This window comes from Pseudorca crassidens, chromosome 2 (assembly GCF_039906515.1).
Source record: "Pseudorca crassidens isolate mPseCra1 chromosome 2, mPseCra1.hap1, whole genome shotgun sequence".
NCBI classification, from domain to species: Eukaryota; Metazoa; Chordata; class Mammalia; order Artiodactyla; family Delphinidae; genus Pseudorca; species Pseudorca crassidens.
In genome coordinates, this window is record NC_090297.1 from 167,009,564 (window position 1) to 167,131,459 (window position 121,896).

Genomic DNA, 121,896 nt, shown 5'->3' on the forward strand with positions numbered 1-121,896 from the left:
TACTACATGACAAATTCCCACCAATTTATTGTTTTAAAACAAAACATCTCTTATTAGGCTAACCTGGTTCTCAAAACCACTACTTTAATTCTGTATTTGATCTTTCATGGAATTGACATTTTCACATGATTTTCAGTTTTCTTTATCTAAACTGTCTTTTCTTAATCTTTATTCATTTCTTTCTGATGAAACTTTCATGTTTTTCTTATTGGTAGTTGTGAACTTTTATATATTGAAGATGCGTTATAACTTTTTGTCATAGTTCCTTTATCCCAGTTTTGTGGCTTGCCTTGATTTGCTTTATCCCTGTGCCTTAACCTCCATGAGAACTTGGGGCCTTGCTGTACAGGCCGAGATGTCAAAGTGTGCGTGTCCTCCTTATAGCCATTGCTATGCTCCCTACACTTAGGGGACAACCCCCTCACTCCTTGTCAGACTTGTCCAGTGACGCCAGATTTCTTGTGCTGCCACCTATAATCTGAGGTTATGGCTTCTGCATATAGCAATAGCCTGTTGTGTCTACTTGCAGACCTAGCTTCCCTGGCAGCTGAGACTTGACTCTGCTTAGTTTTAGTTTCAGCTATTCTCAGTTAACCCCCTCAAGGCTGAGCTGAACATGTCAAAAATGTTAAAAGAGGGGAGCGGATAGTGACCCTTAATCTATCCCCAGCCAAAAATCTATGGCCAATCCTTTGATGAGCAGGGTTTGGTGGTCACAACTCATTACAGGTTGCTTTGAAATATATGTTTAGTTCAATTGTTTAGCAAATTTGATTGTAATGTTATTCTTGTGTTTATTGAATTATTTTAAGTAATTCTTTTTAATGCTCTCAATATGTGCTTCACTATGAGGGCTGTTTGCTTCTTTGAAGCAGGAATGTCTCAACACTTTGTTAATGTAGACATTGTCTAATAACCACAGAAAAATGTAGGTGTCTATAGAACTATCATAGGAAACAATGTAACTTCACTTCTATGAACAGATACTATAAAAGGGGAAATATGTCTCAGACATATTGACATATGGAGTTTGACATAGCAAACTCTACACTTAACAGTTGTACATAACCCCAATGGAAGATGCGAAGAAACCAACATGGGTATATGGGGAGGAGGGATGCTCTTCAATAGGCTTCAGTTTTGAAGCCTACCAACATCAAGCTTGAAGTTACCAACACCAAGACCAAAAGAGTGGTAGGAACCTCTACGTGTATTTGCCAAATGGCTAGAGCCGGTGGTGAAGTTAGACGTCTAACTTACATGATTGTTTAAAAAAAAAAAAAAGACTTCTAAATCTATGTCTGAAAAGGATGAGAAAGCACCCGGTTTCAGTGAAAATCATGTGATATCAGCTGATAACAAAGAGAAATCAGAATTATTCAACTCATTTTATTTGTCTTCTACAGGGAGAATGGCTTTCAAATTGCAAGTAATTTTTAATAGTCAATGTAAAGTTGGTGTTCTAATATAGTATACAGTATACTCTTCTATTATCTCTTCTTCCTTGGAGGGACTGAAAAAGAGCAGTTACCTTATATTAGTTCAGTTCTTGAGCTCAGAGTCACAATATCCCAAAGTGCTAAAAAGCATTCAAATATGATATTAGATTAATTGTTAACTATATCTTTGGGAATTTGTGAGGAGTGGGAGAGGTACCAAAACCGAGAGGCAAAAACTAGGCCAAATTTTAAAGGATTTTTAAACTTTAAACTGTTAAAGATGATGATGTTCTCTAGTTCTGGGTTGGAATATCCAGTTGATAATTTGTCTGATTTTAAAAAACGTATAGGATTCCACTGAAGCAATATGGATTTTTTAAGAGAACAAATCATGTCAAACTAATAACTTTTTTTCCTTAAAAGTTACTAAGTTGATAGAATAATTCATTCATTTCATTCACAAATATTTATTAAGCCAGGTTTTACATACCAGGAACTCTTCTATGCAACCTAGCAGAAGAAAACGGATGAGTCCTTGCTTTAAAGAAGTTTGCATTTTAGTGGTGAGGCAGGCAAAAAGTGAATAGATATGTCATATGTTAATGGTGATAAATGCTGTGGAGAAAAATAAAGCTGGATAAGGCGTTAAACGTAAGAGGAATAATACTGGAAAACTGCATTTTGATATAAGCAAAACATTCAACAGTGGCTGCATAATATATTTTAGGACAAGAAGGTGAAATGTGGACTAATGATGTGATGCTAGCCAATTGAATTTTTCGACCAAGCCTGACACACAGTTGTTGACAGAAAGACAGGGTGATTGAAGAATATGCCTCAGACTGTTTCTGGTCCAGTCCTGATCAACGCTGGCATCTATAATTTGGATGGAGATGTAGAAAGCACCTTAGGATGCAGTGCAGCAAAGCTAGGAAGAACAATTGGACAAAGCCAATAGAAAACCAAAAAAGGGCAAAATAATCGTAAAAGACCTCTGAAAATTCACTCCTTTATAAAAACAGTAAGAATACTGGCAAAAGTGGTCAAAATAAAAATTTTCAGAACTCTAGAAATTAACCAAAACCTTGCCACACTTTGAGAAATATTTACAGTATTTGAGAAAAATGGCTGAATCGTTTTAATAACAGTGTGCTTTGTGGCACTTTAGCTTGCCCCATTTTGACCCCTCTCTCCCCAGTTATGCAGTAGCCGTGAAAACCAATAATTTCACAATCATAGTACAATGAAAGCCAGCAGCCTAGCAGCCATTAGACTAAGTTGAATAATTTTGGATTTCCCCCAAAATCCCATCCCCAGAGAAATGTCACTATTTGACCTCTCTGGCAGTTCACTGGAAACTTCCACTCACAGGGCTGACCTTTTTTTCTAATATTTGCTTTTTTTAAAAAAATTATTTAAGCTTTAGGTATAAAGCATCATAGATCTTCATCTGTGTATACTACAGAGTGATCACCACTCAAAGTCTAGTTAACATCTATCACCATACGGTTGACCCCTTTCACCCATTTTGCCCACCCCGCCAACCCCCTTCCCCTCTGGTAACCACTAATCTGTTCTCTGTATCTATGAGTTTGTTTTTGTTTTATTTCATTTGTTCATTGGTTTTGTGGGGTTTATTTTTAGATTCCACATATAAGTGAAATCATATGGCATTCGTCTTTCTCCATCTGACTTACTTCACATAACATAATAACCTCAAGGTCTATCTATGTAGTCATAAATGGCAGGATTTCATTCTTTTTTATGGCTGAATAGAATTCTATTGTGTATATATATAATATGTATATATTTTGTATAGATAGATAGATCATATCTTCTTTATCGATTCATCTGTTGATGGATATTTAGGTTGTTTCCATATCTTGGTTATTGTAAATAATGTTGCAATGAACATAGGGGGTGCAGATATCTTTTTGAATTAGTGTTTTTGTATTCTTCAGATAAATACCCAAAAGTGGAATACCTGGGTCATATGGTAATACAATTCTTAATTTTTTGAGGAATCTTCATACTGTTTTTCAATGTGGTTGCACTAATTTACAGTCCCATCAATAGTGTACAAGTGTTCCCTTTTCTCCACCTCCTTGCCAACATTTGTTATTTGTGGACTTTTTGATGATAGCCATTCTGACAGGTGTGAAGTAATACCTCACTGGGTTTTTATTTGCATTTCTCTAATAATAAGTGATGTTGAAAATATTTTCATGAGCCTGTTGGCCATTTGTATGGGGTTTTTTTGAAAAATGTCTACTGAGATCCTCTGCCCATTTTTTTTAATTAGGTTGTTTGTTTTGTTCCTGAGTTGTATGAGATCTTTAGATATTTTAGACATTAATGCCTTACCAGATATATGATTTGAAAATATCTTCTCACATTCAAACCTTTTCAATTTGAAGATGATTTCCTTTGCTGTGCAGAAACATTTTAGTTTGATGTAGCCCCATTTGTTTATTTTTGGTTTGGTTTTCCTTGTCTTTGGAGTCAGATCCACAAAAAACATCACTAAGACTAATGTCAATGAGGTTACCACCTATGTTTTCTTCTAGGAATTTTATAGTTTCAGGTATTACATTCAAGTCTTTAATTCAATTGGAGTTAACCTTTTATGTATGTGTAAGATAGTTGTCTAGTGTCATTCTTTTGCATGTGGTAATCCAGTTTTCCCAACACCATTTATCAAAGAGACTGTCCTTTCTCCATTGTGTGTTCTTTGCTCTTTTGCCATAGATTAATTGTCCTATGAGTCAACTACCATAGAGTCTTGATACTATAGCTTATAATTTGAAGTTTGGTAGTGTGATACCTCCAGCTTTGTTCTTCTTTCTCAAGATTGTTGTGGCTATTTGGGGCTTTCTTTTGTTCCATACAAATTTTAGAATTATTTGTTTAAGTAGTGTGAAATATGCCATTGGCATTTTGATAGGGATTTCATTAAGTCTGTAGATTGCTTTGGAAAGTATGAAATTTTGACAATGTTAAATCTTCCAATCCATGAGCATTGTATATCTTTCCATTTGTTTATATCTTCCTCAATTTCTTTTATCAGTATCTTACAGTTTTCAGTATACACGTCTTTCACCTCCTTAGTTAAGTTTATTCCTAGGTATTTTTTTTATCCAATAGTAAATGGTATTTTTACTTTCTCTTTCTGATAGTTCTTTATTAGTGTAAGAAATGCCACTGATTTCTGTATATTAATTTTGTATCCTGCAACTTAACTGAATTCATTTATTAGTTCTAAAAGTTTTTGGTAGAGAGACCTTCTACATGAAATATCATGTTATCTGCAAATAGTGACAGCTTTACTTTTTCCTTTCCTATTTGGATGACTTTATTTTTCTTGCATAATTGCTGTGGCTTGGACTTCTAATAGTACGTGTTGAATTAAAATGGTGAGAGTGGGCATCCTTGTCTTGTTCCTGAAAATCTTTAAGCTTTTGCCACTGAATATGATGTTAGCTGTGGGGTCGTCATATGTGGCTTTTATTATGTTGAGGTATAATCCCTATATACCCACTTCATTGAGAGTTTTTATAATAAATAGGTATTGGATTTTGTCAATTTTTTCTATATCTATTGAAATGATATACAACTTTTATCCATCATTTTGTTAATGTGGTGTATCATGTTTGTAGAGTTGTGGATGTTGAACCATTCTGGCATCCCTGGAATAAGTCCCACTTGAGTGTGGTGTATGACCCTTTTAATGGATTGTTGGATTCAGTTTGCTAATTTTTTTTGAGGATTTTTACATGTTCATCAAGGATATTGGCCTGTAGTTTTTTTTTGTCATGTCCTTGTCTGTTTTTTATCAAAGTAATGCTGACTTAAAACAAGTTTGGAAGGTTTCCATCCTCTTCAGTTTTTTGGAAGAGTTTGATAAGATAGATATTAAATCTTTTTTGAATGCCTTGTAGAATTTGCCACTGAAGCTATCTAGGCCTGGGCTTTTGTTTGTTAGCAGCTTTTTGATATATTCCAATCTCATTATTAGTAATTAGTCTATCCAGATTTTCTATTTCTTAATGATTCAGTCTTTGAAGATTATATGTTTCCAGAAATTTATCCATTTCTTCTAGGTCATCCAATTTGTTGGCATACAATTGTTTGTACTAGTCTCTTATGATCCTTTGTATTTCTGTGGATTCAGTTGTAATTTCCCCTCTTTCATTTCTGATGTTATTTATTTGAGCCCTCTCTGTTTTTTCTTGTTAGTCTAGCTAATGGCTTGTCAATTTTGTTTATTTCTTCAAAGAACCAACTCTTAGTTTCATTGATCTTTTCTATTTTTTAACCTCTTTGTCACTGATTTTTTACTCTGATCTTTATTATTTCCTTCCTTCTAGTAATTTTGGGCTTTGAGTGTTTTTTTTCTAGTTCCTCTAGGTGTAAAGTTACATTGTTTATTGGGGAGTTTTCTTCTTTCTTGAGGTATGCCTGTTTGCTATGAACTTTCCTCTCAGAACAACTTTTGTTTCATTCCATACATTTTGGTATATCATAATTCTGTTTTCATTTGCCTCTGATTTCTCCTTTGGTTTCTTTGATGATCCATTGCTTATTCAGTAGCATGTTGTTTAATCTCCATGGTTTTGTGAGCTTTCCTGGTTTTTCCTTGTGATTGATTTCTAGTCATACACTCGTGGTTGGAGAAGATGTTTGATGTGATTTCAATATTGAATTTATTGAGACTTGTTTTGTGACCTAACATGTGATCTATCCTGGAGAATGTTCCATATGCACTTCAAAAGAATGTGTATTCTGCCATTTTTTTGGATGGAATATTCTACATATATCTGTTAAGTCCATTTGGTTAATGTGACTGATACACCATCTTTATTATACATTTACCTTATCAAATGAAATGTTAATTTTTTATGTTTTCCTATTATTAATTAGTGCTATTCTTTTCAGCTTAAGGAAGTCCCTTTAATATTTCTTGTAGGGTCAATTTGGTGTTGGTAAACTCCTTTAGCTTTTGCTTATCTGGGAAACTCTCAGTTTCTCCTTGAATTCTGAATAATAATCTTGCTGGGTAGATAACTATTGGTGAGAAGTTTTTTTCCTTCCAGCACTTTGAATATGTCATGCCTCTCCCTTCTGGCCTGTAAGTTTTCTGCTGAAAAATCTGCTGTCACTGTATGGGGTCTTCCTTGTATTAATCGTTTGTTTTTCTCTTACTGCTTTTAGGTTTCTCTCTTCATCCTAAACTTTTACCATTCCAATTATAATGTGTCTTGGTGTGTGTCTCTTTGGGTTCATCTTATTCAGAAGGCCAGAAGCCAGTAGGATGGCATATTTATCATGTAGAAAGAAAAAGATTACCAACTAACAACTCTATGTCAAGCAAACATATCCTTTAAAATTAAGTAGAAATTAAGATATTTCTATATAAATAAAATGTGAGAGAATAATTGCTAGCAGCCATGCCCTACAAAAAGTACTAATGGAGGTCCTTCAGACTAAAATAAAAGACTTTTTTTTCATGTATATTGAAAATATACATCAAAAAAATAAAGAGCACTGGTAAAGGCAACTACATAAATAAATATAAAATAGAGTATAGGTGTAATTTTGGTTTGTAACTTTTTACTCCTATCTTATTTAAAAGATAACTGCATAAAGCAATAATTAGAAAGCTATGTTGCAGGGCTTACAATGTCTAAGATGTAATTTATATGACAATGATTCCACCAAGGGGAGCTATTTAAGATCAAAGTTTTGGTATACCATTGAAAATTAAGTTGGTATTAATCCAAACTAGGTTGCTAGGTTGTTATAAATTAAGATGCTAATTGTAATCCCCAAGGCAACCACTAAGAAAATAGCACCTATAAATATATGAAAATAACATATATATGGACAAGAGAACTAAAATGGTGTACTAGAAAATGTCTAACAAAAAATAAGGCAGTAATGGAGGAATAGATGAAGAGAAACAACTCGACTCATGTATAAAACAAAAAAATGGGAGATGTAAATCTTGTCATTAATTATATTAAATGGAAATAGATTGAACTCTCCAATAAAGAGGCAGAAATTGGAATAATAGATTTTTAAAAACATGATTTAACTATGCTGTCTACAGAAGACACACTTGAGATCCAAAGACACAAACATATTGAAAGTTAAAAATTTGAAAAAGATATATATCATGTGAACAGCACCAAAAAAGATAGGGAATGCCTATACTAATATCAGACAAAACAGGTGTTCAGGCAAAAATTATTACTAGAGCTAAAGAAAGACATATTGTAATGATAAGGTGTCAATCTATCAAGAAGATATAATTATAATCACATATGCACTTAACAATAGAGCCCTAAAATACATGTAGCAAAAACTGGCAGAATTGAAGGAAGAAATAAATAATTCAACAATAATAGATGGAGGCTTCAATATCCCACTTTCAGCAATGGATAAAACAAGACAGAAGATCATTGAGAAAATTGAAGACTTGAATAACACTATAAATCAACCAGACCTAACAGACATCTATAAAACACTCAAGCCAACAACAGAAGAATATACGTTCTTCTTAAGTATACATGGAACATTCTCCAGGATAGACATGTTAGGCCATAAAACAAGTCTTAATATATTTAAAAGTGCATAGGTCATAAAAAGTATGTTCTCTAACCACATGAAACTAGAAATCAATAACAGAAAGAAATTTGGGAAATTCACTAACATGTGATAATTAAACAACACACTCCTAAATAACCAATGGATTAAAAAAAAGAAATCACAAGGGAAAATAGAGCATATTTTGAGATGAATGAAAATGAAAACCCAACATACCAAAATTTATGAGATATAGCAAAAGTGGTGCTTAGAGGGAAGTGTATAGTTATAAATACCTATTTTTTTTTAAAAGAAAGATGTCAAATCAATAAACTTTCATCATAAGGAAAAAGAAGAGCAACTAAATCCAAAGCTAGCAGAAGGAAGGAAATAATAAAGATGAGAGCTGAAATAAAGACTAGGAAAATAATAAAGAAAATCAACGAACCAAAAGCTGGCTCCTTGAAAAGATCAATAAAAATTACCAAACCTTTAGCTAGACTGACCAAGAAAAAAAGAGAAGAGTCTCAAATTTCTAAAATCAGGAATAAAAGAGGTGACATTATTACTTACATTATAGAATTAAAAATTACAAGGGGATATTATGAACAATTATATGCCAACAAATTAGGTACAATAGATGAAATGGCTAGAGTCCTAGAAAGACACAACTACCAAAACTGATTCAAGAAAAAATAGAAATTTGAATAGATGTATAGTGAGTCAAGAGATTGAATTGGTAATAAGAAAACTTCCCACAAAAGAAAGAAAACTTGTCACCAAAAAAGCTTGTCACAAAGGCTCAAATGGGTTAATTTATTAATTCTATCAAACCTTTAAAGAAGAATGAATACCAGCCCTTCACAAACTCTTCCAAAAAATAAACAAGGAGGTAACACTTCTCAATTTGTTCTGAGGTCAATATTACCTTGATATCAAAATTAGACAAAGAAATCACAAGAAAAGTACATAACAATATCCCTCATGAATATAGATGCAAAAATTCTCAACATGATACTAGAAGACATAATCCAGCAACATACAAATAGAATCATACACTATGGCCAAGTGGAATCCAGGAATGCAAAGTTGGTACAACATATGAAAATCAAACAACATTATATACTCTATTAGTAGAACAAAAGGGAAAAAGCATATGGTCATCTCAATAGACAAAACAGCCTTGAAAAAGAAAGATAAAGTTGGAGGGCTCACACATCAAGATTGACTTTAAATCTTACTATTCATACAAAGCTACAGTAATCAAGACATTGTGGTACTGGCACAAAGGCAGATATGTAGACCAATGGAATAGAAATGAGAGTACAGAAATAAACCCTTACACTGGTCAAAAGATTTTGACAACAGTACTAAACCAACTCAATAGAGAAAGAATAGTCTTCAACAAAGGGTGTGGAACAACTGGATATTTATTTGGAGAGAATGAAGCTGTTGCCCTACATCACACTATATATAAAAATTAACTCAAAATAGATCATTGATCTGAATGTAAGAGATAAAACTATAAAATTCTTAGAAGAAAACATAGGACTAAATCTTGGTGATCTTGTATTAGGCAATGGTTTCTTATATGACACGAAAACACATTCAACAAAAGAAAAAATAGACAAAGTGGACTTCATCAAAATTAAAAATTTTGTGCTTCAAAGGACACCATCAATAAAGTAAAAACAACCCATGTAACAGGAGAAAATATTTGCAAATCCTGTGTCAGATGAGGGACTTTTATAAAGAATATATAAAGAACTCTTACAATCAACAATAAAAAGACAAACCAATTAAAAATGGACAAAGGATTTGAAGAGATGCTTCTCCTAAGAAGATAAGCATATAGCCAATTAGCAGATGAAAAGACGTTTAACATCATTAGTCATTACAGAAATGCAAGTCACAACCACAGATGTCACTTCACATCTACTAGAATGGCTAAAATTTTTTAAAAGACAGAAAATGACAAGGGTTGTTGATGTGGAGAAATTGCAACCCTCACACACTGCTGACAGGTTATAAAATGGGGAGGCCACTTTGAAAAACAATTTGGCAGACATCAAAATGTTAAACAGTTATCATATGACCTAGCAATTCCACTCCTTAGGTATTTATTCAAGAAAACTGAAAACATATGTCCACGCAAAAAAGTTTACATAAGTGTTCATAGCAGCATTATTCATAACCAGAAGCAGCCCAAATGTTCTTCAGTTGATGAATGGATAAACAAAATGTGATATATCCATACAATGGAGTATTATTCAGCCATAAAAAAGAAGTAAATTACTGATACATGCTACACCATGGATGAACCTTTAAAATATTGTGTTAAGTGAAAGAAACCTGATGAAAAGGCCACATGTTATGACTCAGTACATATGAAAGGTCTAGAATAAGCATATCTGTAGAGACAGAATGTAAATGAGTGGCTTTCCAGGGGCTGAGGGAAGAAACCTGATTGTGGTAATGACTGCACCATTTTGTGAATATACTAAAAACCACTGAATTGTACACTTTAAAGAACTGAATTTTACAGTATGTAAATTAAATACCAATAAAAATATTATTTGAAATAAAATGCCAAGGCTTACCTTTCAGTTTAAAAACCACCTTCACAAGTACAGATTAGGGCAATTTGCTTTAGCAGGAGCTTATATGAGGAAATTCTGTGAACCAACTGCTTGACACCCTGAAAGCAAGCTGTTTCCCCTCATTTTGTTGCATTTTCACATACTGTATTTTCTCTCTGGAGCATTCTTCAGCCTCACCCTGCACTCCATGTTCTTGGCTAGCTCCTGCTTATCCTCCAGAGCTCACTCCACACCACAGGTCTTCCCAAAAGCCTTCCCTGACCTCATTTCCATTCATTATTTGATCCATGCTGGGAACTTTCCTCCGGAGTCCCAAAGCCATTTGTGTTTACCTTGGTCACAGCCCGTCACCCCATGTTACAATTGCCCCTGTACACACACACCTAGCTCAGAGTCCCTTCCAGGCAGCGATTGTGTTATTCATTCTGTATCCTCCATTCCTAGCACATGGACTGGCAGCAGATGCTCAGTAAATGGTTTTCAATGACTTATTGAGCCAACAGTGCTACTGAAATGATAAATAAAGGAGTTAACAACACAAAGAAAACTGATTGTATTTAACACATTAAGATAAGAAATAATTCTCTGAACTGTACGTTGACCAATAGATTCCTACAAAAAGAGAAAGGCAATGGCAAGTAACAGAGGGCTCAGGGAATAACACAGATGATAAAGCACTGGGATTCCATTTCACATAAGGAAAAGATAAATAATTGGGCATGTTGAGCCCAAAAAGAGAAGCAAAAACCATGCACAGGCATGATGGCCACCTTATTTGGCCATATATTTGAAAGAGCATATGTATAAAAGAGAGTAGATTGATTCTAGGTTTTGAGACTGGGGAAGTTCGGACAGGAAGTGGAGGCAATCATTAACAGTGCAATGAAAGAAGTGTAATCTCAAAGCAAATTTCAGTCCAGTAAATCACAAACTTTTTTTAAAAAATCAAACTGATCTTCTTTGTGACTTCCCTGTCACACACACATAAAATTAATGATAATAACAATAGCTAAATCATACTTATTCAGTGCCAGGCACTGTATCAAATCCTTTACATGTGTTATATCATTTAATTCTAGCAATGTTTTATGCAAAACACACCAGAAATTGTTCTTACTGCTTCTTTCTTTAAACAGATATTCAACAAGGTCCATTTTAATGTATTCTGTAGAAGAAATCCCCCCAAAAGACAATAGTTTCTTTTTAAAGTGGTTGAATATGTATGCACATTAATATTTTTCTATTTTATTATTTTTTCTTCTTTTATATTTATTAGCTTTGTTTGTTATTGCTATTATTCCTGAGTTGAATGGTTTGGGGTTTTTTTTTGGCCTCACCACCAACTTGCAGGACCTCAGTCCCCCAACCAGGAATTGAACCCAGGCCCTTGGCAGTGAAAGTGCAGAGTCCTAAAATGCTTAGGTTATTTTTTAATCTTTCATTTTCTAAAAAATAAATGCATTTTAAACTACAAAATTTCCTCTGAGTATTGGCCATATATCATTTGTTTTAATAACTGACTTTCTTATAATTTATTTATAAATAATTTCGATTTACTTTCAAACCCAAGGACTCAGAAAGACATGTAAGACACTTTTCAAATGGGGAGATTTATATGTGTGTATGTGACAATCATTTCTGATAATAGTTATTTTTATTGCATTGCACACAGAGAATGCAACCTGTATGATTTCATTCATTTTGGAATGTGTTGATATTCTCTCTGTGGCTCAACATATGTTCTAATTGTTTTGAATATTTTATGTGTTTTATATTTTTAATCTTATTTTTTGGTATATCTTTATCAGTTTCTTCTTCACCAATTTTTATTGGTTTTATTATGTATATTTTGATGTTGTTAGATGTTGAGGTTAGCAAATTCTTAGTGGAATGTACTTTTAATCATTATGAATCTCTTTTTCTTTTCAATACTTTCGGCCCTAAATTACATTTTGTCTCATATTAAGACTCTAATACTAGCTTATTTAATTTAAAAATTTTGAATAGTGTTCTATTTACATATTCCAACCTCGAAAAGACACAAAAGCATATTCAGAGAAGTTGCCTTTTCACTCTGGTTTTCCCAAGCCACAGAATTTTCCTCCCCAGACACAAGTGTTATCAGTATATTAAATATATATCTGGATTGGGGAGGGGCTGGAGAGACAGACTCACATGCATAAGCTGCCATCTTGATTCAGTCTCTGAATATTATTCCAGTGCGGGGAATGCAGCTAGCATATGTTCTCTTGCATCAGTCTAGAGTTGCAAATTCTCACGTTAGACCCAAAGAGAATTTCTTGTGATCTATCCACTTTGGGCTTTGTGGTCTAGGGAAGTCCTTCCATATTCCTGACCCTAGAGTGTTTTCTTCCTTGTGGGGAGGGAAGAAGAGGGTAGTAGGCATGTAAGTGTGACATAGGTTTGAGCCTTGAATTTACTCATCTTGAAGAAGTTTTCCAGTTTTTATTTCTTGAAATGCCTGTACATGACAGACCTTCTGACATTTCAAGACAATATGATTCAATCAATTAATTGATCAATCAACCACCAGTTTTGACTGATGCCTATTTGTCTTAATGTGGATAACCATTTGAGACATAGCCAGTTCTTACCACTGGGGAGCTTAAAATTTAGATGCGGCTAAAAATATTTATGAAACAAGTAACAACATGAAAAACATAAAACCAAGTGTATGCCTCAGGAGATCCTGTTGGTCTTAGTGCTATTGGGATAGTTTATAGAATAGCTAGCTAGCTAGCTAACTAGACAGACATATATATAATTATATAGTTATATATAGTTATAGATATATTCCATATATAACATATAATATATAGTGTTATATAACCTATATATATATGTGTGTCTGTGTGTGTGGTGTGTGTGTGTATTTCACAGAACTCCAATATATCTCTTTTTTCCTTATATGAAACTCAAATTTTCTTTTCCCTGTATATAGTTCAATATTTATTAATACCTGGGAAGCATAAAAATATTTTAATGAAGAACATTTAAATACTAGGATTAGCACTTTATATTTTATGTAGAACTACTATTTTTAAATGGAGCATTTATATCTTTAAAGGGAGCATTGTTTCCTGCTGGCTGTTCCTTACACGTAGCATTTGAAAAACAGCCCCCTGATATTAATGGGAATCGTACCCAAAGCATGATTTATGCTAACCGACCATTTACAGTTGCTTAATACTTTGTACCACAGATGGAGAATTAACTCTTCTCTCTTTCATTTATCACTTTCTTAATCTCCCCCCTTCTTAATCTTTTCTGTCTTTTCTTTCTCCCATGCCCTTTCCTTTCTTTCCCCACTATGCTTCTCCCGCCAGGTCTGATGAAGTCTTCCTAACAAGCGCTCTGAAGAGACCCTCCTCTGTGGGCCTCCCTCCTGAGAAGTTAGGTGGCTGTGTCAGTGCCTCTGATGCCTATTTTTACACTCGTGTTTGTCCGGAGTCTGACGTGGTTTATCACAGTCTCTCCAAAGACCCATTGTTCAGCACTTCAAGAAGAATGTTGTTATATTGACTGCTAGTGCGTCAGCCCGGCTCTCTCTGGAGGAGCTCTTGGATGAAATTAGATAATTTCCATTAGAAGACCGTGCATTATTAGTCCCTGGTGCCAAACTGGAGAATGAGCCAAGATGACTATTTCTGGCCAGGCTCACCTCAGGAAGGAACCTTCTCAGCTTTAATGGGATTTTGCTATTGTTGGTTGCCTTCTGTTTGACACCAGGCCAGCCCAGGGTTGGAAATTGTTTAGAAAGCTGCATGAAATATAATAGAACCCCAGCCATTTGTTGAGGCACATTCCTGCACAATGTTTATTTTGAAGAAGGGAAAAAAATATATTGTCCTTGGCAGACAACAATAAAAAAAAAAAGCAGTAACTTGAATCTCTGACCATATGCCTCTTGTTGACAGTTATGTTTAAAAACTCCCTGCTGGTATCAGAGATTTTCACACCGAAGTGATAAATCTCTTGTAATATTTATAAGCATCTTCACTACAGACCCAGGAAGATATTTCAAGTCATCAAGGCCTTCAAGGCTGAGGCTATATGAAATGGGTGGGTGCCGAGGAGGGGATGGGGACTGAAAGAATATTCCAGACTCACACTGGTCCCAGTCTGGGCCCAGATGTGGGCCCACAAAAATCCCTCTGCCCTGCTGTCTCGTCAAAACCTTTCGCATCCAAGAACTGTGGGAGCTGAGCCTTTGTAAGCTGATTGTGTTCTGAGCAGGCAATCATTGAAGCAGTGGAGGATGGTAGGAATAGTCTCTTCATTCTTGAGGACATTGTAAAGATCAACCTTTGATCACAATGGTGTGGGGGGGGTTGCTTGGTTTTATTTTTGTTTCTGTTCCATAAAAGCTGGCTCACCATCAGAGTTGACTTTGGAGAAAAAGTTGTCCCTATTTTGATAGAACTATGGCATGAACTAAGGACATTAAAACATTGGACATTTTTAAATGAAATTGAAATCCCTAAATTGCTTTCTTAAAAATTTGCTCAGTGTCACAGCCTTGGCTTTCATGATTGTCCAGTCCTTTTGGAGCTAAGTGTATATGCATGAAAATGGTAAACAGAACAAAATAAAACCAAGGAAAAAAACCTAAGGTGGGGTCTCAATAGACAATCGTCGAAAAAGCAATCCAATTCCATTATAAGAGTTTTTTGGTTGAATTAAAATGCAGTTTCCCAAGACTGCTTAAAGATAAAATCTTCAAGTCTAGAAGCTGATTCCATCAAATGACATTTAGATGTCCTCAGACATGTTGTTTCCTTTCAATTATTTGGCCTTAGGCTTGGCCTTTTGCTCTTTAGCTCATATAATAAATAATATGTACAACTACGTCTTGACTGTCAACAATGGGACAGAGGGGAAGAAGAGCTAATTAAAAAATATTCACCAAAGCTAATCACCAAATCAACTTTTGACATAAATGTCTCCCCTTTCCCATGAAATCTTTCATCAGAAATGCTGACCCATGGCCAAAACTGACTGAGGGGTGGTAGATGGGCCCTGCACAAGGGGAAATGGAGACAAAGAATTTCAAAGTACATGCAACCCATAGACAGACTTTGCTCTGACCCCACCTAGATAATGGGGTCTTGATTTAACCAGAGGGAAGCCAGCGCACCCATGGACACCAGGAATGAGTTCCAAGTGACTGGCAGAATTCTAAAATGACCTCAAAATTCCACTCCTCAGGTGTACATGTCCTATATAATCCCCTCCCCTTGAGTGTGGACAGGACCTGTAAGTAGGGTGGGATATCACTCTTGTGATTAGGGTACATTATATAGCAAAGATGAAGAGATTTTGCAGTTGTAATTGACGTCTGAAATTGGTTAGTTTTGATTAAACAAAAGGGAGATTGTCTTGAGTGGATCTGACTTATTCAAGTGAAAGCCCTTATAAGGGGGTTGGGTACCTCCTCAGGAGATACTCTCTTACTGACCTCAAAGCAGCAAATAGCTCTGCTGTGAACTACTGTGGAGAGGGCAGAGTCTAGGAGTTGAGGATTCCTACAGCTGCAGGGAACTGAATTCTCCCAACAATCTGAATGACCTTGGAAGTGGATCCTGAGCTCCGGATGAGAATGCAGCAGGCTAACAGCTTGATTGTAGCCTTGTGAGACCTGGGGCAAAGGACCCAGCTAAGCTGTGTCCAAGCTCCTGACACACAGAAACTGTGAGATAGGAATGGTATTGTTTAAGCCACTAAATTTGTAGTAATTTGCTATGCAGCAGTAGATGACTAATACAAAAGCCCTACAGACAACTTGACCAGTTTTGAAATGCTGGACGCTCTACCTGAAGTCTGCTATTGCTGAAGACCTACCGGTGGCAGGTCATCTATGTGGGCATACCTACAGGGGGCTGAAAGCTTTTCAGGATCCACTCCTGAGATCTCTCAATGCCTTCAGTTGGACATGACTGCCTTCCTGGAGTTCCTGAGGCCCTAAGGGACCATTCATTGGCCATTTCCTTTTATTGAGGTAGCATTGTGGATAGTGGGAAAAAATGATATATTTTGAGACCACACTAGCCTGGGTTTGAATGCCTCTTTTGACATTTATTAGCCATGTAACTGTTCAAGTCATTTAATCTCTTTGAGTCTCAAAATGGGGACAATAATATAATTTCCAGAGTTTTCATGAGAAGTAAGTGAATTATCTATATGAAACACCTGGCCCAGAGACTGGACTCTAGCATGTGCTAATATGTCCATTTTCTTCAATACTTAGCTTAAGCTCTGTCAGAAAGCCAGCTTTGATTCTGCCTCTGCTGCCTGCTAGTAAGTTACTTAACTTTGCTCTGCTTCCATATTATCATGAGTTAAATGAAAATAACATTAGTCCATATGGTATACTGCTATTGTAAGGATTAAATAAAATAATCCAAGTAAAGTATTTATCACCTGCATTGTACACAGTAATGTTAGTTAATTTATGTTTGAATTATCATTCCTCTCCCAATTACCAAACTGGAATGAATCACTTCCTTCTCCATGGTCTCATGTGCTTTGACTGGATTTCTAAGAAAGCATTTCTCGTATTCTCAAATAAGCATATTATAAGAAGTTGTATGCATTTCTTTCCCTCCCAATCTACCTCTTGCTTTTTGAGGGCAGGAGCCATGACATTCATTTCTGCAAGCCACCCAAAGCCTTGCCTACTGCCTTCCACATAGTAGATGATCAAGAATATTGGCTTGACAGAAGTTTCAATTGACTCGGACAGAGCCAATATCAGATAAGAGCTAATTACGGAACCCAAGCAATAGTAGTGACCTTGTAGGATCATTGGGTCCTTCCTTCTTGGTAGAGCAAGTCATCCAAGATCAATGTGTCTCTAGCCTTGGTTGAAAGATCCCTACATTAAGACTTGTCCATACCACTCATTAACCAATCATTTGAACATTAATTTTCTGGGAACACATGTATCTAGTAGGTGCTATGGTGGTGCAAACCAAAAAGGAGAAGATAGATTCCTTCCCTCAGGAAACTTCATGATCTGACAGGGAGCGCTACTCCCCTAGACCAGGAACTCATTCTCACTCTAACTAATATCCGTCCCTCCTTGCTGAAGTTCTGCTCATACCCTCTGCTCTGAACTCAGGAGATGCCCAAGGACAGCTGCTTCCCATCCTCAACCACATGACCCTCACATAGTTAAAACCCATTACGGAGTCACCCCTCAGCTCTTGCCTGACTTAAGCTCTGCCTCTAAAGCAGGGATATTGATGACGACCTGCCTGGTAGGGCGACTGTGAGAAATAACTCATTAAAATGGCTGCAGGGTGCAATGAAAAGGCCAGAGAGCAAGGCCAAGCAGCTTCCCCCAGCACTCCATTCATTTTCAAGGGAAAACAACTCTGGATCAGAGCTATAAAAAGAACCCTGAAGATAAAGTGTACCTCTCTCCCCACCTCACTATTTGTCTCCAGTGAGGACCCAGGCACTTGCCAGGCCTCCTTTTCAGCCTTTATCTCAGCACATTTCTCATCTGTTCTTTTATTCATGCTGGGCCATTTTCATTGTCTCCTGCTCAGAAATGTGTGATAAGAATCTAGCTGAGTGGCATTAGGAAAATCCGCTGTTCAACAAAGGAACCTGCCATTGTGCCCCCGGCACTTCAAAGCTCTCACAATATCTTATTTTTATTATTTGTTTTTTTTTTCCAAAAGCTTGAACAATGTGTTTTGCATCCTAGATTGTCTGTGGGAAAATATATTTCTCATTAGTTGGATCCTGAGCTGCTGACGACTGAGAAAATGACGACATAATAATTCATGCTAAGGTTTGTAAAAACACTTTAAATTCTTTTTTCTTCTAAATTGTGTACAATAGCACTGATTGGATCTCACCGAGGGTATCAGTAGAAACCAAGGGTCAGGATGTTGCAACTAGATTATTCCAGACTCAATGTTAGCACATTTTTGATTAATATTAATTCAGTACAACTGAGTATTATTGTAGCTGTAAGGAGAGTGAAAGGAGCCTACACATTCTTCTTTTTTTTTTTAATGTGTTTTCATATTATTATTTTTTTTCTAACTTTTTTTTTTTACATCTTTATTGGAGTATAATTGCTTTACAATGGTGTGTTGGTTTCTGCTTTATAACAAAGTGAATCAGTTATACATATACATATGTTCCCATATCTCTTCCCTTTTACGTCTGCCTCCCTCCCACCCTCCCTAGAGCCTACACATTCTTATAGGAAGGGCCAGACGCATCTACCAGAGACTATAGTAAAGGGTAGTAACAAAGGCCTGATGAACGGGATGGACAATGAGTGTAAAGTTCAAGTGGATTTTAGACCCTCAGGCCTCACATGTCTACAGATCACGCTTAATGGTGCACAGGGCTAGTTTAACAGATCAAATTAATCAAAACAAACCTGATAATACATTATGGACACCAGGAATTAGGAGGGAATACTCCAAATGGCAAGGAAGTATAAATTGAGGGGAAATGATAATGTGGCTTCTTGTGATCCATTCATAGAAACAGAATGAATAGTGCAAACTCAGAAAAAAATGGTTATTCTGAACTTTTCTTCATCTCAGACACCACTCATAGCCTTCTCTAGTGGCATATGATTAAGGCTCACTTTTCCAGGTTACCTCCTGAACTGTAAAGTGAGGACAAGAAATATTCCTATCTTATTCAAACTGTTTACCAAGCATCTAACGAGGTGCTTCATACAGTCAGTACGTGTTGTATGAATGAATCAATGAATAAGAACATAAGTCTAAGAAGCATCTTGAAAGGACCCAGCATTTCTTCCATCAACTCCCTGTTTTGTTTTGGACACTAGTAGCAGATATTTAATCCTATTTCTCTGTCCATGTCATACCATCATCATCAGTCCTTGCAAGGCTCCCTTCTTATTTTAACTCTACTTTATTATTTCCTCCCTCTGTTCCTCCAGCCTGAATCCCATTTCTCTCTCCACCATAAGCACCCACACCAGAGTATCTAATTTATGTTCTTAGTTATGTGCATACTTGTAAATATCATGAAATTATTTTATATGTTTGTTTAATTTACACTTAGCATTTATGTGTATCTCATTAGATTTCTTACTTTTGCCATGGAATAGTATATTTTAAAGATCTAGTCATGCTGTTACATGTATATATATGTTTTTAATTCTGACTACTGCATTATAGTCCATTATTTTTGTATATGATCTTACACTTATCCATTCCCTTAGGAATGGACATATGATTGCCTTTACCTACCCACGATTTTAGTTACTCTTACTAACAATCAGTCCTTTCCCCATTTATTTTGTTGATAACTTATACTTTTAATATAACTTGAAACTTAAAGAAAAGTTGAAAGAGTAGTGCACAGAACCGCCATTAGTCTACCCAAAGTCATCAACTGATTACATTTTGTCCCATTTGCTTTCTCATTATCTATTTATCTTTATTTATAAGTGTAAATTTTTTAATCATTTAAGAGTAAGTTGGAGATGTGATCAGGCTCTTTTATCCCTAAACATTCTGATTTTATTTCCTAAAAAGCCAGACAGAAAATCAATAAGGAAACAGTGGTCTTAAATGGCACAACAGACCAGTTAGACTTAATAGATATTTACAGGTCATTCCATCCAAAAACAGCAGAATACACATTCTTTTCAAGTGCACATGGAACATTCTCAAGGATAGATCATGTGCTAGACCACAAAACAATTCTCAACAAATTTAAGAGGATAGAAATGATAGCAAGCATTTTTTTCTGACCACAGTAGTATGAAACTAGAAATTAATTACAGGAAGAAAAATGAGAAAAGCACAACACATGGAGACCAAACAACATGCTACTAAAAAACCAATGGGTCAATAAAGCAATCAAAGAGGATATCAGAAAATACCTCAAGACAAATGAAAAAGGAAACACAACATTCCAAAATCTATGGAAGACACCAAAAACAGTTCTAAGAGGGAAGTTTATAGTGATACAGGCCTACCTCAAGAAACAAGAAAAATCTCAAATAAAAAATCTAACCTACCATCTAAAGGAGTTAGAAAAAGAACAAACAAAGTTCAGAGTTAGCAGAAGGAAGGAAATAAATAAAGATCCAAGAGAAAATAAATACAATAGAGATAAAAAAACAATATAAAAGATCAATGAAATCAAGAGCTGATTTTTGGAAAAGCTAAACAAATTTGATAAACCTTTCACTGGGCTCACCAAGGAAAAAAGAGAGAGGTCTGAAATAAATAAGAAAAACACAGAAACACTGATTCAAAAAGATACATGCACCCCAATGTTCATAGCAGCACTATTTACAATAGCCAAGGTATGGAAGCAACCTAAGTGTCCACCAACAGATAAATTAATAAAGAAGATGTGATATATATATATGTATGTGTATATATATATGTATGTGTGTGTATATATATATATATGTATGTGTGTATATATATATATGTATGTGTGTATATATATGTATGTGTATATATATATATGTATGTGTGTGTATATATATATATATGTATGTGTGTATATATATAATAGAATAGTACTCAGCCATAAAAATGAATAAAATACTGCCATTTGCAACAATGCAAATGGACCTAGAGAGTATTATGCTTAGTGAAATAAGTCAGACAGAGAAAGACAAATACTCTATGTTATCACTTATATGTAGAATCTAAAAAATAGAACAAGTATAACTTAAAAAATGGAAACAGACTCACAGATATTAAGAACAAACTAGTAGCTACCAGTGGAGAGAGGGAAGCAGGGAGGGACAAGATAGGGATATGGGATTAAGAGATACAAACTACTTTGTATAAAATAAATAAGCAACTAGAATATATCGTACAGAACAGGGAAATATATCCATTATTTTGTAATAACTTTAAATGGAGTATATGCTATATAAATATTGAATTACTAGGTTGTACACCTGAAACTAATATAGTAATGTAAATCAACTATACTTCAATTTAAAAAGCAGGAAACCTGGTTTCCATTATCTTCAATATATTTATAATGTAATTTGCTAACCCAAACCACTTCAATGAACAATCTTTCTAACTAGTTTAATATTTATTTAGAATTCTTTTTAATATAAAATTTTCATGAGTGAAATGTACAAATCTTAAGTGTACAATTCAATGAGTAGTGAATATACCCGTATAACCCATGCAGTTATCAAGATATAATTTATTTCTATCACCCCAGGAAATTCCCTCATCAAAAACAACCTTCCGGGGCTCCCCTGGTGGCGCAGTGGTTGAGAGTCCACCTCCCGATGCAGGGGACGCGGGTTCATGCCCCGTTATGGGAAGATCCCACATGCCACGGAGCGGCTGGGACCGTGAGCCATGGCTGCTGAGCCTGCGCATCTGGAGCCTGTGCTTCACAATGGGAGAGGCCACAGCAGTGAGAGGCCTGCGTACGGCAAAAAAAAAAAAAAAAAAAAAAAAAACCTTCCCACCACTGGCAACCATTTTTTTTAGGGTTTTTTTTCACCATAGATTTTTGTTTATTCGTCCCTTCCTGATCTCATATAAATGGAATGATATAACATCTACTCCTTTATATTTGGTTTTTCTTGCTCAGCATATATGAGAGATTCCTCCATGTTACTGTTTGTGTTACTACTTCTTTCCTTTTTATTGTTCAGCAGTATCACATTGTATGAAGATAATACAATGATCTATCTATTCTTCTCATAGACATTTGATTTTTCCAGTTACTGTCTATTATAATTAAATGTGTTATGAACAGTCTTATAAAAGTCTTTTTGTGGACATATAAGTCATTTCATCAGTCTTTTAAAAGAACAAATTTTTGGTTTTGTTAATTTTTGGTTTTTTTTCTATGTCATTGATTTTTTTTCTCTTATTCTCTATTCTTTCCTTCCATTTTCTATGGGTTTAATTTGCTTTTCTTTTTCTAGTTTCATAAAGTGGAAACTTAGGTTTTATATTAGGTCTTTTCCCAGTGTATGTATTAAAACTATGTATATATTGTAATGTATATTATAAATTTAATTATAACATATTATATAATTGATAATAATTTATAAACTAATTATGATGTGATAGAAAATTACTCTGCAAGTTCATTCAAACATATTATATGGTCCTGCATATAATCTATCTTAATAAATGTTTCACATGCACTTGAAGAGAATGTATATTCCACAGATATTGGTTGTAATGTTGTATGTATGTCATTTAGATCAAAGTGTGTTGATAATATTTTTCAGATCTTTTGTATCCTTAATGTTTTTTTGTCTAGTTGTTCTATCAATTTCTGAGAGAGAGGTAAAAGTATTTCCAATTTTGATTGTAGGATTTTTTACTTCTCCTTTTTTTTTTTTTAACATCTTTATTGGGGTATAATTGCTTTACAATGGTGTGTTAGTTTCTGCTTTATAACAAAGTGAATCAGTCATACATAAACATATGTTCCCATATGTCTTCCCTGTTGCATCTCCCTCCCTCCCACCCTCCCTATCCCACCCCTCCAGGCTGTCACAAAGCACCGAGCCAATATCCCTGTGCCATGCGGCTGCTTCCCACTAGCTATCTACCTTACTACGTTTGTTAGTGTGTATATGCCCATGACTCTCTCTCGCCCTGTCACAGCTCACCCTTTCCCCTCCCCATAACCTCAAGTCCGTTCTCTAGGAGGTCTGCGTCTTTATTCCTGCTTTACCCCTAGGTTCTTCATGACATTTTTTTTCTTAAATTCCATATATATGTGTTAGCATACGGTATTTGTCTTTTTCTTTCTGACTTACTTCACTCTGTATGACAGACTCTAGGTCTATCCACCTCATTACAAATAGCTCAATTTCGTTTCTTTTTATGGCTGAGTAATATTCCATTGTATATATGTGCCACATCTTCTTTATCCATTCATCCAATGACGTTGTTTCCATCTCCGGGCTATTGTAAATAGAGCTGCAATGAACATTTTGGTACATGACTCTTTTTGAATTTTGGTTTTCTCAGGGTATATGCCCAGTAGTGGGATTGCTGGGTCATATGGTAGTTCTATTTGTAGTTTTTTAAGGAACCTCCATACTGTTCTCCATAGTGGCTGAACCAATTCACATTCCCACCAGCAGTGCAAGAGTGTTCCCTTTTCTCCACACCCTCTCCAGCATTTATTGTTTCTAGATTTTTTTGGTGATGGCCATTCTGACTGGTGTGAGATGATATCTCATTGTAGTTTTGATTTGCATTTCTCTAATGATTAATGATGTTGAGCATTCTTTCATGTGTTTGTTGGCAGTCTGTATATCTTCTTTGGAGAAATGTCTATTTAGGTCTTCTGCCCATTTTTGGATTGGGTTGTTTGTTTTCTTGTTATTGAGCTGCATGAGCTGCTTGTAAATTTTGGAGATTAATCCTTTGTCGGTTGCTTCATTTGCAAATATTTTCTCCCATTCTGAGGGTTGTCTTTTGGTCTTGTTTATGGTTTCCTTTGCTGTGCAAAAGCTTTGAAGTTTCATTAGGTCCCATTTGTTTATTTTTGTTTTTATTTCCATTACTCTAGGAGGTGGGTCAGAAAGAATCTTGCTGTGATTTATGTCATACAGTGTTCTGCCTATGTTTTCCTCTAAGAGTTTGATAGTTTCTGGCCTTACATTTAGGTCTTTAATCCATTTTGAGCTTATTTTTGTGTATGGTGTTAGGGAGTGATCTAATCTCATACTTTTACATGTACCTGTCCAGTTTTCCCAGCACCACTTATTGAAGAGGCTGTCCTTTCTCCATTGTACATTACTGCCACCTTTATCAAAGATAAGGTGTCCATATGTGCATGGGTTTATCTCTGGGCTTTCTATCCTGTTCCATTGATCTATCTTTCTGTTTTTGTGCCAGTACCATACCGTCTTGAAAACTGTAGCTTTGTAGTATAGTCTGAAGTCAGGGAGCCTGATTCCTCCAGTTCCTTCTTTCGTTCTCAAGATTGCTTTGGCTATTCGGGGTCTTTTGTGTTTCCATACAAATTGTGAAATTTTTTGTTCTAGTTCTGTGAAAAATGCCAGTGGTAGTTTGATAGGGATTGCATTGAATCTATAGATTGCTTTGGGTAGTAGAGTCATTTTCACAATGTTGATTCTTCCAATCCAAGAACATGGTATATCTCTCCATCTATTTGTGTCATCTTTAATTTCTTTCATCAGTGTCTTATAATTTTCTGCATACAGGTCTTTTGTCTCCTTAGGTAGGTTTATTCCTAGATATTTTATTCTTTTTGTTGCAATGGTAAATGGGAGTGTTTTCTTGATTTCACTTTCAGATTTTTCATCATTAGTATATAGGAATGCCAGAGATTTCTGTGCATTAATTTTGTATCCTGCCACTTTACCAAATTCATTGATTAGCTCTAGTAGTTTTCTGGTAGCATCTTTAGGGTTCTCTATGTATAGGATCATGTCATCTGCAAACAGTGACAGCTTTACTTCTTCTTTTCCGATTTGGATTCCTTTTATTTCCTTTTCTTCTCTGATTGCTGTGGCTAAAACTTCCAAAACAATGTTGAATAATAGTGGTGAGAGTGGGCAACCTTGTCTTGTTCCTGATCTTAGTGGAAATGCTTTCAGTTTTTCACCATTGAGGATGATGTTTGCTGTGGACTTGTCATATATGGCCTTTATTATGTTGAGGAAAGTTCCCTCTATGCCTACTTTCTGCAGGGTTTTTATCATAAATGGGTGTTGAATTTTGTCAAAAGCTTTCTCTGCATCTATTGAGATGATCATATGGTTTTTCTCCTTCAATTTGTTAATATGGTTTATCACATTGATAGATTTGCGTATATTGAAGAATCCTTGCATTCCTGGAATAAACCCCACTTGATCATGGTGTATGATCCTTTTAATGTGCTGTTGGATTCTGTTTGCTAGTATTTTGTTGAGGATTTTTGCATCTATGTTCATCAGTGATATTGGCCTGTAGTTTTCTTTCTTTGTGACATCCTTGTCTGGTTTTGGTATCAAGGTGATGGTGGCCTCGTAGAAGGAGTTTGGGAGTGGTCCTCCCTCTGCTATATTTTCGAAGAGTTTGAGAAGGATAGGTGTTAGCTCTTCTCTAAATGTTTGATAGAATTCGCCTGTGAAGCCATCTGGTCCTGGGCTTTTGTTTGTTGGAAGATTTTTAATCACAGTTTCAATTTCAGTGCTTGTGATTGGTCTGTTCATATTTTCTATTTCTTCCTGATTCAGTCTTGGCAGGTTGTGCATTTCTAAGAATTTGTCCATTTCTTCCAGATTGTCCATTTTATTGGCATAGAGTTGCTTGTAGTAATCTCTCATGATCTCTTTTATCTCTGCAGTGTCAGTTGTTACCTCTCCTTTTTCATTTCTAATTCTATTGATTTGAGTCTTCTCCCTTTTTTTCTTGATGAGTCTGGCTAGTGGTTTATCTATTTTGTTTATCTTCTCAAAGAACCAGCTTTTAGTTTTATTGATCTTTGCTATTGTTTCCTTCATTTCTTTTTCATTTATTTCTGATCTGATTTTTATGATTTCTTTCCTTCTGCTAGCTTTGGGGTTTTTTTGTTCTTCTTTCTCTAATTGCTTGAGGTGCAAGGTTAGGTTGTTTATTCGAGATGTTTCCTGCTTCTTAAGGTGGGCTTGTATTGCTATAAACTTCCCCCTTAGAACTGCTTTTGCTGCATCCCACAGGTTTGGGTCGTTGTGTCTCCATTGTCATTTGTTTCTAGGTATTTTTTGATTTCCTCTTTGATTTCTTCAGTGATCTCTTCATTATTAAGTAGTGTATTGTTAAGCCTCCATGTGTTTGTATTTTTTACAGATCTTTACCTGTAATTGATATCTAGTCTCATGGCGTTGTGGTCAGAAAAGATACTTGATACAATTTCAATTTTCTTAAATTTACCAAGGCTTGATTTGTGACCCAAGATATGATCTATCCTGGAGAATGTTCCATGAGCACTTGAGAAAAATGTGTATTCTGTTGTTTTTGGATGGAGTGTCCTATAAATATCAATTAAGTCCATCTTGTTTAATGTATCATTTAAAGCTTGTGTTTCCTTATTTATTTTCATTTTGGATGATCTGTCCATGGGTGAAAGTGGGGTGTTTAAGTCCCCTACTATGAATGTGTTACTGTCGATTTCCCCTTTTATGGCTGTTAGTATTTGCCTTATGTATTGAGGTGCTCCTATGTTGGGTGCATAAATATTTACAATTGTTATATCTTCTTCTTGGATCGATCCCTTGATCATTATGTAGTGTCCTTCTTTGTCTCTTTTAATAGTCCTTATTTTAAAGTCTATTTTGTCTGATATGAGAATTGCTACTCCAGCTTTCTTTTGGCTTCCATTTGCATGGAATATCTTTTTCCATCCCCTTACTTTCAGTCTGTATGTGTCTCTAGGTCTGAAGTGGGTCTCTTGTAGACAGCATATATAAGGGTCTTGTTTTTGTATCCAATCAGCTAATCTGTGTCTTTTGGTGGGAGCATTTAGTCCATTTACATTTAAGGTAATTATCGATATGTATGTTCCTATTCCCATTTTCTAAATTGTTTTGGGTTCGTTATTATAGGTCTTTTCCTTCTCTTGTGTTTCTTGCCTAGAGAAGATCCTTTAGCATTTGTTGTAAAGCTGGTTTGGTGGTGCTGTACTCTCTCAGCTGTTGCTTGTCTGTAAAGGTTTTAATTTCTCCATCAAATCTGAATGAGATCCTTGCTGGGTAGAGTAGTCTTGGCTGCATGTTTTTCTCCTTCATCACTTTCAGTATGACCTGCCACTCCCTTCTGGCTTGTAGGGTTTCTGCTGAGAGATCAGCTGTTAACCTTATGGGGATTCCCTTATGTGTTATTTGTTGTTTTTCCCTTGCTGCTTTTAATATGCTTTCTTTGTATTTAATTTTTGACAGTTTGATTAATATGTGTCTTGGCGTATTTCTCCTTGTATTTATCTTGTATGGGACTCTCTGTGCTTCCTGGACTTGATTAACTATTTCCTTTCCCATATTAGGGAAGTTTTCAACTATAATCTCTTCAAATATTTTCTCAGTCCCTTTCTTTTTCTCTTCTTCTTCTGGAACCCCTATAATTCGAATGTTGGTGCGTTTAATGTTGTCCCAGAGGTCTCTGAGACTGTCCTCAGTTCTTTTCATTCTTTTTTCTTTATTCTGCTCTGCAGTAGTTATTTCCACTATTTTATCTTCCAGGTCACTTATCCGTTCTTCTGCCTCAGTTATTCTGCTATTGATCCCATCTAGAGTACTTTTAATTTCATTTATTGTGTTGTTCATCGTTGCTTGTTTCATCTTTAGTTCTTCTAGGTCCTTGTTAACTGATTCTTGCATTTTGTCCAATCTATTGTCCATTCTATCTCCAAGATTTCGGATCAACCTTACTATCATTATTCTGAATTCTCTTTCAGGTAGACTGCCTATTTCCTCTTCATTTGTTAGGTCTGGTGCATTTTTATCTTGCTCCTTTATCTACTGTGTGTTTTTCTGTCTTCTCATTTTGCTTATCTTACTGTGTTTGGGGTCTCCTTTTTGCAGGCTGCAGGTTCGTAGTTCCTCCTGTTTTTGATGTCTGTCTCCAGTGGCTAAGGTTGGTTCAGTGGGTTGTGTAGGCTTCCTGGTGGAGGGGATTAGTGCCTGTGTTGTGGTGGATGAGGCTGGATCTTGTCTCTCTAGTGGGCAGGTTCACGTTTGGGGGTGTCTGTGGCCTTATTATGATTTTAGGCAGCCTCTCTGCTAATGGGTGGGGTTGTGTTCCTGTTTTGCTAGTTGTTTGGCATAGGTTTTCCAGCATTGTGGCTTGCTGGTCGTTGAGTGAAGCTGGGTGCTGGTGTTAAGATGGAGGTCTCTGGGAGATTTTCGCCGTTTGATATTATGTGGAGCTGGGAGGTCTCTTGTTGATCAGTGTCCTGAAGTTGGCTGTCCTACCTCAGAGGCAGAGCCCTGCCTCCTGGCTGGAGCACCAAAAGCTTTTCATCCACACGGCATATGATCCAGCAATCCCACTCCTGGGCATATATATCAATCAGATCTTGGTGGACCACATTCCTGCTCGCAGTGGCACCAGAGTAGAAATCTCAGCCAGTGGCTCTGCCCATCTGCAGAGCCAACTTGGTGGCCCCGTCTGGTCAGGGAGCTCATCCAACGTGCAAAGGGACTTCAATCTGGATTCATTCGCCAATTCACGCCGCCCCGCCCTGTCCGCCCCGGAGGCCTACTTCTCCTTTTAATTTTGCCAATTTTCATTCAGTGTATCTTGTAGCTCTGTTATCACACAACACAGATCTAGGGTCATCATGTTTTCCTGATGGATTCACCATTTTATTATTATGAAATGTCTTTCTTACCTCAGACACTATGTCTTGCCTTGAAGTCTATTTTTGCCTGTTATTAATATAGCCATTCAAACTTTCTTATACTTTTTGTTTACCTTGTATATCATTGTCCACACTTTTACTTTCAATCCATCTGTGTTCTTATATTTAAGGTACCTCCCTTGTAGACAGTAGATAGTCTTGGTCTTGCTTTTTTACCCACTCTAACCAAATCTTTCTATTAAATTTACCCATTTACATGTAGTTTAATTATTGATGTGTTGGATTCAGGTCTACCATTTGCTGTTTGCTTTCTATTTCTTCCATTTGTTTTTTATTTCTCTATGTTTTCTTTTATGCCTTCTTTTCAGTTAATTGAATATATTTTAGCAGTCCATTCTTCTACTGGCTTTTTAGCTTTACCTCTTTGCATTTTTTTTTTTTTTTTGCTTTTGTTTTTGTTTAGTAGTTGTTTTAGGGCTTTTTAACTAGTCACTTAGAATTAATATGCATTAAATATATGAACATTGCAACAGCATAGTTGCATTCATCCACCCCCCTCAACCTTTGTGCTATTGTCAATACATATTACATACATACATGTCAATATATTATAAGCCCCATATATGTTTTAAAGAAATTAAGAGAAAAAAGTACCTTCAATCCAACTACTGAGATCTTTATTTCAACTATTACATTTTTCACATTCAGTATGTACATTTGACTCATATTCATAAGTTATTATTCCTGTTTCATGTTTCCAATATCCTCTATTAGGGTTGTTTTTTTGTTTTTTTTGGTTTTTTTTGCGGTACGCGGGCCTCTCACTGTCGTGGCCTCTCCCGTTGCGGAGCACAGGCTCCGGACGTGCAGGCTCAGTGGCCATGGCTCACGGGCCCAGCCGCTCCACGGCATGTGGGATCTTCCCGGACCGGGGCACGAACCCATGTCACCTGCATCAGCAGGCGGACTCTCAACCACTGCGCCACCAGGGAAGCCCTCTATTAGGGTTTTGAAGATATTTATCAAGCTTTTTTCCATTCCTGTTCTTCCAGTTCATTAATTCTGCTTCCTCTGGCATATGTTGGCCAGTTCTGGCCTTTCTTTCATGATGTTTGTGTTCCTTGGAGGCGTCAATTTTTCTTTTGAACTCATATCCACTGGAGACTTCAAAAGCCTGTATCTAGATTTTATGACTTCCAAGTGAGTTAGGAGAGGGAGAATATTTCAAGGCAATTCAGGGTGACGTTACAATTCCACTAAGATCACTATCTATGCAAACTTGACCCTCAAGGAAATGCCCAGAGCCTCCACCCTGGCCTTGCTCCTTTTCAGAAGCTGTTTTTCTGTGTTAATCACCAAGCCCAAAGTATCAACAGGGATGCTTTGTGAAGAAATACTGAAAGGGGGCTATCTAGCCAACCCCAGGCAGGATCTAGGATCTCACTATGCTGCCTTTGAGATGCATGATTATTTTCGTGTCCTAAGGTCTGTGCAGCAGGCAGTGATTTACTCAAGTAAATATGAAGGAATGAAAAGAACCCAACTGGAAAGCATGTTCCAGGCACAACCCCAGTGCCTTAAGGTTCTCAGAGAAACAAAACTAATAGAAGATAGATAGATAAATAGATATTATAAGGAAATGGCTCTTGAAATTAGGAGGTTAACAAGTCCCCAAATCTGCAGTTGGCAAGATAAAAACCTAAGAGAGCTGATGTGTAGTTCTAGCCCAAGTCCAAAGGCCTGAGGACCTGGAGGGCCAATGGTCTAAGTTCCAGTCCAAAAGCTGGCAGGCTCAAGACCCAAAAAGAGCTAATGTTTCAGTTCCAGTCTGGAAAAGGCTGATGTCCCAGCTCAGCAGTCAGGCAGAAGGAATTCCCTCTTACTCACCCTTTTTGCTCTATTCAGGTCTTTGACTGGATGAGGTTCATCCACATTAGGGAGGGTAATCTGCTACTCAGTCTACCAATTCAAACATTAATCTAATCCAGAGACATCCTCACAGATACATTCAGGATAATCTTTGACGAAATTTCTGGGTACTGCATGGCCCATCAAGTTGACACGTAAAATTAATCATCACACTCTGTCTGTCCCTACAGTTTCTCTCTTAGGTTCTGGCATCCATCAACTTCCTCTCACTTCTCCAGTTTGGGCTCTGAATGGAAGCTGGCACCCTTTGCTAGCTGGAATAGGAAAGCTTCCAAAGTATTTAATTGTCACCTTATTTAGGAAACTCCAAATTGTGGGATTGCTCCAAGACATTTCTTTAAAAAGTGTGGAAGCCTCATTAGCAACTTTTAAAACACTTCTCTGATCTTAAAGAAATTTAAAAGGAAAACATGGGCTTGCTATTTACCAAGTTTTGTTTGATTGGTTGCAATTTTATTTGTATTTTGTTTTTAATAAATGAGTGCTAATGGTTAAAATTCAATATACTAGCCTTATAAGAAATATGACAGTCATGGGCCAAAAGAAATCAACTATAGGAAGTGGAAATTCTGAATAAGACAATGAAATTCACTGCGTGATAAATATAGTCCATCAAGCAAGCTTTTAATCCCAGAGGAAAATGATTTTTTTTTTTTTTTTTTTTTTTTGCGGTACGCGGGCCTCTCACTGTTGTGGCCTCTCCCGTGGCGGAGCACAGGCTCCGGACGCGCACGCTCAGCGGCCATGACTCACGGGCCCAGCCGCTTCGCAGCATGTGGGATCTTCCCGGACCGGGGCACGAACCTGTGTCCCCTGCATCGGCAGGCGGACTCTCAACCACTGTGCCACCAGGGAAGCCCTACATTATTTTTTTCTTGGCATGGGGATGGTGGGTAAAGGGTAGAAGTAAATTAGCCTAATTTGGAACAATTAGCATTTGTGCTTTTTTTGACAAAAGGGTTTCCAAAGCCGGGGTTGAGGGGGAAGATAGAAGCTGGGCACAGGGAGACCCTCCTTTGCCTTCACCACCCTGAATGACACTCAATTAGTGGGCTGCTCACTCACTTGTCAGTCATTATGCTTTTCTGGAGTTGCTACGATGTGTCAGGTTCTGTTAGATGCTGGGGGTACAGAACTGAAGTATATGGTTCAGGTAGCAGGTAGGCAGGACGTCAGGAAGCTAGAAAGACACAGCACAGCAAACCGTGAATTTCCAGTGTGATCAGTGCCATGATGGAGGTAAGCACAGGATCCACAGATAGGCTGTGGGAGGAGAGGAGAGGTAGACCCAGCCGGACACGGATCACATCATGCTGGCATTCCTTATTTACAAATATGTTGCATCTCAGTTACCTGTTTTCCCTAGCTCCCTGTGTAGTACCAGCTCACGAGAGGTGACAGATAATTATCAAATGAATGAATGCATAGATAAGTATTTCAGGTTTTGTAAATACCATGTAGAATGTATAAAGGATCCAATACTTTGCCTACACACACAAGTAGCAAACCAGCAGCCACAGGTTCAGTCTGACCCAGACTTTTGTCTTTGGCCCATATCGTGATTTTTAAAAACTTTGTACTACATTGGACTTTAAAATATGATGTTGGACTTCTCTTCAAAGATCAGCAGAATATCTGGCAACACTGCACACTTATTCCAGAATACTGACTGGTTGGCACTGGGTGGGACCTATATTTTCCTATTGAGCACAAGCCCTGAGGTGGCCGTGTCCCCACCTGTCATACTGCGTGAGCCTGTGCACCTCACCCAGACATCTACTCTCACGTGTGCTGCTGACTTGGCTCCTGGAAGCATTTGATTCTGGGTCCTGACATTCACAGGAGTGGAGAATATAGCAGGTATAGCTGAGGGAACCAGGGAAGGATTTCTGGAGTTCTAGGGGCCTTCGGAAGCGCAGCACGTGCAGCTGAAGAGAGGGAGGCCGGCCTGGGGGGAGGAGATCCTAAATACTAAAGGTGGAAGCTCTGGCTAGGTGATGGCTGAGGACGAGGTGGCCAGGCCTCTGGTTTCCCTCCTGAGAAAGGAGATTTTCTTTTTTTTTGAGAAATTAAAAAATACATTTATTTACTTATCTTATACATAGTATCAATAGTGTATATATTTCAATCCCAGACATACACACACTATTGATACTATGTATAAATAGATAACTATTGAGAACCTACTGTATAGCACAGGGAACTCTACTCAGTGCTCTGTGGTGACCTAAACGGGAAGGAAATCCAAAAAAGAGGGGATATATGTATATTTATAGATGATTCACTTTGCTATACAGTAGAAACTAACACAACATTGTAAAGAAATTATGCTCCAATAAAAACTTTTAAAAAAGAAAAGACGATGTAAAATAGAATTCCTTTGTGAACTGAATATACTGCATATTTCTCCTGTAAAAAAATTTAAAAATTTAAAAATACATTTATTAAGTCATTCAAAAAGCAATAATAAGCCCATTATATGGTAATAAGCCCATTATATGGTAACATGAAAAACGTATTTTTACAAAATTATTATATTTCCTAAAACAAAAACTTTAGTGATAAGAGTGGCATTATTTTACATTTCTGCAAATATCTTTATGTTTAGCTTAATAGAAGACAGCTGGTGTTTGTTTCTGTATTCAGTCTATAGTGATACGTTGTTTTGATTGAAGTATAAGAAGGAAGTAGACTCATACAGAGATGGAATCAGAAAAGGGAGGAGTATTTTAATAGACTTTTCAGATAATTATGGCTGTCCTTCTTTAATACTATACTCCAAACTTAACAAGTGGTAGGTTTTTTGGTATATTTTTTAAGTTTTTATTTTATATTGGAGTATAGATGCTTAGCAATGTTGTGCTAGTTTCAGGTGTACAGCAAAGTGATTCAGTTTTACATATACATGTACCTATTCTTTTTCAAATTCTTTTCCCACTTAGGTTATTACAGAATGTTGAACAGAGTTCCCTGTGCTATACAGTAGGTCCTTGTTGGTTATCTATTTTAAATATAGAGAAAGGAGATTTTCAATCAGCCCTGGGTTTCCATAGGGGACTTGGAGCTGCTGAATGTAGTGCCCATTTGTTAAGGTTCTTTCAGGAGAAGTAAGGATTGCTAGAGTTCCAAGAAACCTGACTCCTGTGATTCACCACTGCATTTTGCACTGGAAGAAACTGAGGCCGAGAAAGGGGAAGTGCCTTGGCCAAACTCATACAGCAAGGTCGGGAGCAAGGTCAACTCCTGCTCTATTTTACTTATTCCTTCACCAGAGAAATCAAGAAAAAGGGAAGGAGGGAGAAAAGGCAGGTGTGAGGAGATAGAAAAATATGAACCAGTGCTCTGCTTTTAGGCTAATCAGAACTTTGAATTCAGAGAGTTTCTTCTTTTCTTTCAAGAAAGAAATGTGTTTTTATAATCCAACTTCAATGGCTGGTGGGAAAAAGTCCTTCGAGTCCCCAAGGACTGTTAAGAAAACTACCATTAAATTCTAGTCTTCAGAGCTGTCTGAGTCATAATAACTGTAACGAACTCCGGGAGTGTGTGTTTTCTTAGGATTTCTCTTTTGGCCAGTCATGTGAGAAATAGGGAAGGGGAGGCAAGAAGGAATAGGCAAGTTTTACTAGCATAATAAGAAAAGGTACAAATTGGGATAATTTCATAATTAAGCATAGCCTCTCTGAGTCTGGTGAAGATTCACTTCGCTAGACAGTAGCAACTAACACAACATTGTGAAACAACTATACCCCGCTAAAAATGAACAAATAAAAAGTAAATAAATAAGCTGTCAAGACATACAAAAAAGAAACTATATTTGCAGAATTCCAGAGGAAAAAGATGTTAGGAGAATGAGTAGGATTGGGTTTGCGGTGGGGAAGGAGGAGGTAGACTATATATGGCACATATGGCAACATGTTCCTTCCCAGGGAGGAATATGTACATACGTAGGTTCCCTTTGCTGGGAAAGCTTTTCCCCACATCCAACCCTAACCATCCCAACACCCTTGGGATGTGCTGAGGCAGTTATCCTTCAGGGCTCAGCTGAAATGTTCCCTTGGGACCCTGAAATTCCCCATCGTAATATTCATCACACTTGCAATTAATTATTTGTGTCATTAGTTTCTTTCTGCCAGGCTTTCCTGCTGCAGGGTAAGCTCCACTAATGACTACAGTGTCTGTATCTGTTCTGCTCATGACTAACTGTGTAGAGCCCATAGTAGACACTCAATCAGTATTTAGTGAAAGGCTTTAGGACATCTTCCCTGCCTCTAATCCCTCATAATCTTTATGGAGACCATCCAGAGGGCAGCTAAGCAGGAGAGAGGCTTTCAGTACAGCTGTTCCTGGCCTCCCCTCCCTCCCCATACTACCCTGGCACATCACATCTTCAGACTGCTTAAAGAGGCAGGCTTAGCAGACAGGGAGTTTGTTGGACTGAGTCTAAACAAGCAATGCAGAAATAACTTCTAAAGGCGCTGACTGCCATGCAAGAAGTGAGCCCAGTTGAGGGAGCTCCCTCCCCGGTGTGGACATGTGTCTGAGCAGGAGAGAAAGGCCCCACTCACGAGTGAACCGAGAACCCAGTGATTTCAGATGTGACCCCAAAATGCCATCTTAAGGACTTGGTTCTCTGTTGAGCTGCTTCTCTCTTAAGTAACTCGACAGCCCGAGCTCTGGGCAAGTGTTGGAGGTGAGCTGATTTCACCAGGGTATCGATTCTCCTTAAAGATTCTCTAAGGTAAAAGTAAACATCTGCAAACTGAAGTTCTGTGAGTTCTCGGTAACAACTTTCTGTCCACACACCCCAGAGCACGCTGGCTAACAACCCCCCAGGGAGGCAACTCTGCAGCTTGCAAAGTGCTTTTTACACACCTGCTATCAGATCCTCACATATACATGAGGCATTTTCATCATCATATGATGTATGTGGTATTAGCATCCTCATACCTATTTTATGGCTGTTTCAACGAATGCCCACAAAGTTTAGGAAACCTGCCCCTGGTCACTCAGCCAGCTCAAGCCAGAGCTGGGGCCTGGAAGGGCCATTGTCCCGGCCACCTGCCAGTTCCCTCTTGCCTGTCTTATAAGGCTGAGGTTTTCCCAAGGGAACCAGTGGATGTTAGAAACTGAAGTGTTGCCTTCCAGCAGGCCGGGGGACCTGGACGTTAGCCTTTGAGCGTGGGATCAAAGCTGATCATCTCCGGTTGTGATCAAGAAAAGGAAAACCTCTCCGTGGGCCAAAAACGTTGTTATGAAGCTCGCCGACAGGGCCCCAGCCTTCGGTGCCCTTGGTGTGTGGGGTATGGTGGTGTCCAGCTCGGCATGTCGCCCTGGGCGCTTTGCACTTGCAGAGGAGGGGACAGGGGGACAGCGTGTGGGAACACAACCCGGGGCTGGCTCAGGATGGAAGGTCACTGCGGGGGGCGGGGGGAGCAGGGGCCGGTGGGTACACAGAAAGAAGGCAGGAGCCAGGCCTGGTTTTCAAAATCAGCCTCCAGGGCTTCCCTGGTGGCGCAGCGGTTGAGAGTCCGCCTGACGATGCAGGGGACACGGGTTCGTGCCCCGGTCCGGGAAGATCCCACATGCCGCGGAGCGGCTGGGCCCGTGAGCCATGGCCGCTGAGCCTGCGCGTCCGGAACCTGTGCTCCGCCACGGGAGAGGCCACAACAGTGAGAGACCCGCGTACCGCAAAAAAAAAAAAATCAGCCTCCAGCCTGTTGTCCGCAGAAGAGGAGACCTCAGTCCCGGCACAAAATAAAAGGGTGGTGGGAGCAAATGAGGTTGCTTCTCTCAGTTGTTTATTTTTCCTCTCTCGTTTCCGCTGGTTTTCCTCCGGCCCCAATCCCCCTGGCCTCTGGTTTCCCGCCACTATCTGGTTAATAACCTCCCACATCAGCCTGCTCAGCCCCCCTCGGCTCCCCCTGCAATCTCTTCTCCAGGCTTTGCTGAGGCTGTATTTACCCACACACAGGATTTCCGTAGGTGGTAACCACAGGGCCTGGTGGCTCCGGCGCTGTCCCTCCTCCCCTCATGGGGGTCTATTTACAGCAGGGGAAGAATTCCAATCCCCCCCCCCTCAAGAATGTGACCGTCCTTAGACGTCTCTCCTTCGCCAACACCCAGCTCTTGGTAAGATCACTCACCCTCACACCCGTCCCTCCCCCGTCTCCTCAAATGCAGAGACGAGAGATAAGGTACACAGGTGAGTTAACCAAGGTGGGTGGCTCACTCACTCACGAACCTCCAGGCCGAGGGTCGTGGGGCGGGACCTCCGGACGCCTCCCCGTCTGGGCCCCCATCATATCACAGGCCTTGTCAATCCAGATCCCACAGAAAAGGGATACGGCATCCCCGGCAGACATCCTCGCGAAACACGCCCCCACCCCACTGCGTTTACTCCTTCCAGGACCGTTCACTCAACACTCAGAGTAGTATCCACCTCACAGGGTGATTTGCTTTTTGTTTAGCTGTGTGTGGATGGGTGATGCACATTCGGAAAAGGGCGCAAGTCGGCAGCCCAGTCAAGTTTCACAACGTGGATGTACTGAGGTAATCAGCACCCAAATGAGAATGTTTCCCACCTCCAGAAGCCCCTTCCTATACCCCAACCCGGCCGCTGCCTACCGTCTCTCACCCCCAGCCCCCAGCACCCAGCATCCCGACTTCTGACACCACACATCAGTTTTGCCTCATGGGTTTTACACCTAAGAAGCTGGATTCCAGAGATGCACAGACAAGACTTTTAATTTTTCTCCATCAACAATATCTGGGAGGCAGGAGGCTTGTTGAGCCGGCTCTGAGTGTTCTATTTTATTTTCAACTCTCAGGATCCCTAATTCCCTAACACCACATAACTGTGAGGAATTTTAGGGAAGGAGTTATCTACGTGAGAAACCCTGCAGTGGGCAGCATGCCAAGTGTGGAGGAAAAGTGGAATGAGATAAATAAGATGAAGGCGTTGTGAAGAGATAGGAACCATAAGATGAAGGCGTTGTGAAGGGATAGGGACCGCATGAAGCTGAGGCCTCCGGGGGGGGGGGGGGGAGGTAGGGGGATGGGGACTGCAAAGGTGGCAGGAAACTGAAACACATGCTAATATTTTCACCAAAGGGAGAGAGAAAAGAGTTCCAGCCGCTCCCAGCCGTCTTCAGCCCATCCTTGCCTCTTTTCACTTTTTTCTCTATTTCTGGAGATGCTATTTTAAGCAAAGTCATACTCCCTACCTCTTTACTTTAAACACCCGCTGAAAACAGAAGTATAACATACGCCACATTTGTAATTTGTGTGTGTGTGTGTGTGTGTGTGTGTGTGTATGTGTGGTAATTTACCCTAGTGATATCTAGGACATTCACAATATTGTGCAACCATCACCCCTATATGGATCCAGAACCTTTGTATCACCCCAAAAGGACACCTCATACTCATTAAGCAGCCACTCTCCTTCCTCAAAACCATGTTCAGATGCCACCAAGTAGGTGGCAATGCCTTCACTATATGTGTGTGGTCCAGGCCTCCTCCAATCTTGTCAAAAGGAATGCATATCTTCTCTCTTTCATACAAGGCCCACATATGTAATTTTAAATTTTCTGGTAGCCATGCTAAAAAGGTAGAAAGAAACAGGTGAAAGTAATTTTAATACTTTATCTAATCCATTTTTATGGCTGAGTAGTATTCTGTCGTATATCTATACCACACCTTCTGTATCCATTCATCTGTCGATGGACATTTAGGTTGTTTCCATTTGCAACAACATGGACGGACCCAGAGATGATCATACTAAGTGAAGTAAGTCAGAAAGAGAAAGACAAATACCATATGATATCACTTATATGTGGAATCTAAAATATGGCATATAGGAACTTATCTACAGTACAGACTTGTGGTTGCCAAGGGGGTTGGGGGGTGGGGGGAGGGATGCAGTGGGAGGGTGGGATTAACAGATACAAACTATTATACACAAATGGATAAACAACAAGGTCCTAAAGTATAGCACAGGGAACTAGATTTAATATGCTGTAATAAACCATAATGGAAAAGAATATGAAAAAGAATATAGACACATATATATGTATAACTGAATCACTGCTGTACAGCAGAAATTAACACATTATAAAACAGCTATATTTCAATAAAATAAATTTTTAAAAATAACTTCTTTAATCCAATATTTCCAAACTGTTATCATTTCATCACATCATCATTATAAAAATGATTGCTGAGCTATCTTGCACTCTTTCATTTGCACTAAGTCTTTGAAATCGGGTGTGTATCTCTCACATACCATCCATCTCCACTGGACCAGCCACATTTCAGAAGCCCCACGTGGCTAATGGTTACTGTGTTAGGTGGTGCGGCTCTAAACAATTTGTAGAACGCTATCAATATGCCAAGTCATCTTTTTAAGGGTGGTTGTTAAATACTGAAACATTTTGAGGCTACAGTTTTGTTTTTAATACAAATTTATTTTCTTCATTATGAAAAATAATATACTTGGAAACTGTGGAAAGAAAAATTACCCCTAAGCCCCAGCACAAGCAAAACTATAATCACTTTTTGACACTCCATATGTCATGACTTCTTTGTAGTTTTTTCTCATCGTTTTGTGCCCCATACAGCGATGTTACCACCACTTTGAAGTGGAAACTGAAGGCCAGTACGACCATTTACCAGAGGCAACAACACAGCTTTCCCCAGTCTTGAGGAGGTTTGTGAACTAGCTTGTGTCTAAGATTCCTTCCAACCCAAACATGCCAGGGTACCAGGATGTGGTTCGTCCCTTCCACCTAACAGACACACACAGACACACAGACACATACACACATACACACACACAGAGCCCAGGTCTTCCGTTCCACCCCATAGAACAGTCTGAAAAGAGTAAGATCACCTCTACTCAGCCTTGCTAACTCTCTGGGAAAACACAGAGATCTAAACGGAAACCCTTTTATTTAGCATTCACGCTCAGAAAGAAGAAAGCCTAGCAGAAACCTGACTCAGTATCCAAGAATGTAAAAACATTTCTTTTTAGATTCCCAGCAGCTTCATGCCACAATGCCCCAAGCTGGAAAGAAAAAAAGTGCCATTTCATATGTTTATAGCAACATCTGATTTAATATTATACAGTTTTGCTTAGTCACAAACCAGAACAAATACTTTCAGATTTATTACATCCTTCCATTCAGAGACTCTATAATCATAGTTAATAATGCAGCCATTCCACAGCCCAAGAAAGAAGGTTTCTAATTTTGGGGACCAAAGATTCCTGAGAGGCAGGTTATTTTCAAGAAGGATTTAAGGTTTTCAAACTCTCAATGAAGCTTGAAATTCATCTTTTCCAGTTCACATGAAAAGAGTTTCCTCTGAATATTGGCTGGGAGGTAGAAAGAGAGGAAAACCAGTTGACAGACAGACTCTCCCAGAGCTTTTAGAGAATGTGGCAATCACTCACCAGCATTCCCAATCCTTACCTTGTCTCGCAAATGAAAACAAAATAAACACAGAGCAAACAGACAAACACAAAAACCATACCATTGACTCCCATGTTCTTTGCGCTGTTAATGCTGTATTCTGGGCTTCCTTCTTACTCGTTGATTCATTAAAAGGCACAAATTGATTTTTAGAAGAAGCAAATATTCTGACAAAGCATACTTTCTTATTATTCCCCCATGCATACATTCCCACACAGGCATTTTTCACACGTCTGTACACAATTGTTCTGCCCCAAGCCTTGCCCGTTCCTGCCTAATTAATTCAGGATTAGTTACTGACTAATCCATCCAGGTCGTGTCTTCAGGGTTCGGCTCTCTTTCAGGGCACAGGTGTCCTCCGTTGCATCCCGATGTGGGTGCTCTGTGGTCCTCTGAGGGGTGGGGGATGCGTGTTTGGATTAGCGTGAGCACGTCGCCCAACGTGGGCGCGTCATGTTAAACCGCAATGCATTCAAGTGAGTTCCATCTCTCAAAGAAAGCCAGGATTTGTCCCTCCAGTATTTCTTTACACACCATTAAAGAGAATGCCAACGTTAAGGCAGGGTGAGAAGGTGTCAGTGAGAACTTAGTCTGCAGGGAATCAGTTAAGAGTTTAGAAGAGTCTGGGGCCCTTATAGAACTGAGGATTCCTAGGTCCCACCACAGACCTGCCACGTTGGGATATCAGGGGGTCAGATGCAGGAATAGTCACTCTGAGCAAAATTCTTAGGGGATTCACATACACACTGCAGCCTACACACACCGGTCTTAAAGTTCCCTTCATTAAGTTATAAGCAAACACATCGAAACAAGACTGTAGGATTAAATCAGGTTCCAGTTGAAGATACTACCGCTCTTTGAATGAATTCTTGCTAACAGATTTTTAGCAGCACGTTGCCAGAAATCAAAAGGCTTGAGTTCTGTTCTAGCCCATCACCTATAACGTGGGCAAGTTACTTAACCTTTTCAAACCTCCCTGACACTGAGTTATGCAACTAGGGGCAAGTGTGATTACAATACTGAAACAGCTTACAAAAGGCTTTCCCATCCATCCACCTCACTGGATTGTCAGGAGGATTAAATAGTGTGCAGTGGATGAACTCTCTCTGCAGACTTCACGGCACCTGACAAAGGCACAGCACAATTAAGAGTGTGGACATAGTTTCAGATGAAACGTCCTATTTTTTTTTTTTTTTTGAGGTCAAATTATCTGTTTTATTACTGATAAAGGCTAGGCTGGAGGATGTGGCTTAGGAATATAGAGGCAATGGAATTTCTTTTTTTTGTTTTCTCTCTCAGTTTAAAATTTATCCACCAAGCCTCAGACAGCACTGGGCAGTTACGGGTCTCTCCCGACTAGGACAGGGTTTTTCTGCCAAGCTCACCACTTGAACCAAGGAGACTTGAGTTCCAGCAGCTTGAAGGCAGGCAGATCCCAGGAAGGAAGGGGGGAGGAGGAACAGCAGAACTCAACTGCTACACCCAAGTTTACCAAGCATTTCTCTCCTGAGAAGGAGAATGAGAGGAAGTGGGAAGGGGCCAAGACAAACTAATGCCCCTTCATTGGATGCGTCGGGGATAAGTGCGATTATAATACTCAAGCAGCCTGAGGGAAGTTACAATCTCTGCCCCCAAATTACTCAACTTTTTGTACCTTGAACCCATTGTGCTCAATCATTATGCCTATGGTCAAGCAGAAGGGGTCCCACATCTTCAGAGAGGGAGTCAACCTCCACCCCCAAACCAGCCACTGCTCCACTATAGATCTTCCTGGGCAGGCAGTGTGCATTCTTCTCCTATGAGTTTCCGAGTTGGGTCAGTGAGATACATTATGTTTTTCAAGGCCTTTCTGTAGTCAAGAAGAAAAAAGGTAGTTTCTCTTCAATTTTCCATCTCAAATTATTTCAAGCTACATTGACCAACATAGCCTATCAGAGGTTAGGCAGTAAAATCATGATATCAGAATTTGTGATATCATAAAAGTACCCCAAAAATGAAATGCCAACAATACGATGTTCTACACTTGAACTTAACCTTCTCAGTATCAAATTACCAGGGAGTCCCAGGTCCAAACTTTAATCCCCTTACAAGATCCAAAGAAGTGGAAAGAAGAAATGAAAGCCTGAAGTTAAATTATCTCACTCTCAATCAAGATCAAGTTCAAAGACATTCCATTTCAATTTCTTATTCTCTTTAGCCTCAGCGAGAAGAGTTCTTGATGCTCTGGGTGGGGTTGAGGTGCTGTCAGCAGCTATAGCCTGGGCTGGCTTTCCAGGAAGGGGTCTTAGAGTTTGGATTAATTCAGCTCCAAGCCTTTCAGGTGCCTCACTTTCTTTTCTTTTTTATTATTATTTTAAAATTGTGGTAAAATACGCATAACTTAAAATTTACCCTCTTAACCATTTTTAAGTGTACAGTTCAGTAGTGTTAAGTATTTTCACGTTGTGCAGCCACCACCACCATCCATCTCCAGAACTCTTTTCATCTTGCAAAACTGAAACCCTGCGCCCATTAAACAATAACTACCATCCCCTCTCCCCCAGCCCCTGGCAACCACAATTCTTCTTTCTGTTTCTATGAATTTGACTACATTAGATACCTCGTATGCGTAGAATCATACGGTATTTGTCCTTTTGTGACAAGCTGATTTCACTTAGCATAGTGTCCTTAAGGTTCATCCATGTTGTAGCATGTGTCAGACTTTTTTTCCTTTTTAAGGCTGAATAACATTCCATGGTACAGATATAGCACATTTGTTTACCCATTTGTCTGTCAATGGACATTTAGGTTGTCCTTTTGGCTATTGGGAATAGTGGTGCTATGAACATGGGGGTAGGTGCCTCACTTAAGAACAAAAAGTTTAGACCACACAGGAGATTATCATGGCACTGTCCTCACACCAATAAATTTAGAAAATAATCCAATCCCCTGTAGAAAAGTTTCAGGCAAAAAGTCACATTTCCAAAGCCCAATATGTGCTTTTGCCAAAGGCTATAGCAGATTGAGAAGGGAAGATCCTTCTTAGAAGATTCCTCTAAGGGAAGAAGGGTAAATGGTTTTATCTGATGTGCTCATCAATCATTGCTAGGTGACTGTAATCCACATGGAGTTTAATGATAGTACCGTGTTTACCGAGTCTGGGGGAGATGAACTCACCCCTATAAACAGTCTGCTCGCTCAGAGAGTAGCATGTGAGACATTACTGCCTGAAACACATTTTCATGGTTCAAAATAAAAACATGATTAAACAGGGTTTCTTAAAACAAGCATTTATTTTCTGCCTGAGAAGTTTGAAACGTGGATTCTGCCAATAAAGGCCCACACTTCTGAACGTAGTGTAACGAAGACGAAAAGTATTTGACCCGTCGTACAGCTCACACCATCTGCCAACATATGGATTGCCAACTGGAATATGCAAAACGTCAGACACACATCTGTGGAAAAGGGCCTCCTCCCACAGGAAACAAGATGTTGGGGCAGGAGGATTAATATAATTAAAACTTGAAGACACCGTGTGATACAGGGAAATACAGTTGAGCAACACATGGTTGAGACTTGAAATCTGTATTTTCTTTCTTTCCAAAAGCCCTGAGAGCATAGTGAGAATACAGCTTTAAGAACTAAGATTCACCCCACCAGGCATTAACGGTGTCCAGAAACTATGTGAGCAATCTTACTTGACATCCCCAAGACGTTAATATCTGTCCAACGCCAAACTAGAGGGGGAAACATGTTAATTTTCTCAGCCTTCTGATAGCACTATACAAGATCTCTTAGCCCCACAAAAAGCTCCAAATATATTCTCTAGGACTTCAGCTGCCTTAAAATATAGGCTTGCATTTATCTTGGCCACATTAACGAGATCTGTTTGACCAATACATTTATATTTATGATGACTAAGGGCAGATTATGGTTGTTAAAATTTGTCCTTGGGACATGAAAACACTCCTCTGTCATTAATACATTCTGTAATATAAACTATGATGTCAGGTCAACGTAAAGGGTAAAAACGTTCCGAAAGTATGCACACATCATTTTTTAAAGCAATTGAGCCTAATGGAATAACAAAGGTCATCATAACAAACCATTACAGCCTTGGTCTTGGCAACTCTGGCCACAGAAGAATCTCCAAGAAACGATCATCATTCCTCCAATGTTATGGCATCCAGACGACAGGGATGGCTCTCAAATGAGTCATACGGGCTCAGATCCTCGGTAGCTATGTGAGCGCGGGACGATCAATTATTCATGTGTTTACAAAGAGCTTTCCTCGTTGATGTTAACCAGAGCTGCTTGCAAAGAAGAGCTCTCCAGCTGTCCTCGGCCGTCCTGGGCCTCCGACTAACAAGCTGCTTTAATTGCTGGCAAGTCATCTGGAAGGTGCCCCTCCCCTAGACCAAGTAAACGCCCTCCCTTTGAGACTTTATTAGGTGTAAAAATACTAATCAGAAATAATTATGACAACAATTATTTATAGCACTCCCAGCAAACTGCCAAAGGGAGACATTGAACTTGGACTTGACATAGATCCCACCGAGCTCCACAAAGAGTGGATGGAGTCTGAACCGTTGAAGATACAGGTCAGGGGCTAATAGAGGGGCTAGAGAGGATGATGAAAGGGAAGAATCAGGGGCTGTGGGCTTCGTGAGGGAGACACAGGGAAGAACCGTCTAAAATGCTCAATGAAGGTAAAGGAGCGTGACAGAGAACCACCAGAGAGGCCTCCTCCACATGGCAGGAGCCCTTTATCTCCTTCACCCTTCCCACGAACACACCTCCCCCACTAAGCACGACCGCTCACCCCTGGCTGGTGCTTCCTCTAGAGATCAATGCAGGGCTTCCCAAAAGATGACCAGACATAGACCTTTGGGGAGGGCCGTGTTAAACACAAATAGAATTCTTCACTGCAGGTCAATCTAGAGCCTTCTACAGGCTGCTGGGCCTTTGGAAGAGGAGTGAGGCATGCAGGACTTCCCAAAGGTATTGGTCCACGGAATTCTTTTTTTAGGAGCATCCTTGCAGGCAGACTTTCAGAACACCCTGGACCAGTAAAACTTAGGGAAGTGCAGTGTTATGTTATCAACAGGTCTGAGAGCCACTCTGGCATCTTTGAGTGACTCTAAAATACCTGCTCTCGGCCACCACAGATTGCTTGCACTTGTCACACTCTCAGAGTTCTGGGGGCACCTGCCTGCGGTCACTGTTGGTGACAGCCTCAAAGGTGGCTTTTCAAAGTCACGCTTGGCTAGTCAAACTCGTCTGGCCTCTGCACACAGTTCTAGCAAACTGGCAGCCCTCCCCCAAGGGCATCTCCGCACCCCGTTATCACTTAAGGGCAGAAGGAGACGAGGAGTGTTTCTCATTGTTGGACAGCTGCCTAATTTCCATCAGGCTCACCCCGACGTCTTCCCGCCCTTGTGTGTAAGTTGCTGCTTCCCTCTCCCATTTGGGACGTTCTCACTTTTTCTGGGGAACAGCTGGGAAAGTGAGCCTTTAAGCAGTCTGCCTAGGCTCTTTCCCACGTGGTTCTTTGCAAGATCTCCAGCTGTGGGTTTGTAACTGTCTGCCGTGACTGCACCGAGACGTTGCCACCCAGAATGAAACGCACGACGACGGTGGATGTTTTGGCCTGACCCTGAATGTCCATCGTCTGCAGCTATAAGGAGACCTTTCTGAGGGTCTGCGATGGTCTACATTCCCGACCTGATATTTCAAGTGGAAGTGTGTGCAGAGGTTCAGTATCCAAAGTAAACCAGATATCAGCCCTGCCTTTGGCATTAACCAACTCATTAAATATAAAATAAACACAAGTAAATGGCTTTTAAATCTCACTGACAGAAAGCTTGGCAACTACCCCGAGATTCTAGAGGTCATTGGAACCTCTGTCTTTAAACTGGAATCTTCCTCACACTCTGAGTAGCAGGAGACTCCAGACAAATGAGGGAAGTGTTAGGGTTAGGGCCCCCTTCCACTGGAGGACTCCCCTGCAGTACACGGAAGGACAGGGTCTGCGTGAGTGTGTGGCCTTTGAAACAGATTGAGTCCCTGGGGAAGTGGCTGTTACTATTGACAAGGGGTTAGAAGTTCAGGTGGAAGGCATTCAGCTTGCCACTGGTTATAAATATCTCGGGATATTCACCGAACCAACCTTGAGTTTCCCATCAGTGCCTAACTGTTGGCTGCTCTCAGAGAACCGACATTCACGTGGTTTCCTAAATCCTGTGTGCATTCTGCCATGGGTTCACGGGGTCCCATTAGTAATGCCACTTGCTGAACTCTTATTTTTGCCTTAATCTATCTGTAGTTTCAGCATAAAGTGGATCTACTGGGGAAGGTGATGGGTCAAGGTTAACTGATTAATTATTCTAATTGCACTTCACGCCAAGTGTGTGAAAAACAAATACATTCACCAACCAGAATACATATGTGCACCTGTTACCTTGTAACTTTACCTCAGAGCTAGGCTTGGTTCCAATGATGACTAACCTCTTTTATAAAACCAAAGTGAAACATGCACAGCTTTTGGTAAAAAGCATGTTTACCTGACAGCCCTTCAAAGACAGGCGTTCTCTGGAGGATGCTCTGTGTGTGTGTCAGGTGACAGGGTGATTGGTTTTGCCCATTGGTCACCTTTCAAAGCTGCCCATTGGTCAGCTGCCCATTGGTCAGCTTTCAAAGCTGCCCATTGGTCAGCTTTCAAAGTCTGACTTCCTGCCAAGAAGTGAGTACAATCTGAAACTAGTCAAAGTAGCTTCCATTTATTTACAGTTTTGAAACACATTTTTCATGACTTAGCTTCCTAATACAGTCAAAGGGCAAAATGGCAACGAAAGATACACTTCCTCAGATCTTAGAGTTATATAATCTGATCAGGAGAAAAATCAGATATGGGTTTTTAAGTGAATTGGCCTATGTTTTCTTTTTCACCTTTGAAAGGTTTTATTCAAAACCTAAAATAAAGCCATTTATTTCAAATCACACAATCACGTGTCTTCTCATCCATGGACTTCAGAACTTTTTCACCCTGATTTTGAGGAGGAGTAACCAGTCTTGAGTTGATGGGACCAGCGAGATCCAGAAGGACCCGTGACAGCACAGCCATGCTTTTAGAACCAAATGCCCATAGCAGAGAAACAGAGAGTACCTGGAGGGTACCCCCACTTTCTCTCAAAACAATTTTCTAGGATAGAAAACTAAAACCCATCCACAAGTTTCCCTCTTTTCAACAGCTGAAAAGCTGAGAAAGGCTGAGCTGTCATTCAATGCCACTAGGTGGCATCATGTCCTTTTCAGACTATTTCTTTTTGCTCTTAAGACGGGCACGGTGGTTTCCCTGGGCAACTTCAAACAGCATCTCAGACCACATCAGGCAAGGGTGTTTCCCCTACTTAGTGCTACTGTTCACTCTCATGTACTGGGAAAAGTCTGGGCTCACCAATGGGATATATTTGATACTCCGTTTCAAGGCAAGGAAGTTTTTGTCTTGCTTTCCACATATTACATATCAGAGTCTGACTGCAACGCTGCTCTCATGAGTTGATTTTCTACCCTGACATCTCTGCTGTCCTACAGCCCAGAGGTACTGCATGCTATGAAGGTCCATCAAATCCTCATGGACACTGTCTGAGATGATCTATGGAAAATGAACATCCTAAGTGTTTCCTGAAGGTCAGGCTCCTTATGCCCTTTTAAAAGCTTGTCTAGGGCTTGAGGAGAAAAGTGAAGTGACAGTCCAGCCTTATTCGGAGAGCTATTTAATTTCCATTGCATGCCGTGGGCATGGGGTACTAAAAGATTCCAGAACATTCTGCTCACTCCCCCACTCTTACTCTTTCTCTTCTCTCCCCTTTCCCTAAAGAGTAGCCATGAGATGACGGAAGTTAGCCCTCTGGGTAGGTGAATGGAGAAGAAGAAGAAAGAAGTATTCCACAATCACAGTTAAACAAGCGATTTTTAGAATCCTGCCTTGTCATTTAAGTGACTTACTGAAGTCCTATTAAGTTATCAAAACTCTCTTTCTTCACTTTGTGCACTGGGATGCGGGAAGCACTGAGACACAAGGAAGAGTCCAAAAGACGAAAAACTTGGTGATCACAGAGCTAAAGAAAATGCCGAGGTGTCAGGTCCAAAATACTGTGCTTCAAGTGTTGGCATATTTGAGGACGTTTTTTAAAGACATCTGCTATTCCAGGACATATGATTCCTATTCCTGGCCAAGCAGGTACACAGGGTCTCCCACTTGGATGGTCCCTGGGTTTTCCAGAACAAAATACTGTCCAAAGAGAGGTGATTTTCCATATAACTTTCGTTCAGAAGGGTCACACAGGCGATAACTGCAACAGGAGACAGAACACCATAAGTCACAGCCAGCCAGAAGCAAGAGCTCAAACAGCGTGTGATTTCTTCTCGCTGAAGGATCTACCCACAAAGGCCAGTGGGCTGCCCAGCTCCAGCGAGCACTGTTCCCACCCCGACTAATAGAACAGCGCCTCCTGGGGTTGTACAGTAAACTGCCCGCCCAATGCACAAACTACCAAAGCATAACCAATGGCCATATTCCCACCTCTTTTCTCCTTGGAATGTTCCCGTTTTCAGCATTAAGAGATTAGGGACTCGAGATGCTCAGACATACTTTATCACTTCCCTTTTTCCTTGGCATCTCTCCATGTCTATCATCCTACCAGTCCATCAGGCTCAGAGCCCTGAGTCATCCTTTATACCTTTTCCCTCACTTTCCACAGCTTGTCCATAGCTGCCACGTCCTGAGGTTCTTCCTGTACCACATCTTTTGAATGTGCTCACTTTTTCTCCCACTGTCATAATCTCCCTTCAAGCATCCTCAGATGACTATAATACCTTCTTTTTTTTTTTTTTTTTTTTTGGCCACACCACACAGCATGTGGGATCTTAGTTCCCCGGCCAGGGATCGAACCTGGGAAGTCCCTATAATAACTTCTTAACCAACCAATTTTCCTCATTCTCCCCTCTTCCACTTTCAATTCACTCTTAACACTACCCTACGTTACTTCCTTAATTTTGCTCTGGTCTTATCACTCCCGAGGCTCAGAAACTTTCAATGGATCCCCAGTGTCTGAGGAATAACATTCCAAGTCTTTGGCCTGGCATGCAAGGCTCTTGACCTGGCCCCAGCCAGCTTTTTCAAAACCTCTGCCCTTTCTGTGCACTTCTGCAGTGCTCTGTTGGATTCCTCAATGTCCTTTCACCTTGCTTTGCATTTTCCTGGCTCGGGGGTTCCTCTGTGGGATCCCCTCCCTCCATTACCCAAGCAGTAGAATTCTACCTTTTCTTCAAGGTCCAAATCAAATGCCACCTCTGCTAGGAAGGAAGCCCAGGGTCCCCCAGCCAGGAGCGGTTTCCCCATCCTCAATTTTCTCTGCTTGCCCCTTGCCCCTCACATGCCGTGTCCTACAGTGTCAGGGCATGTGTCTACCTGCTCTACTGTGCAAGACAGAGAGTCCGTAGAGGGCAGGGAATGTGACTAACTCCCTTGTACTACTCACACCCAGTGCTGGGCACTGTATGTCACTGGTGACCCACAATCATTTGTTGAACAGATGAATGTGTTGGTGAGTAAAATCCTGTTAGAAGTAGAATCATATCTTTGTCAGCCAGAAAACGCAAGAATCCCCAGGAAGAGTGTACATGAGATGCGTGTGAATGACACGGCAAGATTTTCCCTCACCCCACCTCCACCAGGAGAATGTTTTCCTTCTGTTTCTCATTTAAGCTAACTCCATTTTTTTTAACATCTTTACTGGAGTATAATTGCTTTACAATGGTGTGTCAGTTTCTGCTTTATAACAAAGGCTAACTCCAATTTTACATCACTTTTATATTTAAAACATTGTGATGGAAAGCATTTTTGTTTCATTCTACTGTGCCTTGAGAAAAAAAAATAAACTATTGCAACAAATCAGTCTTACTTTTGTTCTTCAAATCAGAAGTGGCTAATGAGAAAATGGAGAGGGTCAAATCTAGAGCTTCTTTCTGCAGACCCTCAGCTCCTCCCCAGCTGCAGGCACCATGTTGGTTTTGCTCACTGCTATATGCCTACAGCCTGGTACAGCACCTGGTACGTTGTAGCCACTCCAAAGAAGGTTGGATGAACAAATGGAGAAATCAACAAATGGATGGGAACCATGAACCACTGATCCAGCCAGTCCTGTAGCCAGGTCTCTGCCATGACCTTGGACCCTGGGAAGCAAGTGCCTCTCCTAGCCTGCCTCTCCTCTGTCAGCATGCAATACCAAGGACATCTGGGGATCTGCGTCTGTTGGAGGGTGACTTCTTCAGGATCCGGGCAGATCGGCTACTTTTACGGCTTGGGATTTCTCCTTGTTGTACGCTCCGTAGCCTGAGGCTCTGATTATCTCAGGGAACTGAGAGTTGGAGTTCTGGGCATCATACATTGACACTTTATGAAGTACATCACACAGATTATCCCTTAATCCTTCCAACAAGTCTATGTGGGAATGCGTATCGTCCCCACTTTACAGGGGGGCTCGCATAGGAGTGACGGACTTGGCCAAGATCACAGATCTAAGTGGTCAGGCTGGGGCCGGAACTGAGGTCTGACTCACTCCAGAGTCAGGACTTTTCCCACCAGGGATGTGATCCCTGGTCCTCCTTATACCTCCTGAGTACACGCGCAGGCCTGAGAAGAGCTGAGGGGGTTAATATTTATTCTCCTACACGAACGTTCGGCCACGCGCGGGTTTCCCCTGCCCCTTCCCATCAACCACGCAGGCACACACTTACTCCCCCGGCAGGTAACTTAGGAGCGGAGGACCCACAGAAGCCGTCGCCCCTCCCAGCCCAGGACCTTAACCTGCTCGGTGTGTGTGTGGGGGGGGGGGGGGCAGGGACAAACGCAGGTGATAGTCGCAGGGGCGAGGCGACCGGCTTGTCCTGCCAGGCGCCCCAGCTCCGTTCCACCTGCGCCCCTGCTGACACCGTCCCTGCAGGGCTACCGGGGAGACTCTACAAACGAGATCAACGGCGACCCCTTGTGGGACTGAGACGGTATTGTCAGCGGTCTGTGAATTCACGGGCACACCCAGCCTTGCTCAAGAGACGGAAAACACGGCATTGCATCATACACGGATCGCCTATGATTTTTTTTCTCCAAATATATATATATTGTTGTTGATGACGATGGGATTAATAAATTACAAAGCCATTTAAAAATGCCTTTCTTGGTGCATTTTCTCTTTCAATAAACATGAAGCAAACGACTGACTCTAATGGGAGACACAAGACGTTCTGTTTATCTTAAACAGAGGTCTCCATCCTTAAGGGCGCCGTGTGAGTGGAAACTGTTACCTATAAAGTGCTGTGCACCGGTGAGGGCTGCTTGGTTTACTCATTGACTGGTCAATGCCCAGACCCTGACTTGCAGGCAGGGTCTCTGATCACCACCGGGTCCCCACCGAGGGGCACAGGCCACTTCTGGGACCTCCCAACCTGCTATGTACACGGCCAGATCAGGAATAAAACAGCACCGTGAAGACGCCACGGAGAGGAGGAGACAAAGGCTGAGCAGGCTGGGCTGCGTTGCATTTAACGCAGCCTCAGAAAATGGAAAGAAGTGTCTCCAGGATTTTCCCTCTCTCGGAAGGCCTCAAGTCCATAAGCTGAGACTATCAATAACCATAGCCTAGATGGTCGTTATGTATTTTACCATCTATTAGAAAAACAGTATTTATTGCTTTATTCGGATCAAGGGGGAGTGTGAACCAGGAGATGTATCATTAGCCCAGCTTTTACAAATAAAGAAACTGAAGCAACAAGAGCGTAGCTGACTTGCCAATGTCACACAGTTACTGGGAGGTGATAGAGCCAGACTGGCTGGTCGTCTCCTTCCAGGGCATCACTACCACTAAATCCTCCTGTCTTTAGCTCGGCACAGCACAGCCTAACACAAGCGGAGAGCGGCAAACGCCCTTACTGTCCAAGTGTTCCTGCATCCAACAAAACTAGTGCATCCACCGAACACATGAGCTTTATTCTTTCTACTGAAAGCAACAGCGATAGACCCCCAGCACTCCTGTGGGATCAGTGTGGGAGCCCCTCTCCCTTCAGAAAGAAAAGAATAATTCCCTCTTCATAGTTTCAAGCCAGCAGACCAGCCTCCACCGTGCTTCGGGCTATATCTCCCAGACAAAGGCCCCACTGGGCCTGAGGCCCATAGCTATTCAGCACTGGTCTCCCTGCTGAGAACTCGTATTCCCGAAGCAGCACGGCCCTGGGCACGGGGACCCAGGAAGAGGGAAGGCAGTGCGGCTCCCAGCATCCTGCCGGAGAGCCGGAGAGCAGAGAGGTTGCTCCCGACACCACTTTGCTTCGCTTCCGTGATTTATGTCAGGCAGCCGGGGCCTTTCTCTTCCCGATTTATGGCCATCTGTCCCGGGGAGAACATAAATTACTGCATCTATGGCAATTTACATCTCAGTAAGATACAGGGGAAGACACCTAGGTGGCACCCATCTCCTGGGGTATTAGGAGAAATTAGGTTGGGATGGTTCCTGAGAGCCTGCAGGGGACCAGGAGGGCTGTGCCGCTTCCGGAGACCCTGCCTGCCTGCCCTGGCTCTGCGTTGGGCTCAATTACCCTCCTTCTAGAAACACAGGGCTCCCGATGGGCTGGGGGGAGGCACTGAAGATTCAGAGGACTGGCCCAAACCCAGGCACTTTGTGACTCCAGAGGGAAAGGTGCGAGACTCCAAGCACAGGGTTGGGAAGAGAGAAAGAACAAGATGTAAAAAGAAAAAAGGATGAGGGGGACTTGGTGGTCCAGTGGTTAGGGTTCTGTGCTCCCAATGCAGGGGGCCGGGTTCCACCCCTGGCCAGGGAACTACATCTCACATGCCACAACTAAAAAGATCCCGCACGCGGCAACGAAGATCCCACGGGCCGCAACGAAGGCCTGGCACAGGCAAGTAAATCAAATAAATAAATATTTTTTAAAAAAAGGATGACGGTCAATTCCCCAAATCACCTGTCTGGTTTGCACACAGAACCATCGAGGCCTGTCCACCAGGGCCTGAGCCAGAGGGGGGCCTGCGGATCACCTGGTAGAACCAGGGCTCCCAACACCCACGACAGGACGCCTTCCCGGGTCCACCCTGCCTCCGTCCTCCGTGTAGCTCCTCTGCGGGCACAGGAAAGTGGGAAGACCAAACTCTGATTTTTTCTCGTGGTGAGTGAGCCAGCACATTCTGAGGAATCGCTAGTCCATCGCTGTGGGTTCTTAGAACCACTCCGCTCTGGAATGTCCCACCACATCTAGTAAACTCTTCCCCAACATTTTATTGGGACCATCTTCAAACAGGCAAACAAGTTCAAAGAATTTTAAAGAGACCATCCAATTACCAACCATTTGGACCCTACATATAACGTTTTACTATATTTCCTTTATCACGTATTTATCCATCCATCCGTCCATCGTAATTTTTTTTTCCATTTCCAAGTAAGTTGCAGACTTCAGTAAATTTCACCTCTAAACAGTTCAGCTGGGAAATCATTTCCTAGGGTTAAAATTTCTTAACTTTGTGGGGAGGGGATAAATTTACACGGAGTGAAATGTACAAATCTTAAGTGTTCCATCGTATTAACTTTTTACAGAAAATTAATGTTGTTTTGGGTGTTGAGAGATACACAACATCCCTCAAAAGGATGGGATTTGCCTTAAGCTGGTCTGTAGCCCCTTCTTTGAATATTCCCACAAATCTACAACCCATGGTGGGGACTCAGACAAAAAGCAGCCATTTGCCCTTCACATCAAGAATTCCTCTCTGTACCTCCCCTTCCAACCTCCTTCCAACCCACCTTGTTTGAGACTGTTCCTGACCTCCCTCTCTCTGCCACGTGGCCTGGCCCCTGGAAGGCCAGCTATTTACCTCGCTGTAGCCTGGCCTTGTGCACGACACTGGTCTCCATGGACCACAGGTGCCGGCTTCATGCTTGGAGGCAACGTGCTGTTTGGGACAGAGCCCCTTGTCCCAGGCTTCAGCCTGCCAGGGAGGGGGCCAGAATAGTAGCTTCTGGGACAGCAGGATCAGCAGAGAGGGGTGGGTGCTGATCCAAGGAGACTAGATTGTTGGTTCAAAGAGGACCATGAGCTTGATGAGAGATGGAACGAAAGAGACTCCCATTCCAGGGGAACAAGTTGGGTCACACAAGCCCAAGCATAGCCAGCCCTTAATGCGCTCTTTCATGAGGGCTTTGATGTCAGATGACCAAACTTCCACTGCATTCTTTCCTCAAGTCTTCCAGGGTTTTGCCTAAAGCAGGGACCACCATCCTCCCCGCCTTCCCCCGCCCCCCTGCAAGTGATACCCGAGGACGCATGTCAGGGTCAAAGCCGAGGGTCTCAGGGGCTGCAGAGATGAGACCTGACGCCCCACCTGTGATCCTGCATTCAACATGGAAGGGACCAGTGAAGACGAGCATTTCAGGGTTTCAGCAACATCCTGGCCGTAGATTCGGCAGATAACAGCACAGAAGTGTGTGAATCATGAATTGTTGTTTTAGCAAAAGTACTGCAGGTTGATTATAGAAAGTTTAGAGGCTACATACCAGCGTATATATTTTCTCCATAATTTCATTACCAAAAGAGCCGTGAGTGTTTCAGTCTACAGCCTGGCAGGCTTTTAGCTATTCAGGCACATTTATATATTTTAAAAAGGAAAATCAAGTAAACAAAAAAGTCAATACTATATACGTTCATTTGTAATCAGCTTTTTAAAACGAATCTTATCTTAAATATCATTCCATGCAATTTAAACTTATTGTCTGTCATTGTCTTTCATTAAAAATTTGTTATGGGACTTCCCTGGCAGTCCAGTGGTTAAGACTCTGCGCTTCCACCGCAGGGGCCTCTGGTTCGATCCCTGGTTGAGGAACTAAGATCCCTCATGCCATGCGGCACCGCCAAAAAAAAAAAAATTGCTATCATGAAAATTTTAACATAAACATAAAAGTAGAAAAAATGGTGCAATGAATCCCCACATAATTATCACCCAGATTCTATTTATCAAGATTTGACACATTTTTCCACGTGTTCTTTTGCTAAAATAATAGACAGCACACCCCAGATATCACATCACTTCACTCCTACATACTTCAACATGCTTCTCTTAAAACATATAGGCATTTCTTTTTTTTTTTTTTTTTTGCGGTACGCGGGCCTCTCACCATTGTGGCCTCTCCCGTTGCAGAGCACAGGCGCCGGACGTGCAGGCTCAGCGGCCACGGCTCACAGGCCCAGCCGCTCCGCGGCATGTGGGATCTTCCCGGACGGGAGCACGAACCCGCGTCCCCTACATCGGCAGGCGGACTCTCAACCACTGCGCCACCAGGGAAGCCTATAAGCATTTCTTATAGCACCAGAAAGCCCCTATCATACCTAATGAATTTGTGATGTCACCAAATACTCAGTCCATAATAAAGTTTGCCAAAACATCTAAACCACGTTTTGTTGTTGCATTGTAATTGGTGTGTTCGGATCACAAATTCTAAATGAAAAATAAAATTAGTTGTCCAAGCAGGCATTCTGGGGACCAAAGCACCCAAGAATGTTTCCCAAGTTATCCAGTCACCAGGACCCCCTTCCACTTCAAGAATACACCTGGCGTGGTGTTTCCCCTGCTTCCTCGCAGAGATGTTAAATCACTTAGTCTCACCTCTTCAGGGTCTCCAGAGGCTCCTTCCTGCTCATGACGCCCGTGTCCGGGTCCACCGTGGTTAAAATGCACCTGGACACACACACAGGGCATCATACACGGGACTAAGCAGACGATCTTCACCCTCCCCGCCGTCTCCTGGGCAGCAGTGTGTGCACCTCACCTGGAGCAAGCCATCACCCTTTTCAGTTCCACATCACCAATAAGAAGCTCATTCCATGAGTCCTGCAGACAAAGCACATAACTTGTGTGAGCACTTCGGATCCCCAGCCTTGACCCGCCCGTGTAGGGACTTCACGTGGTTCAACAGCTGATGAAGCCACTTCCATCGAAGATGGCCAACTGTACATCACGCCTCGCTGCTCCCTCCCTCTGCCTTTAGTTTGTTGGTTCTTTCCCCTGAAGTGAAATGCTCCCTCTCCTCTCACTTGTAAAGCTGGAATTGAAACTCATCTCCTTCAGGAAGCCTCCCTGACTGACCCCACTTGACTGGAGGTGCTGTGGAAGGCCAGGGTGGGGCTGACGGAGGGAGCGGGTGCAAGAGAGGAGAGGGTATGGAGAGGGGGGGTTACTCAGGTTGTATCAGATCCCTTCATGCTGGCCAGAGGTGGATTAACGTCCTTAATCATCGTGTCTGTTTACCTTGTAGCTCCCCTGGCCAGATAGGAACAAATCCAGAGCAGGCCAGTAGCTTTACTTCCCTTTGCATCTCCACGGGAGCATTCCCAAAGCTCTCCAGCCCAGGAAACTCCTGGGGCGTTTGTCTACGGCCTGGGTCACTGGTGCTTACTTTTCAGGACAAATCGCATCAATGGACTGTGTCCCTCAGATCCAGAAGGGGAGATAGAACATACACCCACGAAAAGTGAATGGTCAATATTCCTTTTAAAAGTTTCAGAAAAATTGAGAAAAACTTTACAAGACAGCACCCTGTGTGCTGGTTGAACTTTGCAGACAAGCATGGAGCCGGTGGCTGGCTGGCTGCTCTGGGCAGGGGAGGTTTTTAAGGTAAAGGTAGGATCTGAATTGAGTCTTCCAGGGTGGAGACTTTGAGAGGCACAAACGAAGGGTGAGGGGACTCCAGGCAGTAACAAGAAGGAAGGACATTTGATTGTGGTCCTGATCTTCTTATGCTCACAGAGAAGGTGCCTGAGAGCCAAAGACAGGAATCCATGAGTTAAAACAAACCTGCCCAGTCCTTTGTTGATCACAAGCCAGAGAGAAAGTTCCAGGCCCAGAAGTTTAACTCTGACAGTGTGTATTATTCTTGATATGTGTATTTCAGGGTTTTGTTTTTGTTTTTTTAATCATAAAATGAGTCTCTTCACTGCATGTTTCACAACAGTCCAAAAAGCTGGGCACCTCGGATTAGAGCAACCCAGCCTGCTCTGTGTACATTTCTCCACCAGGAGGCACTGTGGTCACAAAAAAACATAAAAGATCCGAAAGGAGAGAAATGAAGGTTCTGCTTAGGAAATTAATTTATTATTAATTAAAGAAATATTTACAGAGCCCCTTTTATGGGCAATAAAAACTGTTGGGGATTGCGTCACAGGTAAATAAGTTAAAAATTCCACCATCAGGAAAGTATCTCTTTGGTAAACTGGCGGAAAAGGAGAAAACTATTTACATGTTGAATGCACACTACGGGCCCAGAACCGTATTAAACGTTAGAGAAGCGCCTATGAAAATCTTCCTCCAGAACATGTTATCTTGAGGTGATAAGAAATTGAAACCGGAGAAGCTGGATATGGTGAGGCACAGACACAGCACAGGGTGGCTTTGGAAAAGAGAAGCAGCTCTTCCAGGTCTGGCAATCAGAACAGATCTCTCAGGGGAGGTGGCTTTTCATCTGGGCTTTTAAAGAAGGCCAGGAGTTTCTAAGTGGGGCGAGAGGCAAGACTTGGGGTGAGCAGGAGATAAGAGAATACAGTCCTTATGTAGTTCTCAGTCCAGTCTGTAGCTTGGAGCTTTTATGGAAGTAAAGGCTGGGAAAGCAAAGTGTGGCAAGATTATGGAGGGACCAGAATCGTAGAGTGGGCAGTTTGGGACTTTTGAGAACTGGGGAGCCACTGAAGGCTTTTAAGCAAGGCAGCCACACTGACTGTCACAAACTTTTAGAGGAGAAGAGATCACTCTGGTGCTGAGAGGCTCAGCTGTGACTACATCCAGGACCGCTCAGTGGTCCAGACTTGAGACAACGAAGGTGATCTAGCTGGCGGCTGCGAACAGAAAGGGAGCAGATGGGGCTGGGGATGAGGGGAACATAGGAGAAGAAAGAGTCAGGGGTGACTTACAAGCTCTAAGCCAGGGTGAAAGAAGGAATACGGTTGCCAGGATAGAAGCTGTGAAGTGAAGACAGGGAGTTTGCGGAGCTTATGAGGACAAGTTTGCTAGGTCCACAGAACATATGAAAACTCCCAGCTGACAGTCAGAAATGTGAGCCCCGCACTGCAAGGGGGAGTCCACGGTTGGATACTTGGGAAGGACCCACATAAGGGTGACAGATGGTGAAGCTGCAGGAGAGGGTGTCATTACCAAGGGAAGGTAGAGAAAGAGAAGGGTCGAGGCCAGAAATTTTGGAAGCCCCTACCTGAGTGAGGAGTAGGGGGAGGAGAAACAGCAAAGGCACAAGAGCAGTGCAGCCAGGGAGGGAAAGTTCCAGAAGCAGTACCTATCGGTCCAAGGGGAGGGCAATGATGACCAGGAAAAGGTCTCTGAAGGAGGGAGGGGAGAAGGGCAGCCTCGGGCTGAAGTGAAGGTCTGAGAAGTGAGGGTGAGGAGAGCAGATGATGGGTGTGAAGGGATGCAGAGAAGGACCACGATCACGAGAGGCAGGTTCTGAAATGAGGAGGGGGTTCACTTCCCAGAAGCCTCCGCACAGGTCCTCAGCCTCTGGCCAGTCTGCTTCGCCCACTGCACCTGGCACCACCTGCCCTAATCGTGTCCAGATCCCTGCCACAGGCAGATGAGCACAGTGCAACTCTCTTGCCTAAAATCCTTTCCAGACCCTTCCTCCGAAGGCGATACCCCTTGACACCAAGGACCTTGGCTCTCAACGCCCCTCCCGGAGCGCCGATGCTGTAAAAGACAGCAGTTATCTCCGTGCCAGCACAGCCCTGCTCGTGTGCCCCCTCCCTCGGTGTTTCTTCCTTCTGCGTCACCTGGCCAACCTAGGCTCATTCATTCACTTAGCAAAGAATTCATGCTGGGTGTTTTTCTAGGAGCTGGGAGAACAACAATGGTCAAGTTCTGTCCTCAGAAAGCATGTGTAGGGGAAACAGACAACAAATCCCCCAGTAAACACGGTGTATCAGGTGGGGATGTGTGCCGGGGGGGACTAGGGCACGCAGGCCAAGCAGGGTACGGGGTGATCAGGGAAGGCCTCACTGAAGGGGAGGGAAGACCTCAACAGGGAAGTGAAAGAGGTAAGGGAGTGAACCATGCAGATACCTGAGGGAGGACATGCCAGACAGAGGCACCAGTAAGAGCAAAGGTCCCGGGGAAGGAAGCAGCAGAGAGACAAAGAAGGGAAGAGTGACAGGAAGTAAAACTCTGGAACTAGGAGGGTGTGGCATCACACAGGGCCTTGACAGCAATTATAAGGATCCCATTTTTGACTTGAAGAGAGATGGAGAACACAGACAGAGTTTTGAGTAGAAGGAAGACATGATGTGAGTTATATTTACAGATGACTTTGACCTTAGCTGTGATGAGAATAGACCTTGTATGGTGGTGGGGGTCAGTCAAGGATAGACCAGTGAAGAGAGGCTATTGCAACAAACCACGGGAGAGAGGGTGGTGACTTGGCCCAGAGAGGAAGTGGAGGAGCATGGCAAGAGGACAGAGCCACCGAGATTTGTTGATTATTTGAATGTGAGAGGTGAAAGAAGAGAAGAACACAGAGTGGTTCCCACTTTGGGGCCTGAGCAGCTAGAAGGCAGAGCCGCCATACACTGAGATGTGCAAGGCTGGGCAGAGCAGACTTGGGAGTGGAAATTCAGCCCTCGGTGTTGGACATCCTGAATCTGAGACGAGATACCCCAGTGGAAATACAGAGAAGGCAGAGGGAGAGTTCTGGTGTAAAGATGTTAGTCAAGGGGTCCTCAGTGTGGAGAAGGTTTTGAAAAACACAGACCAGGGCATGAGTAGAGACAGAGATTGCTACAGACCGAGGGTTTGTGTCCTCCCAACCTTCATATGTTGAAACCTAATCCCCAGTGTGGTGGTATTTGGAGAAGGGGGCCTTTGGGAGGTGATGAGGTCATGGGGGTGGTACCCTTGTGAATGGAATTAGTGTCCTTATAAAAGGGGCTCCAGGGGACTTCCCTGGTAGTCCAGTCGTTAATATTTTGCCTTGCAATGCAGGGGGTGTGGTTTCGATCCCTGGTCAGGGAGCTAAGATCCCACATGCCTCGCAGCCAAAAAACCAAAACATAAAACAGAAGCAATATTGTAACAAATTCAATAAAGACTTTTAAAATGGTCCACATCAAAAAAAATCTTAAAAAAAAAAAAAAACGGGACTCCAGGCAACTCCCTTGTCCCTTCCACCACATGAGGTCACAGAGTGAAGACAGCCGTCTACGAACCAGGAAGCAAGTCCTCACCAGACACCTGCACAAATCTGCAGGTGCCTTGATCTTGGACTTTCCAGCCTCCAGAACTGTGAGAAATAAATTTCCATTCTTTATGAGCCTGAGCCCATACTGCCCAGTCGCCCCCCTCTCCTGTCTGTGTTAAAAAAGTGGGGTGGCCGGTCACCTATCACCCTCAGCTCACCACGTTCCTGGCCTGTCTTACCTGGCTGTAACTACCTGTTCACATTCTAATCACCTGGACTGTGAACTCCTTCTGAGAAGCTCCTAGACCGGTTTTCCTACAGGTCTATTCACAGGTCTATTCATAGTACACAGGGGCACTAACCCATTGTGTGATGCGTGAAACATTATTCCAATAAATGAGGCTAGCCCAGCTGAAGCGTTGTATTAACATCCAACTTAAAATATGAAAGAATCCCAATTAGGGAACACTCAGAATCAGAAAGAAAGCCTTCTAGGACAAGAGTCAGTTCAAAGAAACCTCCTGAATCTGAGGTCCTACTCTGGGCCGTCCCCTCTTAACTTATCCCATCTTCATCTGCCCATCTCAGAGGGTGGGGTAGGAAGTGTCTTCCATGTGAACCGTGATACAAAGACCAAAGCCAGGAAGGGAGGAAGCTTAAAGGGGACCACAGTCAGGGAGGGATCGATGGCCTGAACGAAGCTTCTTTACTTTGATTATAGCAATGAAACCACTGCCCACCTCTCTGGGCACTTTCTACATCCTGGTGCTTTTGTGGGGAGGCGTCAGCTGAAATTACTCACAGTTGATAAACGCAAGAAGCAGAGGTCTCAGAAAGTTCCAGGACTTATCCAGGGTCAGACGGCCACTTATTGAAGCAGGGGGATTCAGATCCAGGTGTCCTGACCCCACGCCCAGCCCCTAGAATGCCCAGAGCTCCTGTGGGCTGTGGTACAGTCTGGGTTCTTGCCGTGGGGCAGCCCTCGGCTGAGCCATCTCAGGTCGAAGGTGGCACTGGAAGAGTTTTAGGGCAGTGCCGTCTCAGCTTGGGGACAGCATCCACCCACAGCAGCCCTGCTGCAAATGACTGTCTTCCCAAGGGAGCCCTCGACTACACAGGAAGGCCACCTTCCACATCCTGCTCTGTGGCCCACACAGATCATGTATTCTATGCTAAGTACACTTGGCTCAAAATGAACCTGCCTGCTTGGAATTCTCCTTAGAAGTCTCAGACCCTGAACTGCCCCTTGACGCTATCATCTCTGCCTCATTTATATTTGTATCCTCCACACAGAAGTCTGTACTGATCAGATGCTCAAGAAATTGCAAACTTGAATTGTTGCATAATACGGAGCCAATGCAGAATGCATCCTTCTGAATAATTTAATCCAACATCAAAGACTCTCATACCTTTAAAAAAAAAAGTTAAATCCAAGGAAAGGGGCAAGAAAGGTATAGCGTTACCTCTGCATAGACACCACACCCTGAAATTATGATATTGGGCCGGAAGTTAGTTGCCTTAACTTTCTTCTCTAGCCTGGAGTTGAGGTCTGCCAACGATGCCTCAGAAAGGATCAGGAAGGGGCTGGCGTCTGAGTACGGGATCTGATGAGAAAATAGGAGCTGTTATAGCGTGAGGCACACAGAGGCATTTCTCAGAGGTCACATGGGTCTGATTCCTGGAACCTTCCACCCCTCCCCCGCCCCACCTCCCCACACAATCTTTCTAAGTATTTCTCTAGTTCTATTTACAGAAAAGTCACAGCGATTCAGAAGCTTTAAATAGCCTTGCAGATACCAGGAATTACATGATGGAGCGAAGAGAACATGGTCTCAGAATCTTAGCGCTGTCCCTTTCTCATCCTCCAAACTCTCACACGTTTATTTTGTTAAGGTTTGATGGCCTCATTTGGTGTGATCAGAAGTATTCACTGATTCCACAGATACTTATTTTTCACACAACCTGCAAATCAACGTTCAGCATGGCCATGGCAATGGCGCTACATAGCATTGTATGTTTTACTCTCATGAGGAATTCTTACAGCCTTATTTCTTTAAGGGCCAGTCTGGTCATTTTAAATCTGTGGATCTCCACACCCACACTCATCGGCCCAACTGTGAGCTGCCACACCCTTGCAATCACAGTGTAAAGAGGTTGGGCTCCACATGCGATTACAGAATGGAGTGGGAAAGATACTGACCTAGAACAGTTTTGAAGCTGCGTTGCCACCGGAAGGTTTCTGCGAATAGGAATTTTTGCTCTCAGGCAAAAATGCAAGGGTCCCGTAAATCAAGAAACACAGATGCTGCTCCTAGTGGAAGAGCCTTACTTTTTGCAATTGCTTGTGACAGAAGTAATGGCAAAGTGACAGAGCCGAGCTCAGCAGACATGCCGCCCTGCTCTCCCCCATCCAAGGAAGCCTGTCTTCTATAGGACACACCAAAGGCCAAAGCCAAGGGATGCTCCTCTGACCTGGTCTGTGGGTCGAAACGGGTCTTCGATCTGGTGAGAATTTCTCGGTTGCATGTGAGGTTCAAAGTGCACCAGGCGGTACGGCTGCGTCTTCAGGAAGTTTGTTATCCAATGGGCCGCGGCCTCACCGCAGTCCCTGCCCTCGATCTCCAGGCCCTGCACTCTGCAGGGGTTGGGGGCAAAGAACAGGCATCTGTAGATCTGGACAACCTACCATGTCCTACACATATCCAAAAGGCTGCACCAGGCTATGATGTCGCTGTAAGTCCTTCATTATCAGGAGATGTCATTTTAGCCTGGCCCTGCCTCTGAACCATGTGGAAGCCCAAAATGAAGATGCAGTTTCAAGCCTTGTTCCTCGCTCTCCCCTTTTTTTTTGAAGTATAGTTGATTTACTTGCGTTCGTTTCGGGTATATAGCACAGCGATTCAGTACTTTTGCAGATTATATTCCAAGTTATTATAAGATATTGGATATAATTCCCTCTGCTCTACAGTAAATCCTTGTTTCTTATCTACTTGATAAACATAACAGATTTCTGTATATTAATATTGTATCCTGCAACCTTGCTGAATTCATTTATTAGTTCTAATAGTTTGGGAAAGGAAACCTGAGTCCCAAGGGCTCTTGGCATCTTTACCCTAATCTAAGCTTTCTGATTCTGCAATTTCCAAACGTGACCTTGTGTAGTCTGGGGCATGGACCAAAAGCCTGTATGGGACCATGAAAAAAATTTCCACATAATTCCGAGTGAACCAGTAATTAAATTTTAAAAATTTTAACCACAAGAAAGTATGCGTACATATCCAACTGTAATAGGGGCCAGGCATGCTCAGCGGGCCGGGCCAGCAGGTTTGAGTAGCCACCCGCGGTCAGCCCAACGCCACGTCCCGTCACTGCCACTCCTTCCCCAGGAGCCAGCAGGCAGGCCGTGGAAGGCCTGAGGCCCTGGTGCTGCTGGCAGTGAGGGCTGCAGGTGCCACACTCGTGAAATAGGGACAGAGCGGGCGTGCAGCTGTTAGCGCCCGGCCTCGGGGATGGGGGCTGACACTGAGCGGTCCTGGGGCAGGGAGTGTGATGGGAGGTGGAGGGCTCCTTTTCCCCGGAGCCCTCCAAGCCCTAGAGCCTCCGGGTGGGTGAGCTGAGGGCACAGAGGACAGGCTGAGGGCTGTGTCCTGCAGAGCTCCAGAGCCCTCGCCACGGCCCCCCACCGTCAGGGCCAGGCTTGGACCTAATGGTCGCTGCCGTCTCCATGGAGGCCTCAGCAACTGGAGTATATGGACACTGCCATTAAGGTAAAAGCTTCTACCGGCTTCAGTCTCTCCCGTTCACGTTTCTGATTGGTATTTGTTAACGTTTGTTTTGGTGGAGGTTTATAGGAACATCATGACCTGACCGTGACCTGACCTCAAGACCAAAGGATGTGACCCCAAGAAGTTTGCAACAACTAACCACGCCCTCCCTCACCTCTCCTAGAAAGGGGCTTTGCTGAAAGCTTTCAGAGAGTCCAGGGCTTTTTAAGGCATAAGCCACCCGTCTCCTTGCATGGCCCTGCAGTAAAGCTTTTTCTGCTCCAAACTCCGACGTTTTGGTATCGCTTGGCCTCACTGTGCATCGGGCACACAGACTTGCGTTTGGTAACATAACCGCGGCAGACAAACAGGAACCAGAATATGGAGAAACGTGAAATACAAATTGCAGTAGGCATATTAAAAAGCTTGCCTCAGACAATGATGAATGCAAATTAAATCAGTAAGAAATGACCGTTTTTAACACAAAAATGGCAAAATACTTTTGAACATAATGGTCAGAATGAGATGAAACAGATATGCTTATAAACTGCTCGTGAATATATAGCTGGTATAACCATTCTGCAAAGCAATTGAGCAACATATATCAAAAGTCTACAAGAGCCATACTCTTATCGCTGGCAAAACCACTGCTAAAATTTTTTCCCGAAGGAAATAATAAGAGATATGAACAGAGATTTATGCCAAGTTACACATCACATTCTTCCTCATACCTGGAAAAAACTGAAAACGATCCAAATGTATAAACATGGGATGTGCTAAAATGCATTCGAGGACACCCATGTTTTTAACAATCTGAAAAAATACTCAACGTACCCTTAAGTATATAAACCACATTCAAGATTGGTACTATTTCAATTTGGTTTTTAAAGTGTTAGCCATAGAGACAGAAAGAAAATATGTCAAAATATGAATCATAGTTATCTCTGATGGGTTTTGTTTTCTTCCCTTTTTTGGTATTTTCCAATTTCTCAACAATGAATATGTATTTTATAATCAGAAAAACCATCAAATTAAAATGAAAACATATTATTATGTTTAAAATTCTGATATTATAGAAATCATATTAGTTCTGCATTTTACGAACTTTTGGGGGTCTTTAGACATTTTTCAAGTAACTACATTTTTTGATGTGATGTGATTTTCTATGATAGGCTGTGGACTAATTAAGCATTCACGTGGCATTTTCATTCAAAATGCAGAAACTGTAACAAGAGTATAATTAGACCCTATTTTAACTTTCTCATAATACGATTAAAAAAATGAACTCTAGGCATGATTTCTTAAAAGCAGAGCTAGTTTCCTGGAATAATTGCTCCCTTGAGGGCCTTCTGATGTTGAGGAAAGACACTCTGTACAGAGCAGTCTCCTGGCTGAATCTCCACACTCACGATTACAGGGAACCCTGGGCATCTGCAGGTCAGAACACTCTTCTGGTTGCGGCTGGTCTTTCCTATTTTGGAACTTCCTTTCATTAGAGCTAAATATCACGGGTCATATAGCCATTGGCAACTCCCGCCATAACTCAGCTTTGGAAGATTCCCAGTCTTTCCAGGCAACACAGAGATGATCCTAGGGTAATACATTGATCTAACCTCACCTCTTCCAGGACCCTCTCCCCACTCACTCCAACCCCATTTTTGTCCTTTATCCTCTGGTGGTGTTATTTTTCTCTTGTTGACATGTCAATATGCTTTTGATCCCATAGTTTTCTACATAAGTCTTTTATGTTTCTCTGCCCCACATCAACACACATTTCTGAAGCTGCTCCCCTTTTCCACCTTCTTTTAGATCATCACGATGTGGAGGACTTGACCCTACATATGGTACATTTGCAGTCAATGGTTAATTATTGACAGTGTTTCTCCAGATTTCCGCCACATTTCCCATTTTCCCAAAACTGCAGGAACAAATGCTCACGCAAGGATTAAGAGCTATCCTTTCCTTACCTGCACTTGTGCACTGCATTTGTGGTGGGTGTCTTGATGGGCAGCCGCAGGTCCTTCGTGTAGGCTGCACTGAGGGTCAGGGTGTCACCCTCACAGGTCAGGGAAATCAGGACCAGGCGGGGTTCCTGTCGAGCAGTAACCATATTCCCCTCCTTGTTGATTACAAGCCAAAACCTGCCATTTTCAGAACACAAGTTATGCATGGCCCACCATGACAGGCAGTCAGTCTCTGGGGGAGTTTCAGTGATGCACTGTCATCTTTGATTGCCTTGCTGTAAGCCTGGTGTGTGTGAGTTTGTGTGCGTGTGTGTATGTGTGTGTGTGTGTCAGTCCGTCTGCCTGTCCTAAACATCAGCTCATCAGCCCAGCAAGACTGAATCTGTCAGTTAATTTCAAAGTGTTTAATAATCACTCGTGCGTCGGACAAAATATCTGCAGAATATTTTGAGCTCCTTAATGGAACAGAAATCAAAGAAGCTAATTATACGTCCATCTCAATTGCCAGAAAGTCTGGTCACTTTCATAAACATGCCCTAAGGAGATGATAGGCATCTATCTCGGAGAAAGACCAGGAGGCATGGTGCCTGGCACAAGGAGGCATTCCTGCTGGTGGAAATAACAAGATGTTGCTGTATTGTTCTCAGAGGGTGGAGTCAAGCTGAACAGCAAACAATGCTACTTACACTTTGCCAAATCCACCCCCAACTTAAAAAAAAAACGAACGTTTCAGTATTCAGAGCTGTGACTTCTGCAATTTGCCAAAAGGCCTATTGTTAATATGGACAATATTTTTTGGCCTGATACTCAAGGTCTAGAGGTACTTCCCAAAACAAAGATAAATGGAGAAATAAAAGCAATAGAAAGGACTGTTTCCAGTAAAAAAAAAAAAATGATGGGTTTGTATAGGGGACCTTTCAGCTACTGAGGAAGCTAAACTGACATGCTGGTCATTTCCATTCACACTGAATGGAATGATTACAATGATAGGAGTGAGCTTGTGCTTTGGGAATCCAGAGACATAAGAAAAAAATATAGCAGATAATTTAGATCATCACCTCCGGCGGGTCATCGTGGTTGAGTTGTTCAGCTATGCTAGAAAAATAAAGTTAGTGTAAGCCCTTTCCCAAAGGAATTCCCTCTGACCAACCCTTCATCCTGGATACAGGATGTCCCATATCCTTGGTACGAGCATGCGAATATTCTTTCTGCTAATCCTTCCTAGTAATAATGGTAGTCTGATATTTCTAAAATACACATCTGATCATGTCACCCCCTTCTGCAAACCGCAACCCACCACCGCCGCCCTGTGGTTCCTGCTTTCAGAATAAAACTCTAACTGTTCAGCAAGGCAGGCAAGGCCCTTCATCATCCAGCTACCCTCCCAGCCAGTCTTACCACCTGTGCCCTCACACATGTCAGCCTTTCTTTTTCTTTTTAATTTTTTTAGTGCGGTAAGATATACACAACATAAAATACTTGGCATACTCTTAGCTACACACCCAGAAGAACTGAAAGCAGGGACTCCAACAGATACTTGGGCACCAATATTCACAGCAACCTTCTGCACGATGCCGAAAAGTAGAAACAACCCAAATTTCCAACAACAGAGAATGGACGTGAAAAAAATATGACTTTAACCATTTTTAAGTGCACAATTCAGTGGCATTAAATATTTTCATAGTGTTTTGCAACCATCACCACTATGTGTTTCCAAAACATTTTCGTCATCACAAACAGAAACTCTGAACCCATGAAGCAATAACTATCCATTCCATTCCCCTCTCTCCCCAGCCCCTGGCAACCTCTAATCTGCTTTCTATCTCTATGAATTTGCCTGTTCTAGGTATTTCATATAATTGGAACTATATAATGTTTGTCCTTTTGTGTCTGGCTTATTTCACTTAACATTTTCAAGATTTGTCTGTGCTGTAGCATGTATTAGAACTTCTTTTTGTGGGTGAATAATATTCCAAAGTGTGTATATACCACATATTCAGTTCCAGCTATGAAGTTCTTCCTGACCACCCCAGTTTCTCTTGTTCCTTCCTCTGTGCTCCCTGGCGCTTGTCACATTGAGTTAATTACCACCTAGGACTGCAAGCTTTTGTTCGCTTCTCTCCATCACACGTTTTGATAGTATGATGACAAACACAGCTCACCATTCCACCGTGTCACGAATTGCCCTCTGTCTGGGGAACTGGAAGGGGGAAAAGTTACAACCCTCATCAGTCCTGTGTGTTACCTACAGAAACTGAGGGCTGGTCTGGGAGGGCGTCTGAAGTGCAGCCTTACACTGAGGCCAAGGCCAGACCCAGAATAGGACAAAGCTGCTTGCTCTGGGCCTTTGAGATCTTCGCAGAACCCCAGGAATTCACACAGGTCGAGACTACCCAGGTAGGGCACGAATAAAAACCCTATTTACAAAGCACCAGTGTGCTAAAGAAAACAAGAGTCCCGATGCCACTGCTGTGTGGCTCTGAACCTCAGTTTCTTGATCCATAAAAGGGTGCATGAGAGAATTAGGGAAAATAAAGTATGTAATAGCACTTTTTAAGCTGCAAGAATCTGAAACTTTAATCGTTATTACGATTATGTGCTCCACCTTGGTGAGCTCTTAGAGGGTTTGCATCCGTGGCTCCAACTTTCCCCAAGTTCTCAAGAGACAGTAAAGTAAAGTGGTGGGGACCAATCCTGTGAAGCTCGCCCCTTCCGCTAGGCGGAGTTGAGTCAGTTTGCTTGCGCACCTGCTGACACCTGGGGACCTCCTCTGGGGCGCAAGCCATCGCAGGAAGGCAGATCGGGACCCTGGGTCTGCGGTTGGGAGGTGACGGCCCCCTTTCCTCTTCTTCCTTGCCGCTCCCCCGACCCCAGCCAGCTCCCACTTTCTTTGTAAAGGAAGGACTCCGCAGGCCTCCCCCGCTCCCGGGCTCAGCCCTACCTGTCCCGCAGGTGACCGCTGCGCAGCCCCAGGGCCGTGCACTCCGCCACCTTCACCGACACCCCCTTGCAGGACTTGACGGGGTAGATCCAGAGCTCTGCCACGGTGCCCACCTGCTGCAGCCGCCGGCGCCGCCTGGGCCGCGCGCGGCGCCAGGCCACGGCCCCCAGCGCCACCGCGGCCAGTCCCAGCGCGGCGACCCCGAGCCAGCGGGGCCGGGGCTGCGGCGCGGGGAGGCCCAGGCGGGCCAGCGCGGAAGAGCCGGCGGCGCCCATGACCCAGCGATCGCGGGCGCGCCGGGGACTCCAGCGGGGCCCACCCGAGACGCCAAGCTAGCCAGGCAGGAGCGCGGCCGCCGCCGAGGGCTGCTGGCGGAGGTGCCGCCCTTAACCGGGAGCCCAAGGCGAAGGCGGTTCCTGAGTCTCTTTCCGGCCGGAGTACCGTGTCCTGCTCCTGAGGTTGGCTTGGGGCGCTGCGGGCGGGAGGTGGTGTCTCGGCTGCTACGCGGTCTACTGCCCACCGCCGCCTCCACTTCCGCCGCCTGCTGGCCACTCGGCGACGTGCCCTCCCCCAGGATCGCTACAAGTGACCAGTTTACTTATTTACGTATTTGTGGCATTGACTTAAAAAAAATGCACAAGGTGAAAATTGCAAGTTAAGTTTTATTTGGAGCAAAATGAGGACTGCAGCCCGGGAGACAGAGGTTCAGATAACTCTGGAAACTGCTCAGAGGAGGCGAGGGGGCAGCCAAGGTTACATAGGTGTTTGGCAACAAAGGGCAGGTAGTGTGGAATGTCATAAGATTATTGTTAATTAAAGAAAACCAGTTATCTCAAGTTAAGGAATTTACCCTTTTTCTATGTATGGGCAGATGCAGGAGACCAGGCTCACTGAAATCATTCCTTTGATATGCACCTCAGCTATCTGGGCCAGGATCCTGTATTTTTACATCCTGAGTTTCCTAGGGCTCACGGCAGGGAGTGACTGCAGTCTGATGGCTGCTAGATGGCAGGGATCCTCTTCAGCCCTGAGTTTCCTCAGGGCTGACAGGTTCACGTTGGAGAGTTGCAATCGTTGATGACTGTGACATCCTTGGTTTATTGATATGGCAGGAAATATGCCATTTATAAATATTCCATACCTTTTATAAATATTCCATTTATCAGTGGGTCGTTTATTTAACCTAAAATAAGCAAAAAATGTTTGCAGGGGAAAACATAATTTTGAAATTAGAAATCAGGCAGCGGGCAGATCCCTTTCCTGGAGATAGGAGCGGGCGGGCACCACGTGGCCTTCCCAGTGTCCAGCTGCCTTAGAAAACCCTAAAGATTCCACACAGAAAAAAAAAAAAAAACTGTTATAATTAATAAATGAATTCAGTTAAGTTGCAGGTCACGAACTCAACATACAAAAATCAGTTGCATATCTATACACTAACAATGAACTATCAGAGAAATTAAGAAAACAATCCTATTTATAACTTACCAAAAAGAGTAAAATACCTAGAAGTTAATTTAACCAAAGAGGTGAAAGATTTGTACTTTGAAAACTAAAACACGTTGAAGAAGACACAAATAAATGGAAAGATGGTCTGTGCTCATGGATTGGAAGAATTAATATTGTTAAAATAACCACACTACCTAAAGCAATCTGCAGATTCAATGGAATCCCTAACAAGATTCCAATGGCATTTTTCATAGAAATAGAAAAAACAATCCTAAAATTTGCATGGAGCCACAATAGACCCCGAAGAACCAAAGCAATCTTGAGAAAGAAGAACAAACCTGGACACATCACACTTCCTGATTTCAAACTATATTACAAAGCTATAGTAATTAATATAGTATAGAGTTGGCATAAAAACAGACACATAGATCAATGGAATTGCTCAACTGAGAGCCCAGAAATAAACTCACACATATCTGGTCAATTAATTTCAACAAAGGAGCCAAGTATAAACAATGCGGAATGGATAGGATAGTCTTTTCAATAAATTGTGTTAGGAAAAGTATGAAACTGAAACTTCTCTTCCCACCCTATCTTACACCATACACAAAAATCAATTCAAAATAGATTAAAGACTTGAATAAAACCTGAAACCATAAAACTCCTAGAAGAAAACATGGGCAGTAAGCTCCTTGACATCTGTCTTGACAATGATTTTTAGATTTAACACCAAAAGCAAGGGCAACGAAAGCAAAAATACATAAGTGGGATTACATCAAACTAAAAAGCTTCTGTGCAGCAAAGGAAACCATTAACAAAATGAAAAGGCAACCCATATAATGAGGGAAAATATTTTCAAATCATATATCTGATGAGGGGTTAATATTCAAAATATATAAAGAACACATACAACTCAACAGCAAAAAGAAAAAAGCCAATTTTTAAAATGGGCAGAGGAACTAAATAGACATTTTTTCGAAGAAGACATACAGATGGCCAACAGGTACATGAAAAGATGCTCAACATCACTAATCGTCAGGGAAATGAAAATCAAACCACAATGAGATATCACTTACACCTGTTAAAGAGGCTATGATTGTAAAAGCAAGAGATAAGTTTTGGGGAGAAAGTGAAGGAAAGGGAACCCTTGCACAGTGTTGGTGAGAACATAAATTGGTGCAGCCACTTTGAGAAAAAATATGGAGGTTCCTAAAAATTTTTTAAATAGAACTACCAAATGATCCAGCAATTCCACTTCTGGGTATGCATCCGAAAGAAACAAAATCACTCTCGTGAAAAGACACCTACACCCCCAGGTTCACTGCAGCATTATTTACAATCACTAAGACATGTAAACAACCTAAGTGTCCATAGACTGATGAATGGAGAAAGAAGTTGTGGTGTATATATACACAATGGGATATTCTTCAAGCATAAAAGAAAGGAAATCCTGCCATTTGTGACAATATGGACAGACTTCGAATGTATTATACTAAGTGAAATATGTCAGACAGAGAAAGACAAATACAGTATGATTTCACTTATAATTGGAATCTAAAAAACCAAGCTCATAGATACGGAGAACAGATTGGTGGTTGCCAGACATAGGGGTGGGATGTGCAAAATGGGTGAAGGCGGTCAATAAGTACAAACTTCCAGTTATAAGAAAAATAAGTCCTGGGGATGTAATGTACAGCATGGTGATTATACATATCAATACTGTATTGTATATTTAAAAATTGCTAAGATATTAGATCTTAAAAGTTCTCATCACAAGAAAAACTATTGTAACTATATGAGGTGACGGATGTTCACTAAACTTATTCTGACTTCATTAATACACACACATATCATTTCATTTATATATACAAATATCATTTCATTTATATGTATACATATCAAATCACTACGTTGTGCCCCTTAAACTAATACAATGTTATATGTCAATTAGAAAAAGAAAACTATTTTAATAGAGGTCATTACAATAGGGCTCAACTCTGAATACGGCAAAGACATCTGGGGATCTATAGCCAAGGAGCACAGGGAGGGAGGGAGTGGCTGAAAAATTACTAAGCGGAGACATCAAAGGTAGGGATTCTCTCGAAAACTGGGCTTAGCAGGATTCTTGTTAAAACTGAGCTAGGCAGGTCTCACAAGGCGATAGACAAGGTGGGGGCCCAGTCGAGAAGAGGGCTCAGAGGAGCTTGAGTAAGGTTTGGCCAAGGAGAGAGCTGCTCTCAGGCTCAGCTCAGCACACAGGCCAGGATGGTACAAGACCTCATCAAAATCATCCATGCAGATAGAGGGTGTCTCACAACACAGAAGGGTCAGTTTCCAAAGGACAGTAAATCCTCTTTCCCCAGATGGCAACACACCTCAGGGCCTTTCAGTACTGAGCAAAGATCTGTCCTTGGACATTGTTCCCCACCATAAATATTTAGGCCTAAACAGAGTATATCTGTCCTACCTTTTCTCCTCCCGCCCCAGGTACGTCCTCCCTCCCCACTCCTGTGAAATCCAGGAACTGAGTTCAGAGTACAGAGCTCAGTGCTGCTTCAGTCGTTAGGGCTCTTCAGTGATCTGGCCTCTTCCAGGAATGAGCTGGAGGAAGAAGGGGCTTGCATGAATCTAGCTTCCCCAGAAGAAAGGTTGACTGGTGGTGATGTGCACCATGGTGGGGGTGGGCAGAGGGGAAGCAGTGGCGGGGCGGTGGGTTGGGGGCACAGAGTGAACAGCAACACAGCACAGAACAGCCAGGACTTGAGCTCCACGTGCTCCACAGAAAGGGCAGCTCAGGGGCACTAAATTTTGTTTACTTCTGTTTACTTCCCTCCCTAATTTCTCTTCGGAAATTTAACAGGAAAAAAGTTGCTTCTCTACTTTAACGGTTGACTTTAAAGTGAGCATGATTTTTCAATTTCATCATTGCCAAACTTCACCCAGGGATATAGCTAAGTGAACACTTTTACCTCACAGGGTACTGGGAGTGGAGGTGAATTTCAGGCCCAGAACCCAGCGAAGGAGAGTGGAGAAGGAAGGAACAGCTGCTCTTCACAGGGCACCAGGCGGTCCCCAGGCAGTCACTGGCCATCACACCTCAGACGGGCTATCTGTGTAGCTTATGATGGCCCTACCCCACCAATGACAGGAGGTAACATCTGTGGAGTCCGACTGCACCTCTGCTAGTCTATCAGAAAGGGTAAAGAACAACGAATGACAGTGACTGAAGCTTTAATACAAAATGAGAAAAGTCCTGGAAGCAGACTCAGAAACACCAAAGAAAAAGTACAACTGAGAATCACATTTATTAATATGAAAGAAACCACAAAATTGTGAGTTCATTCATTCTCGTATTACATCAGTGAGAATTCTTGCTCTAGTCATACCAAAATAGTTCAAAAATCACTGGCATCTAATAGAATAGTTTCGTGATTCCATCCTCCTACTCTCAAAATTCCATTCTCTTTCAAATCCCATTCTTTTCTTTATCGTACTTAGAATTCGTACTTGGTGTATCTGTCAGTTACAATTACTTTTACCTGGCTTAATAAAGGCATAATCAAACATAGAAGCAAAGTCTACAGAATAATTTCCATTCTCAAATAAAACCTGATTCCATAATGGTGGGGTCAAAACCACACAAGCAAAAAGTCAACAGGACTCAATAGCGATGTAAAAACCAACCAATAAGAATCTGTGTGTTAACATGTCATTAATAGGAATTTGTATGTTAACATGTAAAGGCATATCAGGAAACCTGATGTTTCCCATGTCTCCTAAAACACAGAATGATAGGTAATAAAATATAAACATTCAAAAACATTGTGTAGCTTTTTAGCTGATTCTTTAAACGTTTTTTTACATTTTTTTATATTATTTTCCATTATGGTTCATCACAGGATATTGAATACAATTCCTTATGCTATACGTTAAGACCTTGTTTATCCATTCTAAATGTAACAGTTTGTATCTACCAACCCCAAACTCCTAGTCCATCCCTCTCCCTCCCTGCTCCCCCTTGGCAACCATAAGTCTGTTCTCTATGTCTATGAGTCTGCTTCTGTTTTATAGATAGGTTCATTTGTGCCGTATTTTAGATTCCACATATAAGTGATATCATATGGTATTTATCTCTTTCTGACTTATTTCACTTCGTATGATGATCTCTATTTGCATCCATGTTGCTGCAAATGGCATTATTTTGTCCTTTAGACTTTCTTTATTCAACAATATTAATGTCAGGGATTGCAGAAGTGCAGTAGCTACCATAACATTAATTTTATCGGCAATTTTATTTATTTTAAAAGTCTTCATTATCTAAAATCTACATATGTTATTATTCCCAAATCACCTCTCATACTTTCCTTGCATTAACTCAGAGCATCCGTTAACTCCAAAAAGAGATTCATTTCTACGATGAAGATGGTCACAGGATGGGTAATAAGAATTTGCCCAGGTGGTGCTGCTGTGTTCATTAAAATCCTGATCAGTGCCTCCGGGATGCTGAAACCTGAAAAAATTGTAAGAATCCCTACTTATCTGGCTGTTTCTCTTACCAGTAATAAATAATTCAAACATGCACAAACCAGTCACTTATGAGGTTAAAATGCACAAAATATAAACTATGTCCTGTACCAAATTACCTCGGCAAAGGCCAGAGCCAGGGATCTCTCTCTCATATGAGAGGTTGGGGTGCAGATGAGAAGAACCCTTTGGAAAGCAATTGGTCAAGATACTAAAAAATATGCCTACACCCCACGAGGCAATAATTCCACCTTCAGAAACCTAACTTATAGAAAAACAATTTTAAAATGAATATTATTGATAACAAAATTGGATGTAGTTCGAGTGTCAAATACTGTAAAATGGTGTTTAAACCGTGTCACGTAATGTTATGAAGCCATCAAAAATGACATTTTAGGACTTCCCTGGTGGCGCAGTGGTTGAGAATCTCCCTGTCAATGCAGGGGACACGGGTTCGAGCCCTGGTCCGGGAAGATCCCACATGTCGCAGAGCAACTAAGCCCGTGCACCGTAACTACTTAGCCTGCGCTCTAGAGCCCGCAAGCCAAAACTACCACGCCCACGTGCTGCAACTACTGAAGCCCACACGCCTAGAGCCCGTGCTCCGCAAGAAGGGAAGCCACCGCAGTGAGAAGCCCGCACACCACAAAGAAGAGTAGCCCCCTCTCGCTGCAACTAGAGAAAGCCCGCGAGCAGCAATGAAGACCCAACGCAGCCAAATAAATAAATAAATATTTTTTAAATGACATTTTAATAGGTTGGAGGACTATGAAAGTGCTTATGATACCTAGTTTGTAATTCATAGATACATATTCATAAGCTCATAGTTCATAGATATACATACATGTGTGCATACATATATCATATGATATGTGGGCAGGGAATGTTGCCTGCCCTTCCAGTAAACAAAAAATGTTGCCCACCATTCTGGTTCTACGAGGATCAAGCCATCAGCAACTGCAGAAGCCCAAGGAAGGTGTGCCCTGAGGAGAATTCAGGATGGAGAAAAACAGAAAGCATTCTGTGCTTTGAATACTGGCCCTAGATCATTAAGGTGCATAACTAAGGAATAATTTCAATGAGCCCAGACTCTTGCACCTTCCCATAGGCAGAAAAGCACTAAAATCATTAACTTGAGATGTCTACTCTTTGTGATTAGCAGTCATCTTTTGAAGTTCGACTACATTTTTTTTTTCCCCAGCAAAACACTCATATATATCCTGGCTTCTCCATTATCTCTTCAGAGCAGTTCCTCAGAGCTAGCTCAGAGGCTGTCTCCCAGGCTATATCCTCAGTAAAATCCCCCAATAAGACTTAACTCACAACTTTTACGTTGTGTATTTTTCTTCAGTCGACAGATACATATTTGTATATATATAAATTATATATAATATATATCTGCATTATATATGATATATAATCATACAGATCATGATATAATATAGATCATGGCTACCTTAAACAGACAAAAAACAAACCAAAATAAAATTTACAAATGGTAACAAGGGGTGGTTTTTTCTTCTACATTTCTGGTGTCTTCTAAATTTGCTGTGATGAACATGAATTGCATTTATAATGGAACAGATAAACTTTTGTATAATTATATTTTAAATTGATTTAAAAAAACAACTCAAGTAACCCTGGTGCAAGTATTAACAGCTATTTTTCTTAATGGCTTTAACCAACCTGTTGGGTAAAGGAGACCCTCCGGAATCAGAAACTACAGTAGGCTCACAATCAAAGTAGGGGAGCAACGCTGTTATTTCTAAAGCCCAACAGAAATGCCCACCAGAGAGGAAACCTCTCGGTGCCCTGGGGGGTGGACAGCAGGGATGACCATGTTCCCCTGATGGGACTCTGAAGGGCTGGCCCTCAGGGCACTCGTGGAGTAGAAGAATGTTCAGAGCAGAGAAGCAGGAGAGAGCCATCGGGAAGTGCTCAGGGTTTGGCAGGGGAGTGGTGATAAAAAAAAAGCTGAAAAGTGATTTTAAAAAAGCTGAAAAGGAGCTTAGGACCAAAGGGCAAACAGCACCCACGTCACGCTGAGCATCTGGACACGCCACACTGCCTCTCCACGCCCGTGACCTCCACCCCATTTAAATCACATGCTGTCACCCCTGCCTGGCCTTTCCCCTCCCCTCTCACCTGCCTCCTGTCCATTCCACACATGGCTCTCAGGACGATCTTCCAAACGCACCGTTTTGATCATGATTTGGACTTACACATTTTCCACAGTGACCTTTACCGGCAAACTAACTTTCAAGAACCTGTAATAGGCTTCAGGCCTCCTCTTGGTCACTGACCTATCTGAGCCTTTGTTTCTTGCCCTGGAAAATGCTGATTATCACATCTATCTCACAGAGACCCTAGAAGGACTACAAAAGATAATACCTTATCTTAGGCTTTCTAACACAAGGGCTCTGGGAGCTAAGATGATTGGAAATGGCTGAATGTGAGTGAAACAGGGGTGGGACACGGAGGGACTCACCTCCGTCCACTGCAACACAACAGGATCTGATTTTGAGGAGGTCTGAGACTGAGCAATACAGAGGACCCCTCACTGTTAAGGTACTTCAGAGGCCAATGGGTCCTTCAAATGCACACAACATGTGAAAGATGTTGGCTCAGGTACCCGTCCTGGTCCTGTGAATGGCGGCCTGGCCAGCAGGGACACAGGATCAGTTCCACTCAAGCTAGATGACTCAGGCTTGGGTCCATTTTCCCCAGATGCTCTTAGAAATGGTAGGCACTTGGGACTTTCACAATTTTTTTTCTCTAGCATTTACTGTATTTCATCAAATCCAAGATACATCAACTCTAAGATATATTATTCTGTGCACACCAAGGTTTTTCTAGAAGACACCCTGAAATGTTATAAGAAGCTTTCTGATTTCAGAGGTTTTAAAATGTGGGGAAAATAGGCATCCTCAGACTGATGAAATATGTAATGTGTAACATGTATGTATGATGTAATATGAAAGATGTAATATGGTTATGTACATGCCTGACCATAGCCAGGAGAAGTTTCTTTCTTTTTTGCCCAGCCTGTCTCATCTTTCTATTCACTATGGCACCTGAGACTGGGCCCTACATGGAGTACTTGTTGCAATGATGACAATAAAGATTGTAACTAATGTTTATGGACCACTTTCCATGCAATGCTACAACTTCATATGAATTAACCCTCAAAATAACTTGTATTGGTTGTTTTGGTGAGTACTATTTTTACTCCCACTGTGCAGGTAAGAGTACTGAGGCTTAGAGGGATAGAGGGATTAAATAACTCAACAGAGTTAGGAAAGGGAACTGCTAGGATTATAAACCCAAGTCTGCCTAAGGATCGATCTAGACTGTCTAAACCACTGTGCCACATTGTCCTGAAGGATGGTCAGGCAAGAAGGTGTGAAAACCAGGTCAGAATTAAAGAGAAGAATGGTCAAGAGTTTTGGAGATGAGGGGACTTTAAGATCGGGGTTATAGATTTTAGGAGAAGAGTTACTTATAATCTTCAATTTGAAGTCTTCTGACTGACTTTCCCATTCCTATAATTTGGGGGGTAGGCATTATGCTTCAGGAGTCTGAATTTTATTTGGCCCAATGAACTCAACGTGAGAACACTATTTTCTTCCTTAAGATTCAGAATCCAGGCACCTTGTTGCACCGATTTTTTTCACACTATAAACCATATTTTAAAAATACATTTGATATGGACTTCCCTGGTGGCGCAGTGGTTGGGAGTCCCCCTGCCGATGCAGGGGACGCGGGTTCGTGCCCCGGTCCGGGAAGATCCCATATGCCGCGGAGCGGCTGGGCCCGTGAGCCATGGCCGCTGAGCCTGCGCGTCCGGAGCCTGTGCTCCGCAACGGGAGAGGCCACAACAGTGAGAGGCCCGCGTACCGCGAAAAATAAAAACTAAAGAAAATACATTTGATAACAAGCATTTGATTTAACATATTTCCCCCAAGTTGACTTTGAATAGTCTATACATTTCCCCTTCACTTTTCTATCACAGACACAAAAAATAAATACAGAACTCTCCAGAGCCGCTCACCTTCACTTTCTTATTCCTTCATGATGTTCCCTAATGAACTGGGACCCAAACCTGTCTTTCTGCTGGAGCTCCTGCATCCACATTTTATAACTGGATGTGTAAGGGAGGTGGAGGAGGCTGCAAGAATGCTGATTGCTGCGGGGAATAAAAATAAGGGGCATTTTCCAGCTCCAAAGATCAGAACTCAAACTGCTCTTTCTCCCAAGAATTAAAGCAGCAAAACGTAAAAACATCTCAACACAAGAAAATGTGGTCATGGCGTCAAGGCACTGCATTCCAGAAGCAAAGATTGCCCTTTACCTAGTGGATCTGTCACTGTACCATCCAGTACACGGGGTCACCAACTTTCAGGCTTCCAATTTTTTCCACCGAATAGTAGATCCCAAAAAGTGGGGATGACTGGTAAATGGGCTTCTCGGAAGGATCACACAGGCGGTAGCTGAAAGAAGCAAAAATTCACCCTTAGGCACACAGAGGAAATAACCTAAGTGCTCGCAGTGGAATTCAAGCGTTCATTCTCAGGTTCTCTATAAATAAACAGCAAGCCTTTTCTAAAATGTGGACAGAGAAGTCTTGGCAATTAGTCAAACTGTAAATAATCCTGGTTTTTCTAGAAGTATCCTGAGAGTCTGAACAGTTTTTCTATGGCTTCGTTTTGAGCCCAAAAGAAGAAACTTGTACGTGTTACTTAAAATAAATACTTTGTTTGCATGTGTACTTCCAGCTTCACAACTCATGGAAATAAATGCCTGTACAATCTCAAAATGGACCTGCCCTGAACTCCAGGCTTCCTCAACAATTCTCATATTCTTGACATTGATTCTATCAAATAAATGTGAGTTGCAACAAAAATAAAATGACTCGAGGTCTTAATTTGGAAATACACATGTAAAGGTTATTAAAAATTGATGTGAGAGGGCTTCCCTGGTGGCGCAGTTGTTGAGAGTCCGCCTGCCGATGCAGGGGACACGGGTTCGTGCCCCGGTCCGGGAGGATCCCACATGCCGCGGAGCGGCTGGGCCCGTGAGCCATGGCCGCTGAGCCTGTGCGTCCGGAGCCTGTGTTCCGTAACGGGAGAGGCTACAACAGTGAGAGGCCCGCATACCGAAAGAAAAAAAAAAATTGATGTGAGAGAGACGATAATTTCAAAATGTAGGATTATACAATTAAAAATTTGTCCAAAGCACTCGAAGATCCATCTAGAAAAAAAAGAGAAAGCCACAAGTACTCACGTACATTAAACAACAGACACAAAACAAGCAGAGAGCAGAGAGGTGCCCAGACAGAGCACCTACAGCCACAAGCGGTTCAAAGGATGGGGATAATATAGAAATACACTGGACACGTGGATGTTCTACCTTTTCAGGGTTTCCAGAGGCTCCTTCCTGCTGATCACTCCGGTATCTGGGTCCACTGTGGTCATAATGCACCTGTCACACAATAACAAAGGGTTAGGGGACAGTTAAGAACCGATGAGTGTGCCACGCGCCAGAGAGTCCTTACCTGGGACAAGCCAAAACCTTTTTCATTTCTACGTCGCCAATGAAGAGCTCACCCCAGGTGTCCTAGGAGAAAAGAAAAAGGTATTTTTTGAATTAAGGCTTCATCAGTCTTTATAGCAGTTTATTCTTTGGCTGGTCCTATGAAGCTAGCAGAAGAAAGCAGTGCAAGAGGATGCCACGAAGTATTCCCCCAAAAGGACTCAAATGGAGGCAGTGTGTTGGTGAGTCCGGGATCCAGCTCTTGACTTGGTCTCAGAAGCCTGCCCCTTTCAGCACAGCAAAACTAGATCTTCTCTAGGGGGTAGATTGCCATGAGGACCGTAAACAACTCCAGGTCAAGTTCATGATAGATAATGAGAAGCGGAAAACTTGCAAGACTGCCCACTCTTTCCTTTTGCTAAGCTACAATGGAAGCCAAGTTACGATCCCATGGTTCTTTGATGAGTGAGACATGACCCAAGAAAAGTCAGTTCTGAGTTTCATCCATCCAACACCTCCACCTCCGCAGAGCGGCAGCCTGTCCCCTGCTCTGGCCAGTCACGGCCGCCAGCCCTGCTTTGCTTTCCCACCCTTGAACCGTGGTAGATCCTGCCAACGTCTGCCTCAGGGCTTCCATCAAACCTCAGGACTTTGAGGGAGGTACTGTTTTGGTCCCATTTTTACACAAAGATAAGGAGGCAAAGAGAGATTGAAAAGTTTTCTCAGGGTTGCAGCAGTTAGGTTTGAAAAACCTTTCTGATTCTGAAGCAGGACTTTTAATCACCCAGCTTCTAACTATACCCATCTATATATCTATCTACACACACACATACATACATATATACACACATATATGGAGGTTATACAGATTACATTATATATACATATACACATTCATATACACACACATATACACATATATATATGAGGAGGGTATGTTACAGCTCTCTCTTGCTAACAGGAAAGCCATCTATCTGCAAAGCTTGAATTTCACAGGACAATCCTTTGTCCAGGCCGCCAGAGGAGAGGCGGGAGGCATCGGGCTTCACTGGGGCTTCACTCCAGGCTCCATAAACCAACAGTACTTATAACTAGATGCAAAAAAAAAAAAAAATGACCCTTGAAAAATTGTTTCCTGATCTCAACCCAAGGGAGGTTTTCGGAGACCATGGGTCTAACGGATTTGGTGAGAAATCAGCCTCCACGTGAGGCAATGAGGCATCTATTCCTCTCACCCACTGGGCTCACTCCCCCAAGGACAGGAGAGGAGAGCAGTCTGTCCCTGCAGGAAGCAGGGCAGAGCAGGGGGTGGGGCCTCTCATGTAACATTTCCCCCTCCCCACGGATGACCAGGCTCCAATCATGCTAGGGTCCTCTTTCAGGGATACACTAACCCCCCAGGGCCTATAGGGGTGATTCAGCAAAGGCACAAAAGGAAGTCCAGTACCTAACTGGGTCTTCCCAACTCAGAAATCTCCTGCGGGATATGACTGAAGTAAGGAGGTCTCTGTGAACGCCCTGGGTTCCCAACCATCATTTATGAAACTGTTTCTGTGCGGAAATAAACTCTGCGTTCCAAACAACCCGTTAGGGGGGAACTGTGTAACCCTTGTAAAAGGCAAACCCACATAACGTAAAATGGAATCTCTATAGCCTAGCCAGGACTTTTTACAAGCAATGTTCAAACGCAAAACTGCAAGGCAGCCATAGTGCCTAGCTAACTTCCTGGAGGAAGGTGGAATATGACCAAGTAATAACAGCTCCTGCCTCGGGAAGTGATGGGCCTTGTGGTACCCTGGCCCGGAAGCGGCTAAAAAGGCTGGACGCACTTGGCCACACGAGGGCACTGCGGCCACAGTAACGTGAGCCCATCAGGCAGCCTGGGCCGAACCACGCCCCAACTCAGCTTTCCAAGTAGCTCTCCACCCCCGCCAACGTTCAATTTCTTTTTACAAGTGCTGAGCAATCGCATATTTCAAAACAACGTTATCTGTGGAAGGTCGGCCTCGTGACTGTGATATAAAGCAGGAAGTCTGAAAAGTTCAGTTAGGTTTCCTAGTTTAACAAGACATTTAATCTGCTCTTAACGCTATTACAAAACTGAAGTACCCAGTTTAGAATAACAAATTACCCGTTTTCATATGAATTGTATGAAGTCCCCCAAATGCCAGTTCTAATTACCTCCTAAAATATTAATCAGTTTATATGATAACATCATCCATCCTGATCTGATTGTCAGCATTTTGGTGTACAGCCTTTAGTTGCAGTAAAAAAAAAATTCACTAAGCAAATTAAGTTAAATGAAATTATTAATTATGTTATTAGAGAAAATAATAATGCATTTTAAATTGTAGAAAATTTAAATTAAAGAATATAGGAAATTAAATTTTCCATTACATTCTACTAGACGCCCGAGGTGTCTTCCCTAAGCACAGAAACAGCTCCAAGAGCTTACAGCTCCCCCTGCTGGTAGGCAGCCTCTCTGCAGCCTGGCAAAATCCAGGCCATTTAGAGCGAACACAGAAAAAACCATGGAGTTTTTGAGATGGAAGAAGAAAGGAAAGGAAGAAAGAAAGCAGGGAGAAAGGGGAAAGTACTATACATAAAGGGCTCAGCTCTGTGGAAGAATCCTGAGAATTTACTATTAATTTGCAGGCATTTTGTAAACACTAAATTAAGACTACATGGTTTCCTATCACAAGAAGCATCCAGAGAAAGACATAAAAGAAGGGTTTGGAGTCATTGCTGAGGAACACACAGAACAGCACAGGGGAGGATGTCTGTTTATTGGAGACCTTTATTGGAGTGCATATGGGCATGTGCCCAGCAAAAGCTAAAGGTGCGCCAGGAGATGAATCTCTCTCTCTCTCTCTCCATATGGCTATACACACACAGCTATAAACATATATTTAGAGAGAGGGAATAGCTATATAGAGAGAATAGTTATCCATCATTCTCCATATATGTTATGGTTCTCTCTATATATGTTCTATGATTATATACATATATACTTGTGGCTATACATACACATGTATACATGGATATATACATATATTTGTAGAGAGGAAATAGATATATATCTATATATTCCATATTTTTCTATGGATATATATATATATATATATATATATATATATATAGAGAGAGAGAGAGAGAGAGAGAGAGAGAGAGAGAGAGAGAAAGGAGAGTGCCAGGTGAGAATGTAGGCCCAGGTAAGCTCTTGAATAACCAACTAACCATAGACAGACAAAACATTTGAAAGTAAGAAGGAAAGACAGAGGGCAAAAGCCTGAGTGGGTCTGCTGTTTCGTGGTCTACAAAGGAATTCTCCTGAGGAGCACAGATCAGATCAGCAGTTCTAATCAGACCAACAGCTACAGAGCCTTTGGGCACCTATACCCCAGGTCCTGCCCGCCTACTACCACCTGAGCCCTTCCCCTCCCAAATCTCAGATACATGATCGGTGCTTTCCTTCCGCTGCTCCTGATTCTTTAATGGCTACTCATCAGTTCATTATACTGTGTCATACATACAATTGTTAGAAGAAGTTTTAGGCTATGTTGGGATAATTCGAAGGAATGAATAAGTAAATAAACAAAATTTTTGTCTAGAAATCTTTAAGTAATTTTCTGGCTTGGTATCAATGACTGGACAAGATTACCATAGGCTCAGAAAGTCATCTACTAGAGGCTGGCTATATGCATGCAGACTTACTGTTTGGGTATTAGAAAGGAGGGTGTGAATCTCCATTTATTAACGCTGAATAATGTTCAAGATGTTGCCGGGTGAAAAAAGCACACCTAGATATATATACTACATGTAGGATGATTCCATCTATGTAAAACAAATCTGTTTCAATACCTGTGTGTATATATTTATAGCAATATATTTGGAAGGCTTCTCAAGTTTAAATAGTATTATTTGCTTTTTATAATAAATTTTTCTTTTATTTTTTCGTTTTACTTTTTATACGAAGCATTATAATCCCAACGACACATTTAAAAACATCATTTTAGTCTAGAAAGTTTCTCAGATTCTTTCTGACAACAAATACATGGTGTCTTATCCAACACCAATTCTGCAATTCTTTGACACACACTGCTGTCCAACAATTTAACTCAATTTTGATACTAACTGCTCTGAGTTAGCACAGACCCCATGGGTTCAGGGCTCAGTCCCACAAGACTGCCCCACTTCAGACGCCAGCTGCAAGTCCCAAGTCTCCCGTACTTCTGACCAACCAGCTATAAATCAAGGGTTCCCATGACCCCCTCTGAGGCTCCATATTTTGCTGGAAGAGCTCACAGAATTCAGGAAAGTGCTTTACTATTACCAGTTTATTATAAAGAATACAATTCAGGAACAGTCAAATGGAAGACATGCACAGGGCAACGTATGGGGGAAGAGCACAGGCAGAGCTTCTGTGCCGTCCCCAAATGCACCACCCTCCCAGCACCCTAATGTGTCACCAATCAGTGAGCTCTCCAAACCCCATCGTTTAGGTGTTTTATGGTGGTTTCATTACTTAGGCATGATTGATTAAATCATTAAACTCAACCTCCAGCCCCTCTCGCCTCCCTGGAAGTCTGGGATGGGACTGAAAGTTCCACACTGTAATCATGTCTTGGTCTTCTGGTGACCAAGCTCCCTCCTGAAGCTATCTACCTGCCTCACCCATCCTGACATTCACCTCATTACCATAAACTTAGGTGTGATTGAAAGGGGCTTGTTATTAACAAAAAATGTTCCTGTCACCCTTGTCAGTCAGGAAATTCCAAGGGTTTTAGGAGCTGTGCCAGGAACAGGGGCCAAAGACCGAATAGATATTTCCCATTACACCGCACAGTTAAGCTATCTCAAACCAAAATCTGTTTCTCTATTTTTAAGGTACACAAGCAAAATGATATTCTTTAATGTCCTGTTCGAATCTCCCTATAAAGAAACCCCATGGCATTCTTCCTACAACGAGACCCCTATACACACACATACTTTGCACTGAGTGCTCCTTTCTCTGGGCTCTAGAGAAACATAACATGGTTATGTTTCCAGTACCACAACCCTTCTCCTACTGAGTCCTACATCCTGCTTCGTCCTGAGACCCTTGCAGGCAGACACAGTGAGGTCACTTTGGTAATCTTAGCATCCATCCTAGAGATTAGCACCCAGGAAGCCCTCAATAAATGTTTGTTACCAACAGGAATGTTCCAGAATCTTGGTTATGATATGAACTTGCAAGAAATGTTTCCTTAGCTGAAGTAAAACTCCACCTCATGGTCAAACTTCCTTCACAGACTGAATAACACTGGATGCCATACACTGAGAATTACCAACTTACATGAGACGTGACTTTTCATTTACCAGATAAGTAAAGATTATAGGCATCAATGCTGGCAGGAGTACAAGAAAAAGGGCATACTTCCACTGAGCTTGTGGGAATATAGATTGGTGCAGGGCTTCTGCAAAGCAATTTAGCAATGTATACGGAGCGCCTTTAAAGTGCTGATTCAGCATTTCTGAAGAGTAAATTTAGAAATGTAGACAAAGACTGATTTACAGAGCTGTTCATTATTCATGTAAGGGGAAATGGAAAATAGCCTAAATGCCTGATTATACAGGAATGGCTAAATAAGTTATTGCATAGTTCTGTGATGAACTAATATGGAACTATGAAAACTATGCTGATGAGGAATTTGTAAAGATAGAGATGTGTTTGCCATATACCATTAAGTGAAAATGGTGGGATTCAAAATTATCTATACAATATCATACAAACAATATTGGAAACACAATAAAATGTTATTGCTGGCTACTTTTTGACAGTAGGAGGGTGAGGGATTTTTATTCCTTTAAATTTTTCTGTATTTTTCTAACTGTATACAGAGGATGTGGTACTATAAAAAATTACTTTTATAATCAGAAAAAAATTAACTGTATCTTAAAAAGATTCTTGAATTAAATCATTAAGAAGCTTTCTACTTCTCTGCAGCCCTGGTTCCAGATGCCCTCAAGGCTTTCTCCTGACCCCGTGTTTGAGCAACCCTGTGCAAAGAAGTAAATCACTTCATCCTCACATCCTACAGAATTACGGGAGATACATTTCTGTTAACCTAAATGCATAACAAATGTTCCAGGAGGAATTTGCTCTTTGGAGGCACTTGGACTTGAAAAATCCAGGCAGAAGGGAAGGACGTCCCAAAGCTGCGTAAAGCCAGTAAAGCTGGCTTCTGTTCCCTGGAGGGGTCACCTACTTTTCCGAACACCAGTAACAGGCAACAAAAAAGGAAAGAAGAGACCTTGAGATGTGGCTCTTCCTGTCTCTCTGATGCGTATTCACGGAGGGATAGTTTGCGGGGCTGATGTGACTGCTCGTGTCCCATCCACACACCAGGCTCCTCTCAGGGTGGTTAGAGTCCTGAGGATTCCAGTGTTTCGTGGACAGTAAGAGATCCTAGTCTCCCCTTGGGGTTCAGCTTCTGACTGAGATGCTGGGGGTCCCACACCCACCAATAGCAGAGTCTGGGAGAGGCAGCCACCAGCCCCGATTCCCAAAGGCAGCAGCCTGGGCTGCTCTTCAGCATCTGGGTCCAGGTGTGTGAATCACAGCCTTCCGGAGGACACAGAGGGAAAGGGTTGGGCATATGGGGGGGGGGGTCCATCCGATGACTCCTACCCGCCTCTACAATACCTTCTCTGCTTCAACATCTGTATTTGATGGGCTCATCTCTAGGGGTGTTTTGTAAAGCAAATGGCCAGTCCTTGCTCGTGATGTTCAGATGTGTATGTCTGTGTGATCATACCTGCTCAAAGGGAATACCCATGTACTATTGTCATCGAAGGCTTTTATTTCCTCCTTGATCTGAAAAATAACATACTTAGAGGTGGGTAAGATATGATGAACAAAATTCAATGGTCAAATCCCTGCCCCTTGTTGAATTCAGTTCAACAAGATCTTACATACTCAAGGGCTTGTGCATTCAGGACCAAGGATGAACCAGAAAAAGCACAGTGAGGCAAGTCTTGAGAATAGACCTCGTGCAATTGTTAGGAAGATTAAAATGTGCTTGTTAACTTACTTTTTTTTAAAAGTTGGAATATAGTATGTGCAACACTAGTGTTTGTTTTAAAAAATGCCAACTAACATATATCCAGGAAAACTCTAATTAGAAAAGACACATGAACCCCAGTGTTCATAGCAGCACTATTCACAGTAGCCAAGACATGGAAACAGCCTAAGTGTCCATTGACAGATGAATGGATAAAGAAGATGTGATACATATATGCAATGGAATATTACTCAGCCATGAAAACAAATGAAATAATGCCATCTGCAACAACATGAATGGACCTAGAGATTTTCATACTTAAGTGAAGTAGTCAGACAGGGAAAGACAAATATCATAGGATATCACTTAAATGTGGAATCTAAAATATGATACAAATGGACTTATTTACAAAACAGAAATAAACTCACAGACATAGAAAACAAACTCATGATTACCAAAGGGGAAAGGGAGGGGGGGATAAATGAGGAATTTGGGATTAACAGATACACACCACTATGTATAAAATAGATGAACAGCAAGGTCCTACTGTAGAGCACAGGGGACTATATTCAATATGTTATAATAAACTATAATGGAAAAGAACATGAAAAGGAATATATATATATACATATATATGTGTATAACTGAATCACTTTGCTGTACACCAGAAACTAACACAACATTGTAAATCAATTATACTTCAATAAAAAAAGCCAACATGGGTTTCCCTAGTGGCGCAGTGGTTGAGAGTCCGCCTGCCGATGCAGGGGACACGGGTTCGTGCCCCGGTCCGGGAAGATCCCGCATGCCGCGGAGCAGCTGGGCCCGTGAGCCATGGCCGCTGAGCCTGCGCGTCCAGAGCCTGTGCTCCGCAACGGGAGAGGCCACAACAGTGAGAGGCCCGCGTACGGCAAAAAAAAAAAAAAAAAAAAAAAAAAAAGCCAACAAAAGAGGTCATGTCAGAGAGGGGGTCTGAGAGATCTTTGCGGTAAAGTGCCTTTTTGACCACACACACACACACACACACACACACACACACACACACACACACACACACACATTAACAGAGAGAAGAAAAAGGCAACAGGAATTGTACAGCTCTAGGGCTGCAAAGAACCTTTAAAATCCTTTAGTAAAACTTGCCCACTTTAAGATCAGAAAATGATGTTCAAGGAGGTTAAGGTCAAGCTCACAGAGACAGAAGGACCATGTGGCCCTCCTGGACTCCAGCCAGGAGTCAGACATATCTGATTATCACCTTGCTCCCAAGGAAAACCCCAGGCCAGAGGGTCTGTGCCCTGGCTCAAGCCAGAGTCACCAGGGGGCTTTAAAAAGCTCCTCTGCCCAGACTGCAACTGGGACCCGGGATGGGGATTGTTCCAGTGTGGGAACCACAGCCCAAGCTGATCTCTATGCATTCCCTCCCACTCTAAGTCCACTTGTCTTCCTGCCGCGGGCTTTCAGGGGTGTTTTATTTACTGCGTGGATGCAGTGATGGAAAGGGCTCTGTGAGGCTGTACAGAAAGAAGCCCAAAGAAGCGTCCTCCAGTTTGTCCTTTATATGAGAGGGGCCGAAGTTCTCTAGGGTTTGGCTTCACATGCTTCTGTTCTCTCTTTCTCAGCCCCTAAAAGTCTCTGTGGCAAATATTTCGAGTTACTGAGATGGAAACAAAAAAAGCAAATGTATAAGGAGATCTCCTTAAGTAAAGGCATTAACTCCGTTGGCAAATTCTTCAGGAATGTGACTGTATTACTGCTCCCTCCACCCAGGACTCCTGTCTCCCATGTGCTCATCATGTTAGCTTTTCGAAATCAGGACTAATTTACCTGAGGTCCTTGCTTGAGGCTCCTATCAAAGTGGGGATGTCAGAAAAGCTCCCCAGATGAAAACGGGACCCCTTACTTGAAAGGCATGCCATAAAGGGATGGGGGGAGCCCCTGCAGTCCACCACATGCGTACAACACCGAGAGTAAACCCTAAGGTCAGCTATGGACTTTGGGTGACTATGATGTCAGTATAGGTCCATCCTTGGTAAAAAAAAAAAAAAAAAGTATCTCTCTAGTGAGTGATGTTGATAATGGGGGAGGCTACACGTGTGAGGGCAGGGTGTATATGGGAAATGGTCAACTAGAGATAAGAAGGATTGGTCACTTTTATTACTTTCAAACTTGATTGCTCTACATTCCCAGAGTTCAAACACACTACACTAGACCAAAGGAAGCCGCTTTTTAAAATCTGTTTAATATTCCGAGTTACACAGTAAAAGTACAAAGTGCTTTGGGTCACAAAGAGTAACTGTTGCACAGTGCATCCTCCTATCACTCTCTGATTCTGCAATAGATAATGGCCTGAATTTTTGTACCATGCTTAGGTTTGCTATATTTTTTATTATTAGTTGGTCTATGAAATATTTATCTGCATTAACATTTTACATTAATATTTAACAGAGTCCCACTGATTGGAAGGGTTATAGTTGTGTGATGGTGCCACGTAGACAGGTTAACTCATCAGGCCCTTAACCCTTTGTCTGCTTTAGTTAAGGGAGAATAAATCAGCAACATTAGCATCATTTTATAGTAAAGATTTTTTAATGTGCATTTCCAGAGGACTCTTCTATTCAAATAAGAGTATTCTACCTTATGTACTATTTCTGTAAGCCCATCCGTCACAATGCGGGACCAAAACAACAAACAGACTTGGGGGCACAAGGTCCCATAACATTAAAAAAAAAAAAAAAGACTCCACCCACTCAAATTGCCTCAGAGAATACGGTTAGGTTTACATCAGCCTTAGGTTCAGTTTAACAAGTTAGAGGTGAGCAAAAATTCTTAGTTGACAAGTTACAGAAAAGCAAAAATTCTTTAACTGGGAATGGATTATCTTTTCTTCTTATTCCTCTGGTTCAAGATCTTAAACTAAAATTATTATCTTCTGTGGAGACAAATCAAGAACAATTGTATTCCCTAAAAGAAAGTTTCTCAGAAAAGAATGGGCCAGTTACAGGAGTCCTGTGCAAGAATATTTGCTTCCTGGACTAATTCCTAATCAGTCTTTAGTAACTTGCATTATTAACACTGAGTCTAATTTCATTCGGTGTTTAACAAGTGTCTGATGACTCCATACTTCTGTACCCTCTGTTCATCAGCATGGGAAAGGAGAACAGGGGAGAAATAGCTGGGTTTACTGGGAATTTTGCTAATGAGGCTTGAGCCTCAAGCCCCAGACCTTTTCGAGACCCTGCACTTCATTTCGGTTTTGATATTTTCTTTTCTTAAAAAGCACCGTCAAATTTTATCCGCTTCAGGTCACACCAAATCTAGATTATTCCTGGGGAGAAATCAAGTCTCTTCTCTCAAGGAGCTGATGGTCTGAGAATGTTCTTTTTCTCCCACCCCCTCCGTAACCCTTGCCCCCTCACCTCTCCTAAATCAGTGCTTCCTCAGGCACTGTTTGCACAAGATTCACCTGGGATGGTGCTGCCGACACAGTCACAGGCATATCACGATTCTGATGCAGGTTTCAGGTAAGTCCTGCTAATATCCCTCTGGGGATGAAGCATGGCACTGATATTTCTGCCTCAGTTTCCCTAAATTTCCATGCACTTTCTAGAGAGTGGCCAGAGTCACAGTGTGCAAATCATAATACCATGCAATTCGGCAATATTTCTTGGATGAATGCAAACAATAATTAGTTCCTCATTCAAAATCATTACCACAGTATAAAATCCAAACTCCTCGGCATGCTGGCCTTCAGGCAGCTCCAGGTCCACCCTCCTTCTGCCGCTTCTCCTTTACCCCCAGTGTCCCTATGATTCTGAAATACCCCCAGGCACCCTTAATGTAATGGCCTGTCATGCTTTTAGGCCTCCTAACTGGTGGCCTCCTTTACCCACCATGACCCTCACTCCCCTTCGTCAGCACACACAGCTACGCAGCACGGCTTCTGGGTAGCTTGATTTGACCCCTCTCTGACCCCACACCCCCCTTCTCCAGGCAGATTTAGGCATCCCTACTTCTAAGCAGCCCTGGCACCTGAGAAGCAGTGCGTTAAAGTACTCCTCACGCTGGGCTGTCATTGCCTCCTAGCCATTCTTCTCCTGTTGGGAAATTCTGAAGGGCAGGATCTGTATCTTTTTATCTCTGTATCCCGGGCTCTTATTATGGACCACAGCGCCCGGCCCATGATAGATGATCAATTTAAAAACATTTTTTAAAAATGTAGAGAGGAATTAAAGAAATTAGATAACAAACAACAGGATAATATCAACAAGTAGACAACTTCTGTATACTTTGCTATTTTTCTCACTATCAAGTAATATGAAGTACCTCCATGTGCACGGATTTATACTAGCCTCCATGCAAAGGTTTACCCTAAAAGGCAACCTTTACCAGCAAATAGGGGCACATTTCACTCACACAAAAAATGTGTGGTCACCCAAGGGAGCAAAGAATTGACAAGGTATTCAAGAGCCTCTCCCCTCAGAGTTAACTACTTGGAATCTCTAGACTGGAACCATGACCTCTGCTCCTCAGAAGCTGGAGTTGCAAGTCCTGGGTTCTCATCCAAAGCCACCACTTCCACGCCTAACAAGTTGTGTAACACCTGCAAGCTTCTGTTTCCTTATTAAAAAGGAGAAAATAGTACAGACTTCACAGACTGTAGGCTTTGATCCTAAGGATCGAATTAAGCAATTTGCATGAAGCCATTCATTGGTTCTGTGCCTGACACCCAGTAAACACCCAGCAAATGGTATTTGTTGTCGTTATTTCCAGTGCTTACAAAGTTGAGCTGACTCCCAATGTTTAATGTGATTCCTGGTCCTTCTTACAGAGCAACACCCGGCAAATGTATTTCTTGTACAGATCGCAGGTTACAACTGGGCTCTGATGTGGCTGTCCTTTTACGGCTACTAGGGGCTGAGTCTTTGGAAGGTGGAAATTTCTAGTTTCAACTACATAGGGGAGTATATGGGTCCTCTGGGAGAGAACTCAGGCCAAGCATGGAATGTCCCCAGGTCCTGGTTCACAGGCAGATCTCCTATATCCTCCTGGGGCTCCACTTTGGGGTCTGGGGCTTCTGGAAGTCTCAAATCTTTGAGCACCCCTGGATGCTACAGGAAAGGGAGAGATGGCTGTTCTCTTCATCTTTTTTTTTTTTTTTTTTCCCGTTAGTTATCTCTGAGCTATGATTAGACATTCTAGCCTTGTCCCAGACTTGCTACAATTTGGAGTTGCCATTGCTTGCTTTGGGGCCTGAGCACTGAAGAGAGTGAACAGTGCCTCCTGAGGCCAGCGAGCTGATGGCAGCAGTAATAAGTGAACAACTCCACACAAGGCGAAGGTGATCCTTGGAGGAGGAGAGCCTCCCCAGCTGCCAGCCTCAGAGGGTGTGACTTGGCACTGCCTAAGGAGCACATCTGGGCATCAAGCGTAAAAGCAGGAAGCCGCTTACCTCCTCAAAGGCATTGCTGCCTGCCACCACGATATTCGGCCTGAAATTGTCCATTTTCACTTTCTTCTCCAGCCTGGTATTCAGATCTGCCAGGGAGGCTTCTGAGAGGATCATGATGGGGCTGCAGTCCGGGTAGGCCACCTGTGCCAAGGACACAGCATGATCATGCCTCGCTGCCCATGGAATGGCTCAGACCAATGGCACAACTAAGCAAAATCCAGAAGCAAAACCACCTGAGTGCAGAAGGGGAGAGTGGTGCTCAGGAAGGATAGGTGACACTGAGGGCTTGGAAACAGCCAAGTCAGGGTTCCTGCCCACCCTGGACGCAGGTGGGGCTCCCCATCCACACACTGAAGGCAGCTGCCAGGCTCAGGTCCAGTGTTACCCTCCAGCCACATCTCTTGCTCTTTCCTCAGGCGCCCAGCAGTGAGCCCTTTGCCACATCATCAACACCGCCGGACAGGGCAAGGGTCTCCTGCCAATCAGCTATACTCTAGCCATGATTTCCTTCAGCAGCACCATTCAATCACATGCATTTATTAAGCACCAACTGTATATTAGGCCCTGTCCTAGGTGGGGAAATAGCAGTGAACACAGCAGATAAAAACCCCTGCATTCAAGGAACTTTGCGTTCAGGGGTCATGAGGAGAGACTCCCCGAGGTGCGTTTTGAACCTCATCTCACGGCAGAATGAAAGGCTTTGGCTTGGGGGCTGTAGCTGACACAGGAGGAGGTGACTTCTCAGCCCCGGAAACAACCACACCCCACTGGCTGTGAAGGGAGGACTTGGAGAACGTCTGCTTCTGTGCTTTTAGGAAACCTGAATTTAGTCCCAATCAAACTTCACTTTTGCCTCCTAGCCCATCCTCTCTTGAGTCCCCATCTCCCCGGGAGTCACCCCTGGCTTCTCCCTCCACAGTTCCTCCCATATTCCATCCTCCATGCATCCTGGAGAGCCCACCAGGCTCTCATCCACTTCCCTCTCCATCCCTGATACCTGCCCAGGGAGCACCCTCGGTACCACTCCCCTGGACTATCTCTACACTTTCCTAACTGAGGCCCCAAGAGAGGCTCTCTGTGGACCCAGAAGGAAGCCAGAAGTGAAGGGCAGCTCTCTGCAAGCTCACCTGGTACTTCTGGCCAACAGAAGGGAAAATTTCGCTTGATGGTCTTCCCTTCATGTTCTTTTCAAACTGAACCAGCCTGCAAGCTTCTGTTTTCAAGAAGTTGGTGAACCACTGAGCAGCCTCATCGCCACAGTCCCTGCCCTGGATGTCAAGACCAAACACCCTGGAAGGGTCACAGAGAGCAGTGAGGTTACTTTCTTCATCAACACACCGAGTGATGGGGTCAAGAGGAAAGTGCTGCTGGGACCTGACTCTCCTAGAAGACCAGGAAGCAGTCTGTGGGCCAAAGCTGGGCAGAAACAGGGGGAGGGAGCAGGGAAGAGTTTGTCAAACCCTAATAGGCTTGTAACTCACACAGATCTCGTTGAAATGCAGATTCTGGTTCAGGAGGTTGGGCTGGAGCCTGAGATTCTGCACTCCTAACAAGTTACAGGCTGCTGGTCCACGGACCACACTTTGAGTAGCAAGGATTTAGGTTACTTTCAGAAGGGGAGAAGAACGGTGGTGTGGTAAAGGCACCCTGAGCTTGGAGTCTGGCAAGACCCGGTTAAAATTGGAACTCTGGGGCTTCCCTGGTGGCGCAGTCGTTGAGAGTCCACCTGCCAATGCAGGGGACACGGGGTTCATGCCCCAGTCTGGGAAGATCCCACATGCCGCGGAGCAGCTGGGCCCGTGAGCCATGGCCACTGAGCCTGCGTGTCTGGAGCCTGTGCTCCGCAATGGGAGAGGCCGCAACAGTGAGAGGCCCGCGTACCAAAAAAAAAAAAAAAAATTGGAACTCTGCCATCTCTAGTCTGTGACTTTTAGCAAATCATTAAACTCCTCTGACCTTCTGTCTCCAGTTGTAAATTGGAGATAATAATATACCACCTGCCTCACACGGTGGACACAGATTCCACCAGATAACAAAGTGGTCTTCAAGGATTTTTTGCTTGAGTGCCCCCAAAAGATACAAGCTATGTACCCCTCACAGAATTACAAGTTGGCATGTAAACTTTTTTCTTTTTTTTAAGTTGAAATATAGTTGATTGATAATATTGTGTTAGTTTCAGATGTGCAGCAAGTGATTCCGTTTTATATATATTTTTTCAGATTATTTTCCATTATAGTTTATACAAATTTTTTTTTAAGATTTATTTATTATTTATGTATTTAATTTATTATTTTATTTTTGGCTGCGTGGGGTCTTAGTTGCGTTGTGGTGTGTGGGCTCCTCTCTAGTTGTGACGCGTGGGTTTTCTCTTCTCTAGTGGTGGCGCGCAGGCTCCAGCAGGCGTGACCTCAGTAGTTGTGGCACATGGGCTTAGTTGCCCTGTGGCATGTGGGATCTTAGTTCCCTGACCAGGGATCGAACCCGAGTCCCCTGCATTGTAAGGCGGATTCTTTACCACTGGACCACCAGGGAAGTCCCCATACAAGATATTGAATATAGTTCCCTGTGCTGTACAGTAAATCTTTGTTGCTTATCGATTTTATGTACCATAGTTTGTATCTATTAATCCCACGCTCCTAATTTTTCCCTCTCCCCCTCACTTTCCCCTTGGTAACAATGTTTGTTTTCTATGTCTGTGAATCTGTTTCTGTTTTCTATATAGATTCCTTTGTATTATTTTTTAGATTTCACACATACATGTTAGCATATAATATTTGTCTTTCTCTGTCTTACTTCACTTAGTATGATATTCTCTAGGTCTGTTCATGTTTTTTTAAGTTTAATTTGTTATGAAAGATTAAATTTCCATTGAATTATAAATATTAACATTTAAAATAATATCATAATTTATATATTATGTCTTAGTATTATAAATATATATAAATTATATTAAATAAAATAAAATTATGCTTTTAAAAGCATGCAATGGAATCCCAATGCCAGGCTAGTTTGATATCTATTTTTAAAAACAATCTTTTTTAAAAATAAATGATTAAGGGCTTCTTTTATGGTCCACATTTTAAAAATTATTTTTAACTTTTTTTCCCAGTTTTATTGAGACATAATTGACATACGTAAGTTTAGGGTGTAAAGCATAACGACTTGACTTACATATATTGTGAAATGATTACAAGTTTAGTCAGCAGTCATCATCTCATACTTTTTTTAAGTTTTTTTCCTTATAATGAGAATTCTAAGGATGCACTGTGTTAATAGATGGAATGGAAGAAGTTGAGTTATAATAATTTCACTCATCCTTTGAACCCTTCTGTGATCTTTGGCACTTAATAATCATTCATCAAAAAGTCTTTTTAAATAATTTATCAGCAAATTTGATTAGAGGCTCCTTAATCTTAGCGTAAGACAAAGACTTTGAACCACTATCTTGTAGAATGACTTTACCCCATCACTGGAGACATTCTCCTTTATCAACACCAGTATATTTTATTGTTTGGGCCCCATAGGTTTTCCCCTCCCAGAGCAGTGCTCCCTACTAAGACATGGGGAGGGCAAGCCTTTCATCTGTACAAAGGGGAGGTGGAGAGGAGAACTTGCCCCCTGCAGCTAAGATCACTGTTGGAGGGAGAACCTATGGGATTTGAGGATCTGGAAATTGATTCCCTTACCCGCCCTCTGGTACCACAGGAAGTGTTTGCACCTCTCTGTGTGTGTGCTTCTCCCAGCTTGAAGGCTCCTGGGGTGATGTATGTGAGGGAATCCAAGGTGGACTGTGGACCCCGAGGCCCACAGTCCTGGTCTGACTGCTACACATGCCTCATTCTCTGACAACCTAGCCCACCTAGTGTCAAATCTCCGTGCTGTTCTTCTGATGTTTTTGGCCTTTTCCTTCTCTCTAAACCCCCTTCTTGGAGCTGCTGTTTGGCCTCGGTCCCCCTGCCGTCTCATAGTCCTCTCTCTCAGAGCCTTCAGCCTTTCCCCTAAAACTCTCCCTAACCAACCAGTGTACTATCTCACACAGATCTGATTGCACCGTTCATCAGCTCCTTAAGTATCTGTTCCTGGGCTGAGCACTTCCCTCAACCCCTTCACCAGAGCCCTCGTGTATAAGTGCGCACACTTCTACCCTCAGCTTCCATCCACTCAAATAAGCTTAGTGTGAGCACTTTGAAAAGTAGAAAGCACCCAGTGGGGCAAGGGAAAACTGATTATCCAGTGCCCCTTCCCACTCCTGAAACATATCCCCCCCCTAATCCTTCCTCCCTCCCACCCCTGCAGCAGACTCTATCCCTCTGCCATTCCACCTTCTTCAATTCTCTCAGAATGTGGGAATTCCCTGGCAGTCCAGTGGTTAGGACTCAACACTTTCACTGCCGTGGGCCCAGGTTCTATCCCTGGTCAGGGAACTAAGATGTCATAAGCCATGCGATGTGGCCAAAAAAGAAAAAAGAGTTCTCTCAGAATTTTATGCAAAGTACTTGCTTCCACATTCTGATACAAAATGTTCCATCATCAACAGCCCATAGAAAAAAACTGAATCTCCATGTGTGAGTACAATAGAACTAACATTAGTTAGTAATCTACTAATTCATAAAGTAAAATAACTTACTAAAAATACTTAAGAAGACATAAAAGTTTGAATGGATTTTTATAAAGAAAATCCAGGCAGTTTTACTGGAAATTTCCACCAATGATCAAAGAATAAATACTACCAAAGATAAACAGAAAAATAAAATTTAATTGTCATCTAAAATAGGAACAAAAAGTTAAGATATTTAGGACTAAATCTAACAAAAGATGTACAATTCTATTATAGAGAAAATTATAAAACTTTTTTTTTAATTTTTGAATTGTATTTTATTTTTTATACAGCAGGTTCTTATTAGTTATCTATTTTATACATATTAGTGTATATATGTCAATCCCAATCTCCCAATTCATCCCACCACCACCCTACCCCGCCCCGCTTTCCCCCTTGGTGTCCATATGTTTGTTCTCTACATCTGTGTCTCCATTTCTGTCTTGCAAACCGGTTCATGGGTACCATTTTTCTAGATGCCACATACATGCGTTAATATTCGATATTTGTTTTCCTCTTTCTGACTTACTTCACTCTGTATGACACTCTCTAGGTCCATCCACATCTCTACAAATGACCCAATTTCTTTCCTTTTTATGGCTGAGTAATATTCCATTGTATATATGTACCACAACTTCTTTATCCCTTCGTCTGTTGATGGACATTTAGGTTGCTTCCATGACCTGGCTATTGTAAATAGTGCTGCAATGAAGATTGGGGTGCATGTGTCTTTTTGAATTTTGGTTTTCTCTGGGTATATGCCCAGTAGTGGGATTGCTGGGTCATATGGTAATTCTATTTTTAGTTTTTTAAGGAACCTCCATACTGTTCTCCATAGTGGCTGTACCAATTTACATTCCCACCAACAGTGCAAGAGGGTTCCCTTTTCTCCACACCCTCTCCAGCGTTTGTTGTCTGTAGATTTTCAGATGATGCCCATTCCAACCTGTGTGAGGTGATACCTCATTGTAGTTTTGATCTGCATTTCTCTAATAATTAGTGACGTTGAGCAGCTTTTCATGTGCCTCTTGGCCATCTGTATGTTTTCTTTGGAGAAATGTCTATTTAGGTCTTCTGCCCATTTTTTGATTGGGTATAAAACTTTTCAAAGAAGTAAAATAAGATATAAATAAGTGGGTAGGGGCTTCCTTGGTGACACAGTGGTTAAGAATCCACCTGCCAATGCAGGGGACACGGGTTCATTCCCTGGTTCGGGAAGATCCCACATGCCGTGGAGCAACTAAGCCCATGTGCCACAAATACTGAGCCTGTGCTCTAGAGCCTGCAAGCCCCAACTACTGAACCTGCATGCTACAACTACTGAAGCCCGTGCACCCAGAGCCCATGCTCTGCAACAAGAGAAGCTATCACAATGAGCAGCCCGCACACCGCAACAAAGAGTAGCCTCCACTCACTGCAACTAGAGAAAGCCCATGCACAGCAATGAAGACCCAACACAGCCAAAATAAATAAATTAAAAAGTTCCTGTCTGAAACAGTTTAAGGTAAAAACTTGCAATTGTGTGGGCCACTTCAATCTGAAACTAAGATGTTTCTTCCTAACAAGCTGAAAACGGTTTCAATAAAAAGCTTGAAAAAAGAAACGAAAAGTCTACAATTCAGTAAATTAGTCATTTAAAAAAAAAGATATAAATAGAGACATCGCTGGTGGCACAGTGGATAAGAATCCAACTGCAAATGTGGGGGACACAGGTTCGATCCCTGGTCTGGGAAGATCCCACGTGCCGTGGAGCAACTAAACCCATGAACCACAAATACTGAGACTGCGCTCTAGAGCCCGCGAGCCACAGCTACTGAACTTGCCTGCTACAACTACTGAAGCCTTCACGCCCGGAGGCCATGCTCCGCAACAAGAGAAGCCACCACAATGAGAAGCTCACACACCGCAACAAAGAGTAGCCCCTGCTCGCCGCAACTAGAGAAAGCCCGCGCGCAGCAACGAAGACCCAATGCAGCCAAATAAATAAATAAATAGATAAATGGGGAGGAAAAAGACATAAATAAGTGGGGAAAGATAACACGTTCATGGATAGGGAGGCTCTATGCAACAAAGATGATATTAACTATGTAAGCACTAACATTTATTTAAGTGCCTGAGATGATCCAGGCACAGTTGAAATAAATAAATAAATAAATAAATATATGAATTCATTTCAGTTTTCTCTAATTGAGCCTCAAGTTCAATTCAATACAATTCCAATCAGATGGAACACAATCTCCAGTCAGGAGATACAGGTGGTAACGTCTCCACTAATGCCCTTGTTTGCCTGGCAATTCTGAATAGAAGTCCATCCTACTTGAATAAAAGGAGACAAACCCTAAAGATTGGCCCTTTGTATCCTCTCTATATCTGTATTCATCATGACTTTTTCCTTTTTATATTTTTGATGCTTTGACATCTTGGGACTTGGTGATGCTGAAGGAACTACCCCTCCCAGGGCTAGTCAATTCCTAGAGATAGTAAAACACTAGGCTTTCATAGGCAAACCAGCCAATCCAGAGCCCTCACCCCTTGTCCGTACCATTGTGCTTTTATACCCTGGCCACTGTCCCCTGCTCTAATCACCCAGGACCAGGTACCAGAAAACTAGGGACAGCCCATCTGCCCCAGAGCCAGTTTTCCCACAGCCTGTAGAAACCAGAATAAAGACTCGTGTTCACAGTTTCCCCTGCCCTCTCTGCCTCCTGACCGACCTGGTATTTCCCCATGTGGCCCTGCATGGTATGAGCCTCCTGTTTCTAGGGATCTGTGAATATAAAAAGCTTCTTTCTTCATGACAGTCATTTCTGTATCTGCATGTCTTGCCATATCTGATGAAAGCAAATCTAAATATCCCTAATGCAATATTCTGCTTCACCCACTCATACCTGACCCCTGGCTTGATCCCAACATAGACTAGACTTCTCTTAAGTATTTCCTTTACCAGTCTCATCATCTAGCATGCAAAGTGTAGCAAGGCAGAGTGCAGGGTGGAACCTAAAGGGAAATCAGTTGTCACAGATCCCCAGAGGCCCCCAAGCAGAGCACCTGCAGTCATGGATCTTGTTTGAAGAACGTGGCTTGCTCGGCAAAACCAGCTGGTCCATGCCTGGTGCCCTGAGGATAAGGCAATCATCCTCATAGGTAGTGGAGACCAGCACGAGGCGAGGCTCCTGCCGGGCAGTCACCATGTGTCCATCTTCCTTAATCACCAGCCAAAACCTGCCAAGAAACAAACAAGGGCGCATCAGAAAATCTTCTTCCATAGCTTCCCTCTAGCTTTCTATTTCATCAAAACCCTCCCTCTGCCCCAACTCAGGACCCAACAATTTTTTCCAGACAGTATCCAGGTCTAGCCAAATTTAGGGGGTCCAAAACTCGTTGGCTGTTTGGTACAAACAGCCCTGGAAAAGAACATCTGGCCAATGTATGGAAAATCCCCAGTCCTGAAAATCCTTCTGGTGAGGCTGGTGTAGGGACCTTCTCAACTGCTGGGGCAACTACTTTGCTTACTTTGGGTCTTTGCTTTGGTCAGAGACTCCCCTGAGCCTGTCTCTGGTTGACGCAGAATGTCTTCCAGGTCTTTTTGCTGTGGAACAAGATGGGGTTGACCAGCTAATGGCCCAAGCAGACTGAAACTCTAGACAAAGGTCTTGAATGTTTGTGACTCCAGTGGAGGCAATCCAGCCTCTGCTGGGTTTAAATTGCTGGGGCGTGTGGACCCCGATCAGGAAACCCTTAAACAGCCTTTCTTCTTCATACACACATTACAACTTATATAATGTTATAAGCCAATATTACCTCCATTTAAAAAAAAGAAAATACACCTATACAATGGAATATCACTCAACCATAAAAAGAAGGAGATCCTGCATTTTGTGACAACACAGATGAAACTTGAGGGTGTTGCAATAAGAGAGTAAGTCAGACAGAGAAAGACAAATACTGTATGATCTCACTTGTAAGTGAGGTATAAAAAGGGGGGAACTGCTAGAAACAGAGAGTAGATTGGTGGTTGCCAGGAGTTGGGGGTGGAGGAAATGGGTGAAGGTGGTCAAAGAGGGAAAAGAGATCCTAAGAGGAAAAATTTCTGGAGATGTAATGTACATTATGGCAAATATAGTTAATAATACTGTACGGCAGGGGTCCTCAACCCCCGGGCCGTGGACAGGTACCAGTCTGTGGCCTGTTGGGAACCAGACCGCACAGCAGGAGGTGAGTGGCAGGCTAGTGAGTGAAGTTTCACCTGCCGCTCCCCGTCGCTCCCCGTCGCTCCCCGTCGACCGCATTACCGCCCGAACCATCCCCCCGCCACAACCCCCGTCAGTGGAAAAACTGTCTTCCACGAAACCAGTCCCTGGTCCCAAAAAGGTTGGGCACCGCTGCTGTATGGTCTACTTGCAAGTTGCTAAGAGAGAAAAGTCTCAAATGCTCTTACCATAACAGCAAAGCAGAAATTATGAGAGGTGAAGGATGTGATCACTAACCTTATCATGGGAGTCATTTCACAATATATATGTGCATCAAATCATCACATTGCACACCTGAAACTCACACAGTGTTATATGTCAATTATAGCTCAATAAAGCTGGAGAAGAAAGAAATTCATGCCAATCATGTGTTAGACAGGAACTCCATTCACCTTCTAGAGACACCTCCCTCCGCCCCCGTTCTAGGCTCAACTTTCACACGCTGTGTATCACACCCAAGGGGACAGTGGGGTGCGGGGTGAGCTGAAGAATGGAATGGGAGGCTGACCTGCTTAGGTTGGCTAGGCTTTTATCGATAGTAGAGCATGTATTTGGGGTGACACTGCACAAATGATTTGATGACTAAGAAAGAAAAACATGCCACCCTTAGGGGAAAGGAGTTTCAACATCGCTGTTCTAGACAGAGCAAGTGCAGTGGGTGAGGAACTCTGCGGGCTCTGATGAGTGAGCCACCACTGAACGCTGGGGCCTCCCACACGTGAGCAGGATAAAAGGGACAGCCCCTTCCAGAAGGAGGGAGATATTTCAAAATATGACTGGAGCCAGATGGAACGTTCACAATAACCTGGTGAGGACATCTGCTATTATCACAGCACAGGGAACCCAGGGTCTCCTGACCCTGGCAGGTAATCTGCCCTCTGGAACCTCCCAGTCAGGCAACCTATCACTGTCCAGGTTCTGGATAACTCCCTTCCCCTGCAACCAGGCCAGCAGACAGGGGCTGGGTCCTGAGCCCTGCTAACTGGCATGTGCGTTGGTGCGAGGGTACAACGGCGGGGATGGTGAGAGTGCAAAGGCATTTTAGGAATTGCCGCGGCTACTCTTCCCAGGAGTTGAGGATGCTGGACAGCAGTAGGTCTCCGACCCTCTGAGGAGGCCACCTTTTTCTTTCTAGGGATCTTTGGTTCCCAGGGTTCTCTAGCCCGTTCACCTATGGGGTGAGGGTGGGTTCTGTGACCCAGGGATTTCCTGTCTACTTTGTGACAGCCCTATTCCCTCGGGCTTGGGCCCCGTTCCTTATTTCCAGCCTCACCCTTGGGTGCAGAGGCCTGGATGACCCTGTTCCGATGAACTCCACCAAAGTCTGCACTTGAACTTCCAACATGGCCCGTCCCCCTCTGAGACAAGGTTCGCCCTGAGAGCTGCACATGACCAGACACATGTCCAGACAGGAGACACCCTCCCACCATGGCCCATTATTTCTGACAGTCAGCCCCCTCCCTGGGCTGAGTCTTCTCACCTGCCGTCCATCCCCCAACTTTAGCCCTTCACTCTGGCTCTCAAGCCACGCCTCCACTCTTGCCTGTTTTATAATCACCTGGGGGTTAAGCCCTGGGACGTCGCAGGAGAAGTGGTGGCTAGAGGTTCTGTGCTAATCCTGCAATGGAAGGGGCAGGTGGCAACTTGCAAGCAGCCCAACACTGCGGTAGGATGGAAGACCACAATAAAAGATGCAAAGGTGGGCTTCCCTGGTGGCGCAGTGGTTGAGAGTCCGCCTGCCGATGCAGGGGAGGCGGGTTCGTGCCCCGGTCCGGAAAGATACCACTATGCCACGGAGCGACTGGGCCCGTGAGCCATGGCCGCTGAGTCTGCGCGTCCGGAGCCTATGCTCCGCAATGGGAGGGGCCACAACAGTGAGAGGCCCGCGTACCGCAAAAAAAAAAAAAAAAAAAAAAAAGATGCAAAGGTGCCATCGGCAACGTATCCCAGCCAGCCACCCCCATCACCCTGTAACCGGGATGATGACAGTTTTCACCTCTTGCACACAATGATGCGCAGGGAATGACTAATGACCTCTGTCTGCCAGATCGGGCAGAAAGGATATGTCTGGAGTGTGGACTTTTTCACCACCCATTTTTTCTCGTCTGCAACCCTGAATGCCAGCACCTTCATTTTACAAAGAAAACATGAGTATGTGGCATGAAGAGCAGTGCAGAGACCAGAGCTCAGAGTCTCTAAAAGAACAGCAATGCCCTGAACAACCAACAGCCGTGTTCAGGAAGCAGAGTCTAAGACAACTGGAAAGTCCATTTCTAAACTGGCAAACTGACCTGGGAAGTAGGAATGACTGAGCTGGAAAAGGGGGGAAAACAGGAGCCCTACCACAGAGAGCTGGAGGGTAAGGGCAGGAGGGAATGACACTTGGGGTAATAAACTTAGCAGACTCATGTTTCCAAGAGGTAATAGTCTATGCAGAAGAAATGAAGGGCTGGATTTATCAACGGGCGAGTCATACACGGTTGCTGAGGACAGTGAGGGTTTACAAGGTCAGGGAGGGCAGCCATGCCCTCCCAGCATCTGTACCAAGCAGCCAGTGTTAGCCTTCTGCTGGATGGACTTGAGCTCAAAGCTCAGAGCTCTCAGGCCAAGCATTCGCACAAAGATGCTAAAGGCTTTGAGCAAAATCGCTCTAGAAATTTAAGGCACAGAGCACTCAGAGAGGACGCTCTCGGCTTCTTAGAACAGTTCCAAAGACACAGATTCAAATTGGAAATAAATAAAGGCAGGCTTTTCCTGCATTCTAGACTATTTGTAGTTTTGTGATTGAACTCTCAATGTGAGAGAATAACAGCATTTAGCAGAGTTCTTTCCTTGCTTTTGAGTTTCAGTTATCTTTAATAAATAAAATCTAGATTTGATAACGTCTTGGAGATCATCAAGTTCAACGTCTTTTGCAAATGAAAAAAAAAATGAGGCTCAGAGAGGTTAAGTGACTTTGCCTGGGGTCTCCTGATCCTTGGCACGACCCTTGCCCTTGTAAATCACATGCTGGTTTTACAGGAGGGGCATGAGCGCTGCACTCAGAGATCTGAGTTCAAACCCCTCCAGCACATAACGGTCTTGTGATCCTGGGTGAGATACTCATTCTTTCTGATACTGTTACCTTCTTTGCAAAGTGGACACAATACCTAGCCCACAAGATCGTTCTGAGGCTTAAATTACATCATCTGTTGAAAGGACTTAGTTAAGCATCTGCTGCCTATGAACCATTGAATAAAAGTTTATGCCATCGTTTTTCCCTGCCTCATCCCAGTCTCCATACCACACCACCCCATCCCAAGCATTTATTGTTCAAACCAAGGGAAAGTTGATACAGTTCCATCTATTTTCAGATGCCCACAGAAGCAGAAAAGCAAAGGACAAATATTCTCTTTCCATGGAAGCAAGAGTCACAGCAAAGTAGTGACCATGAGCAGGGGGAAAGCAACAGTTATTCTGATGAAAAGAGGAAACACAGATAAGAACTGAATCTCTCTGTGAAATAACCTCAGTCCTTCGCGTGAGGAAGGAAGGAGCACAAGTCCATTTTCTCTGGGTGTGTATCCTGAGAATCTACCTCTTCACTCTGCCTGAGGTCTTCCCAGCAGTCAGAAGGCTTTTCTAAGCCTTCACACTTGAATAGGCTTGAAAAATGCTCTTATTCTTAATGGTCACAGAGAAAACCCTCTCATGATGGCATCAGAATCACCTGGGGGGATTTAAACACCCCACACGACTTTGCTTCACTCTTGGTGATTCTGAGTCCGAAGGTCTGGCATGGGAATCTCAGGAAATTATCGTCTTAAAAAAACTCTCCAGGGCTTCCCTGGTGGCGCAGTGGTTGAGAGTCCGCCTGCCGATGCAGGGGACATGGGTTCGTGCCCCGGTCTGGGAAGATCCCACGTACCGCGGAGCGGCTGGGCCCGTGAGCCATGGCCGCTGAGCCTGCGCGTCCAGAGCCTGTGCTCCGCAACGGGAGAGGCCACAACAGTGAGAGGCCCGCGTACCGCAAAAAAAAAAAAAAAAAAAAAAAACTCTCCAGGATTAGAAATCTGAGGTGAAAGGGGATGGAAAATGCCCCACGAGTTACATGGTCTGCACACAGAGCAGTGCTCTACAACAAGCTGAAGTCTTTCTGTGTCATGGGAGCCCACATTTCTTTAAGAGGACAGCAGTCTTCAGAGAAGAGAGAATACACGTGTCCTGGAGTGATCTCAGGACAGCAAACAGCCTCTCTAGAAGGCTCCCTGAACGACCAATTTGCAAACCTCCCTCCCCCTAGACACAGGACCACAGCTAATCCACCCAAGCCAAACAGGAAAGCATCTTCATCCTAAGGAAGCAAAGAAGGAGGTTCCCTTCTTCCTTGTTCACTCTTTTCAGGGTTTAGCATCCTTCTCTGTCAAGGGTGCTTTCCCCGTAGCGAGCTGCACCGTTCTGTGTCCATGAGTATGTGTCTGTGGACTCACCTTTGGGGGGAGAAAAATGACAGGACACCTTTTCTTTTCTGAGGGAGGAGGATGACATTTCTATGTGCCAGGCCCTGTGTAGGTAGGGACTTTAGAGTTCTTCACTGAAAAGCACCCTGCCTCTGGGGGGAGGGGACACACTTTTGTTTTAATGGCAAGTATTATACGCACAGTCTACCTGTCACCTCCTCTCCCCAAAGGAAGACTTCGCTCTGCTCATTCTGTATCAAAGTGGGTCAGGCCCCCCACTGCCTGCATCTCCCAAGCACCTTCCCCAGCACCAGAAGCTGTGAGGGGCAAACCCCAGCGAGGCCAAAGCCAGTGTCCTTGAACTTGGTTTCAGCATTGCCCCCATCTACCCACTAGTGCCAATAACGTTTTATTTTTCTACCATTGTGCTCATACTAAGAATCAGAAAGCTTAGAACTAGAAAGAGCCTTGGAGATAACCGGTCGGACCCTGTCCTTTTACAGAGCCTCTCCTCCAGGGGGCGGGGGGCAGAGGCTTTGTAACCGAGCAGGACTCTCCGAGGCCTTCCCAGGACAGGCCTTTTCCCCATACCCTCTGGTTTAGCTCCTCTCTGAAGTACCTAGATAACAGTATTATTTATTTAATTTTTTTTTTGCGGTACGCGGGCCTCTCACTGTTGTAGCCTATCCCGTTGCGGAGCACAGGCTCCGGACGCGCAGGCTCAGCAGCCATGGCTCATGGGCCCAGCCGCTCTGCGGCATGAGGGATCTTCCCGGACCGGGGCACGAACCCGTGTCCCCTGCATCGGCAGGCGGACTCTCAACCACTGAGCCACCAGGAAAGCCCGATAACAATATTTGATGCACATTTCCTGAATTGTTTTACAGATGTGACAACCCCCCATCAAATGGAAGATGTTAACTACTTGATGACCAAAAGTGCATAGCCCCAGGCCTCCTGGAGCCAAAGGAATGATGATGTTAACCCCTGTGACACCGTCCTCTTACCTCACCATCAACCAGCTGGAGAACTGTGCACGAGCTGATCACATACCCTGTGACACCCCCCTCTCTCACCTGGCTTTTTTTTTTTTAACATCTTTATTGGAGTATAATTGCTTTACAATGGTGTGTTAGTTTCCGCTTTATAACAAAGTGAATCAGCTATACATATACATATGTTCCCATATCTCTTCCCGCTTGCGTCTCCCTCCCTCCCACCCTCCCTATCCCACCCCTCTAGGTGGTCACAAAGCACCGAGCTGATCTCCCTGTGCTATGCGGCTGCTTCCCACTAGCTATCTATTTTACATTTGGTAGTGTATATATGTCCATGCCACTCTCTCACTTTGTCACAGCTTTTTAAAATGCTTTGCCGAAACCTTTCAGGGAGCTCTGGGTCTTGGGGGGCCTGAGCCACCCGTCTCCTTACGTGGGCTTGCAATGAACCTTTCTCTGCTCCAAACTCCAACCTTTCGGTTTGTTTGGCCTCACTGTGTCTTAGGGCACAGGAACTTGCGCTAACATCTTGCCTCCACTACCTTTCCAAATCTGCACCAGACACGAACTTCACCTTTCCAGCTTCAGGATCAAAGGCAGAGGATCCAACAAGCAGCCCAGGACACGCACGTGGCAAACCTCCCTTCTCCTACCCTGGGACAGGCCCCAGCTCCCCAGCCCCGCTCTCTCCCTCCTCAGCAGGTTCTGCGCTGTCGCCGCGCCCGGCCCTACCTGTCCCGCAGGTGACCGCTGCGCAGCCCCAGGGCCGTGCACTCCGCCGCCTTCACCGACACCCCCTTGCAGGACTTGACGGGGTAGATCCAGAGCTCTGCCACGGTGCCCACCTGTTGCAGCCGCCGGCGCCGCCTGGGCCGCGCGCGGCGCCAGGCCACGGCCCCCAACGCCACCGCGGCCAGTCCCAGCGCGGCGACCCCGAGCCAGCGCGGCCGGGGCTGCGGCGCGGAGAGTCCCAGGCGGGCCAGCGCGGACGAGCCGGCGGCGCCCATGACCCAGCGATCGCGAGCGTGGGTCTGAGCGCGGACTAGGCAACGATTGGCGTGGGGAGGGCGCCCGGGCGCTCAAGGCTGCAGGCGAGCGGGAGGAACAAGAGTTGGCCCAGGCACAGGCCCTGGCACCCTTTCCGCGCGCCGAAAGGACTGGCTGTGCGCAGGGAGGGGACGCCTAACTGGGTGCCAAGGACCAGGCAGTAGCCGAGAGAAGCGAGGCAGAAAGCGAACTGGGATGCTCGGGTGCCCTTGGGGGCGGTTCGGGAGGCCCCACACCAGAGGCCTGGCTGCCCACTGTCTCTGGAACGGTCACTTTCGCTTTACTTCTCCCCTTTCCCGGGGCCCTGCGACTCAGCGTAACTCCTCACCCGCCCTCACGGTCCCCGGCTCTCCACTGCCCCTTCGCTCCCTGTACTGCCCACTTCGTTGCGTGATTGCAGCGCAGGGAACAGTGCAAGTGGATGGTAGATCGCAGAATGGGTGATTTTAAATGTTTAGGAGCTCCTACTGGCAGATCGCTCTGAGAACTGCAGGACTTTCGGCCCATAACCTGCTCCGTGGAAACTTATGCACTCTGAACAAACTCGAGAGTAGCTGCTTCTTCTTTTTTTTTTAATACATCTTTATTGGAGTATAATTGCTTCACAATGCTGTGATAGCTTCTGTTGTACAACGAAGTGAATCAGCCGTGTGCATACCTGTATATCCCCATACCCCTCCCTCTTGAGCCTTCCTTCCACCCTCCCTATCCCACCCCTCTAGGTCACCGCAAAGCACGGGCCTGATCTTCCTGTGCTATGCGGCTGCTTCCCACTAGCTCTCTATTTTACATTTGGTAGTGTATGTACGTCGATGCTACTCTCACTACGCCACAGCCTTCCCCTCCCCCCACCTCGCTCCCCCACCCCCGTGTCCTCAAGTCCATTCTCTATGTCTATGTCTTTATTCCTGCCCTGCCACTAGGTTCGTCAGTACCATTTTTTTTTTTTTTTTTTTTTTTTTTAGATTCCATATATGAGCATGGCTTCTTGCCATATAAGGCCAAGTCCCAAGGATGACCCTAGCTCCCCATTAAAATGCTTGCCTGAGAAAGCTCCCTGCTGCCGGGAGATTTCACTGTTCCAGCCAACATCCACGACCGGCCTCTCACCCCCTTTCCTTCCGTTACGAACCTTTGTTCTTGGCCTCCTTAATCGATAGAAATTGATAAGAGGCCAGGCAAGAAATTCGGGCAAGGCTCTCTTGGGACTTGAGTTGCAGCACCAGAGAGCGAAAACAAGTGACAGGTTCCCTTGCTTACTCCCTGAGGCGGGTGAGTGTAGGGGCGGGTCCGGGGGTAGGGCTGGAGGCGTGGCTTCGGTCATCTGCCCACCCCCTCGGTGGTGCTGTGTGCTGGGGGCATGTGCGGTCCCCTGCTTTTGCTGAGTTTTTGGTCGTTTTGTATCTTGTTCATAATTTGCCCCAATTGCGCAGGCACGCAGTTATTTTTAGTCTCATAATTTCTTCGTATTTTGTCGCTGGAGGAGATGTTTGTCCAGGTGCAAGCACTGCAGCAAAGGGTCCCAGGTCCCAGCCTGTCTCACTTAGAGCACTTACTCATTCTGTCCCTTCCAGATGTGTATGAACCTCCTACAACTCAGAAGTGTTTTCCTCAAGGACCTGAGAGCCATGCCTTTGAACTGTAATCAGTACCGGCTGGCCGACCCCGGGTCCACTGCCCCACCCTTGTCAGTTTTCACCTGAGCACCCCTGGACTCCTTCACCCTTTAAAACCCAGTCACCTCTGCATTCACGGGGCTGTCCTTTCCCCTGCTCATCAGTAGTTACTGCATAAAATCTGTTTTTTACTAAAGTTCAGCTTTGTTTCTCCTTACCAGCTCCATTCACACAAGCTCTTTGGTAAACGGTGGATTTTCTTAGAGAAGTTAAGCTTTGAGGTCATTTGTTTATTTTGTTTATTTTTCAAAGATTGTCCCTTAACCTGCGGCACGGTTCTAGAGTTTACGAGGCAACCAGCGGGTAACCTCCCACAGTCCTGATTGGTCATCCTCTGGAGAAGAGGACCGCCCTCCAGGCTGGGAGGAGAGCAGAGGAGGGCGGGAAGCCAGAGACAAGCTCCCTTCTGCAGCTCCTCGTGCAAAGTGAAAGTCAAAATCTCCCTGCAAATGGACCCTGTTTGAAATCCCAGGCCCGTGGACTTCTGTCTCTTCAATAAGCACACATTCTCATCATACTCAGAGGCCAAGACTTGGACTTCTTTTTCAAGTGTACTGTTGGGAATGAGGTGTGTATTTAAACTTGCACCTGGACCCCTTCGCCTCCCCAGACACTAGACCCCATGAGTTTACCATCAGCACGAGGTCCTTATAAGCCCATCTTCCTCACGGGCAGTGAGGAGGAACAGACAGGAGAAACAACTTGTTCATTAAGTATATGTTCCTTTCCACACACATTTATTGATCATTCCCCCTAGATTGACCCTGGGGATTTAACGCTTAGAAGAAGCTTCCCTGTTGTTCAGGAGCTCACAGAGCCCCTGGAAGACGGACTGGGAGGACAATGTTGGAGGGCAGGCACGGTCAAGGTGCCGTGCAAGTGAGATGAAAAAGCAGGGAAATCGCAGGACAGTGGTGTCTTCAGAGGAAGGAGTTTTTGAGCTGAGACTTTAACAAAAAGGCTTTGAGAAGGGGCCCGAGGAGGGGATCCTGGGCCAAAGATGCACGTACAACGTGGACTGAAGGAACAAGAGGATGTGACATGTTTGGACAGCCACTAGCAATCCAGCTTTATTAGAACGTACCTGTGTACGCAAGCGGTAGGGGGAGTTGAGGCAAGACAGGTGGGCGGGGCCAGACCACAGATGCGCCTGTCTCATCTTAATGTGGAGACACCTCAGGATTCAGAACAGCAGTGAGGTGTGATCAGACTTGGGTGTTAGAAGGTCACTTTGGCTGCTATGGGAAGGAATAATGCCAAAGGTGGTTAAATGAGAGGGTAATGCCCTAGATCAGGCTGAAGTAATCCCGAAACAGGGAAAAACAATAATGGAGATGATGGAGATGGGGGGACTTCCCTGGCGGTCCAGCGGTTAGGACTCTGCGCTTCCACTGCTGGGGTCCTGGGTTCGATCCCTGATTGGGAAACTAAGATCCCAGAAGCCTTGCGGCACAGCCAAAAAAAAAAAGATGGAGTCGGGGCTGTGGATAGGAGAGATAGGAGACAATTAGCAAGAGATGGTGACAGACGAACACTGTGATTGAGAGAGAGAAGGAGTCCACGGTGACTCCCAGCTCTCTGACGTAGCTGTCTGGGTACCGGTGGGAGGCGCCATTCTCTGAGATAAAGAATTCAGGAGAAGAAGCTGATGCGGAGAAAGATGACGAGCTCTGTTGTAAACAGTGAGTGTGACTTATATGTGGGACGTGGAAGAAGAAAGTTACCTGGACAGGTAACTTGTTACCTGGACAGGTAACTTGAATCCTCTGGGCTTCCATGTCCTCAACTGTAAAATAATGGCTATAGACCTCTAAGATATCAGCTCAAAATTCTGCATTTCCTAAATTCATGCTAGCTGGCATTGGCTCCAACAGACAATCAAGCGAGGAACCTTGCCATGGTGAGTGCCAGGTCTCTGCTACCCTCACCCAACATTACCTAGCACCTAGCCTGCCCTGATTGCCATTTCACCAGAGCTCAGGGTGGGGGTGATTTCAGGGGAGCAGGGAAATTCCTTAGCAGAAATGTGTACCGTAGCAGCCCTAGCATCTTCATTTCGAGAATTTGTGAGAGGTGATGGGAGGGGGAGGATCTATTAATCATCTTATTGGTTATTTGCTTTTCTTTTCCCTGTTGAGTTCAGAGATTGATGGTCTTGTCTGTATTTTTCTTGTTGATTGATAAGAGACTTTTGGAAATTTATAAAAATATACTTTTAGCATATGTGACTCAGGGTTTTGACTCTTCCCCCTAATTCGTCAGTTTGGGGACAACTTCTGCTTCATGAGACATCACTGTCTGGCTAGAGGCACTGATATATCTAAATAAAACTCAGTTGATTAAAGTACCAACACAGGAAGCAGAGGGAAAAAAAAAAGAGTCTAAAATGTAAATATTGCTCTTGCTTAGCCAGGCCTTTATCAGGAGTGTGGGTCCCCAGCAACCAACAGAATTAGTAGGGCCACTCAGCAGTATATCTCTCCTGGGGAGATGTACAAATAAGATTATCAGAATGTAATGATAATCAACCTTCAACTCACATAAGAAAACTTATGAGTGTAAAATCTAAAATGTTGTAACCATCTCAAAATCTCAACAGTCTAACAAAGTAAAAGTTGATTTCTCACTTAATCCCAGTTCAGTGCAGACCAACAACGGAGCTAGTCATTCAAGGACCCAGGCTCCTTCAAGGTTGTTGCTCTCCCCTCCATTCAGTCAGTGAGAGGAGAAAGTGAGCAAGGCTTTTGTGTGGGAGGTTTCATATTGGGCTGATCCTGGAAGTGGTGCACATTCTTCTCCTCACATCCATGAGCCAAAAGCCAATCCCACAGCCACGTGTGGAGAGAGGTATAGAGAATTGAGAATGGGCAGGCTGTTCAGGACAGGAGGAAGTAGAGTCTATCTGTTCCCAGCAAGAAGAGGGAATTTGAAAATGATGATGCTAGTGATCTCTACCACTGCTGGTGCCACACTCACAGCCCCTTTCTGAGAAAAGGCCCCCTTGGGGTTATTTCTGTACAAACGTGCTATTACACTTGCCTTCTGGGATGAAGGAATCATCTTTCCTACCCTGGCTACAAAACCAGAAGTAACAATAAGGGAACCAACCATCTGTGAAGTGACTTGACTCAAAACCTTATTGAATAAGAAAAATCCATGGATAGCAACAAAGTGACCCAATTAGATCTCCTGAGAAATTAGAAACGGGAGACGCCCACAGGAAAGGAGGGTCACTGATAGTTACTAGCCACACCATGTTTTCTCCTTGGCGATTTCTCAGGCTCGTCACTATCCACTCTGCTCAGATCCTCCTCCCTCTGCCTCCCGACTCTCTCTGAGTAGATGACCTGGCCTCCAAATTCACAGAGCAATAGAAGACATCAGACATGACTCCCTCAATCCCCAGCCCCTAAATGTACACACCCTCACGCACCCCCATTTGTGCACCCTTCTTCCTCTCCTCCTGTTCATTGGGTCACACGTCTCCCCTGCTGCCCGAGGCTCATTCAGCCTTTGGTGCATGGGATCCTGCTCCTGCCCTGGGTTCTACTGACTCACCAACCAGCACATGATCACCTTTCTCTCTGGAGGCTTCAACCTCCTCTCACTGACTTAGTTCCTTCCAGCATTTAAACACACTAAAGTAATTTTCATCTTTTAAAAACTCTCCCTGACCTACCCCTTCTCCTCCTCTTTACAATCACACTTTTAAATGGGTTGTCTGTGGACACCATCTATAAACACCTTCTCAACCCTCACTTATTACCCCTCACAACCTGGTTTCCATCCCCACGCCCCAGACTGTTTCTTGCCAAGGCACCATGCACCCTGAGAACACTTCTCTCTCTTCCCTTAGTTGCACTAACCCTGGTGATCACTCTGTCTTTTTTATTCCAATTTATAATGCATAAATATTTCAAACCTACAGAAAAGTTAGAAGTATAGTGCAACAAACATCTATACCTCCTTCATCTAAACTTGTAAATGGTTAACTTTTGCCACACTTGTTTCTCTTTATTTCTCTCCCCCTCCATCTATGTATGTATATTTCCTGAAACAGTTGAAAGTAGGTTGCAGACATCAAGACGCTCACTTTGAAGTATCTAAGTATCTCCTAAGAATAAGAACATGCTGCTACATAAACACAAAACCATCATCACATCCAAGAAATTTGACATTAATATAATATTATCTTAGATGCAGCCCATATTCAATTTTCTCCAATTATTACTGAACTCTTTTATAGCTTTTTTTAAAATTCAGGATCAATGATGGATTATACACTGCATTTGGTTGTCATGTGTCTTTAGTCTCCTTTAATCTAGAATAATTACCACCACCTTCTCCTCTCTCTCTCTCTCTCTCTCTCTCTCTGTCTCTCTGCATGTGTGTGTCTCTCTCCCTCTCTCTCTGTTTTATTTTTTTGTGGGGGGGGGCAGGTGGAAGTCTATTATGACATTGATGTTTTTGAAGAGTCCAAATCATTCTCTTGTAAAAAGTTCCATAATCTACATTGGTGTGATTGTTCCTTCGTGATTAGATTCAGGTAAAACATTTAGTAAGAATAATGTACAGGTGACATTTTGCACTTTCCACTGCATCATATGAGGAGACATCTAATGTCAGTTAATCCAATTATGATGATGCTAAGTTTGGTCACATTATTAAGGTGATGTCCATTGTAATTAAGAAGTAATCTGTGCCTTGACATTTTGAGATTATCTGAATTTTTTGTTTTACAACAAAACTTCACTAAACTGTTTTAGCATTCACTGATGATCCTTGCCTGTAACAATTACTGTGTTTATAGTTATAAAATGGTGGTTTTAAAAATACTATCACTTCTACACTTATTACCTGGCTTTTTTATTTTTCTGTGAATAAGAGCTCTCCTCCCCCACGTTTATTTCTGGTAGCATTATGGATTCATGAATTATTTTCGAAGCTCCATTAATATTTTTATGCTCAAATTGACCAAGTTTGACCAATGAAAGACCTTTCAATATGGATCCTTGACCTCATTAATCTTTGAGCACTTTCTGTTTTCTAGTATAAGATACTGTAGGCTCACTTTTAACATCCCTTGCCCCAAACCTTGAATTAACCTTTTCTTCAAGGAGATCTGGTTCCTTTTAGAGAGAATGGTATTTAGAGACCAAGATCTGGACTACAGGTGTTCTCATTGCTATTGGGTTGCTTCTAGACCCATTCAGTGGGCAGAAATAGGAATTATAAACTTTATACCACAGGGTAATTTCTTATCTTTCTCCACTCCATATTCTGTCCCATTTCTTCCACAATAGAACCTGGTCCCCAGCAACATCATTATATTCTACAAGGCACACAAAATAGAGTTCAGTTAACAATACCACTACCAGCAACGAATCTACTAAGTGAATTTTAAGATTTCCAGCTGACAGAACAAGGAAATACATGTGTGTGTACTAAACCCATGTATGAACATATCTATAAATATTTCTATAGATAGCTATCTGTATCTTTATTAAGCTAAACATGAGTTCATACTGATGTCTCCAACTTGAATCTACTACCTATAGATCATTCTAGACCCTTCCCCTTGCTTATCTGAAAACTTTTAAACAAGTGGTCCAGATATGTTAGCTAGTAAACTTTGGAGGTCAGAAATTAATGAATCTGATTTTCCCCTTCAGGAAAACAGTCACAGTTTGTTCCAGTCATCTGAATTACATCACAGACATTCAGGATCAAGCACACTAAATACTTAGTAGGGATATATTCTGGCTCCCCTGTTCCCCCAGGTGGGACGGTGCTGGGATCCTGAGAAGACCATTAATGGCCCCAGCAAGTGCTGGAGCTGGGTACCTAGTGATGACCACTTCCTGTGTCCTCAGAGCACCCAACCTGTATTAACCCTCACTCTTAGAGTTTAATGCTGGGGAGTAAGAAGCTGAACATTCTCTGAGTGTCATTGTTTAATTTCTATTTATTTTATCCAATAATAGCAGAAATATAACTCTTGTTTTCCGAGTCTTAACTACTACTGAGAAATGAATGGTGGATTACAGGCTACAGGTATATTTGGCCTACACTGCAGAACAGATGACCTGTTCCACATGCATTTCGACCTCTCCCCTCTCCCACACTGTTCCCTTAGGAGATGGAACATTAGGAGGCTCCTCTCCACCCAGCTTCTAGGCATCATTGCATGATAATATGATGTTGACATTGTTACAACTTAACTTCTTGTTGCACACTGCCACCATCGCACCGCACCATCGTAATACAGTAAGGCTTCAATCCCCAACCTCCAAATCTTTTGTTTGCTTCTTTTTTGAGTGTTGAGACCTTTCCCGTTTTTCTGTTTCAGACTTACCCTTCCTCAGCTGAGATTATAGAAAAAATCCTTCCAGGCTGAGCCTAGAAGCTCTTTAGAGAAGCGTGTGCTGTATTGCATTACTAACCACCATTCTAGCCAGTCCAGCATCTGGAGCAATAACCTGAGCACTGACTACTCCTCAGACTCAAAATCTGATGAAAAATTAAACCAGGGATACAATGTACGGGGTCATAGTCGGTTCCAATCTTAATGGATAAGAAAGCATTATTATCACGGTTGCAGAAGAGAATTGCAACTTCTTTTAATGTATATCCAAACATAGATATATTAATAGAATTTATTTCATCTAATTCTGATAACATTTCATTTATCTGATGCTCATAATGGTTTCTTTCTAGACAATTGATTGCAGGCAGAGAAGTGTATGTTTGCCCCCTCACCAATGGCTCTGTTTTAATGTTTGTCTCAAGTGAGTTTCCAGACTTCGGGTAACACCCTCTCCCAGAGACCAGTTTCATCTTCTCTTTAAGTTTGGAGCAGGGTGTTGGTGTTGAGTTTGGATCTTGCTGGTCGTGGAATGACATTAAAACTGAGACCGCAGAGTGAGCCACATACGTAAATTAAATAAAGAGGGATGCATTTAAATATCTGCAAGATGTGTGGCCCAGCTAATGAGGAAGAATTTGAAAAGAATGCAAAATGGAATCAAGCAGTACCTTGATTGTTTGAACTCAGTAAGTGCTGTGTCAACCTGGCTGTGATTGCATATTCATCAGTAGAACACTGTGGAATTGGGGAAAGGCCACGCCATTAATAGGACATGAACTTGAAGTTCCTGCTTGGCATAGTAGCTGATAAAAGAGTAGTATCCAGGGATAAGAAAAATCTTTTGGGATATCTGTAGCTTCGGAACCCCCATCCCACCAGAGCCTTTTTTTAAAAAATATTTATTTATTTTGGGCTGCACTGGGTCTTAGTTGCGGCACATGGGATCTTTAGTTGTGGCATGCGAACTATTAGTGCAGCATACGTGCGGGATCTAGTTCCCCAACCAGGGATTGAACCCAGGGCCCCTGAATTGGGAGCACAGAGCCTTAACCACTGGACCACCAGGGAAGTCCCCCACAAAAGTCTTTATTCAACTTAAAATCTCATTATCTCATTGATAATAACTCCAAAATCCAAAATTACTCAATGAAATAATGGTAAGATTTAGAATTAACTACAGAGATAATATAGAAGCAAAAGTTACTATATTAATGTTAAATACAAGAATGATCCTTGCATATTAGGTATTGTAAGTATTTGTAGTACTTAAGAGAGCTTAATATATTACAGAACAGTTGGGAATACTAGAGATTCCAACTTAAATTATGTAATTGCTTACTTGATTTAGATTTTTTTAATGACTATATGTCATAACTTTAAAAATATCCTAGGATTGTAAAAGTATTGGGAAATTTAAGAGAACCTAAGCACTTCCATGTTTATAAGTTTAATTTATTAGATTACAAGAGCTATTGAAATACTTGAGAAGGTCTGTTGGTACATCAAACAGCCGAAGTACTTAAAAAGAAAAACAATACATTGAAGAATGCAATTCAAAAGTCTGTAAGGCCAACCTTTCATCAAAGGTCCCCTTAAAAAAGGTGATCGTGAAAAATCAAAAGTAAAATAAAAGAAGAAGAAGAAGCAGCTACGTAAGATGAGCATAAAAATTAAGGAGATTTCTGAATTTGAAAATTAAGTAAATAAAATGCTAGTTAAAATAATGATAATGGTAATGATCATAACACCTTGCATTTTACAGGACTTCACCATTTACGGAGTAATTTGACATTCCTTGAGATAGGGGTTGAAGTTTGAGGGAAAGCTGTAAGTTGCACTGTGATGGCAGGAGGAGTGGGTGGATGACCTCGACACAGCTGTGTGTCCGTCTATAAAGTCCCCACTGAGTGGAGGGGTCAAGGCAAACTCACCATGGCTCAGAATCTTCCTTTTAGCCTTTAAAGCAGAACATCTAACTGTTCTGTGTCCAAACGTTGATTGGACTCAGGGAAGAGAGTCCAATCTGCTCTTTTATCTATTGGCAATGAGAAATAGCTCTGCAGGCCCACAAGCTCGTGCATCAGTGTGACGAATACCTCCTCTTCCTCCCAATGGGGACTGAACAGGGAGAACAGCCAGCTCACAGGGTTACTTGTGTGTTAGCCGGGCACCTCCCCTTCAGGCTACAACGAGGAGACCCATCCAGATTACATTAGACTTAGGGGTGGTTGTGGTCGGGACACCCCAGGAAGTAATGCCTCACCTGCCAAATGTGAATCCCAGAACATCCAGAGGCTGAGGGTTCAGAAGTCCAGTGGGGGAGAGAGTGACTTTCACTCCAGCCCTGCTGTGTGCTAGACGTTGGTCCTTAGTCTTTAATAATAACTAGTCTCAGATCTCAAGGGGCCAGGAGCCTGCTGAGGACGCACATAAGTAAATAGGCAATTAGGTTACAAGGGGAGAAGAATTAGAGGAGGGGAGGGGAGGGGGTTCTTGGAACCCACTGGACACTGGCACCCACTGCTAACAGAGACGCTGAGGTCTGACTGATCAGAAACATTTTGCTAGGTGAAGAGAGGGTGAGGGAAGAGGGTGACAGAGAACAGGGCATTCTGAGGAGTTCAATTCAGCATAGGCTGGAAAACAGGGGGCAAAGGCTGGGTGTAGGGAGAGGACTGGGTAGATAAACCAGCCCAGATAGTAGAAAGAATTACACTGTGTATGAAGGAATGTGGACTTTATCCAGATATACATACGATGAGTAACATCATTTACTGATGAAAGAGAAACTGGTGGCTGGAAACCTGGAGGGATGGAAACTTTTCACTTGTACACAATTTAAACCTTTTGCATTTTGAACAGTGAAAATTATTACTTATTCAAACTATTCAAAAATAAAAGCATTTTAAAATATATTTTCAAACTATCCTACTTACAACGAATCTAGCTGTATATTAGGCCCTGGGTGAGCAAAACATACCCTATCAGTTTCTAACCTATGAGGTGTTTTCAACACTTTATATCCCCTCAGAGACACAGCCCACGGGTAGATTCCCAATGTCCAAGATGTATAAACAAATAATTATATCATAAGCGAAGTGATTGTTATCCTAGAGATATGGGCTTAGAACTCTGAAAGCACAGGTTGGGGGTAGGCAACATACTATGCCTGAAGGCTCGGGGAGGTATCCTGTAAATGGGGTTTTGGTGGGAAGTAACATGTAAACTGGGTTTTGAAGAATGCTTAGAAGGTTTAAAAAATAGAAAAGAGAGGAAGAGCACCTCAAAGAGAAATAGAATTTTCGGAAAAGGCCTGAAATATTCTTGGAGGAAGATAGTTTGGTATGATGATCAGGGCAGCATGGGAAATAGTAGGAGGTGAGGCCATCAGTCAGGATGAGGCCAGATTGTGCAGGCTTTGCATGTTGCACTGGGGAGTATGGATTTCTTTCCCAAAATCTTCAAATACACCCTCATGGACATTGATATTCTGGAAGCTGGTGAATATGTACCTTTATGATAATTTATTTTTTTCCCAAATAGCCGAAAAAAATAACAATGAAAAGAAAATTTTCTATTTTGCGTTTTTCCTCCCCAAATTTTGACTGAAATCTCCTAGTTTCAGCGGGTTAATATAAGAAGTTTAAAAAAAAAATCAGTATGACAAGGAAATATAAATGGGAAACCTGAGAAGCAAGTGAATTAGCTTGTTCTTTTTTTTTCTCCTTGTCAAATATGTTCATAGTTGCCATTTTTATATTTTATATAAAATGTTTCTATTACCAAGATCGTCCTTTGTTTATATGTTGGGATTAACTAATATAAATAATTTTCATCTTTTCCACGGAAATCAAGGCTTCCTGATGGTTTGCAGGCCCAAACTCTTGCCCACGGCTTGTTTTCTTTGGCTTATACAATTGGTTTTGGTTTTGGTTTTTTTCAAGAAGGAAGTTTCTAGCTTGTCTTGAAAAATCAAAATAGCTGGTACTGCATGGTCTATATTCTGCATGAAAATAGTCAGCTGGACGTGACTGGAGCCTATTCCCTGTAGGCATCACCCCCCTGTGTAGGGCCCCAGTTCCTGCCCTCCCTGAGTTCAACCCCACTCACTCCACTGAGCCTTTGGGTTTGCCCTGGGTCTATGGCGCAATTGCTCGTGATTTCCACCAGAGGGCGCTGTGATCAACGTTTAGGAGTGAAGGCCAGGGAGGAAGTGCTGAGAGCTGATTCTACCCGGCAGCCAAAGGAAGCCCTCCTTTCCTTCCTGGAGAGTAAGTCTTAATGCACAATCTCCCTTGAGGCAACTCCACTGAGTCAGGACCAAGAGCTACTTGCAAGACAAGTATTTTGAAATAGAAGGTGGAGAAACAAAGCACACTTTATGTTACCCTTGACACTTGAATAATACTTTGCAATCGATACAGTTCTGTCAGAGACAGAATGTTATTTGGTCCTCACAGCAATCCTGTGTCAGAAATAGGATACGGTGTCTATCTCTGTACCAGTGAGACAGAGAATCCCTTGTCTCGCCTAAGAGCACCCAGCCAGCAGGTGCCTCACCGCGGTGGCTTCCTCACACTTTCCCTTTGGTGGAGAGACAAAGGCCCTGGACAAAGCCAGGGTACCAAGAACATGTGGCTGGAGATACGGAGCCAGAGAAATTTGAGACGTGTCCGTCACAGCCGACTTCCTCGTTGTGAGGTGGCCTTCCGTCGGCGCTAGGACCGTGTGCCTACCTGTGAACCTTGGGCACGGTAGAATCTCAGTTTATATTTGGTGAATAAATAGATGATCCAAGAAATTCACTGGGCCTCTTCCTATACGGGAAGGGCACGAATATTCCATTGATGTCAAAGGCAAAACTGTAGGGGCTTGGGCCGGTGATCCTGAGGGACAGGCCCTTCTCTCCTCTGGCCAACCTCTTCCAATGGCCGTGGCTGCGTGTCTTTGCACCTTTGATTGTGAGGATGTTATCAGCCAGGATGCAGAATCCTGCTTCCTCTCCCAGTTTTCAGTCGCTTTTCCTCTGTGTTTGTTTTCTTTGGCTGTTGCAGGGAGATTTGCTTTTCATCTGAGCAGCACGTGCTCTTCTTGGAGTGAAAGATGAAGCTGTAGCAGGATACCGTTGTCTGGGAAGGGAAGAGAATCTCCTTGATTGGGGCTGTCCTTTCCAAAACACGGCCCCTCTATCGTAAATACCTGTTGCCGTGTCTCTCCAATGTCCCTTTCTCCCCTT

General features: G+C 42.9%; 2 protein-coding genes and 1 pseudogene across 3 annotated transcripts; all 3 read right to left on the reverse strand.

Annotated features, from left to right (window-relative positions):
• Positions 1–37,612: 37,612 nt before the first annotated feature.
• On the reverse strand, positions 37,613–69,840 carry LOC137220095 (mitochondrial amidoxime-reducing component 1). Of its 2 annotated transcripts, none has more exons than XM_067729709.1 (7): positions 69,290–69,840; positions 66,352–66,525; positions 63,093–63,255; positions 62,084–62,224; positions 56,220–56,281; positions 56,057–56,128; positions 37,613–38,484 (listed from the first exon to the last, which is right to left on the reverse strand). In XM_067729709.1, the coding sequence occupies exons 1-7, from the start codon at positions 69,562–69,564 to the stop codon at positions 38,439–38,441; spliced, it is 933 nt and encodes a 310-aa protein (XP_067585810.1). In that variant the 5' UTR covers positions 69,565–69,840; the 3' UTR covers positions 37,613–38,438. The 2 variants fall into 2 exon arrangements, with proteins under 2 accessions (XP_067585810.1, XP_067585809.1); XM_067729708.1 differs by lacking the exon at positions 37,613–38,484 and adding an exon at positions 47,091–48,686 and having other exon boundaries at positions 69,290–69,836.
• On the reverse strand, positions 38,332–38,449 carry LOC137220381 (U6atac minor spliceosomal RNA; annotated as a pseudogene).
• A 4,181-nt stretch (positions 69,841–74,021) lies between the features above and the next one.
• LOC137220096 (mitochondrial amidoxime reducing component 2) lies at positions 74,022–108,731 on the reverse strand. Its single transcript, XM_067729710.1, has 8 exons — positions 108,303–108,731; positions 100,932–101,105; positions 94,414–94,576; positions 93,287–93,427; positions 80,814–80,875; positions 80,669–80,740; positions 79,611–79,749; positions 74,022–75,245 (listed from the first exon to the last, which is right to left on the reverse strand). The coding sequence occupies exons 1-7, from the start codon at positions 108,575–108,577 to the stop codon at positions 79,623–79,625; spliced, it is 1,014 nt and encodes a 337-aa protein (XP_067585811.1). The 5' UTR covers positions 108,578–108,731; the 3' UTR covers positions 74,022–75,245; positions 79,611–79,622.
• Between the last annotated feature and the right edge of the window lie 13,165 nt (positions 108,732–121,896).

What these genes read in the sequence shown, in the direction of transcription:
- LOC137220095 (XM_067729708.1), bottom strand. Translation starts at nt 69,564, where the DNA reads ATGGGCGCCGCCGGCTCTTCCGCGCTGGCCCGCCTGGGCCTCCCCGCG. An exon ending in AATGCAGTGCACAAGTGCAG is followed by an intron (nt 63,256 to 66,351) that starts GTAAGGAAAGGA and finishes CAACCCCTGCAG; the next exon opens with AGTGCAGGGCCTGGAGATCG. An exon ending in AGGGTGATGGCTTGCTCCAG is followed by an intron (nt 56,129 to 56,219) that starts GTGAGGTGCACA and finishes GTGTGTGTCCAG; the next exon opens with GTGCATTTTAACCACGGTGG.
- LOC137220096 (XM_067729710.1), bottom strand. Translation starts at nt 108,577, where the DNA reads ATGGGCGCCGCCGGCTCGTCCGCGCTGGCCCGCCTGGGACTCTCCGCG. An exon ending in GCAGCAATGCCTTTGAGGAG is followed by an intron (nt 80,876 to 93,286) that starts GTAAGCGGCTTC and finishes CTTTTCTCCTAG; the next exon opens with GACACCTGGGGTGAGCTCTT. An exon ending in AAGGTTTTGGCTTGTCCCAG is followed by an intron (nt 80,741 to 80,813) that starts GTAAGGACTCTC and finishes ATTGTGTGACAG; the next exon opens with GTGCATTATGACCACAGTGG.